Source organism: Dermacentor andersoni, chromosome 6 (genome assembly GCF_023375885.2).
Source record: "Dermacentor andersoni chromosome 6, qqDerAnde1_hic_scaffold, whole genome shotgun sequence".
NCBI lineage: Eukaryota > Metazoa > Arthropoda > Arachnida > Ixodida > Ixodidae > Dermacentor > Dermacentor andersoni.
The window spans coordinates 5,210,893-5,332,788 of NC_092819.1; the positions used below are offsets into that span (position 1 = coordinate 5,210,893).

At 47.9% G+C, this 121,896-nt stretch overlaps 2 protein-coding genes and 3 long non-coding RNA genes across 5 annotated transcripts; 2 read left to right on the forward strand and 3 right to left on the reverse strand.

Annotated features, from left to right (window-relative positions):
* Nucleotides 1–10,712: 10,712 nt before the first annotated feature.
* LOC140218723 (uncharacterized) lies at nt 10,713–97,203 on the reverse strand. Its single transcript, XR_011894893.1, has 2 exons — nt 96,997–97,203; nt 10,713–11,390 (listed from the first exon to the last, which is right to left on the reverse strand). It is a non-coding gene; the product is annotated as an uncharacterized lncRNA (long non-coding RNA).
* LOC140218870 (uncharacterized) lies at nt 20,835–33,927 on the forward strand. Its single transcript, XM_072288574.1, has 4 exons — nt 20,835–20,888; nt 25,969–26,116; nt 29,715–29,787; nt 33,567–33,927. Exons 1-4 carry the CDS (start codon nt 20,835–20,837, stop codon nt 33,715–33,717), a joined length of 426 nt encoding a protein of 141 aa, XP_072144675.1. The 3' UTR covers nt 33,718–33,927.
* On the reverse strand, nt 63,375–74,450 carry LOC140218722 (uncharacterized). The gene is made up of 2 exons (XR_011894892.1): nt 74,010–74,450; nt 63,375–63,571 (listed from the first exon to the last, which is right to left on the reverse strand). It is a non-coding gene; the product is annotated as an uncharacterized lncRNA (long non-coding RNA).
* A 3,884-nt stretch (nt 97,204–101,087) lies between the features above and the next one.
* Nucleotides 101,088–101,468, reverse strand: LOC126521515 (uncharacterized). The gene has a single exon (XM_050170223.1). The coding sequence runs from the start codon at nt 101,466–101,468 to the stop codon at nt 101,088–101,090; it is 381 nt and encodes a 126-aa protein (XP_050026180.1).
* A 9,487-nt stretch (nt 101,469–110,955) lies between these two features.
* Nucleotides 110,956–114,682, forward strand: LOC129382189 (uncharacterized). The gene is made up of 2 exons (XR_008610272.1): nt 110,956–111,257; nt 111,444–114,682. It is a non-coding gene; the product is annotated as an uncharacterized lncRNA (long non-coding RNA).
* Nucleotides 114,683–121,896: the final 7,214 nt, after the last annotated feature.

Sequence of the window (121,896 nt, forward strand, 5' to 3'; positions counted from 1 at the left end):
CAACTGTTTATCTCGTCATCATGCGTTTGGTGCCACACGCGTGGGGTGCCGCCGAGATAAAAGATGATATTGGCGAGCATGATCATTGGGTCCCACCTGTTATTAGCCCTGGCGTGTTCATAGAGCTTGACCCATTCGTCAACGTCCTCTCCCTCCAGGCCAGAGAATACACCAGGGCCGCGATGTTGAGCAACCGTGATGATTGGAGCAGTCGGACAAGCCGAAGCCGTTGCAGAGGCGGTCTCGTCACCGGGAGGCATGGTGACAAGCTCGATGTACTGACCACTCCGGAGTTCCGTGGTGAGGACAGGGATCGCTGACCTGCACCAGAATGTTACGTGTGGGAAGACACAGATTAAAGAGGCTATATACAGGCTATTTACACTGGAGCCAGATCGCCAGGCCGACGTTGTTGTTGTCGTTGTTGTTGTTGTTGTTGTTGTTGTTGTTGTTGTCCTATGTGGCCGTGGCACATACCCACAGTGGGGGATTGGCCAAGAATCGGGCGGTTTAATTAGGTGCCTAAAAATAATAATGATAACAAGGGAGTTAACAATTTGGGCGTGTGAGCTTAAAAGTAAACGTTTTGTGTCTGGAGAAAAAAATATAGATAATCAGATGAAAACCGGGTATAAGAAAATAATAATAATAATAACAATAATAATTAATAATCGATAAGAAATAAAAGAAAGCTATGGTAGGGAGGGAGAACGATCAATCTAACATGGAAAACGATTGGTTTCAATTAGGTAATTTTGGATCGCTAAGCAAACATTTCTGTGGCTGAACCCAACAATGGAGGCTCCAAAAGATAGGATTACAGGCACTGATAAAGTTAGACCAATAGAGCGAAGCGGCATTTCGAGTAGTCGTTTTCTTATAATAGAAAAACGTCTGCAAGACAACAAGAAATGGTCGATTGTCTCCGCTTCGCCACAGAATGAGCATAATGGTGAGGGGACCAGACCAGACCTGTGGAGGTAGAAGTTCAATGCAGGTATACGGCAGCGCAGCTTCGTGATGGACACTTCAATTTTCCGTGTTCGACAAAAATCTCTGTTCCAAGGGTGCAGGAGATGTCCGTAATCCTCAGAGTTAGTAATTGCGGAGCCTGATACGGACTGTATAATGATACTCCTGCGAAATCTAGCTGCAGTAACATAAGCAGTCAAAGGGCAGCAAGGAAGAATCGGGCCACTTATCGATGCCTTGGCTAGAGAGTCTGCAATTTCATTAATGATTAGTCCTTTATGGCCAGGCACCCAAATCAAACGCACGCTTCTCAAGTAACCAGGTACCAATGATTGAAATGTCCTCATCACGCGAGAATCACTAGAAGCAGTAAGGGATGAGCACAATGACAAAGAATCAGTGACTATCACGGCTGACGTAATTGATGGTCCTAATTTGCGTAATGCCAGCACCACGGCCATGAATTCAGCTAAAAAAATCGGTATGAAATCTGGCAGCCGAAGAGAAAATGTCCAATCGAGAATCGGGGAAAATATTCCTACACCTGACTTTTCTTCACATTGTGAAGCATCTGTAGCAATTACAACGTTTGTTTGAAGGTATTTCAGGTGATCTTGTAATATACCGTCGAGAATACGGTGTGGAAGTAATTTTGCATTATTAGGAAAGATGTCATCAAATTGAATATCCGTGACAACAGCTCTGTCGGTAATAGGAAGTACATCGCATATGCGCACGCCCAAAGAGTCAAGTAATTGTTGCACGAATATAATTTGCGGTTTATGCAGTCGCGGCCAGATGACACCAAAAAACAACGCAGGTTGTGAAATAAAGATTATTTGGGGATGACGCAGTGGTGATTCGTAAATCCTTAAGAACGTCTGCACCGTCAAAAGCCGGAACCTGCACGAAAGTGGCGGAACACGGGATTCTAGATAAAGAATAGAATTTGCAACAAATTTAGGAAGACCTAAACACAGACGTAATGCCTCTCTTTCTAAGAGGATTAGAGGACGGGACAAGTAGGCTGGAGCTCCAGCGAAGAGCACGCAAACAAATTCTAATACAGGGCGAACGTACATACGATATATCATTAGGAGTGTATCTCTTCTCAATCCTATTCGACGACTGTTCAGCCTACGCAATATGCCAATTGCACGGGTACCTTTCCCAGTCAACAGATCTATGTGTGAGCGCCAGTTGAGAGAGGCGTTATAAATAATTCCGAGGTATTTAACAGATTCCACCTGTGGTATGTCTTGAAGGTGGTAAGAGAATGAAATGTGCACTATGTCACGTATCGGAAAAACGAGAACAGCACATTTGCTGGCATTGAGTGTGAAGTGACTAGCATCTAACCACCTCTCCAGATCATAAAGGTAAGTTTGCAGTCGTTGGTATAGCGTGTGGATGTCGTTTGCAGATGCAAAAAACGCAATATCGTCTGCATAAACATAAGTAGTTATTTCTTGATGACAAGGTAGTGTGCTCATGAGAATATTAAAAAGTACCGGGGAAAGCACTGAGCCTTGCGGTACGCCTCTCGTTTGTTTGTGTTTAGAAGAAGAAACGCCGCTTTCGTAGCAATAGAATTCTCTTTCACCTAAGAATGACTGAATCCACGCTACTATATACCCAGGAACACCACAGGAAGTTAACCGATTGATCAATATAGTGTGCTCCACAGTGTCGTATGCTTTAGCGATATCGAGCGTCACTAAGGCAGCGTATTGCTTATGACGTCGAGCGAGTTGTATTCGGCTTTCTAAGTCGACGTGGGCATGCCAGATGGAGCAGCCGGCCCTGAAACCAATCTGACAGGGACTAAGAATGGAATTATCATTAATAAATTTCATGATGCGACGGTGAAGAAGCCTCTCAATAAATTTTACTACGTTTGATGTAAGCGCAATGGGCCTAATGTTCTCCAATACATACCTTCCTTCTTGTTTCTTAAGCATCAATATTACCTTGGCAAGCTTCCAGTGCAACGGAATCCAAGCATATTTAATTGAATAATTCACCAGGTCTAAAAGAACGTTAGGTGATTCCTGTAACAATATTTTTAACATTGCATTTGTGACGCCATCAGGGCCAGGGGCTGAATTCGGTAAACATAGTGCAGTCTCATTTAGTTCAGCTAAGGAAATTGGAGTAAAGCCATCCCAAGGACCTAATGTAGAATGAATAGCCGGAAGCCTGGCCGTAAATCGATTTTCTAAGCCTTCGGCAATCTCTTCTAGGGAGGCGCTCAGTTCCTGCGGGGTCAAAACAATTGAATCTAATGTTAAGGGTGTTGGTAGCACCTTCCTAGCAGGAAGGAATGCAAATAAAGCACGCTTATTTTTTGAATTAGATAGATAATCGTAATGTCTAATATCGTATTCCTCTTTGGCTCTATTAACAGTACGCTTAAATACACCAGCATCAAACTGATAATTTTTCCAATTTGTCGGGCACTGATTATGCAGAAGCATTTTCCAAGCGGCCTTTCTTTTTCTATAGTCCCGCGTACACTCATCATTCCACCAACGACAAGCGGTGCCTTTAGCCGAAGGGATGACAAATTCAGCTTGCTTCCGGGAATCCTCTAGAATTGAGCAAATGGTTGAAGCAATTTCCTTATCATTGGCATTGGCAAGTTTCGAAACGGCAGAACGCAAGAAAGTCTTAAATTTCGTATGGTCCATAAATGTGCATGCCTGATATTCTAAAGATGTTATTGGACAATTGATTTTAAATGACACAGGAAGATGATCACTGTTGGTTGCTGATTCAACCGCTACCCACGACAAAACCTTGATGCCAGCGCTACAAAATGTCAAATCTAACACTGAACGAAAGGGTCCTCTAACAAACGTTACTTGTCCTGTGTTCTGACATTAAAGGTGGCTATCAATCGTCCACTCCCATAGTCGCTTACCGCACACATCTGTTTTTTGCCCCCACGACACGTGATGCGAATTGAAATCCCCTACAAACAAAATTTCTTTTCTACAGGCAGCCACAGCCCTATCAAGTTGACGTGTACTTTGCACGCCACTGGGGAAATAAGCATTTATAATTGAAAATGGATGGTATCCTGGGAGGCATAAATCTATGGCCAAAATTTCACAGTCGCAGTCCATGATTTGAAAAGAAATTTTTGCCTTGTGACAAATTTTACTGGAAACAAGTATCATTAATCCTCCACCTCGCGAGTCTCTATCTAATCGGAAGGACCGAAAACCTTTTAAATGAAAATTTTTCTCTGGTGAAAGCCACGTTTCCTGAAGAAGTAAGATATCTGGATTGAATTGAATAGATAGGCAAGATAAATCTGTTGAAGCTGAAAATATAGAACGACAGTTCCACTGCAGCACTTTCAACTGTCCAATGGTGTAGAACGCACAGCAGCGGCAACTGCCGCCTTTAGAATACTTTCTGTAAGCACAGGAGTTGGTTGACTCTTTTTTGATTTTGGTTTCATAGTTTTTGAAATTGGGGACCCATACGTTTGGGAGCTCGAGTGTCAAGTTCCATGTCTGTGGCAATAACAGTGTCTGAATACGAGGGCTCATCCTCGCGTGTTTGGACTACCGAAGTAGTGTCTGTGGAATATTCTGCAACTGTGGAAGGCGTCTCTACCTCGTTGCTAGGCGTTCGAGGTGTGGCGTTAGATACTGGGCACTGCATTGGTGTCTTATTGGGCTGCAATATTTGCATCATGTGGCTGGAAATGATTTGTGCTAAGCAATCAGAGAGACTGGATATCAATTTGTCCATAGCTTTAGCCATTGCTTTTTCCACAGCAGAGTCAATTGCTTCTGAGAGGTTAAGATCCATGCTTGGAGTGTTGCGCGCTGTAACACCAGAGTATCCGAAAGCCCTGTCTTTGATAACTGAAATTGCATCTCTTCGGGAGCAACGACGGCGGTCGATTATTTCAAGAATTTGTATTTCTTGAGCGCGAGCTGAGCAGTTCGAATAGTCTGCTGGGTGTTCTCCCCCACAGAGGCAGCACTTTTGAGATTGAGTAGAGCATTCACTTCTGCTGAAATTGAGGACGACGCAACGAGCTATGGAAAGAAGAATGATGGGTGTAACATTAAGGGATAAGAAAAGAGCAGAGTGGGTGAGGCAACAAACGCGGGTAAACGACATCTTAGTTGAAATCAAGAAAAAGAAATGGGCATGGGCCGGACACGTAATGAGGAGGGAAGATAACCGATGGTCACTAAGAGTTACGGACTGGATTCCAAGGGAAGGGAAGCGTAGCAGGGGGCGGCAGAAGGTTAGGTGGGCGGATGACATTAAGACGTTTGCAGGGACAACATGGCCACAATTAGTACATGACCGGGGTAGTTGGAGAAGTATGGCAGAGGCCTTTGCCCTGCAGTGGGCGTAACTAGGCTGATGATGATGAGAGCATTCACTTGAAGAAAGACCATCCCCACAGGTGCGGCAACGCAAGCTAGACTTACATCCTCCTGCGCTGTGCCCGAATCTCCAACAATTCTTACACTGGATTGGACGTGACGCAAGCGGCTCTACACGGAACACAAGAGGCCACACCTTTATTTCAGATGGACATGATGTGCCCACAAACGTTGCAATAACAGATTCTGTCGGAACCCTCTCGTTATTGGCCAGTCGATTGCAACGGTAGATGGCAATGACGCCGACACTCGCTCGCGCCAAAGGCACAGACCCACTTCGTCGTCGTTCTCGCGGTGGCTCGTCCCTTGAGCATCACTCGATGATATCGTAATAATATGTTGTTAAATTGCTTATGTTAGCTGAGGATGTGGAACAGAGCTCAGGTCCTGAAAAGGAGATTCTAGACGCCATTGCCACCTTGTCGGTTAAAACTGACGCATTCCATACCGAGGTACTAAGGCTGCTATCAGAGGTCCGATCTAATCAGCAAAAACTTGAGGAAAGAGTTTCCAGCTTAGCCAGTAGGCTCGCAACAGTTGAATTCCTGGTGGAATCATATGAAGCAAATCAGAAGGGTGTTGATCTACCTAGAGTAGTCGATGAAGCTGTGCGAGACCAAACTGCATGGTAGAGTGTATAAGCGCGACTGGACGAGGACGAAGAAAGAAACAGATACACAGACACAGCGCTTCACGAAGCGCTGTGTCTGTGTATCTGTTTCTTTCTTCGTCCTCGTCCAGTCGCGCTTATACACTCTACCATGGATTTTAACCAACTAGCCCGCCAACGTGTTTTAACCAAACTGCAGCAATAACTTCTCGGTTGGACGAGCTGGAAGACAACCTTATATTCTACGGGATTACTGACGTCGCAGCTGAGAACTGGTCCGAATCTGAAACTAAAATTCGAAACTCCCTTACCAGTTTACTACAGATAACTTTAATAGACGAAGCCAGTTCCCGCACCCGCAGGCTGGGTTCCTACGCAGTAAATAAACACCGGCCCATAATCGTGAAATTCTCATCCTCAAAGCATAAACAAAAGGTTTTCACTGAGCGAAAAAAAATTCAAAGGTTCGGGCATTTCTGTTAGCGAAGACTTCGGCCGCGCCGCACGCTTGCCACATAAAAAGTTGATTGAATTCGGAAAGGCTAGCGGACAGAAATATATGCTACGCCTTAACCGCCTACAAATCGACAAAAAAACTTACGTTTACTGTCCGGTAACTGATCGAGTCTGCGAAATCCACACAGACGAGCTTCGTTCAACAAATTCTGTCCCAAATGCGCCTTCTGATGCCCCTATCAATTCACAAACATAGCGGAGTCATGGTCCGGTGGCAAAAAATATTTCTCTTTTGTATTCAAAGATTCGCAGCGTATGCAACAAGCGGGATGCTTTATCTTTTGTCGTCAACACGTGCAGTGCCGATATTGTTATCTTGACAGAGACATCGCTTTCTAGCAAAATTGAAGACCGTGAAATTTTGGAATGCGAGGGTGTTTACCGTTTCTATCGACATGACCGTGATGTGCGGAGTGGTGGCGGTGTACTTATCGGTGTTCGTGATTCGATTACCTCTGCTGCAATTGAGCTTGCGTCACCATTAGAGCTAGTGTGCACGCGCGTAGGCTTCGAACGCAAACATTTTTATATCATTTGCTTTGTTTACAGGCCCCTTTCTTCACCTAACACATTTTGTTCAGACCTTCACGATGCCTTAATTCGTCTAAGTTTACGGTTCCCTTCCACGCCACTAATACTCCTCGGGGACTTTAACTTTCCTGGCATTAACTGGCATACTGATCCCCCTTCAACCCAAGAGTGCTGTTCGGAATATTCCGAATTCATCAGCCTTTGCCTCGATTTTAACCTGCACCAGCTTGTTCTGAAGCCTACTCGATGTTCTGCACACTCGGCTAATAACCTAGATTTAATCCTCACTACATCCCCGGAATTTGTTTCGGCTCTAACTTAACTACCGGGTATTAGCGATCATTGTATAATCCAGTGTAATTTGCAATTAACCATCCCGTCTGTTACCTCGTCCAAGGTTATTCGCGATTACAGAAATGCTGATTTTGCCGCAATTAATAACGAACTAGAATCTTTCATCATTGACTACATTCCAAATTTCCACTCCCGATCGGTTGAATAAAACAGGTCAATATTCAAAGAAAAAGACAACTCCTTAATTAACCGGTACATTCCGCAAAATCGTATTTATTCTCAATCTCGCGCACCTCTGTTCAACGCGCGTCTTAAACGTTTACTGAACAAAAAGAAAAGGCTTTTCCGACGAGCAAAAATAGCTGGCAATCATGAGCGTTGGAATGCTTACACAATGGCACTGAGCGACTACACAAATGCTGCAGCAGAGTCGAAAACATTTTATGAGCACACGTTGCCTTCTCTCTTGAAAGACAACCCGCAGAAATTGTGGAGTGAGGTCAACGGTAAAAAATCTAGTGCCATTGAACTGTGCGATCTGAACAACGAACCTGTCGATCACCGTGTATGTTGTGAAGTGTTGAATGACGCCTTCATCTCTGCATTTTCGGATTCTGTGCTGTGCCCAAGCGCTGTTTTTTCTGATGTGCATTATTTTCCTATGCTTCCTATTACCATTGACCTTGATGGCATTGTAAAGCTGATACAGACCTCAAAAGTTTCTGCAAGCACTGGGGTAGATGGTATCAACCCGAAATTTCTTAAGGGAACTATTACTTATTCATCTACAATTTTGAGCGAAATATTTGCTCAGTCACTTGAAACCACCATCCTTCCGAACGATTGGAAGGCAGTGATGGTGATTCCCGTACATAAGTCTGGCAGTCATTACTCCCCACTTAATTACAGACATATATCCCTAACCAGCGTTCCCTGCAAATTAATGGAGCACATAATTTACTCACACCTGGTTTCATTTCTCTTGTCAAACTTATTTTTTACCCCCTACCAACACGGATTTAGAAAACACTTTTCATGCGAAACACAGCTTTTGTCATTCACTAATGATTTATTCCGGGCGATGGATGCTAATGGTATTATTGACTGCATTTTTTTAGACTTCGCCAAAGCCTTCGATACTGTTTCACACGCATTACATTTAACTAAATTAAGTAACCTCAACATTGATCCTTACGTACTTGCTTGGATGAAGGGTTTTTTGTGTAACCGTTCACAATTTGTTTATGCTAACGAATGTTTCTCTTCCACCGGTCGAGTAACCGCCGGTGTACCGCAAGGGTTGATCTAGGACCATTATTATTTTTAATCTATAGTAATGACCTCCCAGGCCAAATTAAATCGTCAATTAAGTTATCCGCAAGGGTTGATCTAGGACCATTATTATTTTTAATCTATAGTAATGACCTCCCAGGCCAAATTACATCGTCAATTAAGTTATTTGCCGATGACTGCGTTCTCTATCGTGTCATTTCTAAATCTGGCGACTGCGATATTCTTCAATCAGACATTGGCACAGTAACATCATGGTGTTCTTGATCCCAAATGAAGGTCAATTCTAATAAATGTAAAGCGATGCGTGTGTCCCGTACTGTCAAAAATACCACCCTTCCTACGTACAATATTAACAACAAACCTATAGAAAATGTTTCATCATACAAATATCTTGGTATCCACATTACACCCAATCTTACATGGAACATTCATATAAGTTACATTTACGGTACGGTACAAATCCTTAGTGAGACCTAGACTTGAATATGCATGCTCCATTTTCGACCCTTCTACGCTAAAGTTAAAAAATACCATCGAATCCATTCAAAACCGAGCTGCTCGTTTTATTCTTTCGAATTATTCAAATCATGCAAGTGTCTCGTCAATGAAACTAACCCTTGGCTTGCCTAACCTAGAGTTATGTCGTAAATACTTTAGCCTATGCGTTTTTCATAAGATTTATTACACTAACGAAACACTTAAGCATGAACTAATCTCCCCGTCATCATACATATCGTCACGCACGGATCATCGTTTTAAGGTTGAAGTTCCAACTTGTCGCGCCAACGTTTATTTTGATTCCTTTTTACCAAGAACAACGAATGACTGGAACCGCCTCCCTGCCTACATCACTGCCATTTCTGACGCCACAATCTTCAAGAATATTGTTAACGAATATGTTTGTAATAATCACCACTCCTCTCTGTAATGCCCCGGGCCTTGAGAGTATGACAATAAATAAATATATGCTGGGAGGCGAAAGAGTTTCAGTGTTCGCATGTTCAGCAGACTGAACCGCAGAGCCACAATGGGGACGCCGATGTCGAGGCGCGTTTCTGTGGCGCCCAAAGGGCGGCGCACTTTCTTCCCAAACTAGTCGATCGAAATCGCGGCTAGGAACAGAGCGCGCGCAAAAAAAGGAACCTCTGCAGATGCTACCACCCTTCTCCTCGGCAGTCTCCAACGGATTCAGAACCCTTCGAAAACGATAGGACGGAGTCAATGAATACAGAGTTGGCGGCGTATCCTTCGCCCCAAGTGCTCCGTCCGTGCGCCGAACAAAACCAGGCGAACGCGCGCGCCTGGTTGAGATGCCTGCGAACCCACTCCAGGTTTTCCGCGTTTTTTCGTCTGCTCACTGAAAGAAGACACGGCATTGCTATTGGAACCGAACACCGCCGCCGAGTGACAGCATAACGTAGAGACTTGGAATGCACGCCTCGGTCAATATCATCGTCATCATTACGTAGCAGCGTCTATGTGCCTCAGTGTTGCTATTCGGGATTGTTTTGGGCACCGTACGAGCAAAAAACATTGCAGACAAAGACAAATGAAAAAAGTTCTATGACTAGCTTCGGCTAGATTTATTTATTTATTTGTTGCTGTTTAACATAGAGAAATGGATCTTCCGAGGCGCTCTCTACATCAACCTCTCCTTAGCGACATATGTAGACACATGCGGCGCTAACACCGACGCTGGTGACACTGGGCGAAACAATTCATTGCGCAGGTGACGATGTAAAAGTAGAAGAATTAATGAGAAATTCTTAGCTGATCCAAGAGAACTCGTAGCAGCCATACTGAAAGTGAATCCGCAAGAATGCAATCTTTGAGTGACGCTTTCAAAGCGATCACTCACCATGGCACAATTGGTTTCCAGCAGAGCGCACTCACGCGGACAGAAAGGGACGGCGACACACGCTGGGAAGAAGAGCTCAGAGAAGCTAGAAAGGGACTTCAGAATAGTGTTTGCCTGGGCTGATTGTTTGCACAATTGGTTCAGATCACTGAAGTCTTTAAAGCTGACGGTAGCGCTAAAAAAGACGAACACACGGTGAAAAGATGACACGACGACGAGGAACCGCTAATGACAACTGGTTTATTTTTTGAAAAGGGTTCAATATTTAAGAGAATCACAAACACACGCGCACAACCGAACTGCGCATGTGTTAAGCAGTTCGCTACCTTCAGTTTTAAAGAATGCACCACCAAGTAGTCCAGCACCAAGTTTTATTGAAGCACTCTAGTCTGTCTATGGCAGAAGGCTCTCCGCCGGCTGCCCATTTCATCAAAGTTCATTGAAACTTGCGTAGTTGTTTGCGATATTAAAGAATTGGCGGCATGTTTTCTATGATTCTGTCGACCTCATCTACGTCGTGTCAGCTCGGTTTATGCAAACTTTCCAGCTCGATATGGTAGCCCGTGCTTGAAGATATCCTCATAGGCTCTACGAGGCTCATAACGGTTGTCGCTGCCATGTGACGCTAGAATTCGGCCAACCCACTAACGTTCCCATAACAGCTGGCGCTCGCTTCTTAGCTCTTTTCTCATTCAGCCCACCCGTGCGTTTTCCCCAAGGAAAGGTTGATCAGTGGCCTAAAAGCGTAGTGTTCCCATATTGTCTTGCCACTCAAAGCCTACGCTTCTTGTAATTGAAGCGAGCTGGTCGCCACTGTACTTGCAGTTCAGCTCAGTTCAGCTTGGATTCCATTCAAACATCCGCACGAAAGAACGTTGCTTCAAGTGGTCCGGGATCGCTGCGAAGAACATAGAATGGCGTTGTACAACACAAAGCATACTGCAACATTCCAGGCATAAGAAGAGGCAGGCTAGAGGTGACAGGGGCTTAACCAATAGCAATAGTAGGTATCTTCATAACAAACATTCAATGCAATGCATAAAAAGTACCTTCCTATGCACTGTCTTCGTTTGGGTGCTCACAATGCTCGGTTGCTCGTGGAGCACATCGTTATGCTCCAGCCTGCTGCATAGGACAGACTGAGCATCGGCGAAGTACATGGGCAACGATAATGTGCATGTGCGTCAAATGTACTTAGGTTAGTGGCCTCCTTGCTGCACTGGTTAATAGTAGTGGCCAGTGGATTAACGAAACTGCACAGCTTCCCAAGCGTGTCTGGCGAACGAAGCATCACTTTAATATTCGCGGGTCAACTGTCCCAACCGAGGCGCTCGACCAATAGCCATTTCTCTAGAAAAATTACGCAAAATTTTCACGCACATAAGCATTACTTGCACAGTATTTCCCCAAAGCATATGGAGGAGAAAAATTTTCCTGCGCCCATGTGGGCCATTTAAATTTCACGATACGGTGGAAAACCACCTGCGAACATTTGCCAAAAAGCGACCCTTTCACGCATTTTTTTATACTTTCCGTTCTTGCGTTCTGAACATTAGGCTTTCATTATAAAACTGTTTCACAAAATATTTTTACGTTCTTTAGCCCTTAACATCGAGGTAAACATGCGCAAATTATAGCGTCTTGGGGAATTTTTTCACAAAAGATGGCTGTAATGTCTACTCTCGGTGCGGGAGTTATCTCTGAGACAGAAGATTGGACTCGGATGAAAACCGAAGGAAACATTTATTCTCTCTTTGTCGAACGCTGCGCTTACGGTGTCCTTCTTTTTGTCGTTTTGCGCTGCCCCTTCAAGATGTTCATGTCGGCTGACAAGCTGTGCGGACAAACACCAACGCAGGTACATGCAGGACGACGTATGACGCTCGTCCAGGGAAGAGCGGTACCGACGGGTGCACAGCGAATACGCATATCTGTCCAGAGATTCTGAACTTCTTGTTTCACAGTGACACATACCCCTTCTGAAAGATTGGCCAAGAACACACCCGTGGCGCACACCAAATGGCTAAATCAAAATATCGCAAATAAAACAATATGTTGAATATAAGGAGCAATTCCACTGAGATATTCGTGTACCCTATAGATGCCTATCAGCCGCCATTATACGTTCAGGTTTCGTGTTGGAATTTATTTTTTTATTATGCACAATAGAAGGAAGGGAAGCAGGAATAGACAGAAAGATAGGGAGGGCGCAGATCAGACATGCGCTTATTGGTACTATTTTGTGCGTTCAGCAGACAGGAGTTACATAAGCCAATGTGCTGGTACTTGCGTTCGGCGCAGATTTGACCTCCCCATATATTCTCCACAAATATATCCTCCTAGATATCGACCCAGCAGCGCAGCTGGCAGCCAAGCCAAATACGGGAAGGTACTATAGGCAAGAAAACCTTTGCTTTAAAGCTTCGATGTACGTTTTAAGGTTATTTTCATGTCACTGCGGCGTAAATTTTAAATGCGAAAGCATTTCAATGCTACCGAACGACAAACCCATCCGCCCGTCACGTAAGACGAATCGCTGTAAGGAGATTAGTCTATAAAACAAAATAAATTCGAAAGGAAAAAGATTAGTGGTGGTGTGTTTAGAACCTACAACCCCAAGCGTAGAAGCCCAATGACCTACCTATTGTGATAAACGCCCACGCTTATAGAAAGTGAGCATATGTCAACCATAGGAATGTGTTGTACCGGCGCTACAAAACAAATGTGAAAAGGAGAACAGTCTCTCCGAAGGTGTTCTTAGAAGATTTCGTGATGGCGGAGTAAAAGTCGTCTCTGAGGCCACATGTAGAGCAGATTTGGAGCGTTGTAGACATCAAAAAAATTCCGATTTGGGGAATATTTGATACCAGACACGCCACATACCCGACCCGTTTCGGTGGTCGCGGCTTGCGCCTTCCATTGGGGCGTTCCTTCACCGACCGAAATGCCACCCCTCTCTGAAACCTCACGTGCTTCACGCAGTGCAACAGACACAGATAACCAGTCAATGATTTCATAGGAATGATAAATAATGATGAGGGTTTACATGGGTCTTGAGCATGACGGTTGATAATGGCTCGGCGCGGATGGACAAGATGCTAAAGAACTATAAGGTCTTATAAGGGTAGGATCAGTACGGATATGGTTAATAAGCAACGATAAAGAGTTTATAAGGGTCGGTTCCAGTCTGATAAGGTTGATAACTAAAGACCGATAAGGGCTGATAAGGGTTTATACTTGTCGGATCAAGTTTCATAACATTTATAATGGCACCGGGCTGTGTGGAGATGAGCAAGTCGCATAATGCTTACGCATTCTTAGACAACTCCGAGAAGAGTCAGCGTGAATTTTTTCGCAGCTGCCTTATTCACGCAGCGGATGCGAACCTTTGGAAAAAACAGTTTATTTGCAGGTGCAACATGATTATGAAGCAGTCTTCAGGTTGAACCTCATCTGAGATAAGTCGTTTACTCCGTAGCGCATTGAAGACACGTGCTGCCTGCTTTTCGTCGCCTTCCAGAAAGGATAAATTGCACTACAATTATAGACACTCGGTGTATTCTCAAGCTACATACCAACAATCGCATAACCTACGCATGCCCCCGTAAAGCTGTCGCACTGCAGAGTACCTTTACAAGAGACCTCTCGGAACCTCATGAACCATTGGTATAAAACGAAACTTGGCATGAGCCAAGAGTAAGTCCTGCTTGTTACGTCAGTAAAAGGTTCGATCAGAAAAAGGCGCATTTCGTCAATTTCAACTTTTTGAACACCTCATTGTCTAGGCTCAGGGGCTCCCTGCGTGGCAGCCCGGTTAGAGCTGAAAGGTGCGGTCGAGGGAACGCCGTTTGTGAGGTTGACATAGGGCAGAGCGTCCGAAAATACTTCACAAGAGAAAACACTATAGAACGCGGTATTAACAAAAAGTCGTAGAGATCGCGCTACGCATGAAAGGACGTGTTCAAGCTAGAAATCCCAGCTAAAATATTCGCTAAGCGAGTGAGCTGCGCCCACGTCGCTGGCGTAATATCCGCTTTGTTTTCTTGGGCAAAACATGTTGAAAATGTGCTGTTCTTTTTCTCTGTGCGTTTCACGTTTCACTTGGCCATGTTTTTTTGTAAGTATATATATATATATATATATATATAGAAATATATATATATATATATATATATATATATATATATATATATATATATTACCCCCTTATTGGTTGGTATACTGATACAGATTTCCTTGTTGACACCTTGCTCAATGTTTTGTTCCCATTCTCCCTTTGAGTCAATCTCAGTCCTTTTGACGCCCACCAGGGGGATCGCATTTGACGCATTACTCTCAAGCAATACTTTCTGCCCAGCTCCAGGCGGTTTTCATTTGCCGGCTTCATCCGAGTGAATCAGGCTACCTGAGCTGTTCCTCTGCGTGCCCACCCATTATGTAAAATGTTTGGCGCGTGAACGAAACGCATGTTCCCGATAAGAGGATCTTCTGCACGGCTAGCTCTCCCGTGCCTTCAATATACGTATCTTTACGCTTTTACCGACAAGTTCCGGCTTTTGCAGCAAAGCTGTTTACGGCTGGATTCTTGCGGATCCGTGGGACCCCTCCTCGCCACGCCTCTTTGCCAGGTTGTGCACACCCACGATCGCCGTCCCTCTGCCGACATTGCGCAACGCTGCGGTGCGCGCTCTTCGGCGGCCCCTGGTGCGGCGCACACGCGCCGTCGTTGCAGTAGCCGCGCTATAATAAAGGGCCGCCGTTCGTTGTGTATCACTGCCTTGTGACGTAGAGATCATGCCACATCCTTTATCAGCTGCACTTTGGACTCGGCATGGGCAGGGCGCGTGTTGGTCGATCGGAAGAACAGCGGGAATACAACGAAAGTTTGTGCGCGTCGCCTTGAGCAGGTGCCCGGACACGAATAGCTTATTCCTCACCAACGCAAGCTTGACTTTACATCCAATCGTGGCAAGGCCAACGGGAACCGTGACCTCCTCGAGGACTTCGGGCGACTGGACTCGCACCGTCTCGACACCATCGACAAGGCCTGCAGTGACCAACTGGGGGCAAGCCGCAAACATCTGCACTAGCTGCAATTAACATACATTCTATGCGCAAGCATTTCGCCGACGTTAAGCACGACACCGTGCTAAGCAGGATGCAACTTTCGTGCGACCCCTTTCCGTGAACCACGGTGATCACAAGGCAATGATTACAATGGTCGCGAAATAAATGATGACAACCGGGATCTTTGAGTAAATGCCTCTTTACTCGCCCAATACTATGCTCATAATAGTCCACAGCAACGTCCCAGTATAGGAAAACCCCAACACAGCAAAGCCGACCATAAGAACAGCTTCGCTGGGCTTCCCTATACTCAAGGTGGAAGGGCTATGAATTTTTTTCTTTGTATAATTAAACTGTGTTGCCTTCGGTATGCTATTGTACCTACAACCCAAGATAATGGCCTATCGCCGGGAGCCCAGGAACGTGCCTTTAAGTGGCGAAGAAATAATCGAATAAACGTGTCAGTATGCAATTATTCCCTCAGGAAATGACACTCAGAATGCGTGTTTGAAGTTTGAAGTTTATTTCTTTCTTCATTACAGACAGTGGAAACAAGAGCTTAAGGCCATTTGGCCTCACAGGGGCTCTTGCTCCTAAGCGCGTTCGGCTTACATGATGATCCAATGTAAGAAAGAAGCAAATATAACAAGAAACAAGCAAGTACGATGTAGAAAATACAAATAAACAAGATAATGTGTACATTGTGCAATGACTATGTGAAAAAGACATTTATGCTTCAATTTTTGTGTGGGCATTCACATTACAGTGCATATTAAGGAATACATATATAGTGCATAAAAAATTTTAGTGCAATAGCATTTTATGTATAAATAATTTGATTGTGTATGAGAAGGTTTTTTATACATTGCTTAAAATTAGGCGCACAGAAATCAATTTTTTTCTCAAGGATGTTTAGTAGCTTTGGTATTTGATAGTCTATATCCTGACGTCCGTAGTTAGTACGCTTGAATGGTATTTTCTTGATTTGATAACGTAATGGGTATCGAGGAGAAGTGGATATGCTGACAACATAGAGCCTGTGTCTTTTTATATGTAAAAGTAATCTATAATAAAATACTTGTTTTGCTCGGATCAGTAAATGCTTGCCGAAGAGATTGTGTGTGGGTAAGTCACGCGGACTACCGTGGTAGTTTTCAAAAATTCGGACTACTCGTTTTTGCAAGCTTAATAACTTATCATAGTTTTTTGCTGTAGTTGTTCCCCAAATTAAGACACAATAAGTTAGCTTCGAGTAAAAAGGGCATAGTATATTGCTTTCTTTAGCCATAAAGGTATTAGATCACGTATTTGATCTAATAAAGGTCATAAAGATCATAAAGCTATTAGATCACCTATGATGCTTGCCTGAAAAAAAAATAACACGGCACAACCTGGTCGCCGTTTTAATAAACTGTAGAAGTGTAATGAATAAGACGGAAGAATTGGCAGGACTAATTGAGAGGGTGAGAGCTGACGTAGTTATTGGCACGGAATAATGGCTGAACCGTGATATCGGCGATCGTGAAGTCTTTCCGAGCGAATTTGTCGCGTATCGTAGAGATAGGTCGAGCCATGGGGGCGGTGTATTTTTACTTGTGCGAAGTTCCCTGAAATCTGCCGCCTGAGACATCCCATGTGATGTCGAATCTGTTTGGTTGGTGCACAGTAACCCTAGATGATAATTCTTCGTTCGCCGTAGGTGCATTTTACCGACCACCGAACTCTGATTACAATACACTTCAATCGCTGAATGAAATTATCTTGGAAGTTTCAAGCAGACTATTCATTCTTGCTGGTGATTTTAACTTGCCAGACTTAGAATGGCGTGATGGAATATGTGTAAGCAGCACTGGGTGCCGTGTAAACATAGAAATGAAAAATATTACTGACACTTTTGGTCTTATTCAATTTGTTACTTGCCCAACTCGATATAATAACGTTCTAGACCTCGTGTTCTCGAATTACCCCAGTTTGGAGAATAATGTCAGTGTTATTCCAGGTATCAGTGACCACATGGCAGTTGTTGCAGACATTAAAAAAGAGAGCAGAAGAACCTTAAGTTGTGCAACAAGAAAGGTTTTTCTATTCAGCAAGGGTGACTACTCAAGCATAGCTCAAAAGCTAGAAGAATATTTGCCCGTGTTTGAGTGCCTTGCCGAAACCGATAATGTAACCGATTTATGGTTTAAGTTTAGGGATAAGGTGTTAGCCCTTGTGGATAAGTATACACCTGCGATACAAGCAGGCAAGATTAGTAAATGCAAGAAGCCATGGATGACGTCAGGTATTTTGAGAGAAATCAGGAGAAGGCGACGAGTTTTCCGTAAATTATAGAAAACTGGAAGCAGTGAGCACGCGAGAGAATTACAAGCATTAACGGAGCAGTATAAAGCAAGTGTCGAAAAAGCAAAAGAGAGATATTTCGAGGGGCTCAATAATAATATGAAAACTAATCCCAAGTCGTTCTGGCATTATATCAAGGAGTGCGGATCTGATAATGTTGGAGTCAGCGAACTGAATTTTAATGATACGGTTACAGTCGATGAGGAAGCCAAAGCCACATGTTTAAATACGTATTTCCAATCCGTGTTTTTACCTAAGCACGACGTTCCTTCCCAACCGCACCCAAGCACTTTCCACTGATGCCGCCAGTGGAACTGGGTGTTCGTGGTATACGTTCTCTTCTTGAAAGCCAAGACGAATCCAAAGCAGTTGGTCCTGATGGTATCTCTCCTCGTGTACTGAAGCGATGTGCTGCGCCCATTTCGCTTTGCCTTTACATAATTTACACTAAGTCCCTTTCAACAGGCGCTTTACCCGATGATTGGAAAATTTCCCATGTTGTTCCGGTTCATAAGGGTGGCTCAAGAAAGGATGTAACAAATTACCGGCCCATTTCATTAACATCGATATCATGTAAACTCTTTGACCATATCCTATTTAAGCACATATTGACCCATCTTACAGATAATAATGTTCTGATAAATGAGCAGCACAGTTTTCGCACAGAATTTTCTTGTACCACGCAACTTGTAGAGTTCTTTCATGAGTTGGCTTCCAACGTCGACGAGGGTGGGAAAACAGATTGTGTGTTTTTAGATTTTCGAAAGGCCTTCGACACCGTGTCGCACTCCCTTCTCCTCGTCAAACTGCAGATTCTAAATTTTGACCAGAATGTACTAACTTGGATAACCAATTACTTGTTCGACAGGCGTCAATGCGTGCTTTTAAATGGGAGGTGTTCATCCTATCTTGGTGTATCGTCAGGCGTGCCACAAGGCTCCGTCCTTGGACCGCTCTTATTGCTCATTTTTGTTAATGATATTTCTGTGGGTATTTCATCGCGCATGCGTTTATTTGCCGACGATTGTGTTTTATATCGGCTGATTAGGGACGCGAGTGACCGCGTTTCCTTGCAGAACGATTCGGATCGTATTACAAGGTGGTGCCAGAAGTGGCGCATGATATTGAATCCAAAAAAGTGTGTGCACATGCGTGTTTCCAAAAAAGAAACAAATTGAAACATCTTACAGCCTGAATATGTATGTGATTACTACTGAACCGACATGCAAATATCTTGGTGTTGTTTTATCGCATGATTGCTCATGGAATGCTAATATTGATTATGTTGTTGGTAAAGCAGCAAGGGCTCTTAACTTTATCCAACGGAACCTAGGATGGAAATTAAAGAACACGGCCTACCTCACCAGTATTGGGCCGATTTTGGAGTACGCATGTCCTGTATGGGGCCCGATGCAGGCCAGGTCTATAGGTAAACTTGAAAAAATTCAGAATAGAGCTGCGCAGTTTGTTTTAGGGCGGTACAAGCGGACAGACAGCTGTACCGCTATGAACACGGAATTGAATTGGGAATCGCTTTCTTTACGCAGAAAAAAACTGCGGTTGAAGTTTCTCTTTTGTATTTTTCATGGCAACACTGGAATTGCTTATAATAACTACATTTATCAACCCAATTACATATCCAGTAGAAATGATCACCTACACAAAGTGAAAGAGTACCGTGCAAGGACAACTATGTTTTACAATTCCTTCTTTGTGATGACCAACAGAGATTGGAACCGGCTGCAAGAGACGCAAGTGTGCTGTATAGATGAAGAAGTGTTTTATTTAAGTCTTTAACCCCCCTGCTGTAACGCCTTTCTCGCAAAGCGGGGCACTCACTGAATAAAGAATAAAAAAATAAAGAATTTTATGCACACAGCCTACTACTTTGCTAAGATCATTGCTAAGCTTATTGACATGATTGTCCCAGGAGAGGTTCTCTTGGAACCACACCCACAAAAACATTTCCGTTGTTACTTGTTCTAGCCTCTTTGCTTGAAATAGAACAGTTATATTAACAGGCAATGGCTTGTTTATCGGTTTAAATATTATATATTGGGTTTTGTTGACATTCAATTGTAGTTTGTTGATGTACAGCCATTCAGATAATAAATTTAAATAATCATTTATTTTTTTTGTAAGCATTGCAAGGGAGAATTTGCAACGAAAAGTTTAGTATCGTCTGCGTACATGATGATATTAAGTGAGGAAGAAATGTTAGGAAGGTCATTGATATAAAGATTATACAATATAGGACCAAGTATGGATCCCTGTGGCACGCCAGTCTGTATGTTGAGAAGTGAGGAAGTAGCCTGATTATATGAAACAAACTGGTAACGATCCGTTAAGTAACTTCTCATTAAATCTAATGCTGTACCACGTATACCATAGTCATAAAGTTTGCACAAAAAGATAACATGATTTACACTGTCAAACGCCTTACGCAGGTCCAGAAATAAGCCTACCGTGTATAAAGGGTTTTCCATATTTTGCACTATCTTATGTTTTATATTTAGGAGCGCATCCACACATGATTTATTTTTTTTTTTATCCATACTGCGCCGTACTAACAATAGGATATTTCCTTAAGAAACCCTCTAGTCGAGTGTTTAGAACAAATAGTTTTGAAAAAAAGAGGTAGTATTGATATAGGTCGGAAGTTGTTTACACTATGGCCAGCACCACCTTTATGAACCGGGCAGACTCTGGCTATTTTAAGTTTGCTAGGAAAAATTCCGGACTCAGACATTTTATTACTAATATGAGCTAACACATCAGAGACGATGTCAGACACATATATTATAGGAGATGCCATGATACCGTCGAAACCTGCAGCACTGTTTGACTTAAAGTTTTTGATTACGCTTTCTAATTCGCTTGGTGTCGCCGGAAATAACATTAAAGAATTTTGCAGAGACGGTTTCCCAACAATATGCCCTATCTCTTCTGGATCTGCTGCAGAAATGTTGCTGCAGCATTGAACAAAGTGAGTGTTTAGGATAGAGACGGCTTCTTCACCTGCAAGAGTGCCGTTAACCGAAGCTATTTGTAGGTATTGAGGGCTCGCCTTTCCTCCAGATATTTTCTTAATTTCCATCCAAACTTTTCTTGGATTCGTATATATGCGCGAGAACACCATCTCATAATATTATTCTTTTGCCTTTTTTTAATACTGAATTTACTTGGTTACGGTACTCCTTAAATTTGGCTAATTCATTCATGTCTCTTGTTCTAAGGAATGTATGGTACATTTTATTTTGATTTTTAATTTTTGTAAAAAGCACTACATCTATCCATGGCTTTCTAGTTTATTTGGTCGTATTGTAGCACTATGTTGTGGGAAGGCCATGTCGTAGCAAGTGATTAGTTTATCGAAAAATGAATTGTATGCCTTATTTGGGTCACTTTCAGTTAGTTCAGATTCCCAGTTTTTTTCCAGAATAAGAGAGCGAAAATAGGCTAGCGTCGTTGTATCTATGAGACGGTAGGAATATACAGGCGCATTATGCTTGTATTTCTGCGAACAAGGCAGAAAACAATAAGATGGAAGACGATCGCTTATATCAGAGGACATGACACCAGCAATCACAGTGGAATCATGTACATTAGTGATACAGACATCTAATAAAGTTTGGCTGTGTGCTGTAACTCGTGTTGGCAAGGTTATAATATTCGAGCATGCGTAAGAGTAAAGCAGCTGATTATATTATAATGTTATTGTATTTTCAGCCATCGTATCTATGCTCGAATCACCTAGTATAGCAAACATTTTGCCGGTGCCGCTGAGATAAGCTAGCAGCTTATCCACAAAGGAAAATAATTCTTTTTTGTTCCCACAGGGTGGTCTGCAGACTACTGAAAATGTTCCTGCTTGAAGAGAATAGTGAGGCATTCAACGTTGTGATTAATTAGGGAGAAATCTGCAATTTTCTCCGAGTTTAGATAATTTCGTACATATGATGCTAGACCACCACCTCTTGCGTAGGTGCGGTTTAGTCCGTGACGCCTGTAGTTTTCGAGCCGTATGGGGTAGTCCTTATCAGTAAAAATAAGAACGTCGGGATTAGCGTTGGTATGTTGGAGCAATTCTTCAATTTTATCTTGCTTATTTTTATGCTTTGGACGTTTAAATGAAAGGTTGAAATGTGTTTTTGCAAACCCGCAGATATATTTGCAAATGAAATGTAATCATGATATAAAGATTTATCGACTAAAGCCATATCTGGACTTAAAACCAATAAGAATTATTCTGACGAAATAAAGCTAAATATTAGGTTCTCATCTTGCTGATATCTTCAGTGCTGAAAATATGCAAAATAGGAGATGTTTCATTGCGCCTTGCCATTACTTTCCCTCCAGAGGTCCAGACATATTTCAAACCAACCACATTCTTCCTTTGTTTCGCAGCACTTAGTAACTGCTTACCTTGTCTTGTCAAATGCTCATTGATGAATATAGGGCGATTCTCATCAAAGCCAAGCATTCTGGTATTAATTTTTTCCTTTCGTGATTTAGCAAGAAAACTGTTCCGTTTGATACGGCGCACAAATGGAACAATCATGTTTTGTTCAGTGTGTTCCGCTGTCGGCACTTTATGGCATGCATCAATATCTGAATCCTGCACTTCCTCTGCAACAAGTTCGCCAATCTTCTTTATAATAGCTATTGGCTCAGCATCAACTGGAACACCCTTGATTTCCAAGTTGTTGGAACGCTGGTACGTTTCCAGCTCCTCTAGTTTTCGCGTCAGCTTAGCATTTTGCACTTTAAGTGCCTTGTTTTCTGTTACAATGGCATAGATCACTTCTTTCAATGCTCCGGAGTCCTTAATTTCCTGTCTCGGTTATTTCAGATCCTCTAGACTTTTTTTATCTCTCTGAGCTCATCAATTATCTCAGCGCGCAATTCGTCCACAGCTTTTTTTGACATGAGGCTCTTGGACTATGACACTATTTCACGCTTGTAAAGTCTAGAATGCTTTAGATGCAGTTCGGCAGCAGTGCATAAATTTGAGCGGGAGGAAATCGAAAATGTATAGCCCTCACCTGCAAAGCAGATATATTTTAGTTGTGTGCTCAAGATGCACTGCTGCCGAACTGCAAGCCTGGTCGTCGATCGGCCGCTTTTTGAACCAGCCGTGCTGTCCTGCTGCCCTTTTGTGGTAGAGAAGGCGGCCAAGGGAACCGCGTAGGTGTCCGATAAGCGATACAAGGCCACGGCGATGGAGCTCCGCAATATTGTAGGCGTCACACCACTGTTCCACGTGCGGCAAATCCAGCGACGAAAGCGATCAGCTGCAAAGCAGATAGATTTTAGTTGTGTGCTCAAGATGCACTGCTGCCGAACTGTCAGCAGCGTAGAGATTAAAAGGGAAAAGTGCACGATGCAAGTACAACAAGCTGTTCAACATTCTCACTGAGAAGTAGGTATCAGCTGATTTTCCCACGTGAGCCTGTACTGTGTTGTTTGCGGTGCTTAGGCGATGTCACCGTTAACTTGCGCCGGCTACTCCTTTTGCGATCCCTCGCTAATTTCTGGCGCCCGGTTGTAGACGAGCACTTGTCTGGAACATGCCACAAGCTAGCACAGTCAAACTACCTCAACGTAGTCGCGATGCTTCTAGGTCCAGCCACTGAGGTTCTCAAATGATATAGCGCAACCTTTTCGTACACTTTTTGGCCACAGCTTAACAGCAAGATTTTCTGAAATGCGAGTAAGACATCTACCCGCAAAAGAAATGAAACAAAATTTTAGTCAGACGTACTTGAATGAATAATTCCAGCCGCGTGTCAAGCGCTGGCCGCCGTAGAACACTGGCTTGTCGGTATCGATTGTGCTCCCCATAAATTTAACAAGTACACTCCTAACTAGCTCATGCGCTGTTACCTGATTTTCGGAATTTTCTTCCGAGACACATCACTTTCATTTTTCATGTCGCACAACTACAGCGCACTGAAGCGGAAGATTTTTTTTTTTTGCTTTTGTGTTTACCAGGGCCACAGCAAGCGGAAATGAAAGCTTGCTGTTCTACTCAAGGTAAGCGCTGATAACTGGACGAGCAAAGCGAGCGGTGGCATTCACATGACCACTGCTGCATGGCGCCAACCTCGATAGGGCGAAAGAAATGCCACGAGTGAGCCGCGAGGAAAACTTTTTCGCCCGTGAATAAATGAGCGCTGCTTCTCTTCGCTTCGTGGAACCCGTCGTGTAAGGTATCTTGCACTTCGTCCCATGGGCGGTTCGGCATGCCTGCAAAGCGCGCACCCGAAGATGCCCCGATAGAGTGGATCCCAGATGTAGCACCTGAAGGCTTGCAAACTGAAGTTCGGTGGATAACTTCTTACTCGCAGGGCCAAAGCCGTATCAGCGTCATGCGATACCACTCAGCGTGCCAGCCTGCGACTCATTGCGCGCCTGGGCATATCGCGATGGCGTCCCAGAAATATTCGGATGCACGCTTAAACAGCTCTGCGCTTTAGGCGTTGGAAGCACACTCAAGCAATGCTCTATTTGCACTCATGGCCGTCCGAATGCCTTCGCACGACAAGATGTTCGATCATGGTGCACTCAACAATCTTAATAGAGCAAGCAGCTCCGGAGCAGCCGCGGCGTTGCTGGAGATGTACATGGCGTAATCGAGCGATCGGTTGCACTTTTCGTTGCGTTGCCATGTGCCTTATTACTACCTACCTCGGTCAATAACCAATGCCTGCCACCTGAATAGCAGGCGCGCTTTCCTTTTTTTTTTCTCGAGAAGCCGAGAAAGCGGATATAAGGAAAGACGAGGAAGTGGAAAAAATGAAAGAATACTAGAACGTGGAAAGGGGGAAAGACGAGGTGTTGGAAAGAAGGAAAGAAGACGAGAAAGCGGGAAAAGGAACGAATACAAAGTGCAAAATAGGAAAGAAGAGGAGAAAGTGAAAAAAAGGAAAAACGAGAACGTGGAAAGAAAGAAAGAAGACGATGAAGTGGAAAGAGGGAAAGAATGAATACGAGAAAGTCGAAAGAAAGTAGAGAAATTCGAAAGAAGGAAGGAAGGCGAGGAAGCGTGAAGAGGGTAAGACAAGAAATTGGGAAGAAGGACGGAGGAAAATGAGGAGCGAAGGAATGAAGATGAGGTATTGGAAAGAACGAAGACAGGAAAGTGGAAAGAAGGAAACAACACGAGGCACTGGAAAGAACTAAAGACGAGAAAGTGCAAAGAGGGAAGATGGGAAAACGGAAAGACGAAAAGTAGAAAGGAAGCAAGACGGGAAAGTGGGAAGAAGAAAAGACGAGAAAGTGGGAAGAATGAATCATGACGAGAAAGTGGAAAGCAAGAACGAAGTCGAGAAAGTGGAAAGAAGGAAAGAAGACGAGAGTGTGGAAAAAGAAAGAAGACGAGAAAGTGGAAAGGAGGAAGGAATACGAGAAAGCTGGGAGAAGTCGAAAAAGTGGAACCAAATCAAGAAAGTGCAAAGAAGGAAAAACAAGAGCGAGTGGAAAGAAGGAAAGACGACACAGTGGAAATAAAAGAAAGAAGACAAGAAAGTGGAAAGAAGGAAAGAAGACGAGATGCGGAGAGAACGAAACAAGTCGACAAAGGGGAGAAAGAAGACGAGGAAGTGAAAAGAAGGAAGCAAGAAAAGATCAGGAAGTGGAAAGAAAAGACAAGATAGTGAAAAGGGTGAAAGAAGACGAGAAAGTGGAAGGAAGAAAAAATTAAAGTGGGAAGACGAGGAAGTGGAAAGAAAGCAGAGAAAGTGGAAGGAGGGCAAGAAGATGGGAAAGCGGAAAGAAGGAAGGACGAGAAAGTGGAAATACGGAAGAAAGAGACAGTGGAGAGAACGATACAAGACGAGAAAGTCGAAAGAAGGAAGGAAGACGAGTAAGTGTAAAGAAGGAAGGAAGACCGGAAACTGGAAAGAAGGAAAGATGATACAGTGGATAAAAGGAAAGTCTGGAAAGTAGAAATAAGGAAAGAACACGAGAAAATGGCAAGGAATGACGATGACTAGAAGGAAAGAAGTGGAGAGTGGAAAGGAAAGAAGACAAGAAAGTGGAAAGAAGTAAGGAATATAAAGTAGAAAGAGGCAAAGAAGACGAGAAAGTGGAGAAACTTGAAAGAAAGAAGACAGGAAAGCAAGAAGAGGGAAAGACAACTGGAACAAGAAATACGAGAACGTGGCAAGAAGAACAGACGAGAACGCGGAAAGAACGAAAAAAGACGAGAAAGTGGGAAGGAAAGATAAAACAGTGCTAAGAAGGAAAGAATATGAGAAAGTGAAAAGAGGCAAAGAAGACAAAATATGAAAAGAAGGAAGGACAAGAACGTGGAAATGACAAACAAAGTGGAAATAAGGAAAGAACACGAGAAAGCGGAAACAGGGAAAGAACACGAGAAAGTGGAAAGAGGGAGAACCAGAAGGCGGACAGAAGGAAAGACACGAAAGCGGAAAGAAGACGAGAAACTGGAAAGACGAGAACGTGGAAAGAACGAAAGAAGACAATGAAGTGGAATGAGGGAAATAATACGAGAAAGTCGAAAGTGGAGAAATTTTAAAAACGACGAGGACGCTTGAAGAGGGAAAGTCGAGAAAGTGGGAAGAAGGAAGGAGGAGGATGTGGGGCGAAGGAATGAAGACGCGAACGTGAAAAGAAAGAAAGACAAGGTAGTGGAAATAAGGAAAGTATAGGAGAAAGTGGAAAGAAAAAAAGAAGACGAGAAGGTGGAAATAGGGATAGAATACGAGGAAGTGGAAAGAAGGAAAGAGTGGAAAAAATACGTGAAAGTGGAAAGACGATTAATTGAAAATACGAAGAAGCGGAAAGAAGGAAGGAAGATAGGAATGTGGAAAGAAGGAAATACAGGAACGTGGCAAGTTGGAAGAAGACGAGAAAGTGAAGAGAAGGAAAGAAGACGAGAATGTGTAAAAGGAGAAATACGATGAGAATGTGGAAAGAAGGAAAGAATACGAGAAAGTGGAAAGAAGAAAGGACTGCAATGTGGAAAGGAGGAAAGAAGACAACAAAGTGGGAAGATGAGAAAATGGAAAGAAAACACGAAAGTGAAAACGAGAAAGAAGACGAAATCAAAAAAAGGGAACCGCGGACTGCAGGAAAGACACGAAAGTGGAAAGAAGACATCATCATCATCATCATCAGCCTGGTTACGCCCACTGCAGGGCAAAGGCCTCTCCCATACTTCTCCAACAACCCCGGTCATGTACTAATTGTGGCCATCTTGTCCCTGCAAACTTCTTAATCTCATCCGCCCACCTAACTTTCTGCCGCCCTCTGCTACGCTTCCCTTCCCTTGGAATCCAGTCCGTAACTCTTAATGACCATCGGTTATCTTCCCTCCTCAATACGTGTCCTGCCCATGACCATTTCTTTTTCTTGATTTCAACTATGATATCATTAACTCGCGCTTGTTCCCTCACCCGATCTGCTATTTTCTTACCCCTTAACGTTACACCTATCATTCTTCTTTCCATAGCTCGTTGCGTCGTCCTCAATTTAGGTAGAACCCTTTTCGTAAGCCTCCAGGTTTCTGCCCCGTACGTGAGTACTGGTAAGACACAGCTGTTATAAACTTTTCTCTTGAGGGATAATGGCAACCTGCTGTTCATGATCTGAGAATGCCTGCCAAACGCACCTCAGCCCATTCTTATTCTTCTGATTATTTCAGTCTCATGATCCGGATCCGCAATCACTGCCTCTCCTAAGTAGATGTATCCCGAAACCAGGCAAACCTCGCGCCGGAGAACATGCGGCCCATCTCGCTCATGTCCTGCGTGGGTAAGGTGGCCGAACATGTCATTCACAACCGTATATCTAGGCATATAGAAAATAATGAGTTATTCCCTCACAACATGGTCGGCTTTCGGCCGGCACTCTCCACCCAGGACGTCATGTTTCTTATAAAGAGGCAAATCATTGATGTCGACACTAGAGACACTCGGGGCATCCTTGCTCTACACTTGTCCAAGGCTTTTGACAACATCTCGCACCGATTCGTGCTAGACGCCATCTCGGATCTGGGCCTGGGGCCACGATTCCATGCGTACGTTAGCTCCTTCCTCAGGGATCGCAAGGCCACTGTCAAAATAGGGCAAATCAAATCGAAGGAATTTACATTGGGAGCGAGAGGCATCCCGCAAGGGGCGGTTATCTCTCCCCTGCTGTTTAACATCGCCATGAAGGGCCTCTCGGACAGACAGGCCACAATAAGAGGAACGGGTCACGCCCTCTACGCGGATGATATTACCGTGTGGTGCATGGGAGGGTCTGACGCTGCAGTTGAGAGTGCGCTCCAAGAGGCGCTCGACATCACAGAACACTTCCTACTAGACACGGGCCTGAGTCTGTCACCAACCAAGTCCGAACTTTTATTGTATAGGCCCACCCGACGGGTGGTTAGGGGCTCCACACCCTTAGATCAAGTTCCCATAGCCCTCTATACGAGGGACGGACAACAAATCCACAGAGTGGATACCATTAGGGTCCTCGAACTCCTGCTAGAATCTCGCGGGGGCAACTCACAGACTATAGCCCGCATTACTTCCAAGACGGAGAATATGCTTCGGCTTATCCTCAGGGTCTCGAACCGTAGAGGGGGTTTAAGCGAGAGCAATCTACTCAGACTCTACCACGCGTTTCTGATGAGCCACGTTAACTATGTAGCCTGCGCGTTGCGCTGGTCTAAACGGAATGAGGCCAAAATCGACGCCCTCATACGCAAAAGCATCAAGCGCGTGCTGGGTTTACCACTCACTACCAGCACCGCGCGTCTCATGCAACTAGGCATGCACAACACCCTATCAGAGGTGATTGAGGCCCAACGAGTGGCCCAAATAATACGACTCTCATCATCGCGAGCGGGGAGACGCATCCTCGAATCCGTTGGATGCGGTCACCAGGAAATCACGGAGCGCAACGTGACCCTATCACCCATGGTCCGAGACACGTTCAGGGTAGATTCCATGCCACGTAACGACCACCCTCAATACAATGTAGGGCGCCGGGTAGCCAGGGCTCGTTCCCGGTTAAAAGCGGCTGCGGCCACTCCGAATCTGGCATGTTTCGTTGACGCCGCCCAGTACGAGCGCTCTGATCACTATGCCGTAGTTTCGGTTGACTCCAATGGAACTCTCGTTAACGCAGCATCCGTGCGGAAGGTTTCTGCAACAGTAGCCGAGCAGGTTGCTATAGCTATAGCACTGAAGGACCCTCTACATCCCAATATCTTTACAAACTCCAGATCTGCAGCCCGAGCTTTCGCCTCCGGCTCGATCTCAAAGGAGGCGGCAGCCATCCTCGGCAGCGAGGGGCCTGCTGGTTTTCATAGCATCAAATGGTTCCCGGCCCATATGGGAATCAATGTGCACTCTGAGGTTGTTAACGCCAATGAGTTGGCCCATGACTGTGCGCGAGGTCTTACACACCGCGGCGGTTCAGGTGGACTCACGGGCGGCGACTTAGGACTGTACAGGGATTCGCTTCTCACCTTCCATGAAAGCTTGGCACATTATCAACTTGCTCGGCGGGCCTTTCCACTACCAAACCCTAAACTTAATAGACCACAATCGTCGGCGTTTCGCATGCTTCAAACGGGGTCATTTCCCTCCGGGGGTCGATTCAGTCACTTCGCGCCTACTGTAGAACCCCACTGTCCAGACTGTGGGGAGGCGTACTGCTCCTTATCCCTTTTGCTCTGGCAATGCCCTGCGTTACGCAGCTCATCGCTAAGCACTCTAACCGACTGGGAGGCAGCCCTTAAGAGTGGCGACCTCTCAGAGCAACTACGGGCTGTCATGAGGGCCTGTTACAGAGCGGAGGACCACGATCTTCGACCCCGACGTGGGTGCGGCCAGTGACGGCTACGAGAACTCCCTGAAAAGGAGGTACCCTAACGCTGGTTCCTCAGGACCATTAATAAAGTTCTTTGTCTGTCTGTCTGTCCCTTACCACTTCCAGTGCCTCACTACCTATCGTAAACTGCTGTTCTCTTCCGAGACTGTTAAACATTACTTTAATTTTCTGCAGATTAATTTTCAGACCCACCCTGCGGCTTTGCCTCTCCAGGTCAGTGAGCATGCATTGCACTTCGTCCCCTGAGTTACAAAGCAAGGCAATATCATCAGCGAATCGCAAGTTACTAAGGTATTCTCCATTAACCCTTATCCCCAATTCTTCCCAATCCAGGACTCCGAATACCTCCTGTAAACACGCTGTGAATAGCATTGGAGAGATCGTATCTCCCTGCCTGACGCCTTTCTTTATTGGGATTTTGTTGCTTTCTTTATGGAGGACTACGGTGGCTGTGGAGCCGCTATAGCTATCTTTCAGTATTTTTACATACGGCTCGTCTACACCCTCATTCCGCAATGCCTCCATGACTGCTGAGGTTTCGACTGAATCAAACGCTTTTTCGTAATCAATGAAAGCTATATATAAAGGTTGGTTATGCTCCGCACATTTTGTTGTTGTTGTTGTTGCACATTGTTGAGTAGCCTTTACGGAATCCTGCCTGGTCCTTTGGTTGACGGAAGTCTTAGGTGTTCCTGATTCTATTTCCAATTACCTTAGTAAATACTTTGTAGGCAATGGACAGTAAACTGATCGGTCTATAATTTTTCAAGTCTTTTGCGTCCCCTTTCTTATGGATTAGGATTATGTTAGCGTTTTTCAAAGATTCCGGTACGCTCGAAGTCATGACGCATTGCGTATACAGGGTGGCCAGTTTCTCTAGAACAATCTGCCCAACATACTTCAACAAACCTGCTGTTACCTTATCCTCCCCAGCTGCCTTCCCCCTTTGCATGGCGCCCAAGGCGTTCTTTATTTCTTCCGGCGTTACTCCTGGGATTTCAAGTTCCTCTAGACTATTCTCTCTCACATTATCGTCGTGAGTGTCACTGGTACTGTATAAATCTCTATAGAACTCCTCAGCCACTTGAACTATCTCATCCATATTAGTAACGATATTGCCGGCTTTGTCTCTTAACGCATACATCTGATTCTTGCCTATTCCTAGTTTCTTCTTCACTGCTTTTAGGCTTCCTCCGTTCCTGAGAGCATGTTCAATTCTGTCCATATTATACTTCCTTATGTCAGCTGTCTTACGCTTGTTGATTAACTTAGAAAGTTCTGTCAGTTCTATTCTAGCTGTAGGGTTAGAGGCTTTCATACATTGACGTTTTTTGATCAGATCTTTCGTCTCCAGCGATAGCTTACTGGTATCCTGTCTAACACAGTTACCACCGACTTCTATTGCGCACTCCTTAATGATGCCCACAAGATTGTCGTTCATTGCTTCAACATTAAGGTCCTCTTCCTGAGTTAAAGCCGAATACCTGTTCTGTAGCTTGATCTGGAATTCCTCTATTTTCCGTCTTACCGTTAACTCATTGATCGGCTTATTATGTACCAGTTTCTTCCGTTCCCTCCTCAGGTCTAGGCTAAATCGAGTTCTTACCATCCTATGGTCACTGCAGCGCACCTTGCTGAGCACGTCCACATCTTGTATGATGCCAGGGTTAGCGCAGAGTATGAAGTCTATTTCATTTCTAGTCTCGCCGTTCGGGCTCCTCCATGTCCACTTTCGGCTATCCCGCTTGCGGAAGAAGGTATTCATTATCCGCATATTATTCTGTTCCGCAAACTCTACTAATAACTCTCCCCTTTCGAAGACGACGAAAGAAGACGAGAACGTGGAAAGAACGAAAGAAGACAATGAAGTGGAAAGAGGGAAAGAATACGAGAAAGTCGAAAGTGGAGAAATTTGAAAGACGACGAGGAAGCTTGAAGAGGGAAAGTCAAGAAAGTGGGAAGAAGGAAGGAGGAGGATGTGGGCGAAGGAATGAAGACGAGAACGTGAAAAGAAGGAAAGACAAGGTAGTGGAAATAAGAAAAGCATCGGAGAAAGTGGAAAGAAAGAAGACGAGAAGGTGGAAATAGGGATAGAATACGAGGAAGTGGAAAGAAAGAAAAAGTGGAAAGAATACGGGAAAGTGGAAAGACACCAAATTGGAAATACAAGGAAGTGGAAAGAAGGAAGGAAGATAGGAATGCGGAAAGAAGGATATACAGGAGCGTGGCAAGATGGAAAGAAGACGAGAATGTGTAAAAAGAGAAATACGATGACAATGTGGAAAAAAGGAAAGAAGACGAGAAAGTGGAAAGAGAGGACTGGAATGTGGAAAGAAGGAAAGAAGACAGGAAAGTGGGAAGATGAGAAAATGGAAAGAAAACGCGCAAGTGAAAACGAGAAAGAAGACGAAGTGGGAAAAAGGAAACCGTGGACCGAAGGAAAGAAGTCTGAAGTGGAATTAAGGAAAGGCCGGGAAGTGGAAAGAAGGCGAGCAAGTGTAAAGAACGCGGGGAAAGTGGATAGAAGGAAAGAGAGAAGAAGACGAGGGACTGGACAGAAGAAAATTGTGGAGAAAGGGAAAGTGGAAAGAAGAAAAGAAAGCGGCAAAGTGGAAAGTAGACGAGAAAGTGGAAAAAAAGCAGAGAAAGTGGAACAAGGGAAAGGAGACGACAACGCGCAAATAAGGAAATAATACAAGAAACTGAAAAAAAGGAAAGTAGAAAGTAGAAACACTTCCTCACTAACTTACTTTCTTGGAAATACTTTCTACTACAAAGTAGAAATAAGGAAGAAGAGAAAATGGCAAGAAGGAATGACGATGAGTGCAAGGGGACGGAGAGTGGAAAGGAAAGACAAGAAAGTGCAAAGATGGAAAGAAGATGAGAAAGTGGTGAAAAGAGGAAAGAAGACGAGATCGTGGAAAGAAGGAAAGAAAACGAGAAAATGGAAACATGGAAAGGAGGCAAAAAGTAGAAATAAGGAAATACGCGGAAGTGGAAAGGGGGAAGAAGAAGAGAAAGTGGAAAGAAGGAAAGAGTGTAGATAAGGAAAGAAGAAAGGAATACGAGAAAGTGGAACGACGGAAAGAGGATGAGAATGTTGAAAGAAGGAAAGAAGGAAGGAAGACGAGACATTGGAACGAGGGAAAGAAGACGAGAATGTGAAAAGAAGGAAAGACAACAAAGTGGAAAGAAGGAAAGGAGATGAGAACGTGAAATATAGGAAAGGCAGGATAGTGGAAAGAACGAATGAAGACCTGAAGGTGGGAATATTCGAAGAATACGAGGAATTGGAAAGAACGAAAGAGTGAAAAGAAGACGTGAAAGTGGAAAGTGCAGAAATTTGAAGGACGAGTAGGGGGAAAGAAGGAAAGACGGGACAGTGGAGAGAAGAAAAGAATACGGGAAAGTGAGAAGAAGGAAGGAAAACGAGAACGTGGAAAGAACGAAAGACAAGAAAGTGGAAGGAAGGAAAGATGAGAAAATTGAAAGAAAGGGGGGAAAGTGGAACGAAGGAAAGAAGACGAGAAATGGGAAAGAAAGACGAGAAACTGAGAAGAAAAGAAGATGCGAAAATGGAAAGAAGGAATGACCAGCAAGTGGAAAGAAAAAAGCATACGATAAAGCTGAAAGCAGGAAAGACGAGAAAGTGAGAAGAAAAGAAGATGCGAAAATGGAAAGAAGGAATGACCAGCAAGTGGAAAGAAAAAAGCATACGATAAAGCTGAAAGCAGGAAAAACAAGAAGCTGACAAGAAGGAAAGATGAGAAAGCAGAAAGAGGGAATGAAGATGAGAAAGGGAATAAAGTAGAAATAATGAGAGAACACGAGAAAGTGGAAATGAAAGAATACGAGAAAGTGGAAAGAATGAAGCACTAGGAAGTAGAAAGAAGGAAAGAAGAAAAGAAAATAGAAAAAGGAATAAAGAGACTGGAAAGAAGGAAATACGAGACATTGGATAGAAGGAAAGACGAGAAAGCAGAAGTAAGGAAAGACTAGAAAGTAGAACGCCTTTGGAATCTGAACCTGGCAACATTCAACGCTAGAACATAATGTAGTGAGGCGAGTCTAGCAGTGCTATTGGCGGCATTAAATGGGTTACAATAGGGCTCAGTGAGGTTAGGAGGACAAATCAAGCATATACAGTGCTAAAAAGTGGGAACGTCCTGTGCTACCGGGGCTTAGCGGAGAGATGAGAACTAACAGTCGGATTCCTGACCAATAAGGATATAGCTAGTAACATACAGGAATTTACAGCATTAACGAGAGGGTGGCAGGTCTTCTTGTGGAACTTAATAGCAGGTACAAATTGAAGGTCGTACATGTCTACGCCCCTACATCCAGTCATGATGACCAGGAAGTCGAAAGCTTCTATAAAGACGTGGAATCGGCGATGGGTAAAGTCAAAACAAAATACCCTGTACTAATGGGCGACTTCAATGCCAGGGTAGGCAAGAAGCAGGCTGGAGACAAGTCAGTGGGGGAATAGGGCAAAGGTTCTAGGAATAGCCGGGGAGAGTTATTAGTAGAGTTTGCAGAACGGAATAATTTGCGAATAATGAATACCTTCTTCCGCAAGCGGGAAAATCGAAAGTGGACGTAAAGGAGCCCGAATGGCAAGACAAGAAATGAAATAGACTTCATACTCTGCGCTAACCATGGCATCATACAATGTGTGGACGCGCTCGGCAAGGTGCACTGCAGTGACCATAGGATGGTAAGAACTCGAATTAGCCTAGACTTGAGGAGGGAACGGAACTTGCACATAAGAAGCCGATCAATGAGTCAGCGGTAAGAGGGAAAATATAGGAATTCCAGATCAAGCGCACAGAACAGGCATTCGGCCTCAACTCAGGAAGAAGAACTTAGTGTTGAAGATATGAACGACATTCTTATGGGCATCATTAAGGAGTGCAATAGAAGTCGGTGGTAACTCCGTTAGACAGGATACCGGTAAGCTATCGCAGGAGACGAAAGATCTGACTAAGAAACGCCAATGTATGAAAGCCTCTAACCCTACAGCTAGAATAGAACTGGCAGAACTTTCCAAGTTAATCAACAAGCGTAAGATAGCTCACATAAGGGAGTATAATATGGATAGAATTGAGCATGCTCTCAGGAACGGAGGAAGCCTAAAAGCAGTAAAGAAGAAACTAGGAATAGGCACCAATAAGATGTATGCGTTAAGGGACAAAGCCGGCAATATCATTACTAATATCGATAAGATAGTTCGGGGCTGAGGAGTTCTATAGAGATTTATACAGTATCAGTCGCACCCGCGCTGATAATGGAAAAGGGTACAGTATAGAGGAATTTGACATCCCATAAGTAACGCCGGAAGAAGTAAAGAAAGCTTTGGTAGCTATGCAAAGGGGGAAGGCAGCTGGGGACGATCAGGTAACAGCAGATTTGTTGAAGGATGGTGGGCAGGTTGTTCTAGAAAAACTGGCCACCCTGTATACGCAATGCCTCATGACTTCGAGCGTACAGGACTCTTGGAAGAACGCCAACATAATGTTAATCCATAAGAAAGAGGACGCCAAGACTTGAAAATTATAGACCGATCAGCTTATTGTCCGTTGCTTACAAAGTATTTACTAAGGTAATGGCAAATAGAATCAGGAACACCTTAGATTTCTGTCAACCAAAGGACCAGGCAGGATTTCGTAAAGGATACTCAACAATAGACCATATTCAAACTATCAATCAGGTGATGGAGAAGCGTACGGAATATAACCTACCCTTATATATAGCTTTCACTGATTACGAAAAAGTGTTTGATTGAGTCGAAACCTCAGCAGTCATGCAGGCATCACGGAATCAGGGTGTAGACGAGCCGTATGTAAAGATACTGAAACATATCCATAGCTGCTCCACAGCCACCGTAGTCCTCCATAAAGAAAACAACAAAATCGTAAATTAAGGAGGGCGTCAAGCATTGAGATACGATCTCTCCAATGCTATTCCCAGCGCGTTTGCAGGAGGTATTCATAGACCTGGATTGGTAAGAATTGGGGATAAGGGTTAACGGAGAATGCCTTAGTAAATTGCGATTCGCTGATAAAATTGCCTTGCTTAGTAACTGAGGGGACCAATTGCAATGCATGCACACTGACGTGGACAGGCAAAGCAGGAAGAGTGGGTCTAAATATTTATCTGCACAAAACTAATGTTTAACAGTTTCTCAAGAGAACGGCAGTCTACGATAGGCAGCAAGGCACTGGAGTTGGTAAGGGAATACATATACTTAGGTAGATAGTGACCGCGGATACGGATCATGATACTGAAATAATCAGAAGATTAATAATGCGCTGGGGTGCGTTTGACAGGCATTCTCAGGTCATGAACAGCAGGTTCCCCTTATTCCTCAAGAGAAAAGTGTGTAACAGCTGTGTCTTACCAGTACTCACCTACGGGGCAGAAACCTGGAGGCTTACGAAAAGGGTTCTACTTAAATTGAGGACGACACACCAGCTATGGAAAGAAGAATGATGGGTAACGTTAAGGAGATAGGAAGAGAGCAGATTGGGTGAGGGAACAAACGCGAATTAAGGACATGTTACTTGAAATCAAGAAAAAGAAATGGGCATTGGCAGGGCATGTAATGAGGAGGGAAGATAACCGATGGTCATTAAGTGTTACAGACTGGATTCCAAGAGAAGGGAAGCGTAGCAGGGGGTGGCAGAAGTGAGGTTGGCGGATGAGAATAAGTTTGCAGGGACAACATGGCCACAGTTAGCACATGACCGGGGTAGTCGGAGAATAATGGGAGTTTTCTGTAGTTGGCGCAGCCAGGCAAATGACTATGATGATGATGATGCGAAAGTAGAAAGAATACGTGAAAATGGGAAGAAGGAATGAAAACGAGAATGTGGAAATGAAGACGATAAAGTGGAAAGAATGAAAGAAAACGAGAAAGTTGAAAGCAGGAAAGAAGAGAAAGTGGAATGAAGGAAAGAAGACTAAAAATACGAAAGGAAGAAAGAAGACAAAGGCTGCTGCAGGTCCATATTACATTACATACGGTATGTTGCAAAACAGCGGAGCTAATGCTCGATTGGCACTTTTGGCATTACTCAATGTTTATTTATTTATTTTATTTATTTATCAATGCTGTAGGTCTTCTGCAGACCCATACAGGGAGCGGGCTCAAAAAGGGAGTTCTCAAAAAGACAACAGGAAAACATGAGGTAGATCAGAACACTTTTCAACAACAAGTGCATCAATATTATATTACCTACATGGTTACGCTTCGCGTGCACGAAAACAGAAAATCTAGCATTATGTATCGTATGCTATACATGAGAAAAATGTACACACGAAAATAATACCACACTACAAGATACTTTCTGGGGTTTTACAACAGGAAAAGTAGTTATACAGGGTCCATTAGCTGCTCCACTAGAGAACAAAACTGATCTAAATTTCGATTATTTACAGTTTCGCTTGGTAGCGCATTCCAAGCGTTCACAGCGCGAGGGAAGTCTTGAACGTATTGCAATGCGTATTAAATGGCCGGACGCACTTATCGTGGTTTGTCCTACTAGACCGACGGCCAGGCGGATGAATATCTTTTCCGATTTTGATGCGTCCGTTAAAGAGGAAATAAAAAAAGCTTCATAGATGCAACATGACGCCGGCAGGAAAGAGTTGCCAAATGCGCTTGATTGCGTATGTCCGTTACACTGTCGTGCCAAGAATACTTTGAATAGATAAACCTAAGAGCCCTATTCTGTAATCTTTCAAGTTTATCGCGAAGGTACTTTTGATGAGGGTTCCACACTATGCCTCCGTATTCTAAAATAGGTCGGACCAGAGTTTTATAGGCAGTTAATTTTACGGCTTGAGGTGCTTTACTCAGTCTTCTGCGTAGAAACCCTAATTGCTTGAATGCCTTGGCGCATGTATCGGTGATGTGCTTATCCCATTTTAAGTCTTGCGAGAATGTTACACCCAAGTATTTTACTTTGTCGACTTGTGTAATATTCAAGCCTTTAAGATTGTACGTAAATGATAAAGGTCGTTTTTTCTTGGTTAGGCTGATGAACGCTGTTTTAGAGATATTTATTTCCATCCCCCACGTATTGCACCATTGGGCAATGTTTTGTAAAGAAGAAATAAGCTTTAGTTGGTCGTCAGTACTACGAATTGCAGTATAAATGACACAATCATCTGCGAAAAGTCGCAATGTTACAGCTGGTTCTGCACAAGAAGAGATCTCATTAACGTATATAAGAAACAATGTTGGCGCTAAAACAGACCCTTGGGGTACACCGGACAAAACGCTTAGGCAGTCAGAATCTACGTTGTCTGAACTTACATACTGGGTACGATTTGTAAGGTAAGCTGGAATGTTGGAATGCATCATGTAACCGCGCAAACAACAAAGGACAAAGAAGGAAACACACATAACAGGCGTGGAACTTCAACTGAGATTTTCTCCAGGAAAGCCCACATTTATACATAGAAAAGACGGGGAATCCGGGAGATGGCAATTCAAGGCGATGAGCAAAACGTGAACAAGGTGAATGCAGGAGCCAACGTTTCGACAAGTGGACTTGTCTTCTTCAAGGCGACATATGCTTTCCTCGCCACAGTATATATAGGTGGGGTTATTCTAAAGGGGAGGGGGTGTGAGGCGGGAGGGCGCGGAAACGAGGGCGCGGAAACGTTGGCTCCTGCATTCACCTTGTTCACGTTTTGCTCATCACATTTATACATGTATCATAATCACACTTGCTCATCATCAGACAACCATCACTCGACGTTGGCATGCGGACGTGAGTGGCATAAATTTGCATGTAAATATTTGAACTCTTTATCACTCAATGACACTGAAGAGCTGCTTACGCAGCTGCCAGATTGCATTTTTGTACAGTAAGCTTCATTCATTTCTCGGCTCAGTTGTGACGCAAACATCTTCAAGACGTTAGTGTCGCGGAACCTAGGTATGCAATTACGACAGTGGCGACAATGGTCAGCCAATTTACCACGTCCCGCCAATCCTTCTACCCCTGCGAAATCTATGAAGCTTACTGTGCATTTCATGCACCGATAAGAGTGTCTTGTTGGATCAGTTCGTACGTGGTTATACTAGATGAACGCCAGCACACTTGAAGAAGGGAAAGAAATCTAGCGACAGACATGTGCAAAGCGACAGGAAGCTGGCAGGACTAACAATTGAAATTTATTATTGAAAACGACGTCCCCCAAGTCGGTATAGTAAATGCGTAAGGCAAAACATATCATATACACGGCAATCAGATTATCTATCTATACACGGCGACATTGATCAAGAAATTGATAAATAATTACCGTGTTGCATTTCATATACACGGTAATCTTATTATGTATACCCGGTGACATTAATCAAGGAATTGATCAATAATTACCGTGTTGCCCGTGTTTCTAGGCATGACATAATTCGCAGTGCTTTATAAGTGGTTCAGGTTTGCTCTCGACATCTTCGTTTCCCACGAAGCACCACGTGAAAATTTCATCAGATTTTTAGATCTGACTCTAACCTTTCGTACTCGTGGTCATATTTGCTGGGTTTATAATCCTCGAACTAAAAATATGCTACTACCGTACCAATCCGCCCACTCGAAACTGGCCAAGCGTGGTAAAGCCAACTCCTGCTTCTCCAATGTGGTGGAAAAGAATTGTGTGCATCACATGCAGCAGGAGAGGAGACTGTTAGCGGCAGGTTATCTCGTGGCTTTGATGACTGCAGTGGCTGGATCTACGCACAAACATTTAAATATGAAAAACAGAAGGGAACGCGAAGTCCGGGACAAAGGAAAAAAGAACCTGATGGTTATGCCGTATGTGCACGGTATTTCACAGAGGTTGAAAATGGTTCCGGCAAGAAACGACGTCGGGTTGGTTTGTTCTGCGTCTTGTAAGCTTGCAAAACTTTGCATAGGGATCTCACAGAACAATTTGCGAAGGAGTGCGTGCAATACCAGGCATGACAAGTTTTGCTCGTGCGGCACGTGGAGTGTATCGTATCCCGTTAAAATGTGTAATACGGAATCCGGTCGCTGTATGAATTATCGGATGCGTGAGCATGGTAATCTGGTACCCACAGGCACGACAGGGAATCTTCCGCTACATTGTAAGGAGTGCGGTTGTACTGCCATCTTGGACAACGTATCAGTCGTGGGGAAGGCTGAGGCCCAGCAGCAAAGATTAAAGTCTATCACTCCTATAGACTTGGCCGCGAGGAGGGCGTAAACGCAGCGTTGGTGTTCCGAACCAAGAAAGAGCTTGAACTTCTCTACCACTTTCGCCGTGTATAGGTAAATTTATTACCGCGTATGATATGTTGTGCATTGACCATGTTCAGTACGGACTTGCGGGGCGCCGTTTTCATGAATAAACTTGAGTAGTTAAGTCCAGTCACTTTCCTGTCACTTTGTCTATGTCTCCCTCTCGATCTTTTCCCTTTATCAAGTTCACGGGCATTCTCCTAGTATAATCATATGCCAATATCACTCTGATCTTAAGCTCCGCTTCGAACTGTTACCTCACCTTTCGGTAAGCGGCCGCTATGGGCTGCGATCGGCAGTTTGCGGAGCGCGACGAGCGGCGCGCCGAGAATCGCGCATTCTGACGGCGTAGGTGCGTCGGCCGTATTTTCTTTTTAACGCGACAGCGTTAAGGAGCTCGTGTCGCAGAAAAGCCGGTGTCGTCGGCGTCGGTGTTGGCGTCGGCGTCAGCGGCGTTGGCCGTGAGCGATACATCCCAGAAGGCACTTCATAAATAAAAAACACCTTGGAAGGTGGGCTGGTGGGAATCGAACCGGGGACTCCGGAGCGTGAGACGGAGACGCTACCACTCAGCCAGGAGTTCGTTCCTTCAAAGCGCGACAAAATCGCCTCTAGTGAATGCGGTGTTGCCTTAGAAACGCGCCGTAGAAAGTTATACTGTGGTGTATGTCGGTAATTATGACCATGTAACTTAGAGAAGTCGCAGTTTCACGAGTAGCGAAGTACGTTTCCGCTACATTCCTTCTGCGCTCTGAGCACACGCAGAGCCATCTTGCGGCAAACGCAGAAGAGCCCCTCCTCGCAATGTACGGCGCTGCCCCGACACGCGGTGCCCCACTCATCCCATGATCGCATCCGCCTCCATGGCGCGCCGCGGCCCGGTTATCTGTGCCGATCGCGACGTTTGGGTGGCGTAGATCGTTTGAGTAGGCGGTGCGAACGGGGTGCGATAACGCTATCGCGTTCCACTCTTGAAGGCGAAGCTTAAGCGTCCTACAATTTTTTGCGATGCCCATGAGAGGAAACGCTGGTCCGGTTTATTCCGGTTTGCCTCTGACTGCCGTATAGCCACACGACATAGTCAGTGGACGTTGGGAAGCCAGATCAGAGACCACGTGTGAGAAAAAGGCCACAAAAGACGATCCCTCGGCGACGACCCGGAAAGGCTTTTACGAACGAGGCATGCATGCGTGGCGAATCGATCACTTAAAGCGGCCGTTACACGACCGCTCCCTTCAGCCGTTCGGCGGCTGCTGCTGACACGGCGGCAAGCACACTCGGCGCACTTATAGCGAAGCGCAAGACTAACGAAAAAGGAAAACGATGGGTCGGGCAGCAAAGAAAGTCCTGGCATGACTGACAAGCACAAATGCATGTGCGCGCCAGGAACCCAGTTATAGGAGCGTTGGGTTTCTGAGACGCAGGAAGAAAGTCTACTCAGCGTTCAACGGTGCTCAGGTAAAAACACGAAGGGACGCATCAAGGAACAATGCCATAAAATAGTGACGGTGACAATATGAATCTTCTAATAGAGAAAAGTTTACTGATAGCGGAGGCGCGGGCTCCCGTGGGCTTCATGAACCGCCCTGCACAGACGCACGCGTCTGGGGAAAGCTCTCTGCCACCGCTCTATTTTATTTCATTATTTATTTATTTATAGTACCCTCAGGGCTTACAATGAAGCATTACAGAGGGGAGGGGCTAATAAATACAGATAAGTATGCAAGAAAGGAGAAAGGAAAACACGAATACTAATCAGATGACAATGCATGGTACAATGTAAAAATAACGCGAGAGCGACACAAAAAAGCATATTACGGTAACAAAAAATAATTATACAAAGAAAAACGGTAAACTTCAGTAATACAGATTAAAATATAAATACAGGTATACAGGACAAGTTACAGTGAGCCAATAAGCACAGAATGATAGAAAATAAAGCATAATGAAAAATACACTGTTTGTAGATTAGGTAATAGATAATAGATAATAGATGTAGATTAGATAATAAAAAAGAAAACTTATAAACAATACTGATCTGGAGAAAACGGAATTTCTTCGTTATACATTCACATCAAGGCATACTAGATAATATTAGTAAGTACCTTACGGAAGTTATCTGTGTTAGTTATATAGACTAGTGGATCCGGTAGGTGATTCCATTCCTGGCATGATTTTGGAAGAAATGAATTACCATAGGTAGACGTCTTGTGGAATGGGATGTTCACCTTATGACGATGGTCCAAGCGTGCAGAAGTAAAAGAGGCTGGTTCGATAAAGCGTGATTTGAGTGTAGGAATTAAGTGGTATATTTTATGGAACAGACAAAGGCGAGCGATTTTTCTGCGTTTGAAAAGGAGATATATGTTGAGGGCAAGTCTGATGCTAGTTACGCTTGTTGTGCGCTGGTAAGTGTTAAGAATAAAACGAACGGACCGATTCTGCACAGCTTCTAAGCTGTTGATTAATGTTAATTGATGAGGGTCCCATATTGAGGATGCATACTCTGGATTAGGCCGAATGTAGGGGACATATAACAGTTTTTTCAGGGAAGAAGGTGCGAGTGAAAATTTTCGTTTAAGATAGCCCAGCATGCGGTTAGCTTTTGATGTAATGTGTTCGATATGTCGTTTCCATGAGAGATTATTTGTAATGTGCACTCCGAGGTATTTATAACAAGATACTGCTTCAAGTGGGATGTTGTTAAGATGGTAGTTATAAAGAGATACTTGGCTGCGTGAGATTCTCATGAATTTACATTTTGAGGTGTTAAGATTCATGTGCCAGCGGGAGCACCAGGTTGTAACGTTATCAAGGTCTGATTGTAATGTAACCATATCAGAATCATTAGTTATCTTTCGGTAAATTACGCAATCGTCCACAAACAAATGAACAGAGCTAGTGATTTGATTAGGGAGGTCGTTAATATATATGAGGAAGAGTAAAGGTGCCCACACAGAGCCTTGAGGTACACCCGATTCTACTGGCACCTCTGGTGAGTCATTGTCATTTATGGTTACATATTGGGTACGATTACAAAGAAAGCTGCAAATCCATTTGAATATCAAAGGGTCAATATTTAGAAGGCTTAGCTTATAGATACGTAACTGGTGATTAACTTTATCAAATGCTTTAGAAAAGTCTAAATATATACAGTCCGTCGCAAAACCCGAGTCCAAGAACGCATGCAAGTCATTAGTGAATGTTATTAGTTGTGTTTCACAAGAAAAAGATTTATTGAAACCGTGCTGTGAAGGGCTAAAAAAATTGTTTGATTCAAGAAAGTTTACAAGGTGAGTGAAAATGATGTGCTCAAAAATTTTGCAGGGTACCGAAGTTAATGAGATAGGTCTGTAATTCAAAGGGTGATGTGGGTTTCCCGATTTAAAAAGCGGGGTCACCTTACCGGTTTTTCAATCAATGGGTAGGGCACTGTCGTTCAGTGATCTAGTAAAAATAAAGGTAAGTATGATGGAGCTGTATTCTGCAGTGTTTTGGAGAAACTTGGAATTAATACCATCAATACCACATGATGATGACCGCTTTATCTAGAAAATTCTGGCTCGGATACCTGCTGGGTCTAGGGTAATGGGATCCATCGCCGGAAAGTTAAAGGATGTAAAAGGGGGATAGTCACTTGAATTTTCTGTGCAGAATGATTGGGCAAACGTGTTGTTTAGTACAGAAGCGCAAAGATGATTCGGAACTTGATCGCCTGAGTCGTTTACAAGACTTATAACGTTATCTTAGGTACATTTCATAACGTTCCAAAAGCGTTTTGGGTTAGTTTTTATCAGAGACGGTAGGGTTGAGTTAAAGAAGTTAAATTTGGACGTGTTTAAAGCGCTTGTGTAGGCTTTCGCAGCGGATGTATATGCTAACCATCGATCAGCGTTTAATGACCTTTTAGCGGAACGATAAAGTCTGCATTTTTTGTTGGATACTCTTTTCAGATGGTTATTGTATCAAGGGGCGTTAGAAGATTGATGAATTATTCTAAGTGGAATATATTTGTAGATGAGATGCATTACTGTAATTTTAAAAGACAACCACATTTCTTGAACTGATAAGTCTACATGTGTCATAAGGAAGTAGTCCAGAAAGGCTCATAGCTCAGAGTTTTTAGCGTTAAAGTTAGCCTTTTTGCAGTCCCTAATATATTTGGTGTGTTTCTTTACTTCTGTAGGCGGGATGGAAATGTTAAAGTGTAAGATGTCATGGTCGCTTAGGCCAGGCACGTGGGTCACTGGTGAAACCTTATCAGCATGAGCAGTCAGAATCAAGTCGAGCAACGAACTTGTAGCAGATGTGACACGTGTTGGTTTGATAACGAGCTGTGTAAGGTTAAAATCTACGCAAACGTTAAGAAATCCTGTAGCCTCTGCAAATGTCGGATTAGAAAAAGGGCAGGAACGCGACCAGTCAATAGTTGGGAAATTAAAGTCTCGTAAAAGAAACATAGATGAACCAGGAAATCGAACGGATATTTCGCTTAAGGTGTCATGAATTTTTTCTGCAAAATCACAATCGGGATTAGCGGGATGATAACAGACCCCTATGATTATTTTTTTGAAACCAATAGATAGGCAGCACCAGAGTAATTCCATATTAGTAGTTACACTCAAAAGGAGGGATTCAAAACTAGAGTTAATAGCAATTAAAACACCACCGCCTATTCTATCGGCGCGGTCTAGCCGATATACAGTAAATTTCTTGTTCCACTGAAAGAGCTCGCCTGTCTCTATTTTGTCAGAGAGCCAGGTTTCCGCTAGTACAACAATATCAGCTCCAGTATCGCTAATTAAACTGTTCAAAGTATCTCTTTTAGGAAAAGCGCTCCGAATATTAGAAAAGATTATGGATGCTGTTGCCGATGGGCCTCCACCCTTCGCGTGAGCCTATTTATTTCCCGCATAGACACGTCCAGATGGCGTTGCTCCTGGGGACAGGGCCACAGCATTGCTCGTTTGTCTGCCAGTATTCACTTCAATAACGGAATGCTCGTCGGCATTGAACATGTAGCACTTTCCTTCCGAAAATAGTCTTTTGTAGCTTAACTTGAAGTTAGTGTTCAAGCCTCTACCGAATTGCAAAAGTTTCTTCCGGGCGTGACGCGTGGCTTCGCAAAAGTCTTCGCTTACGTTGATGCCTGTTCCCGCGAAAGACGACCCTTTGGAAAACACCAGCTCCTTTGTCTTGAATGTGGTAAACTTCACCACTAGAGGCCTATTTTTGCCGCTGGCAAATTTCCCGATTCTATGTGAACGCTCTATACTATCAAGTGGTAAACGTATGTCCAGTTTGTCTGAGGCGATGGAGATAATTGTTTCTTCGCACTGACGCGCCTTTTCAGACGGGCCATCGGGTATCCCGAAGAACATGAGGTTTTCTCGTCGTCTTCGGCATCGTCGCCCACGAAGCGCTGCGGTTTCTCGCTGCACGCGTTCTATGTTTTGGCACGTGTCACTCATTTCTTGCTGCGACGTCTCAAAGCCAATAGTCTGACATTCTAGAGCTTGTAGGCGTTCATTAATACCAGTGATGCTAAGTGTGATGGACTACTGTGAAAGTTTAAGCTCTTCTATCGCCTGTGACATGCTGGATTGATTTGTTTCAATGCGAATACAACGCGCCTTTGTTTCTTTTACAGTTTTAAGCAATTCGGCCGTAACGTTATTATCGGGACCAGGGTTTTGCTCTATGTCGCCACTCAACAACAAGAGTAATTTGCAAAAAGAACCACACACTGCTTCTGGGCATGGAAGCACAATTATAAAGCGGTCTTCAGACCTGAAACATTTAGTAGGCAGCATAGAAAAATGACCGAACTGCACAAATAGGAAGATACGGTATGAGACTGTCATCCTGCTTGTGTTTCCATTCCCACTGGTGACGACACGAGAGATGTCGGCTTTTATGCTTGGCGATATCTGTGCTGACGTCACTCCGCCTATAGGTGGCGGTGCTGGCAGTGTCCGGGAAAGGCGTCATGCTCGTTCCAAGTGGCAAAGCCAAAATGCTCACGGATAGGTCGGTGCGATTGCACCCCGTTGACGCACCTGGAAACTGTGTTCGTCGAAGAAATGCTGCTGAAGACACCGACGGGGGCTGCAGCATTCCTACCGCAATCGGTGAAAATCGCCAGAAACTGCCGAAATAGGAAGATACGGTATGAGACTGTCATCCTGCTTGTGTTTCCATGCCCACCTCATACCACACGGAAGAGTTTTACTTCCTCCCGAGGCAGTCAGGGAGGAAGATTAAGCATTGAATATAGCGACACCCAACCAAGGGAGAGAATTACACAGCAAATAGTTAAGAAAAAACGCACATAGGCTAAGTATAGAGACAGTAAACATTGTTAGATAAACATGCAGGGTGGTCGCAAGCACGAAAAATGGCTGGAAATCCAAGAGCAGCTGTATGACAAAGCTATTAGCTTGTACGTCTTGACGGAAGCAAAATCCGAAACAAACAGTAACTAGATTTTAAGTTTTTCTTTTAAATGCAACAAACCGCGTCAAATTTCCGTGGTTGCCGAGAAAAACTAATTTTCCTTTTACATGTATTTAGATAGGAGCACCCCAGCTGAAGCTTCGTCTTAATGCGTGATCTGCATGGTGAACAGAATCTTATAGTAGTTAAGCGGGAGAACAAGTGTCATGGACACGTAACGTAGCAATGCGGAAGCAGGCAGTCATGTATCGACTACGCCTTATTCTCAGAAACGGTCTATGAATGACTAGATCAAATGGTGATAGGTGAACACGGAAAAGGTAGCATGGGTAGCGATCATAAACGTTTAACCTTACAATCTGGTAGAGATACCAACGCAAAACACGAACCCTTAGCATCAGAGTTTCTAAAAATTAATCAAAAGCAAATAACAGAGATAGCAAAAACCATAAACAAGAAAACGGAGGCGTATCCTACAACAGTCTGGAAATATAAGGTACAGGCAGACGTTATTCAGGAGCAGATAAGGAAGACACGGCAGAAAGAAGTTGTTGGGTTGGGAAGAATAAACCACGTCATTCGCGGAACAAGAAAAGAAGCAAGCTATAGAAGAGCGCAAACAGGTGTGAAGAGATCACCAAGGAGCCAAAAAGTCGTGATTACATGAAGAAGTCAGATGGAACCGAGAAGAGAAGACGGTGGGGCGAGCGAGCTCGAGCAAGAGAAAATTGAACACACAGGTGAATGCTGGGCGCATTCGCAAAAGAGACAAAGCCGCACCGAAAAGATTCTGGAACCAGCACTAGGAGTTCCAACCGAAAATTTGCTAACGTATACAAGGGACGATGGCGGTGACATCTTCGAAGGAGACGATGCGCTGCGGTACATCATATGTAGACGTTATTAGGGATGACTTCGGCACGAAAGGAAGCGTAGTTCAGACTCAAACAGATCCAGCAACAACAGAGAAGCCTGAGAGATCAAAATTAAGCATAGAAATGTTTCACTGGAAAAAAGCAGAAAAATATTTTCCTAAACACACCGCCGCAGTACCCGATGAAATCCCAGTACAGCTAACCAAAAACTCGGTCTATAGAGGAAGGCACTGCTGACTAATGCCATTGGGCAAGTTATCAGAATGAAGAAAATTCAACTTGGATGGCGTGAAAGCAAGAAGAACCCCATCTAGAAATGTGAAGGCGATAAGGATAGGACGAACTGATACAGGCCAGTTGCAGTAACGTCGCCGCTATATAGAATGACAATGTCAGCCATAAAATTGGAACTGTTGAAGTGGGTGGGAAAAAATGACATATTGAAGTAAGTATAGAATGGATTCAGACCAGGCAGACGCTTAGAAGATATTTTGCATTAACCCATTTCATAGAGATTTCAGCAGCTCTGAATAGACCTTCATGGATAGATTTTTAGATATTAAAGTAGCCTACGACAACTTAGACAATGTATTGTTATGGGATATTATCAAGCGCGAAGGAATCGATGACGATTTTGTTGAGCAGCTGAGGGAGATACATAGAGACAACCGAATACAATTTGTACGGGAAGGCCGAAGATGTAATGAAGTGGTAGAAATTCCCAAGTACTGAAGGACGGACATCCCCTGTCTCCATCGCTGTTCACGCTTCATGTTAAGGGCATTAAAAGACGACTGGAAAGAAGACAATTAGAATTTGATTTATCGCACATGCGTAATGGACAAATGGCGCAACAGACGTTCCTTGGACTGATGTACGTGGACGACATTTACTGCTGCTATCACGGAAAATAAAAGAGATCTACAGACACATGCGAATATCTGCGGCAACGCAGTGACAAATCTAGGCCTTAAGTTTAGCACAGAGAAATAGGGAATTATGATTTCTAATGAAGAGGCGAGTAACTACGTGGTGTCACTTTCAACAGCAAGTCATTCCCGTAATCGAGCAATATAAGTACCTCGGTGTAAGCATAAGCGAATAAAAATCCACTCAAGCACCCACCAAGGTAATCCGAAAAGAAGGGAGAGCTGAATACAGCAATAATGAAACATAGAGCATTTTGGGGCCATAATAAATATTAGGTGATACGTGGAATCTGCGAATGAGACACTGCACAAAAGGAAGGTCATACACAGTACATGCGCTACTTTGAATTGTTTATTCGACTACATCAACATGAAATATATTTGAGACAGGCACATGCGCAGATGCGCTTAAGGAAAAAATAGAAGTTATGAATGTATGTAGAAGAAATGCCTGTCTAATTCATATGCGCGTTGAGGTATCCAAACTCTTTTGTGTACAGACTTAACGAAGGCTCTCTAATGCAACCTTCGCCTCTCTTTGTTATGTAATATGCGTCCAGTATCAAGCGGGCCTGTTCACTGTGGCTTTTAACTGGAATCTTTGCGTCACGAAATAATGCTTCACATCCTCCGCAAGAGTTCACCTGATCAGCCAAATGTGTGCTTTCCGTTTGTTTAACAATCAAGGCATGCTCCATAAATCTGTCATTCACATACTTTCCTGTTTTACCGATATAGCTTTTGCCACAGGTCAAAGTAATGTCAAAGACAACTCCGCTGGTGCAGTTTAGATAGGGCTAACGGTGCTCCTTTCGGCAACCTCGGCTTGGTTCGCCTGCTGTAGTAATGCGAGGGCAAAGACAGTCTAGTTTGTTGGGGCCAAAGAAAACCACTCCAACAACGTCGTGCTTATTCGCGACCTTCTTGTTATTACGCGAGACTTTATGAATGTGGGTAACTATTTCAAGCGCACGCTTTATTCCCGTGAAATCGGTATTGCCTTTCTTGTTTCCTTGCTTAAACTTCTACAACAGACCCTCAGCAACTGCAGTGAGGACTGTAGGGGGGTAACCTGCTACCAGGAGTTTGGTTCCCTGCACTTGAAAGCTTTCTTGCATCTTGTGGTGGCATGATTTCTTTGCAAGGGCTCAAGGGAAAGAGATGCTATAGCCGTTTTCACTGTCTTAGCGTGACAAGAGTCAAAAGGTAGGATCCCCTTCCTAGCCCCAGGCCTATGAGACCAGCACACATGTCCCGTCGGAAAACTAAAATGAATATCTAGAAACTGAAGCAATCTTCGGATGGGATGTTCATGTGTGAATGTCAATCCCTTCCCGCGTCGATGAAACAGTTCTAAAATTGCTTCTACTTGGTGCTCGTACAGTCTCCCTGCCTGTAGTTTTATCAATAAAAAATATCATCTGCAAATCTAAGAACACGTAAAATGTTCCCGCTGAAAGGGGGTTTATTGCAGCTCGTACGCGGGATCGCAAGTGGCTCTTGATCGCGAGTCCTAGCTGTTCGCATCAGCAGCCCGAGCTCGGGTCTCGCGCCGCAGCGGTGGCAGTCTCCACAGCGCCACATGCATGTTACCCACTACCATTGCCCCCGCGGCGAAGAGGAACCATCCTGGCGACCGAAGGTGATGACACGATAAGGGGGTCGTGGTACGGCTTCAGGCGGCTGACGTGAACCGTCTCGCGGCCACGGCGGCGTTTGTCCGAAGATGGCGTCACCGGTTCGACCACATAATTCACCGGCGAAGTACACGCGACGATCCGGTACGGACCCTGATATTTCGGAGCAGGCTTTGGGCTAAGGCCTGGAGATTGGAAGGGCAGCTGAAGCCAGACGTGAGAGCCCACGGCGAAGGACTGTGTGAGCTGCCCGTTGTCGTGGCGATCTTTGTGGATTCCTTGGGTATCCGGCGTGAACAAACCAGCCAGTTGGCGGCACTCTTCAGCATGGCGAGCAACTTCGCAAAGAGGGGTGAATTCAGAGGCATCCGGATGATATGGTAGCATGGTGTCGAGGGTAGTGGATGGTTCACGTCCATAAAGAAGGAAAACTGGTGAAAAGCCTGTGGTAGCCTGAACGGCGGCATTATACGCGTACGTCACAAAAGGGAGGATATCGTCCCAATTGGAATGATCAGACGCAACATACATGGTGAGCGCGTCACCAAGAGTGCGGTTGAACCGTTCCGTTAGACCGTTAGTCCGTGGGTGATACGCCGTAGTGGTGCGGCACGCGGCGAGTAGCTCATTAATATCTTCGGGCAAGAAGACACGGCCTCGGTCGCTGAGCAGCCCTCGCGGTGCGCCATGCCGTAAGATGAATTGCCGTAAGATGAATGCGGCGACGTCGCGAGCAGCAGGCGAAGCAAGTGCAGCAGTTTCGGCATATATTGTGAGGTGGTCTACTGCGGGAATTATCCAACGATTTCCGTTAGCAGTGCATGGAAGAGGCCCATAAAGGTCAATGCCAATCCGATCAAAAGGACGTGCAGGACACGGTAAAGGTTGCAGAGGGCCTGTCGTATGAGGAGATGTCTTGCGTCGCTGACAGGCTACACGTGACCGAATGTATTTGCGGACATAAGAATACATGCCGCGCCAAGCGCTGGCGGAGCCACTCGTAGGTTTTCAGGACGCCAGCATGAGCTTGTTGTGGGTCGGCGCGGAAATACGTGCATATGTCGGAGCGCAAAGGGCGAGGGATGACTAGCAGCCATTTGCGACCGTCCGGCTGATAGTTTCGGCGGTACAAGATGGCGTCCCGTAGCACGAAATGGGTGGCTTGGCGACGAAAGGCTCGAGGGCATGTAGCCGTCGAAGAACTGTGAAGAATGTCAATGAGAGACACAATCCACGGATCTTTCCTCTGTTCAGACGGCATGTCAGTAACAGCAAGCGTAGCAACCGGGCACTCTATGGGTGAGGGTGGCGTTTCGTCGGATCGCATGGGCGATCGTGGAGAGTGCATCGGCATCAGAATATTGGCGCCCGGATCGAAAGATGACGCGAATGTCAAACTCTTGGAGCCGAAGAGCCCAACGTCCAAGACGGCCTGACGGGTCTTTCAGTGACGCAAGCCAGCAGAGCGCGGGGTGGTCTGTCACAACATCGAACGGATGGCCATACAAGTAAGGGCGAAATTTGTTTAACGCCCAAACTATAGCCAAACATTCTTTTTCTGTGACGGAATAATTGGTTTCTGCGTTGGTGAGGGCACGACTCGCACATGCAACCACATATTCCGGAAAGCCAGGCTTGCGTTGCTTAAGGACGGCTCCAAGACCAACGCCACTGGCGACCGTATGAACTTCGGTCGGTGCAGTCGGGTCATAGTGGCGTGGAACAGGCGGTGAGGTAAGCAGACGACGCAAAGTGATGAAGGCTTGGTCACATGCCGGAGTCCAATCGCGAAGGTCACCTGGGCCAGCCAGGAGCTTCGTCAGGGGAACGATGATGCAGGCGAAATTGCGCACAAAGCGTCGAAAATAAGAGCAAAGGCCGATAAAACTTCGGAGCTCTTTCAGTGTAGTCGGCCGCGGAAATTCTACGACAGCACGAAGTTTCTCAGGGTCGGGAAGGACGCCGTCTTTGGAAACGACATGGCCAAGTATGGTCAGCTGGCGGGCGCCGAAGCGGCACTTTTTCAAGTTAAGTTGAAGGCCGGGGGTGGCAAGGCAAGTAAGGACTTCGCGTAGAGGAGAGAGGTGAGTGGTCAAATCAGGGGAGAAAACTACCACGTCGTCTAAATAACACAGGCACGTCTTCCATTTGAGGCCTCGCAGAATATTGTCCATCATTCTTTCGAATGTCGCGGGCGCATTGCAGAGGCCGAATGGCATTACTGTAAACTCATACAGGCCATCAGGCATAATGAAAGCTGTTTTCGAGCGGTCGGATTCATCCACTGGCACTTGCCAATAGCACGATCGCAAGTCCAAAGAAGAAAAGAATTCAGCACCATGTAGACAATCCAGGGCGTCATCTATGCGCGGTAGAGGATAGACATCTTTTCGTGTAATCTTGTTGAGGCGACGATAGACCACACAGAAACGAATCGAGCCATCTTTTTTCTTAATGAGTACTACGGGCGATGACCAAAGGCTGCAGGATGACTTGATAACACCACGGTCAAGCATGTCTTCAACTTGCTTGGTGATGACACGACGCTCGGTGGATGACACGCGGTACGGACGCTGGCGTAATGGTGCGTGATGTCCCGTATCAATGTGGTGAGAGACGGTACTTGTGCGGCCTAATAATGCTTGGTTGCAGTCAAAAGAGGCGTGAAAATCATTTAAAAGAGTAATTAGTAGCTCACATTGTGTCGACTCGAGGTCATCGGCAATGGAGCAACAAAAAGCATCCGGTGGTACTCGGTTAGATGGCACATGGGGTGTCAGTGCTGTTACGTTGGCAGTATCTACGTCGTCGGCCATAGGGAAATGCACAATAGCGTCAGCGTCCACAGACTCGACGGTACCAATAGTCTCGCCACAGTGCAAAGCCAAAGTGTACGAATTTGGGTTAGAAATCAGTATTTCTGCAGCACCATGGTGAACCGGGAAGTGGGCGAAAGGCAACAATATAGGCTGGCGGCGAAGGAAGACGGCAGCGGGTGAAAACATGACCGTCGAATCGGCAAGCGATGCGCATGAAAGAGGGAGAAATACAGCACTGTGAGGAGGAAGGTCAGTATATGAAGCTACACAGATCCTGCTAAGATCCTGAACTTGAAAGTCGTGAGATGGCAAATCGCATAGAACGGAGAACTGAACCTCAGCACGTGCACACTCAATGACGGCATAATGGCGCGACAGAAAATCCCAACCGAGAATGACATCGTGGGAGCAACAAGTTAACACAAAGAAATCAATCGAATACAAAATGTCTCGAATCAGCACCCTGGCAGTGCACATGGCGACTGGCTGTACTTGTTGCGCACTGGCTGTTCTAAGCAATGGAACTGAAAGCTTCATCGCCACTTTCCGCAATGCACGACAAAGCTTCTCACTAATCACGGATACAACAGCACCTGTATCGACGAGCGCAAGGGATCTGATGCCATCAACGGACACTTCAATAACGTTAGCGGGGGATAAACGAGGACTTTGATGTTCCGACGATGACGCAGTTCGTGCCTCAGGAACTGTGGAAATCAGTTTTCCGCCTCAGTAGTACTGGCACTGGGTCTACGATGCATGGGTGAGAGTGAGCGCCGACGAGGGGAAGGCGAGCGACGAGTGCCGTAGAGCTGTGACTGCGGTGCCGGTATGTTATCAGCAGCGTAGACTTCCGGTGGTGGTCGTGAAGGCATACGGAAAGGTCGGAAGTCGGAGCTGGGTCGTCGCGGGGTGCCCACGAAGGCCGGCAAGCGCCGGCGGCAGAAGCGCACTACATGACCCGGGGTACCGCAGGCATAGCATATTGGGCGGTTGTCAGCAGTGCGCCAAGGATTTGTACCCTGCTGCTGTGCGCTCAAAAAGGGAGCCGCCGGCTGGCGAGGCGAAGGCAGAGGAGAGAACACCGGCGGGCGAGGCGCTGAAGACGGAGGAGAGAAGCCCTGTAGACGAGGCGCCCGTGCAACGGCTTCAGCATACGTCAGAGGCGTGACCACGGGAGCCGGCTGACACGGAGGTGGAAGAGCTTCGGTCACTTGCTCTTGAATTATCTGTCGGAGCGCTGGAGCGAAACATTGAGAAGGCTTCTCCTTGGTCGGCAAAATCGAGAGCTGTCGTGCGACCTCCTCGCGCACAAATTCTTTTATTTTGCGTCAGCAATGTTGTGTGGTTATCGCCAATAATTAATGAGGCTAACGAATCTTCCGTAGGCGGTGGGCGCGGAGCTAAGATCCGTTGTTTCCGTAGCTCGTCAAAGCTTTGGCACAAATTGATAACTTCGGCCACGGTACGCGGATCCTTCGCTAACAACATCTGAAAGGCGTCCTCATCAATGCCTTTCATAATGTCTTTCATCTTGTCCTGTTCTGACATTGACGGATTCACGCGCTTACACAGGTCAATGACATCTTCGATGTAGCTTGTGAAAGTTTCACCGTGATGTTGCGCACGCCCCCGTAAGCGTTGTTCTGCGCGAAGCTTGCGCACAGCGGGGCGCCCGAACACTTCTACGAAACTTGTTTTGAATGTGCTCCATGTTGCGAAGTCGTGTTCGTGGTTTCGGAACCAGAGGTTCGCGACGCCGGTTAAGTAAAACAGCACGTTGTGCAACTTGGTGACGTCGTCCCACTTGCTATGCTGGCTCACCCGTTCGTAAGATGACAACCAATCCTCCACGTCATGATCATCGGTGCCGCTAAAGATGGCAGGATCACGCTGGCGCAACACACCGGAAACGATGACCACCGGAGGCTGTGGTGCATCTTCCTGGGTGGTTTCGTCAGGCATGGTAGTAGCAGTCGGTAGCATCCGGCTTCGGAGTTCCAGTTTCCGAGGTCTACCCCGCAGCTCCACCAAATGAAAGGGGGTTTATGGCAGCTCGTACGCGGGATCGCAAGTGGCTCTTGATCGCGAGTCCTAGCTGTTCGCATCAGCAGCCCGAGCTCGGGTCTCGCGCCGCAGCGGTGACAGTCTGCACAGCGCCACATGCATGTTACCCACTACACCGCCTTCTTTAAACGCATGATCCAGTGTGCTGTCGACCTGGGGCAAAAAATATCGCTTAAAATTGGCACCACAAAGGAACCAATGCAGATTCCATCCCTCTGGAAAAAGAATTTGTCGTCGAAAGACGTAAAAGTGGAAGTGGAGTGTAAATAAGCCTCTAATAAAGTAATAAGGTTACTGGTAATAATATGCACTGTATTCTGGAAGGCGACCTCGGGGTTTTCGTCAATACACTCTTTAACAGAGGCTGACAATGCATGCTGGGATACCGATTAAAAAGGTCCTCGACATCAACGAAGATGGCGTATCCGATGTCCGGTTTTTCCATGAAAAACTGGACCAATTTATCCGATTTGCGGGAAGGATCTGAAACATGTGGTAACGCAGCACTGCGTCATCACAACAGCACGCATTGCTAGCGTCTGTTAAAGGGTGTATTGACGAAAATCCAGAGGTCGCCTTCTAGAACACAGCGGTTATTCATACGAGTAACTTCCTTTATTAGAGGCGCATTTCCACACAACTTTTGTTTTTTGACGACAAATTCTTTTTGCAGAGGGAGGCAATTTGCATTGGTTCCTTAGTAGCGTCAATTTTGTGCGGTATTCTTTGTCCCAGTTCGACAGCACACTGGGCCATGCGTTTAAAGAAGTTCAGAAGAACGTTTTGCTGGACGAGCTGGCTATGCTTTAGGAAGAGTTGCGCCTGAGAAAGAGCGAACACAGGAAAACGCGAGGTAGATGAAAACTGCACAAACTATCAACTGGGCTTACTTGTGTCGAATATGCATATATAGGCAGTGTTCACACGTGACAACAAAAAGGAAGGGGAATGAGGAGGAGAGGGCAAATCAAATCTGCCGCATGTCAACACAAGTTGCACAGGAAATTGTGTTCAGCATGATATAAGGTAACAGAAGCGTCACTTATGCAGTCATCGCCCCTTTGCTTGATCTGAAAAGCTTCTAAAAGCTCACGGGCTATATTGTTCTTGCTTCTGCCTAGAACCTTAATTTTGTTGAACAGTGGTCTGCATCCTTTACATGCAATGAGCCAGCAAGTGTGCTCCTTCTCTTTTCCTTTTCCTCTTTTTCATTGCAGAGAACGCCGTGGAAACCGACGCGTCCCAGCCCGTTCGGCCCAGCCAAGCGGTCGAGTACGGCTGTCACGGTCATGGTAGCCTGTCTGACGCGGAGGGCCGCACCGTTTTCCGGCGAAGCTGTGTACGGCTGCTCCAGCAATTTTTCTGCGTCTGTACGTGCACACCGTCGCGTCGACAAATTTTCGTCCCCGGAGCTAGTGTGGACTGGAGTGCAGTCTTGCAGGTTCAACAGTGCACGCGTCAAAACCTATGGCGGATGGCCCGCTGCCCATCCTAGCGGGCACGTCGCAAGCGTCGCGTGATTGGCGGCCTCGGCGCCCGTGCACCGCCGCCGTAGCGACCGTGTGGACAGGAAGGCGAGCATTCAGATCTGAAGTGTAGCGTTGAAAAATCAGGCATATGCAATTCAGTTAAAACAGTGAACAGACAGTGTCAAGTCAGGGCCTGGAAATACCTCGCGTACAAATATGCATACCTTGTTATATGCATAAACGAAGGCAATAGATACATAGAAACACAGGAAAAAACAACAACAGTTAAGCGAAAGGGAAATGCGCCCGTGATGGAACACAGAGAGCTATGGGGATACAATAGGTAATATGTGATCCGGGGTATGTGGCAAGGTGTAATGTTTCCAGGACTTACATTTGGAAATGCGGTTGTTCGCTTGAAGACAGGGATGCAATCAGGACACGATGGCAACCAAAGGCCAGTGCGACGTCTCGCAATAGGCGCTCCCAGGAAGATTACAAATGAAGATGTGCAGGGTACTACGGTCTGCACAAGTATTGAAGTGAGAGAAGCTCACAGTAAAATTGATTATGAAGAACGACTCAGGAATATGGCAGAAAATGAATGGGCTGGGAGAGTGTTCAGGTATTTGTACAGGAAAAACATTGATTCACCGTGGAGGAAAAGAGCTAGGAAACTTACCAACATGTATGTGACCGGTATAGTGAGCAACATGGCCACAAAGAACGTCAAGCTCAAAGTAAGAGAGGCTGATATATTCTCACGGGTGGCGGCAATGGGAAAGAAACCTGCTAAGAGCTACTACTTAAGGGTGAAAAACGAAAGCCATAAAGAAACAATTTATGGTAACTCAACAGGAAGCGCAATACATCTTGTAGCGAGATCAGGCTGCCCGAGAACACGTACTGATAAAGCGAGATGTAAGAAGGAAGAAGAAGCGTGTGCTTGATGCGGTAAAGCTGGGGAAACGATGGAGCATGCTGTATTAGAATGTGAAGTTATCTGCCCAGCGGTCGATGTAGGCTCCTCTGGCCTCCTTGAAGCCCTTGGGTTCAGCGAGAGCAAGAGAAAAGTAAAAATATCCGCAATAGAGGTTAATAAGAGGTGATTCGAAGATTGCTGGAAGAAAAGTGGGGAAACCAAAAACAACGCAGGCATAGAAAAACAAAGGTCCCAATATGGGCTGAGAGAGTTATGTTATGGGAATTCTTCGTTAGTTTCCTTTTTCTTTTCCTTTTTTTCTTTTCTAACATAGGTAGTACATTATGCAATGTAATAACAAGAGCTTGGCGGCGAAACCCATGACTCCGTTCCAAAGGGGACGCTCATAGCATCCATCCATCTATCCATCCATCGTGTTCCCGTAAAAGCCGTAATAAACGCAGACGTATGCACCGTCCAATGCGCGTTCGTCTACAGAGTGAAGTCAATGTCGCCTAGCCACCTTATCAGCAATTATTGAGCGGTTCCATAGGGCGGACGAGTATCGTGCGCACAGAAGAGGAGCAAAGTGTCCTTCTATAGAATGAGGACGGGTGCGACAGCGAGAACGGGCGCGGCGGGACTCCGCTGAGGCCGACCGTGCGTCCGTCGATGAGCCTGGCCCGTCGTGTGTGCCGACCGGCGAACACCCGCAACGTGCCCGTCAAGAACGGCGGCATGAGCAGAACCGGCAATATCAGCACCGGCGGCGTGACGCCGCTACGGCCCGTCGTAGCCATCCCCGACCCGGCGAGACTATCCTCAGCTTGGCCGTGATGAGCGGACACGCGAACAGAACTGGAAACGTGAGCGTTGGCTACGTATTTGTCTTGATGCTTTAAATGGAAACTGACCCTCGCAACCTTTAACACCCTAACTCTCTCGAGTGAGTATAGCTTAGCAGGACTTTTTGAGGAAATATAAGGCATTATTTCGGGTATCATTGGCCTTAGTGAGGTTAGAAGAGCCGGTGAGGCTTATACAGTGCTGACTAACGGCCACGTGCTCTGCTATAGAGGGCTCCCAGATAAGAAGCGATGACGGCACCCATTCAGCCTAGACCGCCCGCTTCGATCCGAATTCACGCTTGTTACTCGCTCTCCGCCCTATCAGCAAGAAACAAGCGGCAAAATCCTTCATCGCTCAGTCTCATCTCAAGCTGAGGTCGAGTCATTAGCACCCGCCGCGATTGCTTAGTGGCTATGGAGCTAGGCTGCTAAGCACGAGATCGCGGGATCAAATCCCGGCCACGGCGGCCGTATTTCGATGGGGGCGAAAGCACCCGTGTACTTAGACTTAGGTGCACGTTAGCAAACCCCGGAAGATCCAAATTTCCGGAGTCTCCACACTATGGCGTGCCTCATAATCAGATCGTGGTTTTGACACGTAAAACACCACACCTAAATTTAAGAAAATTATTGAATCATTAGGTATATTTTGTCGTAATCATTGATATCGGCTGCTGTTTTCACGCTGTTAGGGATACAGACACGGCACCGAGCCGTAAAACTGGTTAGGTTTCTAGTTAGCAGATAGCTCACAGCATTAGCATTGGTGATGCGTTGACGATGCGGAACGCTTTAAACGTCCAATTGTTCACTGCATCATTAATTTACTACCCCGATGTAGCATGGTACGAGATGACGGCAGCGAGCAAACACCAAGTAGACACCGAGCAGGCGCTGTGGTGTAGGTGAATATTTGTAGGGGCATTAGCCCGTACTACTTGCTAAGAAGTCTGCAAGGTAACTGCAGGGAAAGCGTACAGATAAAGCGAAGCGCTGCTGTCGTATGCATGTAAACGCAGCTTATGGTTACGGTGTCAAATAATTTTTTGCGTCAATCCACTAACCATGGAGCATGCAACACGAAGGCAAGCAGACGCTGAGCAGACGACGCGGAGCGAATGAGCACTTCTCGAGGGGCATTTCTCATTACTATTGGCTAAGAACTCGTATAGCTTCCGCACTGCTCCAAGCAGCCAGCTATATTACTTCTTGGCGCCGACGTGACATCCGTTACAGAAAATCAAGCCTGGATCCCAGCATCGAACACTTTCTTAATGAAACTTTTCATGAACCCAAACGACGGCGAAAGTGCCGCGATACGCATGCCTCTAGGCCACCATTGCATGTGGGCGCTCATTAGCATAATTTGCGCGGCTCGTCACACAACAAATTATGGTAGAAAATCTTAGCAATGGCGACCCAGCACCAACGTAACGCAACGTCAAATTGTCGTTTACGAAACGGCTCTTCCTGTGACGCTCCTCATGGGATATGCCTTCAGCCAATCAGCAAGCTGACATGGTGGCTATGTTGGATCACCACAACATCGCGTAATTGCATATGCATTGCACGGGCTGCTTTCCTTTCAAGCGCTAACGTCGCAATATATCTGCCAACCACCAGAAAAGGACTATTAGTCAATAAAATTAGCAGTTCCGCGTCAGGTTCCGTCATCTTGACGAAAATACAAAATTGCATTTTCCAAAACTTCCGCTTCCCAGCGTAAATATTAAAGCACGTGACCTCACGACAGCCAATCAGGCATTCAACATGGCGGATAATGGCAGCCGTGCAGCCGCTATGCGTGTCGAGAATATAGAGCCCCTCACCTGGGCTGTGTGTTGCGGCGCTGCTGCTGATGCGCAATGTTTCAGCAGCGCGTAGGTGTATACGCAGCGTACGTAGGTGCATGCGCTCGCCGACAGCGACGGTGGTCATCAGCAGAGACGCTCTCCCAAGAGCCGTAACTTTTAACAAAGCCTAACACCTCCTGCGTAAGCGCTGTTGGCGATTTATTATCGCCGCGGTGGGCGTCACGTTACTATGCGCCCACTGCAATCATTAGTGGCGAATGCCCGGATGTCGGCCAACGAGCGACACGCACACATTGTTACTATTGAGTTTTCTGAATATGGGCCAGAAGAGAGGGAGGAGGAAATGGTGTCCGTGATGTGTGCGAATGGAAGAGAAATGAACAAAACTGTCCATGTGCTATTTCAATGCAAGTAAGATGCAGAACGGGCTGCTGAATTTTATGCCGGTCTCTTATTGCAGACAGAGTGTATAAGTAATGCTAGGAACCTTCCGTATGAGCAGCCGTAAATGGTGGTATATAGAGAGATTTCCGATGAAATCGTGCGTATAATTAAAGCCACATCTCTTCAACTGGCATTATATACGAGCGAGCGCTACATGGTATGATTTCAGGGCGATTTATCAACAGCACGGGAGGCATACGCGTATAAAGAACAAATCCAGACATCACCGCGGCCATCCTGGCAACTGCATTTCTGCGGCGTCGGGAATATTGCTTCGCCACGGCGGAGCAGTGAAGTGCTCGCACGTTGACGCTGGTGACCCGTGCATCGTCGTCGAGAAGGCGCGCTTGGCAATGCGTCGAAAGGCCAGTGACGTCGCGCACGCACCTCGAAGCTACAAGAGCCGTGCCCAGAAAGCAAGCAGAGACGGACGCGAACAGAAAAACAGATAAGCAGCTGAACGAGACGGGAGCGAAAACTAGTCGTCTAAGCTGAGCACTGCCAACGATGTGTAATAATACATTGGGCGTAACAAGCCGAGTGGGCTACAAGGTATCCTTAATGTATACATATCCGACAAGGATTCTATCAAAATGAGTATCGCGTGGTAACTGACGCTGTGACTGTACGCCTGCGTGCCACCGCTCCTGGCCGGGATCGCTCTGCAGAATTAAGGTCGGCTGCCGTAATCCTACTTACAGCAGGCTGTGTCCAATTCAATGCTTTATCTTTCTATGAAAGAAAGGAGCAGTCGCAGAAAGCGGCGAGCAGCTTGACGAGATGGCTGCCCCCTCAGCAGCGCAGAGAGCAATTATACACATAGGTTGAAATTTCGTCAACACACAACTATGAGGCCATGTCCAAAAGGGCATCTTAGCGGAATTAAACAAATTCTACAGAAAACGATAGAATCCAATGTGGTAATCTTGGAAAACGTTCAACAATTAAAGAAGATGAGAGAAAAAGAATTGCAAAGTATGCTTGTTTAGCCATTACGATGTCTTGAAAGCAGTTTTGGTGATTTCCCTTTCCCATTGCCCGTTGGAGTACGTGTATTGCAAAAAGGTGAATGCTTGCTTATTTTGTATGCGTTTTTCTGGTTTTGTACTGAAAGCGCTGCGCTCTTCTGTGATTTTGGTAACACACGCTGTTTTTGCGCGCTTTCGGAAGCTACTTGAAAATTGTGTTGCTCGAAAAAATTGCTAACGCACGATGCGTCTGCCATTTGATCCGCGCTGCTCCGTGTCTGCTTTGAGTGGTGGAAGAGCTCCCCGAAAGCTTTAGAGAAACTTGGTGAGGTGTTAACAGGGGCGAATATGGTCGTCTCCATCCACGGCTGAAACGAAAGAAGGTTTACGGTTCGACCATCATGAACAAATTTGCAGCCGAGTACTGTGTGCTGACGGAACGCTCTGTGTCTTGTAGGCGAACTCGAGGCACCCACGTCAAGAGAACATCTCCGGCCAGCGACTGCCTGCCGCACTGATCAGCTTGCCACAGTCCAAGGCTGATAGCGAGTCACCGGACAGCGGATCCAGAGACCTCGTGCCTTGATCAGCCACCTTTCCAGTGACTGGCTGCACGTCAGCTGCACGTCACCAACGGGAGCGCCCTTTGAGTCACCTATAGATAACCACCGCAGCCATTTGCAGCCGAGTACTGTGTGCTGATGGAACGCTCTGTGTTTTGTAGGTGAGTGTATAAAATCTGACATTTGGTTTCATTGTTGGTACTGTCCATTGGCTGCAAATCCCAAATAGTGTTTTTGTTCCAGTATGGGAGCTGATTTGTGCACGTACCGTGGCAGAATCGGTCGTTTTGTTGTGCATAGTAAATCTGACGAGAATAATTCACCCTTGTGGACGCAAGTAAGTGCATTTACTGGATGCTGGCGTCGGGGAGGGTGAATACTTGTGGTCTTTTTTTCTGTGTCGCGCACTTACTTATTTGCGCTGGCGACGTCGACATGTCTAGTGAGATTAGGGATATTCAAATGAACGTAACGGAGATCAAAAGGCGGCTGTCCAATATAGAAGACAGATTTGAGGTCGTGGATAACTTGCACGACGACGTCACCGGTGTAAATGCGGCCTTTCAAGAATCGCATGCTCAACAAAAAACTGTTGAAGAGAAACAGGCCGAACATGCAAGCATGGTCGTTGATGATTTGAACAACCGAATGCGGCGAAACAATCTCATCTTTAAGGGCATCCCTGAACAGGAAGCAGGCAAATGGAAAGACACAGAGAAATTGGTAAGCGAATTTGTGGCAAAAAACCTTGGTGTCCAAACAGGTGAAATCGAACGTGCTCACCGAGTGGTGCCAGAAAAAAAAAACGATTATGTGCGCCCGATTGTTGTGAAGTTTCTGAACTTTAAGAATAAGAGCACTGTTTTGAAAAATGTCTTTAAATTAAAGGACTTGGATTCGCCTCATGTCTGGATCGCGGAAGACTTCTCACCTCGAATTCAACTGATTAGGACAAAAAACTCAGAGATTTTGTACGCAGTGAGCGGCAGTCCCACGACGAAAAGTACAAATTGCTGTTCGATAAACTTGTTTTCAACAAAGAAATGTATGCCTTCGATGTTGCAACTCAGCAAGTTATTCCTCTTCCAGGACACGAGGTGGATGCTAGTTCAGACTGACGCAAGAAACATGATGCACATAAAAAACTTTCATTCATCGTGTGTAATTTTCGGAGTTTGCTTGGCAAGCAAGACACCCTCAACGCACTCATTGAATGCTGTGAAGCGGATATAGTGCTGGGAACTGAAACGTGGTTGCACCCTGATATCAACAATAGCGAACTTTGTTTGTCTCGTAACTTTTCTGTGCTTAGGAAAGACAGGTGCACCTCACGTGGTGGTGGAATTTTAATTGCGGTGAAAACTGATTTCCAAGCCACCTTCCTAGACAGCCCTTCATGTATCGAAATGTTGAGGCTTGCATCGCGACTGCATGATTTTATTACCTGCATCATCGGTGTTTGCTACCGTCCGCCGGATTCACCTGTTGAGTTTCTTAGGGACCTTAATGAATCACGGAGTTTTATACATGACAAATATCCGACCTCGGAAACAATTTATGCCGGCGACTTCAACTACCCAGGTATAAGTTGGCGGACGTACACAGCCGAAGGCACTGCAAGGAAAAATGAAAGTGAAGAATTCTTTTGGTTGATTTCTCAGTTCAGTTTGCCACAGATTGCTTCTGTTCCGACACGTGGCGAGTCGGTCCTAGATCTTGTCTTGACAACGCAACCTGAAAAGGATGACGGTGCATGTTTTGGAATGTGTCAGTGACCCCAATGCTCTTCACTGCGAATACACATTAGAAAAAAAGAAGCCGGAAATTCCTAAGAAAAGTATTTACAATTACGCACGGGCGAATATTGAAGGATTGGTTAGTGAACTGTCATTGTTCAGCGAGCAGTTCCTGGAATCAATATCAAGCCGCTGTTCAAATTACAACTGAAATCTACTAAGCGTTTAACTGAAAAAAATTAAAAGAAGGACATATTCCAAAAATCACGCTCACAACGTCACCACAGGGCGTATGGTTTACTTCCAATGTTAAACGTTGCATCGGGAAGAAAGAGCGCCTTTACACTAAAGCAAAACGTTCCACACCTGAGGGCGATTGGAATAACTACCGTGCGCAGTAGAGAATATGCCAAGCAGGAATTGAGAGAGCCAAACATAATTTTTTTAATCATGACATATCAACTTTGCTTAAAACCAATACTCAAAAGTTTAGGAAAGTAGTCAATCCTAAGCCTCCTTCATCTAGTCTGATAACAATAGTAAAATACAGTGATTTTATTCAGGCGTCTGAGGTTGCCACCGAATTGAACCTATTTTTTAGCTCCGTGTTTATTAACAAACACCCCTTCCCACAAGTTTTAATGCTATTAGTATAAACGCGGACATGAATGACATCATAATTACGCAGGAGGGTATTGAGCAAGCTATTGATCGTTTGCCGAGTAATTCAGCCCCCGGATCCGATGACGTATGTCCAAAACTGCTCAAGTTAACGAAACCAGTGATAGCTCGCATACTCGTCCCAATTTTTCAGCAATCCATTGATACAGGAATTGTGCCTGACGCTTAGAAAATCGCATGCATTATACCTATATTTAAATCTGGAGATTCTACTCTCCTTTCAAATTACAGGCCCATCTCATTAACGAGTATACCGTGAAAAATTCTGGAACACATCATATTGCTACGGCACAATATGCGCGATCACGAAAGGCCAGCAGTGTGAAGACGACGACGACGATTAGAAGCTAGCGCGGGCTGTTGCCTCTTGGCCAAGCTCAGCGTATTTTCCTTGTAAATATATTTGTACATAGCTTTTCGTCTGCGTCTTCCTACGTAACATATCTGGTGGAGGTGGACGTTCCCTGTACCTCGTCACGGAGCTTCGCAGTGGACGGTACGTCGAGCCTTCCTTCATGGCTCCCGGCGACGACAACCCGACTCCGCCGGCTCCGACACCTGCTGCCACTTCGACGACCTACATCACTCTCCCCGCTCCCCGTGATCCTGGCGTATTCTCGGGCCAAGATGGGGAAGACGTCGATGACTGGATCAGCCTGTATGAACACGTCAGCCGCAATAACCGGTGGGACCCTACTGTTATGCTCGCCAACGTAGTCTTTTACCTCGGTGGCACACCTCGAGTTTGGTATCGCACGCACGAAGATGAGCTCACCAGTTGGGATTCACTTAAGACACAGCTTCGAGACCTGTTCGGCAACCCCTACGGTCAACAACTTGCCGCGCAGAAGGCGCTTTCCGGCCGTGTGCAGACGTCAACAGAGCCCTATGTCACGTACATTCAGGACGTCTTGGCTCTGTGCCGCAAAGTTGACACCCACATGACTGAGTCAGACAAGGTTTCCCACATCCTCAAAGGCATTGCCGATGACGCCTTCAACTTGCTCGTTTGCAACAACGTAGCGACGGTGGATGCTGTTATAAGAGAGTGCCGCCGCCTGGAACTCGCCAAAAGCCGACGTATTGACCAGCAGTTTGCCCGTCTGCCCAACACCCCAGCGACATCTTCCTGTGCCGACGCTCCTCGTCCCAACAACACTGCCGATGTTACCAGGATCGTCCGGCGTGAGATCGAGGCCGCCTATCCGGCTGCCTTCGACTCCAGTCCCACCAACACATCTGCAGTCACGGTCTCACTGATCCAGGCAGTTGTCCGCCAGGAGTTTGAAAACATGGGTCTTCACACCATCTGCTCGGCCCATCGCCCTAATACCCGCCCGGCTTCTTCGATTTCGCCCCGTCCCGCATCTTCTTACCCACCACGTTTCCGCAACCCATCTGAATGGCGCACTGCTGACGACAAGCCTATTTGTTTCCACTGCCATCGAATCGGGCACATTTCTCGGCACTGTCGTAGTCGCTGGAGTTCCCCGAGCCGGCCTACTTATACTGCCTACTCTCGCCCCTCAGGTGGCCCTTCTCGTCCCTATGCCGCACGCTCCGATAATGCCGCCACTGATTCTCCTGCAACGAACCGCCCCTATTCTCGTTCGCCTTCGCCCCAACGACGACAATCTCGCTCTCCCCAGCCCCGTCGCGCCTATTCGCCGACTCCCTTCGGACGCCGCTCCCAGCCGGAAAACTAGACGATGCAGCGCCTCGAGGTGACGCTGCATTGCTCCCTACGCCGCCAAATCCTCTACTGACTTTGCCCACTCATCTGAACCTTCTTGACGTGCAAGTCGACGGTGTTTCTGTGTCTGCTCTCATAGACACTGGGGCGCATTTGTCCGTAATGAGCGCTGACCTTCGTAACCGGCTCAAGAAAATTATCACGCCCGCCACGACGCCTGTTGTCCGTGTCGCCGATGGCGGAACAGCCCCCGTAATTGGTATGTGTACCGCCCGCGTCTCCTTCGCCGATCGCTCAACAATCGTGCTATTCACAGTCATCGCCCACTGTCCCCACGACATCATCCTCGGCTTAGACTTCCTTTCCGCACATTCTGCTCTCATCGATTGTTCCGCCAGTACTCTCCGCCTTGACCTGCCTGTTCTGGATCCTGCTGAACCACACCCCAGTCGCCTCAGTTCCGCCGACTTCGTTCGCTTGCCACCTTCGGCACTGACCTACGTTGACCTAGTGTCATCCCCACCAGTCCCCGACGGTCACTACATCGCGGCTCCTATGCAAGACGTCCTCCTTACACATGGGATCACAGTACCCCATACAGTTTTATCTATTACGGCGAATTGCGTCTGCCTGCCAGTGGTCAACTTTGGCTTGACGACACAAGTGCTGCCACGTGGGATGTCTTTGGCCCAGCTTTGTTCATTCGAGGATCACTCAGTAGCATCCATTGCAGTAGACGACACTTCATCCGATACTCCTCTACCATCGCAGTCGGCAAATTGTACCATCGCTGACTTACGGAAAATGATTGCCCCCGACTTGCCCTCCGAGCACGCTCGTGAACTCTACCGCGTTCTGTTTTCCTACCACGATATTTTTGACTTTAACGATCGTCCTTTAGCCCAAACTACAGCTGTCAAACATCGCATTAATACCGGCGATGCCCCTCCTATTCATCGCCGCCCGTATCGAGTGTCACCAGCTGAGCGTCAAGTTATTCACGCAGAAGTTCGCAAAATGCTTGCCAAGAACATTATTGAACCATCATATAGTCCATGGGCGTCACCTGTAGTACTGGTCAAAAAGAAGGATGGCTCATGGCGCTTTTGCGTGGATTATCGGCACCTTAACAGGGTTACCAAAAAGGACGTGTATCCCCTACCTCGGATTGATGACGCCCTTGACTGCCTCCACGGTGCTCGCTATTTCTCTTCTATTGACCTTCGCTCCGGCTACTGGCAGATTGCCGTGGACGATCTCGACCGCGAGAAGACTGCTTTTGTCACACCCGACGGTCTTTATCAATTCAAAGTGATGCCGTTCGGTCTATGTAACGCCCCTGCCACTTTTGAACGCATGATGGACTCCCTTCTTCACGGTTTCAAGTGGTCCACGTGCCTGTGCTACTTGGACGACGTTATCGTATTCTCCCCAACGTTCGCTACGCACCTCGAGCGCCTCTCAGCAGTCCTGGACGTTTTTCGGCGAGCCGGTCTGCAACTCAACGCATCGAAGTGCCAATTCGGCCGTCGCCAGATTACCGTCCTTGGACATCTCGTTGACGCGAACGGAGTGCAACCGGACCCAGGCAAGATCCATGCTGTTACGCACTTCCCTGTTCCGAAGTGTGTCAAGGATGTGCGCAGCTTCATCGGCCTTTGTTCGTACTTCCGCCGTTTCGTGAGAAATTTCGCCGCCATAGCACGACCACTAACCGACCTTTTGAAAAAAGACGCTCCTTTCCAGTGGGGCGATAACGAGGCCTCTGCATTCTCTCATCTAATCGACATTCTCACAACGCCTCCCGTTTTGGCCCATTTCGATCCTTCTGCGCCTACCGAAGTCCGTACTGATGCCAGCGGTCACGGAATTGGAGCAGTACTGGCACAACGCCAGCGTGGCCACGACCGTGTTATCGCTTACGCCAGCAGGCTCCTCTCACCCGCGGAGCGCAACTATTCCATCACTGAGCGTGAGTGTCTGGCCCTAGTTTGGGCGGTTGCGAAATTCCGCCCATACTTATATGGCCGATCCTTTTCCGTTGTCACAGACCATCACGCGCTTTGCTGGTTATGCTCACTGAAAGATCCTACAGGAAGACTTGGTCGCTGGGCCTTACGCCTCCAAGAATATTCGTATACTGTCACCTATAAATCTGGCCGACTACACAAGGACGCTGACTGCCTGTCTCGCTACCCGGTCGACGAGCCTGACGACGCCGACAGTAGTAGCCCCAACGGCATTTTCTCTGTCTCTGCCTTCGGTAACATCGCCGATGAGCAGTACCGAGACCTATCGCTGCGAGCACTTATCGAGCGTCTGCGCTCTACACCTACCGACGCATCCGTTCGCCGATATGTCCTCCAGGGTGGCATTCTGTATCGAAGGAACTTCCTCCCTGACGGCTCTGACCTTCTTCTTGTCGTGCCAAAACAGCTACGACAGACTGTGCTCTTTGAGATGCATGACGCACCCACTTCAGGACATCTTGGGGTAACCCGCACGTACGACCGCGTCCGCCGCCGCTTCTATTGGCCTGGTCTCGCTCGCTCCGTTCGACGCTATGTTGCTGCCTGTGATCCCTGCCAGCGTCGGAAGACACCTCAGGTGCTACCTGCCGGTCATCTCCAGCCGATCACCGTCCCTGTGGAACCGTTCTTTCGTGTTGGATTAGACCTGCTCGGTCCCTTTCCCACGTCATCTTCTGGGAACAAATGGGTAGCCGTCGCGACTGATTACGCCACCCGATACGCTATCACTCGGGCTCTCCCTACCAGCTGCGCCACTGACGTCGCGGACTTTCTCTTGCGTGACATTATCTTGCTTCATGGCGCCCCGCGACAGCTGCTTACTGACCGTGGTCGAAACTTCCTCTCGAAAGTTATCGCTGACATTGTGCGTTCCTGCTCCATTCAACACAAACTGACTACTTCATACCATCCTCAAACCAATGGCCTGACAGAGCGGTTAAACCGTACTCTTACCGATATGCTGGCCAAGTACGTTTCCAAGGACCACCACGACTGGGACATTGCCCTTCCTTACGTAACATTTGCGTACAATTCTTCCCGGCACGACACCGCCGGATTTTCTCCCTTTTATCTACTGTACGGTCGCGAACCTACCTTGCCCCTAGACACGGCACTTCCTCCTGCTGCGGTCTCAACAAGCGAGTATGCGCGCGACGCCATCGCCCTCGCTGACCATGCACGCCAGCTTGCCCGTGCTCGACTGACGGCCTCACAGACCACTCAGCAGTGTCAGTACAACGCCCGCCATCGTGACGTACAGTTTTCACCTGGTGCGCTCGTGCTCCTGTGGTCGCCCTCTCGTCACGTCGGACTTTCAGAGAAGCTCCTTTCGCGATACACAGGGCCCTACCGCGTGCTGCGCCAGGTGACGCCTGTGACTTACGAAATTGCTCCTGTGGCCTCAACCTCGTCCTCTCCTGTGGCATCTAGTGATGTCGTACACGTCAGTAGGCTCAAGGCCTACTACACTGCTTCCGAGTCCGATCTTTAGTCGCTCCGGGACGGCGCTTTTGCAGCCGGGGGTAGTGCTACGGCACAATATGCGCGATCACGAAAGGCCAGCAGTGTGAAGACGACGACGACGATTAGAAGCTAGCGCGGGCTGTTGCCTCTTGGCCAAGCTCAGCGTATTTTCCTTGTAAATATATTTGTACATAGCTTTTCGTCTGCGTCTTCCTACGTAACAATATTGACACGTGTACTTATCGGGCGACCACGTTTCGCCGCCTAACAAATGTTATCGCACCGCGCGGGATGCGCCTGCATGTATCCGAAGTTTCTGGAAAGTTATCGATGCTTCTAACCGCTGTCTGTTGTCGCCGAAGCTTGTGTTATCTGATTTCATCGCGTGACGCGAATGGTGTAGAACTTTGTGGAAGGCACGCGGGTCCCAACGATTAGTCTGGAACATTCAACGACTGCTGTATAAAAGACGACGCGCTTGACCCGCTGATCAGATTTTCGACGATCGCCGACTGTATTCGCCGCTATCGTTGTGCTTTAAGTGTAGCCTGTCTTTGTGGGCACAGGTTCGCCCAATAAAAGATAGTTTTGTCTTTCGCAGTATTGCTACTGTGTTCTTTAACGTCACTACCACGTGACAATATCATCAGCAATAATGGAGTACCTATGTCAGCAGAACTTTTTTTTTTTTTTGGAAACCAACACGGATTCTTGCGTGGCCGTTCCTGTGAGTCACAGTTATTTGAACTCGTGGCCGACCTGCACAACGCTATACACCATTTAATGAGAATTGATGCCGTATTCATTGACTTTGCAAAAGCGTTCAACAAAGCTGCTCACAATCCTCTTATATTTAAACTTGGAAATCTAAACTTAAACAACAATGTCTTGAACTAGATTGTTAACTTTTTTAACTAACAGACAGCAGTTCGTGTCTGCCAATGAATTTTTCTCCACACTAACCCATGTAAAGTCTGGTGTGCCTCAAGGTTCGTAGCTCGGGCCGATACTCTTCCTTATTTACATTAATGACATAAGCAGCAACCTCACTTCTACAATTAGGCTATTTGTGGACGACTGTGTTATTTAAAGAAAGATTACTGACCCTCACGACACTAATGCTTTGCAATCGGATCTTGACAAAATCGCTAAGGGGTGCGAACAATGGTATATGGAAATAAACGTTTCGAAAACGAAACTTGTAACATTTACGACGGCTAGAGTCACTGAACCCATCTTTTATTCTATCGGTAACGTGGCCATTGAAAAAGTTCCGGCGATCAAATACCTAGGTGTCCACATTTCTTCTGATTTGACATGGCACAAACACATTGAATATATAACCACCAAAGCATCCAAAACCCTGGATTTCATTAGGCGTAACTTGTACATTGCAAATCGGGCGACCAAACTCTTAGCATACACAACTTTAGTCAGATCACAACTAGAATATGCCGGTTTCATCTGGAACCCGCATCAAGCTTATCTTGCCGATAAACTGGAATCACTTCAAAATAAGGCTTCTAGGTTTATCACAAGGAACTACGCTCGCTACTCCAGCATCACAGATATTAAATCATCCCTAAATTTAAGCTCACTTGAAAAGCGAAGCCTTCTCACCCTGCTATGTCACTTTCACAAGCTCTATCACAATCATTCACCGTTTACAGAATCTCATATCAAACCAGCACATTGCATTTTCCCCCGATTAGACCACTGCTTCAAAGTGCCACCCAAGATAGCTCACACCAAACTTATGCGTCATTCGCCATTGTTCCTTGCCATTTATCATACGAATAAACTACCTGCAGAAATCGTTTCCAAAAATAATTACGACACATTTGTGAACAAATTGAAGTGCTTACTCTGTGCAGTCCCCTAATAGATTCTTATCAGAAGTTCTTTACATTGTCTTGAGCATTGTGGTCCACGTGTGTGCGTGTTCTCAAACACTTCTTTTATCCAGATATGTTCTGTTTTCCTGAGTGCATGTTTGTTTATGCTTTTCTGATTTTTCACTGTGTTATGCAATATGATCACTTTATTGGGTTTTTTTAACCCCCTATGTAACGCCCGTAAAGGGCCCTTAGGGTATGTGAATAATAAAAAATACAGCTGATCCATACGGGGCAAATTTATCAGGGCTCAGGTTATTATGTAAGGAAGCGAATACAGAAATGAAGAGTCTGCTTCTGTGGCGTAACTTGTACGGGGGCTCATTAGTGCATAGGAGTACCACCCCCAGAGCTCAGTACCCGTAATATGGACACTTCAGGCGCCTTTCTGCCATCGTCGTAAGGATCCGTATAAAGTCCAAGGACGATAAAATGATCGCCGCACTCCACATGCTGTAAATGCGAGTGAAAGCGTGCGAAGGTGAGGCGGCGATCGCAGCGGCCCGGGCGGCCGCGCAGCCCTGTATCTTGAAAGCCACCTGCCACGGGCACAGAGTCCGCACTGCGCTGTGTTTTTGCGGCTTAGTTTGCATTGATACGAGCGGCAGCATGAAGGTCGATTCGCGCGCTGCTGCTGCCGCGTTTCCTCACTGCAGCGTTTTGACAGCGAGTTCCCGCGGTCATCGAGTAAGATCCGTTCATGTTTGCTTGTGCGCGCATGACACCATGCTTGTTTATTTATTAGTGTGCTTATGTTTGCAACTTTATACGGCCGATAAAACTACTACCTTTGCTTCATATAGCTCTCCACTAATTTGCTATGGCACTCGATGCTCCGCCTTTTGGGCAAAACTGCGAGCTTTTTTATCACGCAAGCCTAAGTTTAGAAAGGTAGGTTGTACAGCATGGTAGGGACTGCTCGCTGGAAATAGTCCAAGTGAAAAGTGCCAGCGCTTTCTCACACAGCCACCACGTGCACGCTGCCACGCCACGCAGGCAGGGCGAGTCCACTGAACAACGTGAAAAAGCAGTTCGGTGTCGACCTGACGGCGTTCTCTGTCCAATTTCGTCAGCTTACAGAGCGATAATTCCATACCGTTCGAATTTCACGCAATATCGAGCAATCCAATAAAGAAAAATCAGAGCCCTTCCATGATAGTGGCAAAGGAGGAGTTGCGGCGTCGTGGATACCTTCATGACTGATATTTTCGTTGAAGACGGCCATAGTGAAAAACGCTTGTTTCCATTCTGCTTCCTGCCGTTCTTTTGTTTGTGCATATGCGAGACGCCGTGCCGCAGAACATGACGCCAGAACATTGCGGTGGCGCTGCTGTCACTTTCATTGTAGGCCAAAAGTATTCTCAAAACGCTTCTGTGGGGTGATTCCTTTCAAAAGGCACGGTTATTTAATGCACTTCGGTCAGAAGGGAGCGGAGACAGCTGTTTTCAGCGGCGCCTATCGACGACTGTCGCTTCAAGTAGCGAACAGTGGACACGCAGAGCACCGATGCGCAGCCCCGTGTTTAGCCGACGGACTATCCATCGCGACGCCCTCTTGAAGGGAGGCACCCGATGAGAGAGCGGGCCCGAGCAACTTCCCATCGCGTTCCTTATCAGTCACTGGAGCAAAAAGCGCCTTTTTTGAGTTGTTCAATATACGGAAAGTTTCTTTTTTACACTTTCAGGTGGAAGAAAGGCGCAAAATGCCTTTAGAGTAATACTTAACATTTTTCGCATAACCTACGCAAACTTGAATCGTGAAATGGCGGTTATGCGCAGAAGAAAAGTGTCGAATATCTACAGCACTTTGTATAAAGGCACTTCTGCTTCTCACCATTACCTTTTTTTGCCCACTAAATTAAGCGGGTGATATATACGTCAGTGGGCCAACCCGAAAGCCGTCTAGGGCCTATGCGTAATGGCGCTTTTCACTGGTCGATTCGCAGCAGGACTTCTTGCTCCGTGGCAACGAATCTGAATTTCCCTGGTCGATCTGGAGCGCGCTCTCCGCTCGTCGTTTCGGATCAACTCGCTCCGCGCCGGATCGCTCTCACTTGCTCCGCTGCCGAGGCGCGGATTCGGGCTGAAATAGCCTGCCTCACTTCCGTCTTCAAGCGAATCGGTACCCGGTCGGTACGCACAACATGGTGTTGCTTCTCAACATGGCTGTGTTTGGCGCTGCTATCTCGCGTTTAACGATGAGAGCTCGGACGACAGCGATTACGAGGTGACGCAGGTGCTGTATGAAGCATTGCGTGTACGTTCTCCATGCACAGCCCTTGCGGGCGTGGCATGCAAATGACGGACTCTGTGACTGACGCGCTCGAATTACGCACGGGGGACGGCGACTATGGTTGCCGTGGAGACGTACAGAGCGCAGGTCGAGCATGGTTTCCGGAACCGGTTTGTTACACGTGTACGCAGACTACCTGCGTGATCCCCCGCGGAGCTTTCTTGCGCTCCGCTGGCCGATTCGGATTTGTGAAACCCGAGCGCTCGCTCGATGATTTCGGCGGTCGCTCCAGATGGACCAGGGAAAAACGCCATAAGTATAAATTCAGTTAAGGTTGTTTTTTGGCTCTGTGTACACTATCAAAACTTTTTGTCATAGCTGACACAGGAAAACAAACGCCATTAGAAAAAAGCAAATATTCAAAGAAAAATTGGGTTTACCGTTTGGAAAGTGAACGAGGGACGCCGAAGTCACCACACGAGCTTCCCCATCGGAATCCGGCCGCTGCGAATCGAATCCTCGTGCAGCACAACATGGCGCAATACCACTGAGCACCAACCGCGAGTGTGCGGCACGGTGCCGTGCACATTGAGGGACGTGGAAACCTGCTTAAAGAACAACTGACGCTTTCAGCGCCGAACGCCCGTGTAGGCAACACGCGACCTTCGCACATGGCGATATTTGTTGGCTGCAGTCGCCGTGCTGGCTTTGACATCACTGCACGGTTCTAAATTGAGCGTACACATAGCGAAAAAGCTTTTCCCCGTCCGCCTACCTATAGCGCAGCGCGACGCGAGCAAGGAACGGACGCATATGAATGAGCATCAGGAAAAGTGTGCCGCTCTCACTTTCGGAAAGTGTGCGGCGGCGACGATGAACACTCTTCCTATTGCGGCCCACCACACCTCGTCCCACGGGCGGCGAGTTTCCATGGCAACGGCTCTTCTCGAGCCCCCTCTGGATCCGCGTTCTTTGTCGCGAGCTCGCTGTTTGGAAGCGCAGATATTATGCGTATATTGATAACGGTGGCCTGCGTGAAACGCGCGCCCTCCCGCTTTTCCTGTATGCGACACGATGAATAATTAAGCGACACCTTCTTCCGAGTCCCGTCACGTGTGCGGACGGGCTCCCCAGAGTCAGATCCCGAATGCTTGACGTCAAGGGGACTCGCGGACAAAGCGGCGTAAAAGAACGCGCGCCTGACGGAGGTCGAGATTAAATCGTCGCCGTATGCTTCGCAGCTTGGTCGTGCTTTGTTCTGGGATGCGAATATCTTTTAGTTTCCCGCGTACATATTGAATAGCTGCAGCCGCCGCTGCAAAATCTTTTCGAGTTTGAGATTCTATTCTCTTCTCACTCTTTGTTATGACCCTCTAAAGAAAATAGGCGGTGGGCACACTCGCTTTGGGATTAAATTTTAAAAAGGTAAAATGGAATAGAAACTAAATGGCCACGGGCAGGGCACAACGTAAGGCACAGGCTGTTGACACGCCTCCTGCTGCTTCGTATCGACAATTTACCCGCCGTGGTTGCTTAGTGGCTATGGTGTTGGCCTGCTAAGCATGAGGTCGCGGGATCGGTTCCCGCGACCTCGAACTGCGTCCGCTGCATTTCGGTGGGCACCAAAACACCCGTGTACTCAAATATAGTGCACGTTAAAGAACTCCAGGTGGTAGACATTTCCGGAGTCCTCCACTACGGCGAGCCTCACAATCAGATCGTTTTTCTGGCACGTAAAACCCCATAATTTTTGTTTCGACAATTTCTGTTATCTTTATGTTAAAATCAATTATATTATGGGGCTTTACGTGCCAAAACAACTTCTTTATTATGAGGCAGGCCGTAGTGGAGGACTCTGGAAATTTTGACCGCCTGGGGTTCTTTAACGTGCACCTATATCTGAGTACACAGGTGTTCTCGCATTTTGTCCCCATCAATATGCGGCCGTGGCCGGGATGCGATCCCGCGACCTCGTGTTTAGCAACCTGGCACCTTAGCCACTGAGCAACCACGCCGGGTGTGATTGTCATCTTCTGGAACGCTTGCTCGTGTAGCGTCACCGAAAGTTGTTCGTTTCTTTTTTTCTACTCCATAATGGTTTTCGAAAATAAAAAGAAATTGCCCGTTCATAATATATTTTGTTAAAATAGTTCCATTTAGGCAAAGTTATTGCCCAATCTTAATATTTTCGTTCTAAAGACAGCTTCCAGAAGTAATTACTTGCAGCGTCGTAGCCGTGCTTAACAGAGAATGTCGTAATGTGCTTAGCGCGCCACTTATATATGACACATAAACGCGTACATGTATAGCAGTCTACATAGTTAAGGAAGGGCAACAGCAACTATGACTCTCGCAACTGCCGCCATTCCTACAATCCTAGTAATTTGTATTAGTCTCGTTGGAAAAGTTGTTTGTAGAGTCATCTACTTTTCGTAAGACTAGAGTGCAATCGTAAGCAATAACGAGAACGAACAATCAGAACATTGGCTCTATTTACTTAAGTATGCTGATATTTTAAAGCGAACATTTATATGCCTAGGGCTTCATGCGGTTATCGTGTCCGCCTGACAGCAATAAAAAAAGGTGACCGTGGACCGATCCCGGAAACAGAGCAAATATTGGCCGACTCACGGTGGAAGTGAAACAGGTTGCAAGCACTCAGCCCCTAATAATAATAATCACAATAAATAAAGATACCTTAAATCGATCAAGTTTTTTATGTATAATTCGTGTTTGTGCGTCAAAAACGAATATTATGAGAGTGAGCCGACACCGAAAAATAGTCCAACGCTAGGCCTACCCGGTTCCTTCCGGTCTCAAATTCTTTACCTCGATTTCTCGCTCGCGCCTTCATCGTCCTATTCTTCCACAGCTGGCTCCGATGCCGCTCCTCAAGCTAGCGTTCCAATACTGACCCTCCCTCTGCGAAGGCGCTGGCGTCACCGGCCCACTGCCAAGGAGCGGTGATTTCTGCCTCAAATTATTTTCCTCGATATATCGCTCGCGCCTTCATCGTCCTATTCTTCCACAGCTGGCTCCGATGCCGCTCCTCAAGCTAGCATTCCAATACTGACCCTCCCTCTGCGAAGGCGCTGGCGTCACCGGCCCACTGCCAAGGAGCGGTGATTTCTGTCTCAAATTATTTTCCTCGATATATCGCTCGCGCCTTCATCGCCCTATTCTTCCACAGCTGGCTCCGATGCCGCTCCTCAAGCTAGCATTCCAATACTGGCCCTCCCTCTGCGAAGGCGCTGGCGTCACCGGCCCACTGCCAAGGAGCGGTGATTTCTGCCTCAAATTATTTTCCTCGATATATCGCTCGCGCCTTCATCGTCCTATTCTTCCACAGCTGGCTCCGATGCCGCTCCTCAAGCTAGCATTCCAATACTGACCCTCCCTCTGCGAAGGCGCTGGCGTCACCGGCCCACTGCCAAGGAGCGGTGATTTCTGTCTCAAATTATTTTCCTCGATATATCGCTCGCGCCTTCATCGCCCTATTCTTCCACAGCTGGCTCCGATGCCGCTCCTCAAGCTAGCATTCCAATACTGGCCCTCCCTCTGCGAAGGCGCTGGCGTCACCGGCCCACTGCCAAGGAGCGGTGATTTCTGTCTCAAATTATTTTCCTCGATATATCGCTCGCGCCTTCATCGTCCTACTCTTCCACAGCTGGCTCCGATGCCGCTCCTCAAGCTAGCATTCCAATACTGACCCTCCCTCTGCGAAGGCGCTGGCGTCACCGGCCCACTGCCAAGGAGCGGTGATTTCTGTCTCAAATTATTTTCCTCGATATATCGCTCGCTCCTTCATCGCCCTATTCTTCCACAGCTGGCTCCGATGCCGCTCCTCAAGCTAGCATTCCAATACTGACCCTCCCTCTGCGAAGGCGCTGGCGTCACCGGCCCACTGCCAAGGAGCGGTGATTTCTGTCTCAAATTATTTTCCTCGATATATCGCTCGCGCCTTCATCGTCCTACTCTTCCACAGCTGGCTCCGATGCCGCTCCTCAAGCTAGCGTTCCAATACTGACCCTCCCTCTGCGAAGGCGCTGGCGTCACCGGCCCACTGCCAAGGAGCGGTGATTTCTGTCTCAAATTATTTTCCTCGATATATCGCTCGCGCCTTCATCGCCCTATTCTTCCACAGCTGGCTCCGATGCCGCTCCTCAAGCTAGCGTTCCAATACTGACCCTCCCTCTGCGAAGGCGCTGGCGTCACCGGCCCACTGCCAAGGAGCGGTGATTTCTGCCTCAAATTATTTTCCTCGATATATCGCTCGCGCCTTCATCGTCCTATTCTTCCACAGCTGGCTCCGATGCCGCTCCTCAAGCTAGCATTCCAATACTGACCCTCCCTCTGCGAAGGCGCTGGCGTCACCGGCCCACTGCCAAGGAGCGGTGATTTCTGTCTCAAATTATTTTCCTCGATATATCGCTCGCGCCTTCATCGCCCTATTCTTCCACAGCTGGCTCCGATGCCGCTCCTCAAGCTAGCATTCCAATACTGGCCCTCCCTCTGCGAAGGCGCTGGCGTCACCGGCCCACTGCCAAGGAGCGGTGATTTCTGTCTCAAATTATTTTCCTCGATATATCGCTCGCGCCTTCATCGTCCTACTCTTCCACAGCTGGCTCCGATGCCGCTCCTCAAGCTAGCATTCCAATACTGACCCTCCCTCTGCGAAGGCGCTGGCGTCACCGGCCCACTGCCAAGGAGCGGTGATTTCTGTCTCAAATTATTTTCCTCGATATATCGCTCGCTCCTTCATCGCCCTATTCTTCCACAGCTGGCTCCGATGCCGCTCCTCAAGCTAGCATTCCAATACTGACCCTCCCTCTGCGAAGGCGCTGGCGTCACCGGCCCACTGCCAAGGAGCGGTGATTTCTGTCTCAAATTATTTTCCTCGATATATCGCTCGCGCCTTCATCGTCCTACTCTTCCACAGCTGGCTCCGATGCCGCTCCTCAAGCTAGCGTTCCAATACTGACCCTCCCTCTGCGAAGGCGCTGGCGTCACCGGCCCACTGCCAAGGAGCGGTGATTTCTGTCTCAAATTATTTTCCTCGATATATCGCTCGCGCCTTCATCGCCCTATTCTTCCACAGCTGGCTCCGATGCCGCTCCTCAAGCTAGCGTTCCAATACTGACCCTCCCTCTGCGAAGGCGCTGGCGTCACCGGCCCACTGCCAAGGAGCGGTGATTTCTGTCTCAAATTATTTTCCTCGATATATCGCTCGCGCCTTCATCGTCCTATTCTTCCACAGCTGGCTCCGATGCCGCTCCTCAAGCTAGCAATCCAATACTGACCCTCCCTCTGCGAAGGCGCTGGCGTCACCGGCCCACTGCCAAGGAGCGGTGATTTCTGTCTCAAATTATTTTCCTCGATATATCGCTCGCGCTTTCATCGCCCTATTCTTCCACAGCTGGCTCCGATGCCGCTCCTCAAGCTAGCGTTCCAATACTGACCCTCCCTCTGCGAAGGCGCTGGCGTCACCGGCCCACTGCCAAGGAGCGGTGATTTCTGTCTCAAATTATTTTCCTCGATATATCGCTCGCGCCTTCATCGCCCTATTCTTCCACAGCTGGCTCCGATGCCGCTCCTCAAGCTAGCATTCCAATACTGACCCTCCCTCTGCGAAGGCGCTGGCGTCACCGGCCCACTGCCAAGGAGCGGTGATTTCTGTCTCAAATTATTTTCCTCGATATATCGCTCGCGCCTTCATCGTCCTATTCTTCCACAGCTGGCTCCGATGCCGCTCCTCAAGCTAGCAATCCAATACTGACCCTCCCTCTGCGAAGGCGCTGGCGTCACCGGCCCACTGCCAAGGAGCGGTGATTTCTGTCTCAAATTATTTTCCTCGATATATCGCTCGCGCTTTCATCGCCCTATTCTTCCACAGCTGGCTCCGATGCCGCTCCTCAAGCTAGCGTTCCAATACTGACCCTCCCTCTGCGAAGGCGCTGGCGTCACCGGCCCACTGCCAAGGAGCGGTGATTTCTGTCTCAAATTATTTTCCTCGATATATCGCTCGCGCCTTCATCGTCCTATTCTTCCACAGCTGGCTCCGATGCCGCTCCTCAAGCTAGCGTTCCAATACTGACCCTGCCTCTGCGAAGGCGCTGGCGTCACCGGCCCACTGCCAAGGAGCGGTGATTTCTGTCTCAAATTATTTTCCTCGATATATCGCTCGCGCCTTCATCGTCCTACTCTTCCACAGCTGGCTCCGATGCCGCTCCTCAAGCTAGCCCTCCTCTGCCCTCTGCCCTCTCTCTGCGAAGGTGCTCATGGCAGTGGCCCACTGCCAGTCGGTGCGGTGATTTCTGTCTCAAATTATTTTCTTCAATATATGGCTCGCGCCTTCGTCGCCCTATTCTTCCACAGCTGAGTCCGATGCCGCTCCTCAAGCTAGCCCTCCTCTTCCCTCCGCCCAAGACACGTAAACTTAATGTCCCCATTTCATACCTAACCCCGAAGGGCAACGGTATAGCTGAGGACAGTTTATGCTTGCTCGTAGTCTTAGACAAACAACGCTCTTCGCGCAGCAGTGTCGCATTTCGCGTGCTTGGGAACCGAAGTAAAAGGCCGGCGGTTAACATGCCTTTTCAATATCACATATTCGGGACAGTTCTCCATTTGAATGTTGAATATATGTCAAACGCCCACCATACGAATCAACTTCTAGTAGCTATTAGCGTGCAAAGGAAGAACTCAAGTGAATCGTTTTTAAATGCATAGATTTTAAATATGTTAAGGATATTTTCTTAATTGCTCTTCTCTGCCGCCTGCTCAAACCGGAACAATAAATGTTGTCTTACGACGTTCTTCTAATATCCAAGTTCCTCCGTTTTAGAACAGAGCAACTTCTTTCGCCCGCTCTGCTCCAGCAAGGCGAGCTCGTGACGTGGCGTCCCAGCCAATGAGAATTTAAGCGTCGCTACGGACGCCGCCTTTTTCACTCAATGGGCCATTTCGTGCTTTCGCATCAATAAACCAATAATTCGTTTGCCAATGTAGCAGTGTCGTTTTGGGGCTGCTTCCACCACGGGCGCCACGTCAGAGGCAATATTGAACCTGACTCTACATATGTAAGTATTATGTAAGTGTTGTCCCAATATCCCCGCATTTCTTCTTTTGGTTTTAACCTTTGACAGTCAATCTATCTGACGCAAAGCAATCATTTCAAGTTTTCGGTACTTCCCTTCCCAGCGCACACGTATGCACCACCCTCTCTGTTACGAATTACTGAAAAACATATCCAATGCTTTTCTCCAGGAAGCTGTTTTTATTCCTCATAACGCCAGGAAGCCGAGCCTGATCCTACCAACGCTCAGGCCGGGGCACAGTACCGATACTAGGATGAAACACTCACCATTGCTGTTATTCCAGGCGACAATTTTGCTTGGCTTCCTACGAATTTCTTAAGCACGGAACTATGCTGCTCAAGTACCGACAATCCCGACGATAGGGCACGCATGCTGCTCGTGAATGGCAGCAATAACGTCACCTGGCCACTCGGATCGTCCACCATGCATGACGCCACTCTAGGCAAACTGGTCGCGCAATGTGACTGCCGTGATCTTCAGCCACGCACCGGTATGCAAGGCTACAGCGCGAGAACCGGCGGACACAAAGGAAGCACACAAAGTATACAGACACAGCGCTGACTTTAATAAAAAAATACTTATTTCGCCGGTGCACAGGTATAGTTTTAAAGCGAGCACTTGGCAACAAAACTCAATGCCCTTCCACTCTGTGAAGAAGGTTGACCAGCGAAGCTGTGTGTGTGGGCCCCTTAATGGCGAACTTCACCTCCGCCGTGGGTCAGCCTGGCATTTCACTATATTCGGGATCGGCCCACGTATGGGGAGTGCTTAACGGCTCCTTCAGCTCCGCCGCGGGTCGGTCCGGCATTGCACTTATCTGCGGGATCGACCCACGTATGGGAAGTGCTTAAGGGCTCCTCCACCTCCGCCGCGGGTCGGACCGGCATTGCACTTATCTTCGGGATCGGGCCATGTATAGGGAGTGCTTAACGCCTCTTTCACCTCCGCCGCGGGTCGGGCTGGCATTGCACTTCGCTATCGGCCCACGTACGGGGAGTGCTTAACGCCTCCTTCCCCTCCGCCGCGGGTCGGGCCGGCATTGCACTTATCTTCGGGATGGACCCACGTATGGGAAGTGCTTAACGGCTCCTCCACCTCCGCCGCGGGTCGGGTTGGCATTGCACTTCGGGATCGGCCCACGTACGGGGAGTGCTTAACGCCTCCTTCACCTCCGCCGCGGGTCGGGCCGGCATTGCACTTATCTTCGGGATCGGGCCATGTATAGGGAGTGCTTAACGCCTCGTTCACCTCCGCCGCGGGTCGGGCCGGCATTGCACTTCGGGATCGGCCCACGTACGGGGAGTGCTTAACGCCTCCTTCACCTCCGCCGCGGGTCGGGCCGGCATTGCACTTATCTTCGGGATCGGGCCATGTATAGGGAGTGCTTAACGCCTCCTTCCCCTCCGCCGCGGGTCGGGCCGGCATTGCACTTATCTTCGGGATCGGGCCATGTATAGGGAGTGCTTAACGCCTCCTTCACCTCCGTCACGGGTCTGGTCGGCATTGCACTTCGGGTTCGGCCCACGTACGGGGAGTGCTTAACGCCTCCTTCCCCTCCGCCTCGGGTCGGGCCGGCCTTGCACTTATCTTCGGGATCGGGCCATTTATAGGGAGTGCTTAACGCCTCCTTCACCTCCGCCACGGGTCGGTCCGGCATTGCACTTATCTTCGGGATCAGGCCATGTATAGGGAGTGCTTAACGCCTCCTTCACCTCCGCCGCGGGTCGGGCTGGCATTGCACTTATCTTCGGGATCGGGCCATTTATAGGGAGTGCTTAACGCCTCCTTCCCCTCCGCCGCGGGTCGCGCCGGCATTGCACTTAGCTTCGGGATCGGGCCATGCATAGGGAGTGCTTAACGCCTCCTTCACCTCCGCCACGGGTCGGGCCGGCATCGCACTTCGGGATCGGCCCACGTACGGGGAGTGCTTAACGCCTCCTTCCCCTCCGCCGCCGGTCGGGCCGGCCTTGCACTTATCTTCGGGATCGGGCCATGTATAGGGAGTGCTTAACGCCTCCTTCACCTCCGCCACGGGTCGGTCCGGCATTGCACTTATCTTCGGGATCGGCCCACGTACGGGGAGTGCTTAACGACTCCTTCACCTCCGCCGCGGGTCGGGCTGGCATTGCACTTCGGAATTGGCCCACGTACGGGGAGTGCTTAACGCCTCCTTCACCTCCGCCACGGGTCGGGCCGGCATTGCACTTCGGGTTCGGCCCACGTACGGGGAGTGCTTAACGCCTCCTTCCCCTACGCCGCAGGTCGGGCCGGCATTGCACTTATCTTCGGGATCGGGCCATGTATAGGGAGTGCTTAACGCCTCCTTCCCCTCCGCCGCGGGTCGGGCCGGCATTGCACTTATCTTCGGGATCGGGCCATGTATAGGGAGTGCTTAACGCCTCCTTCACCTCCGCCGCGGGTCGGGCCGGCATTGCACTTCGGTATCGGCCCACGTACGGGGAGTGCTTAACGCCTCCTTCCCCTCCGCCGCGGGTCGGGCCGGTATTGCACTTATCTTCGGGATCGGGCCATGTATAGGGAGTGCTTAACGCCTCCTTCACCTCCGCCACGGGTCGGGCCGGCATTGCACTTCGGTATCGGCCCACGTACGGGGAGTGCTTAACGCGTCCTTCCCCTCCGCCACGGGTTGGGCCGGCATTGCACTTCGGGATCGGTCCACGTACGGGGAGTGCTTAACGCCTCCTTCCCCTCCGCCACGGGTCGGGCCGGCATTGTACTTATCTTCGGGATCGGGCCATGTATAGGGAGTGCTTAACGCCTCCTTCACCTCCGCCACGGGTCGGGCCGGCATTGCACTTATCTTCGGGATCGGCCCACGTACGGGGAGTGCTTAACGCCTCCTTCACCTCCGCCGCGGGTCGGGCCGGCATTGCACTTCGGGATCGGCCCACGTACGGGGAGTGCTTAACGCCTCCTTCCCCTCCGCCGCGGGTCGGGCCGGAATTGCACTTATCTTCGGGATCGGGCCATGTATAGGGAGTGCTTAACGCCTCCTTCACCTCCGCCACGGGTCGGGCCGGCATTGCACTTCGGTTTCGGCCCACGTACGGGGAGTGCTTAACGCCTCCTTCCCCTCCGCCGCGGGTCGGGCCGGCATTGCACTTATCTTCGGGATCGGGCCATGTATAGGGAGTGCTTAACGCCTCCTTCACCTCCGCCACGGGTCGGGCCGGCATTGCACTTATCTTCGGGATCGGGCCATGTATAGGGAGTGCTTGACGCCTCCTTCACCTCCGCCACGGGTCGGTCCGGCATTGCACTTATCTTCGGGATCGACCCACGTATGGGAAGTGCTTAACGGCTCCTCCACCGCGGGTCGGGCTGGCATTGCACTTCGGAATTGGCCCACGTACGGGGAGTGCTTAACGCCTCCTTCCCCTCCGCCGCGGGTCGGGCCGGCCTTGCACTTATCCTCGGGATCGGGCCATGTATAGGGAGTGCTTAACGCCTCCTTCACCTCCGCCACGGGTCGGGCCGGCATTGCACTTCGGGTTCGGCCCACGTACGGGGAGTGCTTAACGCCTCCTTCCCCTCCACCACGGGTCGGTCCGGCATTGCACTTATCTTCGGTATCGACCCACGTATGGGAAGCGCTTAACGGCTCCTCCACCTCCGCCGCGGGTCGGGCTGGCATTGCACTTCGGAATTGGCCCACGTACGGGGAGTGCTTAACGCCTCCTTCCCCTCCGCCGCGGGTCGGGCCGGCATTGCACTTCGGGATCGGTCCACGTACGGGGAGTGCTTAACGCCTCCTTCCCCTCCGCCGCGGGTCGGGCAGGCATTGCACTTATCTTCGGGATCGGGCCATGTATAGGGAGTGCTTAACGCCTCCTTCACGTCCACCACGGGTCGGGCCGGCATTGCACTTCGGTATCGGCCCACGTACGGGGAGTGCTTAACGCCTCCTTCACCTCCGCCACGGGTCGCGCCGGCATTGCACTTATCTTCGGGATCGGCCCACGTACAGGGAGTGCTTAACGTCTCCTTCACCTCCGCCGCGGGTCGGGCCGGCATTGCACTTCGGTATCGGCCCACGTACGGGGAGTGCTTAACGCCTCCTTCCCCTCCGCCGCGGGTCGGGCCGGCATTGCACTTATCTTCGGGATCGGGCCATGTATAGGGAGTGCTTAACGCTTCCTTCACCACCGCCACGGGTCGGGCCGGCATTGCACTTATCTTCGAGATCGGCCCGCGTTCGGGGAGTGCTTAACGCCTCCTTCACCTCCGCCGCGGGTCGGGCCGGCATTGCACTTCGGTATCAGCCCACGTACGGGGAATGCTGAACGCCTCCTTCCCCTCCGCCGCGGTTCGGGCCGGCATTACACTTATCTCCGGGATCGGCCCACGTACGGGGAGTGCTTAGCCTCCTTCACCTCCGCCGCGGGTCGGGCCGGCATTGCACTACCTTCGGATCGGCCTACGTACGAGGAGTCGTTTGCTTAAAACGACACGAAAATTTCCTAGGACGGTAGAGGTATACAGCTTCGCTGTAAAAAAAGGACAAGAAGACCACACATGCGCACAGAAGCTGCTCGTACCGCTATCGCACCCTAGAATTTGAATCAAGGTAGGTCAGCTCTTTTTCACACAAGGCTATCGAGGGACAACTGACAGTTATTTCCCACACTTCAAATTATGACAGCCTCGATAATTTCTCTAGTAAGGCCTGATTTTCGCCTACATATAATATTGCATTGATCAAAGATAGGTTTGCACCCACAGTCGTGACAATGCACGCCTAGATGAAGACTTTGAATAGTGTTGTTAATATTGTTGTGGTCTTCCCTAAGCAGATTGTTAATGCATCGACCGGTTTGCTCGATGTAGACTTTACCACACGAGGTAGGTATCTCATATATGACACACTGGGTACGCTGTGTGATGCGCTGTGTGTGATTAGCTTTACACTGGGCCTTTTCTTGGAAGACAGCGCACGCCTGCTTGCTCAGTGACGCCAGTTTTCTAGGCGCAGAAACAACATCAACATTTGCACTCTGGTCAACCTTGGTCAGAGGGTCGGAGTGTACCGTGCCAGAGTGCTACGCCGCTACGGCGCGGTACATTCAACACTCAGCGAATCAGACGTATATCATGCAAGGAAGTGCTTAAGATTTCCTTTTTGTGCTGATCTAACGGCTCTAAAAATATAACAATTACTTTTATAGATGTCGAAGCATTTCGAAACACTGTCAATAAACAAAGTACGAAGTTGCATCATCCAAGGCGTCTGTGAATGAGTCCAGTGAGCGCGCACTGTCGCGTGTATTTCTGGATGCAAACCACCGTTCCACGCGAGACGTGGCAGGCCCAAGGCTCGTAGACGCAAGTTTGCGCGCGCCCGCAAGCGTACGTGTGGTCTCGGCTGTAGAACTGAACGAACGCGCACCGAGCGAACGAGGTCCTGGGATTCGACTCCGCGACCTCATGCTTAGCAGCCCAACACCACAGCCACTAAGCAACGACGGCGGGTGAAAGCGGAGGAATATGGCATGGCGAAAGCGTGAGAACAAAAGCGTAGTGCGACGCAAGACGGGCTCTGCGGCGACGATGGCTACGAAATGGCGCCAGATTAGGGCGCGTCGGCTGTTTACCGGTGACGCCATCGATATCATACATGGAAAGAAAGCGCTGCATGAGCGGAAGTCTGTCTGCGGCGGCTGCTGGGAATTCCGCCCACGAGTCAGCCACGCGCTGTCTCTCGGAATCTCCCGATTAGCGAGGCCGTCGCACCTCACTTATCTCCGTTTGTAACGTGCCGCACGAGGCAGATTGTGAGCGCCAGACAGTATATCGCGAAACGAAAACACGTATAGGGCTGCGCTGAAATTTCCTATTAATGAGTATCGTAATCGTCGGTGAATTCTTTTTCACTTTATCTTTTTAGAGCGCAGCTCTTTGGCGTCCGTTCCTGGGTTTCGCGTCGTCGTCGGCGTTGTCGTCGGCCTCGTAACCAGCTCCGCCCCCCTTTCATCCCCCCAGCGCTAGCAGCGACCGACTGATACCGCTGGATGCCGCTGACGCCGCTAGAGAGTCAAGATAACGTGACTGCATAGAACACCGTCGCCGCCATGCAGGAAGAGGAGGAAAGGGTCCCCCCCCCCCTGTTCTTGTGTGGCGGATAGGGTGCTCTTCAGTTGCCGACGCGCCGGTTATTTCACGTAGGCCCCGGCACGTCGACGAATACGTGACCACCTTCCCACGGCTAGACCTACTTCTTAGCGCTGCGGAAGCGAGGGTATCATATTGTTTGTGTCGGCATCGGCGGCGTTGTCCCTGAAACCAACTCCGCAGCTGGGGTTGACTCACTGTCGGCGTCAGCGGCATCAGTCAGTCGCTGCTATCTCTTCCCTCCTCCCTTTATCGTGTTGTCCGCTTGCTGCGCGCGCTTCTGCCCCCATCGTTTGCCGCTGGGTGTACACGCCGCCCCCCTCCCCCCTCTTCCTGCGAGTCTCCGGTTGTCAAAGCGCCGGCTCGAACTTAATTCCTTTCTTCGCTCCTCCTCCAATGCAACCCCTGTGCGGTGGCAATCAGAGAGCCAGATCGGTGGCGGCGGATCTGTATATGTGCACCACCCGAGCCGAAATTGCCGCTGCCGTTCGCCCTGTGCGGTGGCAATCAGAGAGCCAGATCGGTGGCGGATTGACATAAAGACAAACAGCAATTTCCTAACACTTATGCGGGAGAACATCCCGTTCCTCTCGCTCGTAACGCGTCCCACGGCTGTGACAACCTCGCGAGGCACTTGTATAGATCTCGTCTTTGAGAATCAAGCATTGGTGTACCAAGTCGAACATATATCAGTCTATTTCTCCGACCACAAAGCTTCCTTCATGACTGTCAAGAACTGTTAGTGGAGTCTTTGTTAAAGGAATACGTGTGAAAAATAAAAAAAAAATTCTGTGATAGCGCATACATGTGTTGCTCGATTTCTTTGCCTCAATCTATCGAAAAGGTGAAACAGCTTATTTGCTGCGCTCAAATTTCGCATTAGGAAGTAACGTAATCGTCGGTAATTTTTTCTAAGGCAATCAGTTTGAAGTTTGAATGTCAATATAGTAGCGAACGTGCGCCGCCGTAAGGTTTCTGGACCGCAGAAACGATGCATGACGCAATAGTGCAGATTTAACGCGCCGCCGGCATAGAGACAATGCCCTATGCCGAGGGAAGGAAGACAACGAAGGTGAAGAGCTAGACTGCTCCTCACGGAGCCGTGCTGGTGGCGGCAGTGCCATCGTGGAGAAATCTTGGGCGGTGATCTTGACGTCTATGGCACGATTCTTCTTTTTTTTTTCGCGTCAGTTTTACTTTCAGAAAGAAATAATACCTTAAATGCAGTGTCATTGTTTGTTGTCTCGTGGGTTTAAATATTCGTTTAAATTATCAAGTGCACTTAGGTATTCCTACGCGGATAAATGCGAAAGCATTGCGACGTCTCTCCGTTGACGCCTCGGCCTCATTCGCGATCTTGCGTTGACTTTCAGAGGATGCGGGCGCAGCTACTGACTGAGAAGTGAAACGCTAGTGGCGAACGCTGTGCGCGAAGGCGAGATTTCTGGTTCTTTTTCTTTCCACCGCACGGCCGGCACTGCCCCTGCCGCGGATGGATGGATGCTGTGAGCGTCCCCTTGGGAACGCGGCGGTGGGTTGCGCCACCGAGGTCTTGTTATTATTTCGCCTAATGTCAAACCTATCTTTTAAAGAACTGAAAGAAAGCCCGAAGAATTCCAATCACTAAACTTTCTGACCCCCTATTTGGAACTTTGTTCTTGTACGCCTCCGTTATGTGTTGTCTCCCAACTTTTCTCCCACTAAACTTCCAATCACCTCTTAATGATCTCTATTGCGGACATGTTTACTTTCCCCTGCTCTTGCTGAACCCAGGGCTTCAAGCGGGCCAAAGAAGCCCAAATCAACCGCTGGGCAAATACCTTCACATTCTTATAAAATACGCTCCATCGTTTCCCTAGCTTTACCGCAGCAAGCACATGCATCTTCTTCCTTGTTCTACCTCGCTTGATAAGCGAGCGTTCTAAAGCATCCTGATCCCGCTTCGAAAAGTAAAGAACTTCCCTTTAAGTTATCATAATTTTTTTTACAGCGCAGCTCTTTAGCACCCGTTTCCACGTTTCATGTCGGCCTCGCCGTCGTGCCTCGTCGTAACCAAGGTCATCATCCGCGTGCTGCTCTAGCTGCGCGCGCTCCTAATGTCATCCCTCGCACGTGGCGCCAGTCTTGCTCTCCCCTTGTCCTCCAAAGCCGCATCACGTGTTCTCGCCTATCCTCTCGCCCCCTTCCTCCTCACAGCGTCGTCGCGGTGACTCGCCGCTACCGTCCACTCCGCCCTCACCGTCCCTTCTCCCGCTGTCGCGGCAGTGCCACGGTGCCGGGTCCGGGCGCTCCTTGCCGTTGTCTACGCGTCGCTGGCTGTACGGCTCTCAATTGTGTCTCTCGCTTCCCCGTTTGCAGGGCGCGTTTCTCAGGGGCATTTGTCGCCTCTGGCAGTGCTTGCGCCTGGCTGTCCTCCCACCTCCACGCTTGCCCAATACCTCCCCTTACCTGGCGCAGTGCCGTTGCAGTGACTCGAAAGACAGGGATAGCCTTTCGTCCCCTTACTTCTACTTTCCAGCCCAACCTTGTGTGGCCACGTTGAGGCCTGTATGTGAGTGAATGAGTGTGTGACCTCTACTCAATACTCATGTTCTCCACCCGCTTCCTCATTTCACCTCAGAAGAAACATTAAAAAATAATTGCTAATCACCCCCCCCCCTCTCCGCGGCGATGACCCACTAAAGTATGGCGCGATGGCACATCGCCGGATCGCCGGCTCGATAGCGGCGGATCGCGGTATGTGCTGCCCAATCCGAAATGCCGAGCCACCTCCGTTCGGCACTGCGTGTTCTGTATGCGGTTGGTTGTTGTTGAATTAACGCAGCAGCTGCGCTCAAAGGTCGCATTACCAATAAACGTAATCGTCGACAAATTTTCTTTCTTTCATAATTTCGTTCTTTCCTCTTGCGTAGTTACTCATGGCAAGTTTTTTTCTCCATTACCGCCACCCATGAGATTATCTCAGCCTCTCTGACTTTCCGCTTGATGTTCTTTGTTGCCATGTTGCTCACCATACAGGTCGCATACTTGCTGGTAAGCTTCCCAATTCTTTTCCTTCACTGTGAATCAATGTTTTTCTTGTGCAAGTATATGTACACTCTGCCAGCCCATTTACTTTCCTCCACATTCCGCAGTCGTTCTTCATAATCAATTTTACTCTGAGCTTCCCTCACTTCAAAACTTCTCCAACTCATATCACCCTGCACCGTTTCATTTGTAGTCTTCCCGCGAACGCCCAATGCGAGGCCTCCCACTGACCTCTGGTTGCCATCGAGTCCTGATTGTACCCCTAAGTTCAAGCACACAACCGCATGTCCAAATGGAAGCCCTGGAACCATTGCACAGTTGAAATTTGTCAGCACCACTTTCTTTTGCCATGTGGTTCTCTTTCATGCTTTTTTTTTCTAAAACCACCTCATCATTGCGTTGGAATGATTCAGCTCTTATTTTTCGCACGTAATTTAACGCCGCCTCCTCTTCCAGTTTGTTCCAATTTTCGTCTAGGATACGTTGTTGTAGTGTTCCAAACTTTTTGCCTAATAAGTTTATGTGGTTCCAAAATATTCTAGGTGCGGCTTCCTTTTCTCACTTGTATCTGACAAACAACGTTCACTTTCACCTTTTATTGTAGTTTGAACAATAGATCTTTTCCCCCGGTGTGCTTCCCGTTTTCTGTCTATTTCAACATGCGGCAACTGCGCTTTCATTTGTTTTTCTTTTTTTTTTTTGCCGCCCTCTGCTGTCGTGATGGTTTCTGTCGTTCATCTATGGCTCTCCGCACCTCCCTATTCCACCAGTTTTTCGGTTTCCTTTTTCCTTTCCAACAAACGTGGTGTCTCTCTTTCCTTGGTTTTCTCGTCATTACATTGAAAAGCTCACTATATTCATAGACCTTGCATGGCCATTTGCCAAGTTCTTTGACGACTCAGCGTTTAAATTTGGACTGGCCATTCCTCGCTCCTTGCTTTTCTTTTCCAACTACATATTGACACGTGTACTTATCTTTACCGGGCGACTACGTTTCGCCGCCTAACAAATGTTATCGCACAGCGCGGGACGCGCCTGCATGTATCTGAAGTTTCAGGAAAGTTATCGATGCTTCTATCCGCTGTCTGTTGTCGCCGAACCTTACGTTACCTGATTTCATCGCCTGACGCGAATGGTGTAGAACTTTGTGGAAGGCACGCGGGTCCCGGCGATTAGTCTGGAACGTTCGACGACTGCTGTATAAAAGCCGACGCGCTTGAACCGCTGATGAGATTTTCGACGATCGCCGACTCTGTTCGCCGCTATCGTTGTGCTTTAAGCTTAGCCTGTCTTTGTTGGCACAGGTTCGCCCAATAAAAGCTATTTTTGTCTTTCACAGTATTGATACTGTGTTCTTTAACGTCACTACCACGTGACAATATCCAATTTTCAAAATGAGACGCTTATGGTCACTCCCTGTGTTGCTATAGCATTCCTCGCCAATAACAATTTTTCACAACTTATCATAAATACCTTCTGTAATCAGCCAGTAAGCAATGGCCGATTGCCTATTTCCAACTTCCCATGCGGTCTGCCCGTGACATTTAGGCACTGTATTTACGATAAAGATGCTACGTTGCTCACGGAGATATAGCATTAACTTCTAGTTGTGGTCAGTACAACCGCCTAGATCCTGTATCTGGGCATTCATATCACCTAATAGGATAATTTCGGCAACATTCCCGGAACCCTTAATATCCGCACTTAGGCATTCTACTAACTGATGTTTCTGCGCTTTGCGATTTTTTCCCGTGCATAAATACGTTACGCCCAGCCAAGTTTCTTTTCGACTCATCCTGCCTGCCAACCAAACATGTTCTGTTACGTTTGGCGTCTAGCACCCCGTGCGAAAAGGACTCTCGCCCACCATGCCTCATCGAAACGAAGTGTGACTTCCTAATTCGCCATGGTTGTCTCGAGTGTATGCCGATCTGACGGAAGCCCCGCAGTGTTTACAGGCCCCTTTCGTGTGTTTGCGACTTTAGAGGCACCCCCTCCTCGAACTGTCAAGTTCTGCAGCAGAACTTCCGCGTACCAGTAACGCGTGAAAGAGAAGGGTTCAGCTGTCTACTATTCCCAGGACCACGGACTGCCGCCTGCAGAGGCGCGCAGGCGAATACGTCAACTGGGAGAATGGATAAGTCGCCCTTCCGCAACTAGACGCCCTTTCCGCGAACCAACCTAGCCTAAAAGAAAGGAAAAAGCGTCTACATTTCCAGACCTGCGGCTTGGTATATCCGGAGGCGGGACGCTCATTCTTTGCTGTAGGCTTGGTATCTACGGTGGCGGGACGCCCTTTCCGCGAAACGACGTCGCCTAGAAGAAAGGAAAAAACGTCTACGGACCTGCGGCTTGGCATATACGGAGGCGCAATGGCGAATAAGTCATGAGCCGGAGGCACAGCAACGACTGCGCCCGGTAGACCAAAGGAACCCCTACAACGTTTAAACAGGGATTTCACAGATAGTTTACTTCTTTTCTCTTTTCCACCTTTTTGTGCTATGAAGGTTCCTAGACTAAGGAGCCTTCCCACCTCAGCGTGGTACCAGGCCTCGCTCGGGACTGCTTCGAACTGTTCCGACACTGTTTCATTCCAACAATAAACGTATCTTTCCCTAGCTGCTATTGACAGCGATGCTAGTCTGAGGATCGTGTGGAGGACGGACGGACGGACGGACGGACAGATGGATGGATGGATGGATGGATGGATGGATGGATGGATGGATGGATGGATGGATGGATGGATGGATGGATGGATGGACGGACGGACGGACGGACGGACGGACGGACGGACGGACGGATGGATGGATGGATGGATGGATGGACGGACGGACGGACGGACGGACGGACGGACGGACGGACGGACGGACGGACGGACGGATATGAGCGTCCCCTTTGGAACGGGGTGGTGGGTTGCGCCACCAAGCTCTTGCTATGTACTGCCTAATGCCCTACCTAGGTTAAAAAAAAATAAAGAAAAAACCAATATGAACTCCCACAACCAAATTTTCTGACCACCTATTGCGAACTTTGCTTTTGTACGTCTCCGTTTTCTGTCGTTTTCCTACTTTTCTTCCACCAATCTTCCAATCGCCTCTTACTGATCTCTATTGCGGACATGTTTACTTTTCCTCTGCTCTCGCTGAAACTAAGGGCTTTAAGGAGGCCAGTGGTGCCTAAATCGACCGCTGGGCAGAAGTCTTCACCTTCTAATAAAACATGCTCCATCGTTTCCCTAGCTTCACCGCAGCATGCACATGCTTCTTCTTCCTTCTTATATCTCGCTTTATAGGTGCGTGTTCTAAGGCATCCCGATCTCGCTTCGAAAAGTAATGAGCTTCCCTTTGAGTTATCATAAATTATTTCTTTTCTGATTTCGTTTTTTCTCTTAAGTAGTTACTCATGGCAGGTTTCTTTTTCATTGCCGCCACCCATGAGATTAATTCAGCCTCTCTGACTTTCCGCTTGACCTTCTTTGTTGCTGTGTTGCCCACCCTACAGGCCCCATACTTGCTGGTAAGCTTTCTAGTTCTTTTCCTCCACTGTGAATCAATCTTTTTCCTGTACAGATACCTAAAGACTCTCCCAGCCTATTTACTTTCTTCCATATTCCTCAGGCGTTCTTCATACTCAATTTTACTGCGAGCTTCCCTCACTTCAAGACTAGTCCAGCCCATATCGCCCTGCACAGCTTCATTTGTAGTCTTCCCGTGAGCGACCAATGCGAGGCGACCCACTGACCTTTGGTTCCCGTCGAGTCCTGATTGTACCCCTGATTTAAAGCAAACAGCCACATTTCCAAAAGTAAGTCCTGGAACCATTACACCTTTCCACATACCTCGAAGGACCTCGTACCTATTGTATCCCCATAGCGATCTGCGGAGGTGCGCGCAGGTGAGCGCCATCTGGTGGTTCTTCAAGGAACCCAGCTCCAACGCGCCTCCCGTTGGCCGACTGTGACTACGTGAATTTTTCTACCATCTCCAGGGACGCCTCCGGATTTTCCGCTTTATGAGCCATATGATGATTTCGCATTGTTAAACTCTATATACAATTTGTATCTAAGAACGGGGTGTAAGCAAGGAAATGCACACACACACACACACAGGTTTACATGCACACACGAACACGCACACATATGTCCGCACGCATGTATGCTGTAACACGAACAAACACATCCGCACACGTGTCATTCACACACAAATGCATACGCGCACGCACGCACACTAACACGCGCACGCACGTGCACTCATGCACACGCACTGCGCACATGCTTAACATGCTAACGCAAATACGGAGGCGCACGCGCGCGCCCGCATACGAGGATGCACACGCACGTTCAAGGTGTGCCAACGCAACTCCCTCACTGCTGCCCCTGCAGAACCTGCGCGTGCAAACAGACTGAACGATACCCCCATGACCGTTCCAACTGCAGCTGTAATAAACCACTTTACAGATTAAATTTGGCACTTCTTCAAGTGAATGCCCGCTATGTCGGGAGGGTGCAAAAGGATTTTCTCCTGTCGTGTGAATTCACCGCCAATCCATGCCCAAAACACTGCTCTAACGCACCACAAATGATCCGCCTAAGTGCTGATAAGCGCATATGTTATCACAAGGGAGCACCCTCTCGACGCTGTAAATTGAAACTTGACACTCGGCGGTATTTTGAAATATGATTTCCTTAAATATGCGCCCGTTCAGTTACGCTTGCGCATTGACAGCAAGTTCCACAGAATGGCGAAGGGGCAATGTCCAGAATTCCTGGACACGAGCAGAATGTGAGCATCAAAAATTAATTGAAGATATGCAGTGAACAAGATGCCGAGTTTTGGAAACATTTGGACGTACGTCATGCAATTTGAATATAATGTGATATTCCGCACAGGACAGCAATCATATGTGGTCAGGTGTTAGCCCAAGTAATAAACTTGTGTGCTGCTGTCAAATGCCTCCTGCAAAAGACACCTCAGAAATAGGCCATCTTTTGCGACTCTAAGGCAGCACTTCAGAGTCTGCATATTACTCTATATCACAGGACTCATGAACAGCTGACATGTGAAATAAGAGAAGGCAACCATCAACGTATCGCTAAAGGGCACGAAATGCTACCTGGGCATACCGGCATTGCTGGTAATGACCTCGCCGACGAAGCCGCCAAGGCTGCCCATCTGGAACCCCGATGAGTTCCAATCCCTTTATCCAGAACTGACGCTGCAAGAACGCTTCATATCGTGGCTAAAGCTACGACACACGAATACTGGTCTTTTCTCAACCTCCCGAAGTGTCATCTTCATAGACTTGCTTCATCTCTAATGCTACTAGTTCCGTAAAAAAATTCCTGCTCAGAGGCGAGCGTATTGTGCTGCCTCTGGCTCGGGGTGGCATTTACGAAGGCCTACGTACTCGTTCCGCGTTAGAATGGGGGATACACCCACGTGAGACTCTTGTGGAACTATAGAAACGATTGAACATATCCTATGTCTCTGTCCCCAGTACGAAGTGGAGCGTGAAGCTCTCCGGACAGCGTTGAACCGGCTGGACTCTAAATAATTTTCGGAAATAAAGAGCCTTGAACCATGGCCGTAGGCGTCGATGGCGCAGAAAGCCACGAAAGAGTTGTTGAAATGCCTCAAGTTGACAGGTCTTGGCGGCCGTGGGTAGACTCGGTTCGAACCTTTAAATGTGCGCGAAGCTGTGCTCTCTCTATGACCTCTCTTCATCCCTATACCCCTTCTTCCAGTAAAGAGTAGCAAACCGTACGTGCGTCTGGTTAACCTCCCTGCCTTTCCTCTCTTCTGTCTATCTCTCTCTCTGTGCTCCTTTCAATTATGGATATAGTTAGTCATTAAAGAGCTTAGGAATTCGGAAGCGCATATTTTGAGCGCCATAATTTGTCCGTATTTTCTCCGCCAGGTACTCCGTAAATGCTTCAGCTTTCATTCTAGCTGCAGTCATTCGACGGTGCACAAGGAAATGCACACAGTCGAGCTTTTCACCTTAGCACTGGAAAGGTTCTGGAAACGCTTGGACCCTCCTTTCCTCTAGGGCATCCGTTACATAAGCCTTCCGCAAGATTTGGTAAATTTTTTCACCATTCCTGCCCAATTTCACAAAAAGATTGACATTGATATTTTTTTCGTCTGTTCGTCGATCTTTATTCTGACAAAGACTGAAAATGGGTGACCAAAAATGTGCACACGTGAAATTCTGCCTTGCACAACGCATGTACAGCTCTTACTAGAGGTGAACCGGGTCCTTTCGTGTGTATACACTCTAAGGACAGTCTACACCCTTTGACGTGTACCATTGTCCCACAATTATAATCGTCATATACCTTGCCTGCGCTGCGTTTCCTCTCTTGACAACTGTGTGTTCGCTACTTTCCTGACGAGAACGCATTGTCGCGCTGATAACGTCCATGCCGTTCGTGACCTGAAATTACTGGGCTGCGCAGCTTTAAAGAAAGAAAACGCGAGCAAGGTAGATGGCGATTACCGCTCAGTGACAGAGAGAGAGAGAAGAGAGCGGCGCTGCTACGCACACTGTTTGCTGACTAACTGTATTTACATTTGGGACAGACCTCGTGGGCCGACGTTTGCTCGAGTTCGTGGGCTTGCGTCAAATGCGTGCTGCAGTAACATGACGTTTAGAATGGCCCAGCTTGCTCCCTTTTCTCCATTTTCGTGTGTGTGTGTGAATGTCAACATGAAAGCTATTCATTGCAAATGGTCGGTCAGCTTCTTGCTCATCCACTCTTTTTGGCAATGAGAAACATCAGACCAGTTGTTTGCTGATGCATTGAACGAAAAACAGGGATACAGAGAGGGAACAAGAAGAGTTCCGTTAACAGGAATTAAACTTTCGGCCATCCTGCTTAGCTGAACAACTCCATAATCACTCAGCCGTCGCGCTTAAATGCTAAAACGATTTTGGCATGTCAAGGGGTTCCGATCAAAGTTACCCATTAGACTGTCGCTATTTAATTCCCTTTATTTTGGCTCGCATTGTACTAGTGATGTCGTTTTCTCAACATGAGCAAATGCAACACAATACTGCAATTATATCTAAGAACTTTTTAGATAAATTTGCGCCCATGGCTGTAACACAGCAACGAAATTTCTTGTGCAGTTACAATTGAAGCGGTACATAATTAAAAAGAAAGAATATTTACGCGTTAACAGCGTCGTCAGAAGAAGACATGAAAATATGGTGATAGCTACGCATTGAAAGAAGTTGACGACTTAATACTGGACGAAAAATAGAGTCACGGATATTCGTGGACAGGCGACGATGATGTCGACAAGGGACTAACAAGACCACTGTGGAGCCTAAGGTGGCGTCGGACACGCGTGCACGGACGCACGCACTCTGCCGCAACGCAGGCATAAGAAACACTGATCACTCCATTCAAGTAGGCTTTGTGCAGTCACCGAATAGTAGATGGGGCCTCGTATGATTTATTCATGGCGCCCAGAACGGAGCACCGCCTTCCGATATCGCGCACTTGCCCCGACTTTCTTGCCGCTACACGGCTCCCCTGGGAACAGAGAGACCGGCAGACGGCCGCCCACTTTCGAGTCAAATGCGAAGCAGCAGGGGGCTTCCAGCGCGCCTTCGCATCCGGGCGGCGGCTCTACGATCCCGCGGGATTTCCCCTTCCGCGTGCACGCCCTCAAGCGAGTGAGCTGCGGGCGTTGCGTGAACCGGATGCAGACCTGGGAAATGACTGCACTTGTCACGCCTCAGCGCTGTGCGCAACTGGAACACTGCGGCGTACTCCCCGTGACGGATTGAGCGAGTCGTTGAGCCTATAGAGCGGCTTCAGTTGCAAGATGTATCTAAGGTATTTAACTACTCAATTTTGTTTAAAACATGATTCAATAATTATTGGATGCATATATATAGTTGGTCATGTTTGCTTGCGCATATAGCATATAATGTGTCGCAGAATAAAGAAGCCGTGTTTATCTATATACTGCCTGTTTTATTTTATAGGAACGCTTAAAGGGACACAATAAATTTAAGAAACGCTGAATTTCAATTTAGACGAATAAACTCTTCCTTTCGAAACTTTTTGTTAATTTCACTATAGCAAGTTGATTTTTAGAAGCCAAAATGAAAGTTGTGTGACGATACGGATTGCAGAGCATTGTTTCTGACTTTGGCCGCTCGGTAAGTGTTTTCCAAGACGTCAAAGTTTGGTCTTTGCGAATGCGAAAGAAATGCGAGTAGGGTACGCAGTCTATACCCGTGACGTCACGGCGAGGTAGTGCAGGAACTGCAAGGCGCCATCCGTCTTTCGGTCACGTGGCTTTGCACTCTGCAAGGGCTATGCAGATCGTAAGGTTCTTCGTCATAGAATTCCCTTTGACGGCTTCGCGAAAAGAGGCGTCATATATTCCATCGTGTTGGACACCTGGTGTGGTGATGAAGTGTGCACAAGTAAACGTGGCACCAGGGTGCGTTCTCTGCTGCAAACTTCAGTTCTTACTCGTTGTGTTCTGCAAATACTTGTCATAATAACTGTACTGTCATACGATTGAACACGTGGTTTTGTCGTGTACGACCCGAAACCTCTCGTATTTGTTGTTTATCTGACTCACGAGGTTCCGGGAAAACAATCCACTGAAGGGTTGGCTGTCCCAAACACCAAAAATGAACAGTGACCACGGAATGTAGAAAACCAAAATTGAAAAAAGAAACAAACGTTGAAAGGAAACAAAAAATAGCGGAGGAATAGAGCATGACTTTTTTTATTATTATTAGAACGCCCTAAAGAGCTTCTTTAATTTTTCCTCGATTTTACCGAACGTGGCAGTATAGGAACGCTGGCATGATATACGGCATCGGAGCCAGGTGTGGAAAGAGACGACGATGAACGTGCGAGCACGGCCACGAGCCATTGCCGATGATGATAGTTTTGGCTCACCCAACTTTTTTGACGGATACGGAAAACGGACGGCACACTAGCCATAAACAGCTTCGCTGTAAAAAATCAACAGACTTGAGTGGGCTTTTTCGACTGTGAATAGACAACAGAAGGCTGTTGCAGTGGACGCCAGCTTCTTCTCAAGCTTCTGCGAGTTTTAAAATGACCGAGTGTTCTAGTGGGCTGAAAGAAACTTAATGACATTGAGAGAGAAAAAAAATTTTGTTGCCATGTTGGGTGGCGTTGCGAAAAATTCTTCAGTCCAGAGCCTCGCTTGCGGCATTCTTCAGTGAGTGAGTGAGTGAGTGAGTGAGTGAGTGAGTGAGTGAGTGAGTGAGTGAGTGAGTGAGTGAGTGAGTGAGTGAGTGAGTGAGTGAGTGAGTGAGTGAGTGAGTGAGTGAGTGAGTGAGTGAGCGAGCGAGCGAGCGAGCGAGTGAGTGAGTAAGTGAGTGAGTGAAGAAACTTTGTTATGAATGCCTGCAGAACGGTTAGCCTTCCCCTGTTAGGGAGGCGTCACCGTGACGCGGCCATTACGTCTTCGCGGCGTGTGGCGCCTCTGCTTCGTCCCCGGCCGCACTACTCCCTTTGGTCGACCGCGCCTACCCCTCTTTTGGGGTGGCAGCCTCCCTCCGGTTTCGCTCGGTTGTTGCCTTTCGAGGGCCGCCGAGATCTGCTGGACGGCCTGGACTTGGACATCTTAGTCATAGCACCTCGTTGCAGCCTCGAGCCGCGGCAGGATCGTTGTTATCGTTGTAGCTTCGTGCGGATTCTTAGCACAGTCCCAAAGGATGTGAGCTGCAGTAGCTGTTTCCCTTTGGCACACACAACACAGGTCACTTACATAAACACTTGGACACACGTGCCTCATCAGCACCGGGGTGAATAACGACCCCGTTTGAAACTGTCGATGTAGAATCCCTTCCTTACGGGTCAAGCCCGGATGAGGTGGTGGCATAGTCCTTCGCTCTAGTCTGTACCACTTCACAATTTTGTTGTAGGAAGTCATTTTGTCCTTGGTTTCCCACCACCACGACGGGTCAACCGCAGTAGCAGCGGCACGGTTGGTTAGTCCTCGCGTCATCGCGTTCGCCGTCTCGTTGTGGTTTGCGTTGCCGCGATCCGACACATCACTGCCCATGTGGGCCGGAAACCACTTTATCACGACACACCGATTTTCAGCGAGACCGACCGCACGCAACACACGCGCGGCTTCACCACACACACTTGCTTTGGCGTAATTTTTCACTGCCGTCCTAGAATCACAGAGCACAGTCGTGCACTCGGGGTCGGCGATGGCCAGGACAATGGCCACCTCCTCGGCTGAATGCGCCCCTCGAGTCCGCACACTCGCCGCTGTTCTCGTTGCACCGGTCGATGCCCCGACGACTGCAGCGGCGAATGCCTTTCTGTCATGTTGATACTCTGCCGCGTCCACAAACACGGCACCCCTGTCTTTGGCATGGAGATCAATGAGCGCCTTGACCCTCGCCGCCCGCCGCTCTTTGTGGAACTCAGGGTTCATGTTTCTTGGCACCGGACATACCCGTAGCCGTCTGCTAATTGCGCCCGCTACAGGCACTTCTGTATTTTCGGGTCCCCTTCCTTTGGCCCCAGGCATAGGTCACGCAGCACTTGTCTGCCCATTCTTGTTTCCGATAGCCGCGTTAGCTGAGCGGTCCTCTGCGCCTCGGCGATTTCCTCCAGGGAATTATGCGCTCCCAGGGCCAGGAACTTGTCGGCGCTTGTGCAGACGAGAAGTCCGAGTGCATCCTTGTACGCTTTGCGTATGAGCGCATTGATCTCATTTCGCGCGCACTGCCTCCAGTTGAGGAAAGCAGCAACGTATGTAATGTGGCTTATAGCGAAGGATTCCACTAGCCGGGTGAGGCTTTCTTCCTTCATGCCTGCTGTTCTGTGTTCCACCCTCTTGATGAGGCGGATGGCCGTAATGACTTTGGCCGCGAGACGGTTGACCGTCTCGCCATTGACTCGTTTGCGCTCAATCAGCATCCCCAGCACTCGAATCTTCTCGACAACCAGGATTGCGTGACCGCCGCTCGTCTTGATCTTTATTGTCTCTTGCACTCTCGCAGGTTCGTTGCCTTTCGTCTTTCTAGCTGCTCTTTTCGGAGGAATCACCAACAGCTCAGACTTGCATGGGGAGCAGACGAGCCCAGACACGCCCAGCTGCTCCTCGATAGCGTCAACCGTCTTTTGCAATGTACTCTCGATGTATCCGTCGCTTCCTCCTGGGACCCAGAGCGTTATGTCGTCGGCATAGATAGTGTGTCGGATCCGCGCGACTCGGGAGAGGCGCTCGGCCACCCCTATCATTACAAGGTTGAAAAGTAATGGCGAGATGACCAAGCCCTGGGGGTCCCGACACTGCCGAGCTCCTTCTTTTGGAGCCGCAGGTCACCGGCGATGATTTCGGTAGTCCGCTCCGTCAAAAAATTGTGGATGTACGCATATGTTATCTTGCCCGTGTTTCGCCGTGACACCTGGGCCAGGATCGCAGAGTGTCTCACTTTGTCAAAAGTGCTCTGCAGGTCCAAACCCAAGATGGCTCGCTTGTCTTTTGTGTTGGTAGTGTCATCGAGGATTTCATTTTTCAGTTGTATCATGGCGTCCTGAGTTCCGAACTTGTTTCGGAACCCGATGACGGTGTTTGGGCTGAGCCCCGAATCTTCCAGGTACCTCTGCCACCTGTTCATGAGTACGTGCTCCAACGCTTTGCCCACACAGCGCCTAAGCGAGATCGGCCGGAGGTTCTCAATGTTGGGTGGCTTGCCCGGCTAGGGAATCAAGGTGGTCTTGGCTGCTTTCCACTGGCGGGTTAGTGACCCGGCTCGCCAGCAAGTGTTGAAGTATGCCGTGAGGTTCTCGATGGCAGCTTCGTTGAGATTTTTTAGCGCTCTGTTCGTAACGCGGTCGGGCCCAGCGGCCGAGTTGCTGTTGATATCGTGCAGGGCAACCCTTACTTCCCATACTTCAATGTCTCGATCTAGCCACGCGTTTGCTTCGCCTAGCTAGTCCGGGTGCGTTTCTGTGGCAGTAACCGGCAGGTACTTGTCGTTGACGCATTTCTTCACTTCTTCCCCGTGCTCGGCCAGCGCCCTGTGGATGATCTTGGCCAGGTTGTGGTGCTGGTGAGACTTGGTCGTGGTCGCATCCAAAAGATGCCTCAGCATACTCCACGTCTTGCTGTAGTGCATCTGGCCGTCCGCAGCGTTACAAACCTCATTCCATTGCTGAGTGCATAGCACTCTGCTGTGGGATTCGATCTCGCGGTTGAGTTCGGCGACCTTCTTGCGTAGCTTTCTGTTTGTCCGCTGCGTCTTGCACCTTGACAGGATGGACTGCTTGGCTGCGATGAGGTGGGCCAGGCGGCTGTCGACCCTGTGGGCACGATCGTCCATCTCGACTTCCTTGGTGGCCTTTTCTACCTTGTTTACAATCTCGGTGGACCACTCCTCAATGTCTGCAATTTCGGTCTGCTCCTCGGTAACAATCCTCGAAACGCGTCCCAATCAGTAAAGCTATGTTTCCGAAAGCGTCTGCCGACTTCGTCGTTACCACCGAGCGGGACAGCGACCTCCACAATGTAATGGTCACTGCCCAATTCGTGGCCCATGTTTCGCCATTCAAAGTCCGCCATACCGCCGCCGTTACCTCTGACGAAAGTGAAATCGGGCGTTGTGTCTCGGATGACCAAGTTGCCGATTCTTGTAGGGTATGCTGGGTCGGTGGTTAGATTTAGTCCCAAGTCGGTAACATCTTGCATTAAGTCCCTGCCCTTTGCCAATGTTTTGGGGTAACCCCAGGTTTGATTCGGCGCGTTAAAGTCCCCGCATATTACCAGCCTGTTGTCGTGCCCCGCGACATTGCACGCTTTGTGTAACAGTGCTTTGAATTTCTGCTTTCCGTGTGACGGGCTACTGTACACGTTTATCACAAAAGTGCTTTCCTTCTGCTTTTTCCTGGTAACCAACTCTACCATGGTGTGCTCGATTGTGCTTTTGCTCAACAACTCGTGCTCGACATACGTGATGCCTTTTCTCAACAAGGTGCAAACTGCCCTGCCGTTACTGCCGGCCGCGGCCCGGAGGCTTGGCGGGCTGGCGTGGGACCGGTAACCTGAGAGCTTGACTTCCTCAATGAGGATCTCTTGCAACATGATGATATCTGGCTTTCTTGATACTTGCTCTAAGTGTTGCTGACGTACAGCCTTTTTCCCAGCAAAACCGTTGCAATTCCAATGCCAGACCAGGAGGTCTTTCATTGTTGTTGTGGTTGCGGTGGTTGAAGTCCTATCCATGCTTGCTGAAAGTTAGCCATTTGCGTCACCAAATTCTCTACTGTCGTAGTTAATTGCTGGCATGTCTGTTCAATTGCTATGAAACGGTCGGTGATTGTCTTGGTGAATGTCGTGCGAATATACTCTTCAAAGTGGTTGAGCCTATCTTCAAGGTTGTCTACCCTCTCGCTGAGTCTTCGCTCTTTAAGATTTTCAATTGCTCTTCTCTTGGGTGCCGGACCCGCCGCGGTCGCATTCTCTGTCCTCGGGTTCACCGCTACTTCTGGTTCATCCTCGGTCATTGCCATCTGCTGTGGCGGTGGCGATAACTGCTGTGCCTGCTGCTGCTGTAGCTGAACCGTCATCATTCTCTTGATCTATGCCGCCACCGCCGCCGCTGCCGCCGCCGCTGCCGCCGCTGCTGCTGCTTCTGCTGCCGCTGCCACCGCTGCTGCCGCTACCGCTGCTGCCTCTACTGCCGCCGCTTCTGCTGCCGCTGCCGCTGCTGTCGCTGCCGCTGCCGCTGCTGCCACTGCCGCTGCCGCCGCTGCCGCTGCCGCTGTTGCCGCTGCCGCTGCCGCTGTTGCCGCTGCCGCTGCCGCTGCTGCTGCTGCTGCCGCCGCCGCCGCCGCCGCCGCCGCCGCCGCCGCCACCGCCGCCGCCGCCGCCACCGCCGCCGCCGCCGCCGCTGCTGCTGCTGCTGCTGCTGCCATAGAGTTTCCTACAAAATTACTAGAGGGAACTCTGGCGCTGTAGTAGTTGTCCTACCATGGGAATGATTGGAAGTACATGGATTTGTCTGATCTTCGTGCTTGTGGATTCAGACGTTCTTGTGGCTTTGTATATTACGCTATATAAATATTATTGTCGTATATTTCGGCACAACCTATATTCTTCGAAGTGCAGAAGACACCGGGAACGCGTACAGTTTCTATTAATTGCAACGATTGAGCTTGTCCAGGTGGCCAAATCGAAACGCGCCAAGCGTCTCAAGGCACTGGCATGCCCGCGATAAATTCATAAGGGCGTTTCATTCGCTTGTCGATACGTGCGTCCATGGCTTAATGGTTTCAATATCAGGCTTCTGTGCTAGAGTCCCTGTGTTCGAATCCTGCCGTCGGGCAATTTTAATGATGTTTATTTATTTATTCATTCCGCATTATACTGTTGAAAATAACGAGTTAACAAAGTCACAATGCCGTTTGCAGCCAAAAGGACGAAGTTTAGGCAAATCCATGTACTTCCCATAATTCCCATGCTGGGACAACCGCTCCCATTGCAGCTCCCGTAGACACTAGCGCCAGAGTTCCCTCTAGTAATTCTTGTAGGAAACTCTATGGCTGCTGCTGCCGCCGCTGCTGCTGCCGCTGCTGCCACCGCTGCCACCGCTGCCGCCGCCGCCGCCGCCGCCGCGGCCAGGCGACTCTGTCCTTGGATTGGGCTCGGCGGTGGCGGCTCATGCTTCTGTTTCGAATTTCGCTGTCGTTCCCGCGCGAGCGTGACTCATGGCGACCAGCTGTGCCGCTCGCTCCTGCTGACATCAGCAACGGTGGAAACTCCAGGTGCTAGTTGTTGCTGTACGCGCTGTTCCGCCATCTTGCGCTCCCACTTCCTTTTCGTTACTACGTAGGGAGTTTTGTATTTGTTCTTGCATTCTGCATCGGCTGTTGGGTGTTGTCCCCCACATAGCTTGCATTTAGGGTTCAACACTGATAAACGCCGCGAGGTACCGGTGGTCGTCGGCGCTGGCTGCTTCTGTCAGCCTGCTGGCACGGGGCTTAGGGGAATGGCGGCAGGCCGGAGAGATGGGGTTGGTCCACAGGACGAGAGGATATGGGATGTGTTCGGGTCCTCTCCACAGTATCGGCAGGGTGGGAGGGAGGATCCTGAAAGAGGCCGCGGAGGAGGTGCATTCGCATTGTTGTAGGGAGTGTTTCTGTTTGGGCCGGACGAATCAGTACACCCTGTTCACGGGTTAGCAGTTTACTAAGCTTAGGGAACTTGCACCTTGCCTCTTGACAAGGCCGCAGAAGAAGGGGAGCCCATCTTTCCGTCTAGACTGGTCGCGTAATGCAGGGTGTCTGGTTCAAAGTCTCGCACGCAAGCTGATTAGTCCTTTCATTTCCCGGCAGCCCATCATGACCAGGAATCCAGATGATTTCCAAAGGTCCCTGAATGTTCTCTTGAGTAAGTGTCGAAATGTGGACCGGAGATCGTTGGGCAACAATTTCCTGTAAGCCACCATGTAATCGGTAAATATGATTATTGGGTAGGCTGAGTTACTAGGGGGCATGTGTTTGATCGCGACTGCGATGGCTGTCAGCTCCACTAAGGTCGTATCCGTCTCTGGGCTCCGTATGTACAGTTTGGACGTCGTTACTCACGACTGCTATAGCGGAGCTATAGGAGTTGTGTACGAAATCCCCCTGGAGTGCACGTGACAAGTCCTACATAGGGCAGACAGGACGGTGCCTGAGTGATCGAGCCAGGGAACGTGAACAAAAGTTAACGAAAGGTGAATTGGTGCACTTGCCTGTGCACTGCAATGCCTGTCGCTGTGCACCTCTCTTTAAGGACATACAGATTCTGGGGAGAAGCCAGGACCAGACTGCACGCGAACTGATGGAGGCATATCATATAAAAAAAAGAAAGGCCAAGACTGTGTTAGTGACACTCCTGTTATGTTGTTTCGATCGGAAATAGTTTTTTTTTTTATAACTGGTTGCCCCGCGAGGCTGATGAGTGTTCTTGTTTGCTGCGTTCTACGCATGTTTTGTCTGTATATGCCCACGGGCTGCTGTGAATAAACCAGTTGAAAGTTACCGCTCGTGTTGTTTATGTGTTCTCTTCCGCCTGTCCCCGTCTTTATTTGCGGTCAATATGATATGCAGTAAATACCAACAAGGCCAAACTGAAGTTCTTTCGCGGAGCCCCGGGCAGCAACGCTAGCATCAGCGTAGAAGTAGATGTCGTCAGGGTGTCTTACCGTGTACCTCTGTGAGTAGACAACTCGCTGGCGTCGCCTCTCCTGCCTCGTTCTGGATTCATGTGGCGTGGCAGTGGAGCGACGGTTAGGAATTCGCGCTGTTTCAGGGGTAGTGGGCGAGTGTCCAAATAAGTACAGCTTCTGGATGATGAACGATGCTATGGAGGATGTGCGTGCCATGCCACGCGCACTGCAAACGCAGTTCTTGGCAACGACGATGAATACTGACTAGTTCCGCCACCACCACCGTGAGTTTAGTGCTGGCACTAAATGGAATGTCGATGGCCAGCCTTTCGCCTTCCGGCCGGATGAGTGCATCAAGGCGATTGAGATCTTGCTGACGGAGATTGGTATAGGGCAAGTGAAAGCGCAGGCGCGACATAATTAGCGCGTTTCTTAGTTGAAGCATATCTGCCTCCTTCACTCTGTTGGCTCGGTTGGAGGCCCTACGCATCATGTGCAGCACCTGTTCTCCTTGCCTGAGCAGGTGCTCCACCGACGCAGCGGGACCTCCATTTTTCTGGATATGGAGACTGAGCATCTTAATACATTTTGTTTGGGAAATCGGCACGCCTTCGTTTACCATTTGTATGGTGTGCGATCGCCATCTTTTGTGATGAATCAGCCATAACTCTGATTTTTCCGGCGCGCATCTAAGGCCAATAGTTCGAGCAGCCTCATGCAGCATGTTTATAGCCTGTTGGAGAATTTTTTGGACGTGTTCTGGTGAACCCGTTTTGATCCAGATGGTGATATCGTCTACGTAGATCGCATATTTGATGTCAAGGATGTCTCGTAGCGTTCTATGGACTACGCACACGGCAAGATTAAAAAGAGTGGGCGAAATCACTGAACCCTGCGGGATACATATCTGCGGATGGGATACCGATGTGAGTGTTGTGAGGTGATGTCGCCTACTCGTAGCGTGTACGTGCGACTCCGTAAGAAGTTCCCGATATAGTTATAAAGCTTAATTCCGCAGCCAGTAGCTTCGAGCTCTTGCAGCATAGCATTGTGGTTAACATAGTCAAAAGCTTTCTTGTGGGCGACAGTGACGTTGAGGATTGCGCGACCTAGTCTGCGGTATTTTTTTTTTTTTGGCAAGGTCAATTACTATAAACTGATTGCCTAACTTTTTATTATTCGCTTTAGCAAGAAACTGACAATATGACACGTGTAGATCACATTTGAAAGTAGTGTGTTCGAAGTATTTGCAACTAAGTGCCATTGACGGAGCTTCTTGCACTTGCTTTTAAAGAAACACGAAATACAAAAGCAACTCCGTAATAGCGCCACTATTTCAGCGCCCACAGACGACCTAACAGGAAACGACACCCGCTTGTCTCTGCAGCGCTGTCCGAGACGGGCTCGGCGTTCGCGGTGGCCGCAAGGAAGGCGACTTTTGACGCGTCATGAAGTGCAGTCGGGCACCGGCCTCGGCAGGAAGAGCCTGGCACGCATGGAGCCTTTTTGCAAGCAAAAACGCACTTTGCGTAACATGTGCATGGCCGTGACGCCCACTTGCACCGTCATGGGCGCACCATCATGCTGGAACCATGCGTCCCGAAGACTTTTCAGGGGAAGGTCACTGCCGAAACTGTCCACTGGACCATTCAAAATTCTGTCGAGGTATCGCTGTCCGTTGAGTGAGTGGTCGTAGAAGACGGGACCAAAAACCCTGCCAACGAAAATCCCGCACCAAACGTTACATGACCACTGGCACTGGTCGTGGGATTGTGCCAATCAGTGCCTGTTCTTCTCGCTTCAATAATGGGTGTTATGGAGATTTACCTGTGCGTTTCTGGAAAAGCTTGCTTCGCCCCTCCACAGGACCTTATTCGGAACCCTGCCTCATCGTCGCACTTAATCACAGCCCAGTTGCTCAAGTCCAGTCAGCTTTGGAAGACATTCTCCTCTAACTTCTGCTGAAGTTGAAGATGATAGGGTAGAAGCTTCGTCTTATTCATGATCCTATAGGCAGTTGATTTTGACACCTGTAAGTCAGCACTTACGTTACGAAGGCTAGCGCGAGGGTCCGCAGCCATGAATGCCAGGATGTCTGGTAAGTCTGCATTATAGTGGATGCAATTCATCACTCTCCGCAGCCGCAAGACTGGTATTAATTTGAGAACTTTCTCCTACTGCCACCCGCCACTCCCAAGGCAAGCACAATATTTGCCCTTTGCTCGTTTGTAAATCGCATTCTTCTCGTCTTGAAAAGACAAAATGTGAACAGATCCTGTTCTGTCAATAAGCCCCTTTGTTGTTTGCATACCCTTTTGTGAGACTCACTCGCGTGCCACGCCTCGATCGGACGCACGACGCGAGCGGTGGTGATGAATGTGCGTCGCGCTTCGATGTGACGTGGTATAAACGTATCATTCACTCTACTTGTGGAATCAAGCCCGAACACACAAAACAACAAAAGAAATTTACCGACGATTACGATACTCCTTAATGCGAGTTTTGCGCGCTGCTGTTTAAGTGTTGTGAATTCGCGATATACGGTGGCAAATAATTTAATTCTTAGCGACAGGGTCCTCTCGGCGGCGGCGCTGTGCCTCTGCTTGGGCAGCTCGTTTAGCAGCAGCGGCAGCTAGACGAAGTATTTCCGGTGGTTTTGTAGCTCGTTGTTCAGACAGAAAGCGTGAACATGGGGAACGCGTGGCTCGCGTGGAGCGCATTCTCTAGCGGCGGCGGCGCAGGCGAGGTAGCGCATGCGCAATGGGCCCGAAGCCCACGCCAGCGCTTTGTTTCCATATATGGCATCGGTGGACGCGCTCGCCCCATCCTGGTCGCCGCGTGAAACACTTATTGTGCGGTACGCCGCTTTCCTCCTCACCATTCCGCCATACTTTCCCCTCCCCTTTCCTCAAGCTTCAGATGCACCCTCCTCCTCCGCTTTCTTCCTCGCGCACTCTTCGCTCTCGCCGTCTTTCATCCCCCGCTGCTCTCCGCGTTCACTCTTTCATCATTCCTTCTGCTCGTTTGCTCGCTTACGCCGAGGAACGCCGACGTCGCCGACGCTCAACGCACGAACGCGCACCTAAGAGCTGCGCTCTAAAAAAAGAAGAGAAAAGCTCGCGCTTCAATAAACGTTAACCGCAGAACTGTTTAACCTGGAATGAAAAAACACTCGTCATGTACTTGCATTCGTTCGCGATCACATATTAATAGCGAGAGCTCCTGGCGAGTATCTTGCGGCCACCGGAAACACCAAACACCATTTGCTGCCCTCTAATTCCTCCAATAGCACTGCTAGATTCGCCTCACTAGATAACGTTCTAGCGTTAGACGTTGCCACGTTCAGATTCTAATGGCGGTCTGTCCGGATCCAGGGATTCTTAGCAATCTCTGCTGCGTCACAGGTCTGACCGCCGCCGTGGTCAGTTGCTTCGCGGCTGCTGGACACTGAGGGCCTGGGTTTGATTGTTGTATTCATATAGGAGGTTGTGGCCAAGTACGACACCAGGGTGGCCAATCCTGCTCTGGTGAGGGAGTGCGTTGCCGGTTCTGGTCACAGGGATCACGCCGCGCTCCAGGCCTTGTTTATGCAATTCTGTCAACACGCGGATTTTTTTTTAGTCCAGTGGAAAATTGCGCGGCACCGGGATTTAAACCACGGTTCTCTTGCACGCGAGGCGGATGCTCTACCTCTACGCTACCGCTGCACCTGGTCATGTCAAACCTGGTCATGTCAGCTGAATCCAGGGTAAGAGATTTTGAATGTTTATTATTTTCTGAGCAGGTTGCTTCTGCCGTTGGTTTGCAAGCGTTGCTTACAACTCCTTTGTGGCACGTAAAGGCTAAATGCGTCACGCATAGCCCGCACTTAACCGCACTTATGCTAGGATACATGTATTAACGCGACAGCGTTAAGAAGCTCGTGTCGCAGAAGAGCCGGTGTCGTCGGTGTCAGCGTCCGCGGCGTTGGCCGTGAGCGAAAAATCCCGGCAGGCAACTCATACATAAAAACAACTGGCAACATGGACCGCGTGGGAATCGAACCACGGTCTCCGGAGTGTGAGGCAGAGACGCTACCACTCAGCCACGAGTTCGGTGCTTCAAAGCGGTACAAAAGCGCCTCTAGTGAATGCGGTATTGTCTTAGAAACGTGCCGTAGAAAGTTATACCGCGGTATATATCGGTAATTATGAGCATGTGACTTACAGAAGTTGCAGTTACACGAGTAACGAAGTACGTTTCCGCTACATTTCTTCTGCGCTTTCCGCACACGCAGGGCCATCTTGCGGCAAACACAGATGATCCCCTCCTCGCAATGTACGGCGCTGCCCAGACAGGTGGCGCGCCACGCGTGCATTGGGGCTGTGCGGGGACCGCTGCGAGGCGCGTCGCAGCCCCGACTCCCTCTCCCCTGACGACGCTTCGCCGTGCTCTCTCACGGGTTGCAGAATCAAGTGTCCTTCCTTTCTTTAGATCACTATCTATATATCTCTCTGCCCTTGCTGATCACGACGTTTGGCTGGCGTAGATCGTTTCGCCCTCCGAGACTCCGAGTTCTTTGGTTCGTTCCGCTTGCTCAGGCGCACGTTTCGTTGCCGCGCCGAACGCTGCGTTGCTCGACGCTCACCGCGTGATTGGTGGGTGTAAAGTCCGATGCGGGGCGCCTCGTAAGTGATCGCTGCGCCGTAGCGCATTGTCGTACACCCCTTGGCGGGTCAGCGGGAACGCTGTCGCGTTTCACCCTTGAAGGCGAAGCTTAAGCCTCCTCCAATTTTTTTGTTTAGGTTTGCGAACGTCACTTTATATCCGAAGACATCGTTCGGGAACCAAGCTATATGACGAAGCCATCGGCCACGCAGTGACAGCGTCGCTCTCACGTTTACGGACCGATTGCCCAAGCCACCAGTCCAGACAACGGGCTGGGGGAGCGCTGCGTTTTTACAACGCGGCGCGCGTTCTGAAAACAAATTCTCTCCGTGGCTGCAACGCTAGAGCGGCAACGCGTGGAGCTTTTTCTTGGTGGCTTTGGTGGGGCATGCTGCACCGTAAACGCGATTGCTTTTCTTCGATTGTGCCTGGTTCGTCGTACACGGAAGCGCAACGATGCCTGGCTGTTGTTGCGCACCAAACTGCAGGTCCAATTATGACGGAGGACCAAGTGTCCGAGTGCACAAGTTCCCATCTGACCGAGCCACTCGGGAAGTATGGACGAGAGCAGTTCCTCGGAAGGACTTCTCGCCAACGAAGTACACAGTGGTAAGTATTTCTTCTCTCTATTGTTATTCTATGTTTGAAGACGAATAGGTTTCGTCAGCATAGTGCGCAATGCATTCGTGCACGCGTGCACAAAAGATTGGTCTCTGCACCTGTCGACGCGCTTGTAAATTCAACATTTTCGTCGAGCTTCATACCTGTAACGGCTCGTTTTTTTTTTTTTTTCAGCTCTGTGAAAAGCATTTCTTGCCATCGGATTACTTGAACACGACAACCTAAACGGACGTCAAGACAGGAAAAGCGGTCGAAGTTGCCATGAAAAACATTCGTCTGAAGAAAACTGCAGTTCCGAGCATGTTTCCCAATTGCCCTGCCTATTTATAGCGTCGGCAAGCATGCGTTCGAGAAGCGCCGAGTGCCAAAAGAGCGCGCTTGGAAGCCACATATTTGCAAAAAGCAATAATGCTTTCTCAGCAAACCCAAGCAGAAGAGGACGCCAAAAATGTGGCTGGTAGCTTTGCGGACTTGCTGAAGCCTTGCCAAGCTTTCAGAGTTCGGACTTCTGGACAGTTTTGAACAAGGGCTCCAAGGTTTTCTTTTTGGACTTGTCACTTGAATCTGCTCCTGCAGTCCGTACTTCGATGATCGTGTCCACAGACCTGCGCGTCGAAGTATTTTTTGGTGAAACGGGTGTGAGGAAGTGTGGTGATGTGTTAGTTCCTGAAAAGCTGTGCGACTTGAGAGATTTAAAAAATGTGTTACACATGATCGAACAGACACGTAAGGATATCAGCGCTGAGCGTTCTGAAAAGGCCCGTCATCTACTGACATTGGTTTCGACATTGCTAGAGGAAGTAAGTGGAAAACATTTCGCATGCGAGTTGCAAGAATGGCATTTGGAAGTGCTTAAATTCTTGAAGAGTCAAGTTGATCTTGTTTTGAATAATGCTGGCCGATATCCCCCCGATTTATTGGTTTTTGCTAGGCTTTTGTTCACAATTTCACCTCATGCATATAGATTCCTGAGAAGTTCGATGAAGCTTAAGATGCCGCATCCTGATACGATCAGAAGACTGTGTTCATCGTACGATGTACGCCCTGAAACGTAGCAGCAAGAATGTAGCTTTCTTTCCTATGCAAAGCGTATTGTAAGCACATATAAAGAGCATGAAAAGACTGTACCGTTAATGATTGATGAGATTCACCTTCAATCATTTTTTTATTACAAGGCTGGCTTTGTTACTGGTGCTGCGGTAAATTCATCGAGTGCAGCAAAAACTGCCCACGTATTTATGATACAGAGCCTGCTTTCTTCAAACAAGGATGTTGTACACATTTTTCCTGTGGCACAAATCGATGATAAGGCGCTGCACGACTTCCTTCGGAAGATTGCTCTTGATCTAGAGGCATCTGGTTTTGGAATAATCGCAGTGATCTCGGACATTAACTCCATAAACAGAAAAGCCATGTCCTACTTCGCTAAGCCGGCAAGTGTCAGTATTGTTTACCAGCATCCTGCTGACCCATCACGACCCCTGTTTTTCGTCTTCGACCCAGTTCACATGCTAAAGTGTATAAGAAATAACTGGCTGAATCAAAGAAACATTGGCCAATGCATGTACTTTCCTGAACCGAAGAGTGATGAGGCTGAACCAAAGATACTTACAGCATCTTTCAAGGTATTATGCCAGTTGCACGAAGCTGAAAAGCATGAGCTCTTGAAGCTAGCACCAACGCTCACTTTGAAGGCACTGAACCCCTCGAATATGGAACGGCAGAACGTTAAACTGGCTTTAAAGATGTTTAACTCATCTACTGTTGCTGTTCTCAGTGTTGCAACGTTCCAGCATGCAAAGGAAACATCTCAATATGTTGACACCATTTAAACTTGGTAGAACAAGAACATTGTTACGTCAAGACGCCAAGAAAAGGACAGCGGTTGCGAGATCAGTTGCAATGTCCAATAGTTTCATCGTCATGTCCTCAACTAGAATTCTTAGAGAGAATAGTTCAATGGCTTGATCACTGGGGAAGCCTCAAACATGACAATGGCCGCTTGACACGTGAAACGCACATAGCTTTCAGCCACACTACCCACGCCTTGCACGAACTTGCCATATACCGTCTCGAAGAGCTTCATTTCGAGTATGTTCTTTTGGGCAAATTTCAAACTGATAGCTTAGAGGATCGCTTTGGAAAGTACCGGCAATTGTCTAGTGCCAATTACCACGGGTCTATAAGGCAGATATATGAATCTGAAGACAAATTGCGTTTGCAGAAGGTTCTGGACCTGCCAGATTTGGACATTCTACTCCCACCGAGCGCGAACACGTTGGAGACAAGTGTAAATTCAGGAAACGGCCAGTTTCAAGTCACTGTGACCGACTCCGACATTGAGAAAAAAACGTCAAGGCTACCGGCACTAACCTATGTTGCCGGCTATTGTGCCCATGCAGCTCTAAAAACGTTGACATGCGCATCTTGCAGTGAAAGCCTTGTGATGCAAGACGTCGATCTAGATGACCCTGAGAATGCATTAATCACGAAGATGACGAGGGGTGGCCTGAAGTTTCCACAAGCAGTTGTAGTTAATGCTGTACTCTTTACTGGAATTATATTGGACAAGCTCAGGACACCAGAATATGCCGTACAATTTTTCAGCCTTCCTAGGCAGAAAGATACTATTGTCGGCCTTGTGTTCGCAACCCTTCATGACTTTGAGGATGTAGATGTGTGTGATTTCGGTCATCCTGCACAGGAGGTAATGGGGCATGTTGTATGTGCTGCAGTGAATACACTGCTGAACAACTTGTGCCGCACAGAAACCGACAAATTACGCAACTCCAAGAATGACCGAAAATTGCACACCTTGAAGGCCTGAGATGTTTCTCATTATTTATTTTTTACTCATGAAGCTCTGTTTTGGTTAACATCTACGTATGTTTGTGTTGACAGAACCCTTGTAAAAAGAAACGTGTGGCGTAGCTAGGACTTATTCGCCTACATTATCAAAATTTAAACCCTGCATTTTGGCCAATTCAAATGCTAGCGTTTGAGTGCATTGTGCTACCTGTTTATGATTCGAACTTTCCATGCTACCGTAATCCATTAAGTGCATGTTTTCCTTTAGGACTGAGAGTAGGCGTCTCGTTTTTTACTTACTTTTCACCATTATCTCAGTATTTTATGAAGACCAATAAGGCCTGCAAACAAGGCGGGTGGAAATAAATAACCACAAGAAATGGTACGAAAAAGACGGAAGCTTATTCTATTTGACAATTAGTTGTGCGTGATCCTATAACGATAAAATTTTCACAATAAAATGAACCTCGATATTCGTGTGTCTAGCGAGAACTGTTTTACGCAATGCAAGAGTGAGAATGATAATTGTATATGGAAGACTTAAAATGTTTGCTTCTGAATGCAGTTCTTATCATTTGTGAATAAAGTATATTCTGTGTCTCCAATATGCAGTTTTCCTCTTTGTTTCGTTCCGTCTAAAGTTAAAGTGACTAAGCAGCATGCAGTTTGCTTGTCTTAGTCCCGACCAAATATCACAAGCACAATAAGGCAAAATAAGGCAAGATACTCGCAAAAAAATGTTGCCAATCAAGTAATCTAAGGAAGGTATGAAAGTATGTTGCTTTCTATGGTGGTGTTGACTGCGGTGAACCAGCGGCTCCCCCTTATTTTTTGCGTCAGCTATACGTGTCTTGCTTTGGAACCGAAGCATGTGCATTTATAGGTTGCTGTCACTGTAAGGACAGCACTAAATTTCTCATGCCATAGTATCCGCGACGCGCAAAGAGACACCCTGCAAGCGCAACGAACCTAGGCGCGGAAACGCCGACGGCGTCGACTGTCCGGCCCATCCGACTAGCGTGACGTCACACCGGCGTGCGGAGGCCTTACATTTTTTTCTAGGTGGCTTTGGCTAGACGCGGTCAGTAAAGCTTTTGCTTAAGAGCTCACGCGGCTCAGCACCCAGGGCAAACGCGAAACGAGAAGGCAGCGCGCCGCGGTAACAGTACCTCTTGGCTGGCGTCACCCAGGAGAGGGCGCCGCCAACATTCTAAATGAAGGCCAATGTCCGGCTCATGAAATCTGTGGCTTCCGGCCGACCGCTGGAGTGCAGCTGGAGGCTGCCGTCCGCTCCAGACCAAATCATCCGAACGACAACGGTGACAGCAGTGACGAAGTTGCCTTTGGCTGGCGAGAAAATAAAATTGACAGTGGCTTAGCTCGGCTATGCCAGGATATACGCAGCAAAAACTAAGGCATAGCATGGTTAGCCTTGGTTAATCTTTATTTCAAGTCCAGGTTAGTCTGGTTGTCTAGCTATGTTGCGGCGTTTAGCCAGTCGTTCGGCGCGCTGTTCGTCTGTTTCCTAGGCGCTTCGTTTTCCCTTCATCTTGTTCCGATGTCGATTCCAGGCCTCCTCCTGCTTATCAGAATTGTCGCCGTCCATTCTGCCGCCTCAACTGTGGTTACGGCGCACGTGAGCTGTCCTTTTCAATCCTCCGACATGTTAAGCCTGTTTCACATGATGCGATTTTCGTCGAACCGGAAGTGCGATTTCCGTCGTTTGCGATGAAAATCGCAGTCGCACTGCTGACCCCCCGATTTTCGGCTGCGACCAACCGGTTGGTCGCACAGTCGCACCGTCGCAGCGATCGCTGCGATTTTCCTTCGAAATTGCGCGGAGAGCTGTCAAGGAGCTATTTCGCCGGTTTGTTTTGGAATATGGCGCCTCGCACGACAAGTGCAATGCGCGGAGACGCGGATTGTCGAATTCGGTACGTACGTGAAGGGAGAATAAAAAACTTGAACCGCAGATTCCGTTCTCCCATTTCTATGCGTTTGCTGACACGCTACGCAGCAAATAAAGTGCATTTTCACGTTTGCTTCGTACGCCTTTGCGAGTTGCCGCGAGACGACGTGGCCTGTAGGGGTCTTGACAATTTTCTTTTCTTGAATAGCATACAAAAATCGCCGCGTACCGAGCAGCTTAAATAAATTCAACCTCGGCAAGGGCAAATGGCAAGTATTTCGAACGCGTAACAATACCTTGCCTGCTAAATCATTAGATTTAGAAATAAACAATTTTCTATTAGACGAAGTCAACTCATTTCAATATCTTGGCGCGATTTTCGACAGCAATCTGCACTGGCAAGAACAAATAAGCACAGTTTGTAAAAAGCTCGCATCAGGATGCTATGCACTCTCACAAGCACGGCATAATCTCGATACTAACACACTGCGTATATTATATTTTGCACTCATCCATAGCCATATCACATATTGTCATGAATCATGGGGTACGACATACAAAACTTATCTTGAACCTGTACGCAAACTTCAAAAACACGCCCTGAGAATAATTACCCATTCTCGTTACGATGAACCAAGTCTGACATTATTTAATAGAATGAATGTTTTGCCGTATGATAAGATGCACGAATTAAAAATTGCCACGTGTGTCTTCAACGCGTAAAACACAACCTGCCTTTTCATGTTTCTATATTTTATTCACCTTCTCGCGCGACCAGAAAACAAACGTGCGGTAATTTTAATCTTCCTCCAACTAAAAATATTTACGGACAACGTTTGCTACAGTTTTCAGGGTCAAAAATTTGGAATAAACTACGAGCAGAAATAAAACAAGCAAATAATTTTTCATCCGTGCTTAAAAAATACTTGCTTAGCCTTAATAATGTTTTTCAATGTGAATAATCATGATGTCTTTTCTCTTCTTTAGTAACTCGCTGAAACCTGCTGAACATATCTAACTAGTGTTTCAACTTTGTCGAGATTAATAATGTATGTTCATAATAATGCAGGAACTTGCCTGTAATGCTCCTAACTAGTGTATTATGTGTTTACCTAGAAATTTTTGATAGTATAACATGCTTTTCACTGTTTCGCATTTTATTATGTACGCTCGTGCAATTTAATGGTATGCGACAAATATGTGTATGCACACGATGTATCTTACTTTGCACCTGCAATTGTTATTCATTTTTCATTGGACCCGCAACACTAGCCTTTGGCTATGGGTCCAAACAGTTTTGGTATTTCTCTATGTTCTATGTCTGTAAATAAAGAAATGAATTGAAAAAATTGAAAGTGACAGCAAAGTATCCGATGTTTCAACGTTTGCTGAACGCGGTACCGTTCAGTTGCACTTTCTTGTCAGTTTTCAAGCGTGAATTTCCCGATGCATCTTGAAAGGTTATCTTACCTCACTTATTAAATTTGACAGAGCAAAAGTGTAGACTATCGTAATGAATTTTCTACGATAGCATTAAATCCGTGGCCTGAACAAACAGCGTCGTTAATTTGTTTTCGATTATTAAGTTAAGTTGCGCCTCTCCCCTGGAGAACTTTTTTTCTTGCACATAAACCAATAAATATTGAATACGTTGCGGACTTTGTACCCTTACTGCACCTGTATTAACATTTGCTTTGAAAGGTAATTAACTCTACAGCTAGTAAATTAAGTAAATTATTCGCTTGCTACAGTGGCACAGTGACAACGTACCCACCTACACCGCCATGTAAAACTCGTGCAGCAATGCGAAAAGCTGGCAAACAGCCTGTTCTTGTGGGGATAAAACAGTAGAAAACGACACGTTAAAGAAAAGTAAATCAAAACTGTGCAGTGAAGTGAGCCAGTTGCATCCCTTCCTGTGAAACTTTGAATCTTTTAAGTACAAGCAGTTCTTGCACGTTCACAGATGATCAAGTGCACGTGCAGAAACATTCATGCCTTACATGTTTCTAATAAGTTTGTGATCACATATATTAGTGTGTAAACCCATATAATGATATTCGCTGAGATTACTATATTTATAAGTAATGAAATACCATGCTACTTGCAAGAACATATCACCCGGAGATTTTAGAGTAAATTTCTGCATTTCAACTATACACAATATGTGGGCTAGTCAATAAAGGACAACAAACAACTTTTTTGCATTGACACACTTATTGCAAGTTTTACCTACATACAGGCCAGAAAAAACACATCTGCCGACAAATTGTTAAATTTATTCACCTGTCACTGTGGCTATAGCGTTCTGCTGCTAACACAAGGCGAGGGGCTGAATTGCCAGCCATGGAAGTCGCATTTCGATGGGAGTCATAGGTAAATAAAGCTATTGCACTTAGATTTAGTTCATCATCTTTTATTGAACCCTTAAACTTCCAAATACTATTGCATAGGGGGGCATGCTTATGCATAATCTAACACCAATCGAACGCAAAGGGCACAATTGTAAAACAACCATCTTTCACGATAATTCGAGCGTGTAAACATTCATTCCATCAATATGTATTGTTCAAGAGCACTGCACAAACAAGCATAATCAGGTATAGCAAGTACTCTGTGAGGAAGCTGGTTCTACAGATGTATAAATGTCAAGACATGAATGCTCATACTACCTCGCACACATAGCACAAAGAAAACTTTTTCAAGAGTTGTCCCTTCTGGCAGATATGAGTGGGCCATAAGTAGCATAAACATTATTGCAGGGCATTGTGTAATACCGCTTATGAAAGAATGAAGAGAGTGAAGATGCTTTTAACTTCAGTACCTCATGCTACTCAATAAGAGAAACGATGAGCAAGAAAATTTCTGGTAGAGCACTTAAGTTAAACAGTAACTTTTTGAAAGACAGAAAATTCCAGGTGACAGTTGGAGGTACATTTCGCTCACCCACACCAACAACACAGGCATACTACAAGTACTACAGCCTATGGTGTACTACAGTCAATGGGAATATACAGAAATCAAGAATGATGCAACAAGCTCTCGACAACACTGCAGACTTTCTTCGCCAGTCTGGCCTCTCGCTTTCTGATAAGTCAGCTTACATTGACGTCGGAAAAAAGACTAGAATCAAGAACTACCCCAGATTGCACATTGTGCTCCACATACCTGAAGAAATATACCCGCAAGTCAACATACACATCCTCAGCTAGTGTAAGGTCATGACGACAGAGCCAGCACGTGGGTGAAACAATTATGCCATGCCCGGACGCAAATTTTACACCTGGTGAAAAGAATAATCTTGAAATCATGGGGGGTGGCAAGTGGATACTGTGAACGGTTGGGAGGCAGGGAACAAAGTGTGTTTATTGTCAGACAAGGGGCTGCTTATATAAGGACAGGCACAAATATGAGCATGCGCACTTCTTACCGTAAGGGCACGTGTTAACATGACAGTGCGCATACTTACATCTTCCTTCTTTTCGAAGAGAAAACAAAAAGGGAAAAAATACAAATTCGCATGTCAGGGACCTAATGCTGTGGTCTCTCTGGCAGGGGGTAACGTTGTGGCAGTCTACGCAGACGGTCACTTCTACGAAGGATGTCCTCAGGTTGTAGCTCCGCCGTCTGGTCAGGCTGGGATACCGACTCTGCATTGACTGTAGCTTCAGGGTCCGACGTAGGTTGCATTTCTTTGGAACTGAGATGCTCCCTGGTGCCCTGCAGCTCTTGTCCGCTGTCTGTAAGTAGGGTGTACGACCGAGGTGTGCCTGCAGGGCCTACAACCACAGCTGGCGACCAGGTTCTGCGTATGGTGTTGTACACTGATACTGGAGACCCGCTGCGAAGATGGGGTAGACGCTTGCCCGTTCGGTTGTAGAAGATCCGCTGGTTTTCTCTTATTTCGTGGAGGCGATTGCGAACGGCTTGAGGTGGCACCGTCTGAGGTTCGAGGTGCTGGGGGAGAACCGGCAACTGCGTCCTTGTTTGGCGGCCCATCAACCTTTGAACGGGTGACTTCAGTTGCTCGTCCCTTGGCATGTTTCGCGACTGCAGCAGGGCGCTGTAAAATTCCAGGGTTGCGAAAGGACTCTTCGTTAGCAGGTTTTTCGCCCCCTGCACTGCACGCTCCGCCATGCCGTTACCACGAGCATAGCACGGGCTTGAAGTTACGCGGGCAATTCTGAGCTGCGCAGCAAAAGAGCGGAAGCACGCGCTGTTGAAAGGTGGACCGTTATCACTGCACAGCTTTGCCGGGATTCCATGAGTCGCGAAGACGAGCATGCACGCATTGTTTACCGCTGTCGCTGTTGTCTGGCGTAGCTTCTGAACCTCGAAAAAGAACGAGTAGAAATCCACGAGGATTAGGTAGGACTGGTCATCGTGGTGGAAAATATCAAGCCCTACTACTTGCCGTGGCAGGCCTCGTATCTCGTGGCTCAGCATAGGCAGTCTCGTGTTCCTGCGCTTGTAAGTACTTTTCGCACGCTGCGCATGACTTAGCTAGAGCCGAGATGTCTGCGTTCATGCCGGGCCAGAACATTACTTCTCTGGCTCTCATCTTCATTTTTTCTTCGCCTCCATGTACGGTGTGTAGCAAGCGCAGAATTTCCGGTCGCTTGGCAGGATAAATGACTATTTTGTTGGTTCTGGGTAGCAGGCCTTCCTCAACATGCAGTTCGTTGCGGTAACACCAGTATGGACGCAGGGCATGCGGCACATGGTTCTTCGTTTCCGGCCATTCTGTACTCGAGTAACAGCGCAGTTCAGCCATACTGGCGTCCTTGTTAGTTTCGTGCCGAATAATCTCGAGCTGCTTGTCTGACACAGGAAGCGAAGAAATAACGCTGACTTGAAATTGTTCTGTCTCGTCGGTTAGTTCCGTAGCACTCGGGAAGCGCATCAGCTAGAAAGAACTCCTTTCCTGGTTTGAACGTCACCTTGATTGGGAATCTTTGCAAAACAAGCCTCATGCGCTGCAATCGTAGCGGGCATTCACAAAGTGGCTTTTTAAATATAGATTCCAGAGGCCTGTGATCCGACTCGACGGTAACCTCTGACTGCCCGAAGATATAGTCTTGAAATTTTGTGCAACCATGAAAATTGCTGTTTCCTTCTCGATCTGCGCGTAGTGCTGCTGTGCTTCCGTTAGCGAACAGGATGAGTAGGCGACTGGCTGCCCATCCTGTAGAGCTGCTCCTACGCCATGCTGACTGGCGCCTACTGACAAGGTCAATGGTTTTCCTTGGTTAAAATAGGCAAGGACTGGCGTCTTTGTGAGGGTCGCTCGAAGCTGGCGAAAGCTCTTATCTTGCTCGTCGGTCCAGACCCACGCGACGTCCTTTTTCAACAGCTCGCGAAGTGGCGCTGACAACGTGGATATGCTAGGGACAAACCGAGCCACGAAGTTGATCATGTCAAGAAAAACTTGCAGTTCCTTACGGCTTTGTGGTGGCGGGACTTGCATGATGTCTTCGACTCTGCTCGGGTCCAGGCACAGCCCCTCTGGAGTCAGAATGTGGCCCATGTAGCGGACTCTGGGCTGGAGGAAATTCCACTTGTTATTATTGAGCTTCAGGTTGTGTTGTCTACACCGGGACAGCAAAGCTACTAAATTTCTGTCGTGTTGCTCTGGCGACTGTCCCCAAACCAATATGTCGTCCATAACGACGGCAACGTCCCTCAAGCCCTCTAGTACCTGGTGCATCACCCGCTGAAACATTTCCGGCGCGGAAGCGATGCCGAACGGCATGCGCAGGAATCTGTATCGCCCGTAGGGCGTCCTTATAGTGCATAAGCGGGAGCTCGGCTCGTCCAAATTAATCCGCCAGAATCCTTACGATGCATCCAGAGTAGAAAATAATTTTTCTCCATGCAGCCGCGGTAGGATATATTCTAACGTCGGCATGT

What these genes read in the sequence shown, in the direction of transcription:
- LOC140218870 (XM_072288574.1), top strand. Translation starts at nt 20,835, where the DNA reads ATGCCCTATCTCTTCTGGATCTGCTGCAGAAATGTTGCTGCAGCATTG. An exon ending in GAACGAAAAAAGACGAGAAA is followed by an intron (nt 26,117 to 29,714) that starts GTGGGAAGGAAA and finishes GGCCTGTTACAG; the next exon opens with AGCGGAGGACCACGATCTTC. An exon ending in GAGAACTCCCTGAAAAGGAG is followed by an intron (nt 29,788 to 33,566) that starts GTACCCTAACGC and finishes GGAATAAAGTAG; the next exon opens with AAATAATGAGAGAACACGAG.
- LOC126521515 (XM_050170223.1), bottom strand. Translation starts at nt 101,468, where the DNA reads ATGAACAGGTGGCAGAGGTACCTGGAAGATTCGGGGCTCAGCCCAAAC.